Source organism: Panthera onca, chromosome C1, assembly GCF_046562875.1.
Source record: "Panthera onca isolate mPanOnc1 chromosome C1, mPanOnc1 haplotype 2, whole genome shotgun sequence".
Lineage (NCBI taxonomy): Eukaryota > Metazoa > Chordata > Mammalia > Carnivora > Felidae > Panthera > Panthera onca.
Genome location: NC_138346.1, coordinates 126875473 through 127016718, shown reverse-complemented (window position 1 = coordinate 127016718; position 141246 = coordinate 126875473). Strand labels below are relative to the sequence as shown.

The following is a 141246-nucleotide window of genomic DNA, read 5'->3' as shown; positions in this document are numbered from 1 at the left end:
AAATTGAGTCAAATAGCAAAAGGAGATTTCTGTTTCTGATAAGATAGCAGACAATACTACTACACCAAACTGCCACTATAAACAACTAAAGTGCTAGATAAAAGCTTTAAAACATTTTGTTAAAAGCACTATTTAGCTGGAATGAAAGTGAGGAATACTCAAGCCAGAGACGTTGTGATGACGAGAACCAGAGAGGTAAGAGGAATTTGAGGACATTTGCCAAACTAGGTGAACTTGGATTTCGGTTTTCATGCACACGGGGTATAGGAGGCAAATTTTAGGGTCTGTCTAAGGCGGAGAGTTTAAGCAGAGATCTTTCCTCTTATAAGTCAGAGGCACCTAAGTGCTATATACACCTTAGTAAACGAGTAAACTAAAAATACCACTCACTTTCACCAAAGATTATGTGAAAATTTGTCCTCAACTTTGCAATTTAGCAGAGGAAGGCAATATCCCTAAAAAGTTGAATCCATTATCTGACCATTTGGCTTAGTGCAAATTTATAGTGTTTGAGTCATCTGCAACTCTCAAACTAAAACTTTAGTTTAAAATAGTTCCAAACAAGAAGTTATCCCAAACTCTGGCAGAAGCAAAATACATACACTTTCTGAATGAGCCCACAATAATACTGATAATATTAATATTAATAAATATTAATAATATTAGTAATAACAATTAAGGTCTCCATGAATCTCAAAAAGCAAACTTTTTATGAAATTGAACTACTCACAAATAAAATTCACTAAAAAATATGAGAATACAAGGCACCGTGAACCTAGAGAATCAACAAACAATAGGAATGGACCTACAAAACTTCAGATATTGTATTTAATTGAAACAAAATATAAATTGCCATGTTTTTCTATATTTAAGAAAATAAAGAACATCTTTAAGATGTGTGCAGAGAATGAAAGAAAGAAAGAAAGAAAGAAGAAAGACAAAGCATTTTAATTTTTATTTTTGAGATGGGGAGGGAGGACAGAAGGAGAAAGAGACAATCTTAAGCAGGCTCTACGCTAGCATGGAGCCTGACGTGGGACTTGATCTCAGAACCATGAGATCATGACCTGAGTGGAAATCAAAAGTCAGATGCTTAACCAACTGAGCCACCCAGGGGCCCCTAAGCATTTTGAAGGATGAAAATATATAGTTGAATTTTTTTTTCATTTAAATGAATATGTTAAAAAATTTTTTTTTAATATTTATTTACTTTTGAGAGAGGGACAGAGAGACAGAGCGTGAGCAGGGGAGGGGCAGAGAGAGAGGGAGACAAAGAATCCGAAGCAGGCTCCAGGCTCCGAGCTGTCAGCACAGAGCCCGATGCGGGGCTCCAACCCACGAACCGTGATATCATGACCTGAGTCGAAGTCAGATGCTTAACCAACTGAGCCACACAGGCATCCCTTAAATGAATATGTTTAAACGGAGATTTGATACAACTAAAGTGAGACTAATAAACAGGACGATTTATATGAGGAAATTAACCAGAATGTAACTATAGTGCGTTGAACTTTGTCCCCCCAAAAAAAGTATATCCAAATTCTAATGCCTAGTACCAATAAATACGGCCTTATTTAGAACTAGGGTCCTTGCATATGAGATTAAATCAATGATCTTGAGATGAGATCATCCTATATTTAGGGTGAACCCTAAACCCAATGTCTCATGTCCTTATAAGAGAAAGGAGAGGGAGATTTTAAACTCATGTATGAAGACCCATCAGGCAAGGCCATGTGAAGACAGAGGCAGAGACTGAACAATGTATCTAAAGCCAGGGAACACCAAGGATTGCCAACAACTGCTAGAAGGTAAGAGGGTGACATAGAACAAATTCTTCCTCAGAAGGAAGAATTCTTGGGGTGCCTGGGTGGCTCAGTCAGTTAAAAATCCGACTTCGGGGGCGCCTGGGTGGCGCAGTCGATTAAGCGTCCGACTTCAGCCAGGTCACGATCTCGCGGTCCGTGAGTTCGAGCCCCGCGTCAGGCTCTGGGCTGATGGCTCGGAGCCTGGAGACTGTTTCCGATTCTGTGTCTCCCTCTCTCTCTGACCCTCCCCCGTTCATGCTGTGTCTCTCTCTGTCCCAAAAATAAATAAAAAACGTTGAAAAAAAAATTAAAAAAAAAAAAATCCGACTTCGGCTCAGGTCATGATCTCCTAGTTCCTGAGTTCAAGCCCTGCGTTGAGCTCTGTGCTGACAGCTCGGAACCTGGAGACTGCTTCACATTCTGTGTGTATCTCTCTCTCTCTGCCCTTCCCCTGCTCATGCTCTGTCTCTGCTCTGTCTCTCTCTCAAAACTGAATAAACATTAAACATTTTTTTTAAATAAAAAAAAAAAAAGAAGAAGAATTCTTCATCCAGAAGGAATCAACACAGAGAAACACTTTGATTTCGGACTTCTAGCCTTCAAAACTCTGAGGGAATAATTATATTTTGTTTGAAGCCACCAAATTGTGGTGATTTGTTCCAGCATCTCTGGGAGATTAATACAGTAGCATATAGAAAGTGTGAAAAATATGAAAGTGAGATTAAGAAATGATGAGGACAGAGTTACAGAGTCTAACATAAGTATAACTGGAGTTCCGGATAAAGGAGATACAATGCATAGTAGACACAATACTTGAAGTCATAATACTTGAGAACATTCCAGAATGGATGAAAGGTAGGTACAATCCACAAATAAAAAGCCAAATGAATTACCTTCATGAAAGAAAAAAAGAAAATCACATCTAGACACAGCATGGTGAACCTCAGTAAAAAACCAAAACAAACAAAAAAACAAAACAAAACAATTTAAGAACAGCAATAGAAGTTGTGGTTCCAGTAATAGGTAAACAGAATGGAATATTAGAGCACCCAGGTTACCTATGTTGAGAAGGTATGAACTACTACCACAAAGAAAGTAGGGAAGGAAAGGAGACACAGACAGGGAGGCAAAAGGGAAGGAAAAAGAAGACACAGACAGGGAGGCAAACCATAAGAGACTCTTAAATAGAGAACAAACTAAGGGTTGCTGGAGGGGTGGGGGGGATGGGTTAAATGAGTGATGGTCATTAAGAGGGAACTTTTGGGGATGAATAGTGGATGTCATAAGCAAGAGATGAATCACTGGGTTTTACTCCTGAAGACAAGACTACACTGTATGTTAACTAACTTGAATTTAAATTAAAAAATAGGAGACAGAGAGAGAGAGAGAGAGAGAGAATGAAAAAAAAAACAAATAAATAAACAAATAAACATTAAAAAAAAGCAAGGATGAAAATTAATGAGCTGACATCTCAAAAAGTTAGGAAAAGAATAGCAAATTAAAAACCTAAATATTTTTTAAAGCAGAAGGGAAAAAATTGAAAAATCAGAAGTTAGAACTTATGAAACAAGGGGTGCCTGGGTGGCTCAGTTGGTTAAGGGTCGGATTTCAGCCAGGTCATGATCTCACAGTCCGTGAGTTCCAGCCCCATGTTGAGCTCTATGCTGACAGCTCAGAGCCTGGAGCCTGCTTTGGATTCTGTGTCTCCCTCTCTCTCTGCCTCTTCCTCACACACACTCTGTCTCTCAAAAATGAATAAACATTAAAAAAAATTAGAAAACAAACACAAGCAAAGTCCCAAGTTTGTTCTTTCAAAAGAATAATAACATTGACAAATCTCTGGTGGTAAGACTGGGAGGTGGAAGGGAGGGCGGAAGGGAGAAAGGGAATTGAAAGGGGGACATCACTGTAGATGCTACAATGACATTAAACAGATAATAAGAGCATCATCTATCAGCATAAGCTAGGTAACGATGCAGTAAAAGAAAACAATGAAGATTTACTTCTTGCTTTTGTTATGTGTCTATTGTTGACAGAGGGCTTCTTCTCTAGAATATGCATCTAAGTTTAGGTTAGGGAAGAGGCTTTGGCTGTTTTGTTCACTGATGTATTACCAGTAAACATGAATAGAGAATGAATAGTTCTATGGAAGCTGCTTCACCTCCAATGAAGGAATGAATGAGAAATTCCAGTTTCAAGAGCAAGAAGAAAGAAGCAATAAAGAAGAGATATACGAAGAAAACAAAACTTTTCTTCCTGTGTTACTGGCGCACTGGCTAAACTGTTACGTGCCCACCTCTAATTGCAATGAAGCCTGGGAACATGACTGTTCAAACACAATTTACCTTCTGTTGGTAAAGGAGAGTGAATACTGGGTAGATGGCTGATAATGCCTGCCACCAGAACCATATCTACCACATTTTCACAAAAAGTTTAGGTTATAAGAACAATAAATAAATACTATAAACTATTCAGACAAAAAAAAAATATTGTTACCCAAAGTAGCCCAAACTTTCATAATTTCTACTTTTGTTTCAGAAATACTAAGGGGAAAAAACAACACAAATTTTACTTTGTCATTTTTCCAAAGAAGACACACAGATGGCCAATAGAAAGATGCTCATCGTACTCAACATCAGGGAAATACAAATCAAAACCACAATGAGAGATCACCTCATACCTGTCAGAATAGCTGGAATCAAAAAGACAAGAAATAGCAAGTGTTGGTAAGGACGTGGAGAAAAAGGAACCCTCATGCACTGTTGGTGGGAATGGAAGTTGGTGCAACCACTGTAGAAAACAGTATGGAGGTCCTCAAAAAATTAAAAATAGAAGTACCATATGATCCAATAATTTTATTACCTAGATATTTATACAAAGAAAACAAAAACACTAATTTGAAAAGATATATGTACCACTATATTTATCACAGCATTACTTATAGTAGCCAAGATATGGAAGCAACTCAAGTGTCCATCAATAGATGAATGGATAAAGAAGATGTGGTGTATATACACAATAGAATATTACTCGGCCATACAAAAGAATGAAGTCTTGCCATTTGCAATGACATGGATTGAGCTAGAGAGTATTACGTTAAACAAAATAAGTCAAAGAAGGACAATTACCTCATGATTTCCCTTCTATATGGAATTTAAGAAACAAAACAAATGAGCAAAGGGGAGAAAATGGAGAGAGAGAGGCAAATCAAGAAACAGACTCTTAACTATAGAGAACAAACTGGTGGTTATCAGAATGGTGGTGAGTGGGGGGATGGGGTAAATAGGTGATGGGGATCAAGGAGTACACTTGTGATGAGCACCAGGTATAGTATTAAGTGTTAAATCACTATATTGTACACCTGAATCTAATATTGCACTATGTTAACTAACTGGAGTCTAAATAAAACATAAAAAAATAGATGAATGAACAAAGAAATTGTAATATATGCATACACACACATACACATATAATGAAATATTACTCAGCCATAAAAAAGAATTAGATTTTCTCATTTGCGACAACATGGGTGGGCCTAGAGGGTATTACATTAAGTGAAATAAGTCAGAGAAAGACAAATGCCATATGATTTCACTTATATGTGTAATGTTAAAAAACAACAAAAGAAACCAAAAAAGCAGAAACAGTTACATGAATACAGAAAAAACTTAGTAGTTGCTGGGGGGACGGGGTTGGCCAAGATGGATGAAGGGAAGTGGGAAGTACAGGCTTCCAGTTTTGGAATAAATAAGTCATGAGGATACAAGGTACAGCATAAGGAATTTGGTCAATGGCATTGTAAAAGCATCATATGATGACAGATGGTAACTATATTTGTGGTGAGCATAGCATACAGACTTGTCCAACCACCTTTATTGAACACCTGTAACATTATGTGTCAATTATACTACAATTTTAAAAAAGACATTATAAGGTTAGGATAATGAAGGCAACACAATACTGGCCTAGGGATAAATAGACCAATGGAATAGAAGATGAAATACAGAAACACTCATGCATGTACGTAAATGTGATATGTAACAGATGTGGCACTAGAGAACACTAGAGAAAGAATGGATTTCTTACTATGTTGCTATGAGATTTGAGTATCAATATGAAAATAAGTAAATATACCCACACAAAGATCTCTTCATGATAAGGCAAAGTAAATTCTTAACTATGAAAAGAAAAACTATAAAGTTTTTAGAAGATAATGTAGAAAACTTTCTTTGTGATCTTGGAGGAGATAGGACTTTTCAAAAATGTGACTCAAGGGGCGCCTGGGTGGCTCAGTTGGTTAAGTGTCCGACTTTGGCTCAGGTCACGATCTCGTGGTCCGTGGGGTCGAGCCCCGGGTCGGGCTTTGTGCTGACAGTTCGGAGCCCAGAGCCTGTTTCAGATTCTATGTCTCCCTCTCTCTCTGACCCTTCCCCATTCAAGCTCTGTCTCTGTCTCAAAAATAAATAAACATTAAAAAATTAAAAAAAAAATTGACTCAATAAGCACAAAAGGAAAAGACTGATTAATTTGAATACATTCTACCAATCAAAAAAATGTCCCCAAATACTAAATACACAAACCACAAAGGAAGAAAAAATATTTGCATCACACATAATGAACAAAAATCTCGTATTCAAAATATATAAAGAACTCCTATAAATAGATAAGAAATACACAATGTATAGAAATTTATATAGAATTTACAGAAATATCTATTGAAAATAGGCAAAAGACTTGGCATATTGTCTTCACAAAAAAAACCTCAAATGAACAGTAAACATATGATAAGTTATTCAAACTCATTAGGAATCAAGGAAATAAGATACCACTATAGACATATCACTTTGGATAAACAAACGAGGAACTGACTAGTTCTTGTGTTACACAGAATGTGGAATGTTGGGAACTCTTATAAACCACTTTTGAGTATATAATACAATCCTTTTACCAACAGCGTGACATTTTCTTGATGTAATTCCACTCTTATATAAGCCCTCCCCAAATGCATACTTACATGCATAACGGCACAAATACAAAATTTGTTTTATAGAAGCATCATCTGTAACAGTCAAACACTGGGAAAAGGCCTATATCTATCAATAATAGAATGGATAAGTTGTGGTATATATATATATACAATGAAATACCACATGGCCCTAGAAATGAATGAACTAATGGATGAATCTTTAAAACATAATATTGAGTGAAAAAACAGCACACTGATAAATACATACAGTATGATTCCATTAAGCACTTTTAGAGTGCTATATTTCATACTAAGAGATATTGTTAATTACCATTTATCGAAGATATCAGCTATTTAGAAATAAACCTTCAAGAAGTTGTGCAACACCTCTTTAGAAAATATTTTAAAACTCAATTGAAAGGCATTACAGACCTAAATAAACAGAGGAATGTACCATGCTTAGAGATTCTATCAACATGTCAATTATCTTCAAATTTTTCTATTGAATCCCAATACCTGCCCAAAATATTGCATTATGGGATGCAACAAGATAATTCTAAAATGTATATAAAATTTAAAAGATCAAGAATTCAAAACTACTTTTGATAAAGAGGAGTAAGAGTACTTTCTAAGATTTACATTAAAGCTACTATAATCAAAACACAAGCATTTACTGATACATGGATATACCAATGGAGCCTAAGAGAAAGATAAGGAAAATAAGCCTCCACATATATGGACACTTGTTATATGATAAAGCTATTATTCCATGCCATTCAAAAAAAAGATGGACTTTCCAATTAAGAATGTGGGGTACAATTGGTTAAACATATGGAAAAAAATGAAATTGAGCTTCTTATTCACACTATACACAAAAATCAATATGAGGTAAAGAACAATCTTTCAACTTTTTTTTTTTTTTTAATTTTTTTTTTTATTTTTGGGACAGAGAGAGACAGAGCATGAACGGGGGAGGGTCAGAGAGAGAGGGAGACACAGAATCGGAAACAGGCTCCAGGCTCCGAGCCATCAGCCCAGAGCCTGACGCGGGGCTCGAACTCACGGACCGCGAGATCATGACCTGGCTGAAGTCGGACGCTTAACCGACTGCGCCACCCAGGCGCCCCAAAGAACAATCTTTGAAAGCAAAATTCTAAAACTCATAGAAGAAATTATTGGAGAATTTCTTTTTTTTTTTTTTTTAATTTTTTACACATTTTTATTTATTTTTGAGAGACCGAGAGAGACAGAGCGTGAGTTGGGGAGGGGCAGAGAGAGAGGGAGGCACAGAATCCGAAGCAGGCTCCAGGCTCTAAGCCATCAGCAGAGAACCAACACAGGGCTTGAACCCATGAACCATGAGATCATGACCTCAGCCAAAGTCAGATACTTAACAAACTGAGCCATCAGGTGCCCCAAGAATTTCTTTATAAATTCGAAAGTAGTGTAAAAAAAATTCAAGAGTAGTGTATCAGAGTGCAGTCAAATCTCAGAACTACTAGAATGTGTAGTGTGTGTGTGTGTGTGTGTGTGTGTGTGTGTGTACATATTTGTTCCAGTAGTCTGATCTTCTTGCCTCCTTGTGAGGAGATATTGTCTTCCCATTAATCCTGGAACTTGAAGCCACAGTGAAGAAAGCCAGGAAGAAAGATGCACGTAGTGTGAAGGAGCAAGAACAAATTAGAACACACAGGCACAAGCTGAAGGCCACCAGAACAAACTGAAATCTGTGTCAGTCCTTGTTGTCTTTGATCTTGATGGTACCCATGTCCTCCAGAAGCCAGGGTTCATTTTCACAGAGCTAAACACACTCACCTGGCTGGGAGTAAGAGAAGTTGAAGAAAAATCCAGGGGAAGATAAAGTAGTTTTGGACCTGGCTGTTTCCTCATGCCAAGATGAGCCAGTGGAACAGAGAGAATGTGTAGGAGCTACAAGATGACTACTGTTTCACTTTTGCCCTCCAATTCTCCCACAAGAATCTCTTTGTGACTCTAACTGGAAATATACACCAAAGGGAATTCTGGGAAACGTAGTCCAGCCTAGCCAAATTGACATAGTACAAAGTCAACAAAAGTAGGAATATTTTTCTTAAAGAAGACACAATGAGCAGTTGTAACAGTACATGTTTAAGTAATTTTATTCAAGAGGAAGAGATGAAAAGTATATTTTCTGGGCTCTAGAGTATTTGAGAATATATTTTTCTTGGTATCATGTATCATTCAAAATATACATATAAAATGTTCTTGATTTAGATTTTTATCCTCAGAAATCTGTAAATTTTGTGTTGTTTTTTTCTCTTAGTATTTCTGAAACAAAAGTAGAAATTATGAAAGTTTGGGCTACTTTAGTTAACAATAATTTTTTTGTCTGAATACTTTATAGTATTTGTTGTCCATATAATCTCAACTTTTTGTAAAAATGTGGTAGATCTGGTTCTGGTGGCAGGCATTATCAGCCATCTACCCAGTATTCACTCTCTCCTTTACCAACAGAAGGTAAATTGTGTTTGAACGGTCATGTTCCCAGGTTTCATTGCAATTGGAGGTGGCCATGTAACCATCTGGCCAGTGCTCCAGTAACACATGAAGGTTTTGTTTTCTTCATACATCTCTTCTTTATTTCTTCTTTCTTCCTGCTCTTGAAACTGGAATTTCTCATTCATTCCTTCATTGGAGATGAAGCAGCTTCCATAGAACTATTCATTCTCCATTCATGTCTACTGGTAATACATTAGTGAACAAAACAGCCAAAGCCTCTTCCCTAACTTAAACTTAGATGCATAATAAACTCTTTTGTATACCAACATATAATAATACAATTAAATAAGTAAAATATGCAGAATATTGATAACGATGATGGTTATGGGAAAAAATAATATTGGAATATGGAATTGCAGGAGGCTGGTGGGTGCAAAATTAAACAGGGTGGTAGGGAATGCTTAATTGATGAGGTGACGTTTGAGTAAAGACAAAACATGTGAGTGAGCAGGCCATGTAGTTAGCTATAGGAGGAACAACTAATGGTAGTCAAGAAAAACCCATGCAAGCGCTTGAGCCAGGGATGTGCCTGCTATATTTAAGGAACAGCAAGAGGCTGGTTTGGCTAAAGTCTAGTGGGGGTGGAGGCACTAGCAGGAGATGAGGTTAAAGAGAAAACAGGGAGACAACCAATGTAGGGTTATTAGGCCATCGTGTAGAATCTGGCATCTACTTTGAGTAAGATAGAAAGCCACTAGAGGTTTTTTGTTTTTTTTTTTTAAAGTTTATTTATTTTGAGAGAACGTGTGTGGGGAAGAGGCAGAGAGAAAAGGAGGGGGGAGAGAGAATATCAAGCAGGATCTATGCTGTCAGCTCAACGTGGGGCTTGATCTCATGAACCATGAGATCATGACCTGAGCCAAAACCAAGAGTCCACTGCTTAACTGACTGAGCCATCCAGGTACCCCACCACCAGAGGATTTTGAACAGGGGAGGAAATGTTCTGATTTACATTTTTATTATTATTACTATTATTTTCAGTTTTTATTTTAGAGAGGGAGAGTGTGCACACAAGCAAGGGAGAGGGGCAGAGAGAGAGAGAGAGGGAGAGAGAGAGAGAGAGAGAAAGAAAATCTTAAGCTGGCTCCATGCTGGGCATGAAGCCTGACATGGGGTTTGATCCCATGACCCTGGGATCATGACGAGCTGAAATCAAGAGTTGGGCACTCAACCGATTGAGCCACCTGGTTGCCCTCTGATTTGCATTTTTAAAAGATTTTATTTTGTTTGTTTTCAAAATTTTTGGTTTGATTTAATTTTAGACTTATAGAAAAAATGCAAAAATAGTACAAAAATTTCTTTATGTCATTTATCCCACTTCTAAATTTAACACCTTATAACAAGAACAGGGAATTGTCATTGGTGCAATATTATTAGCTAAACTATGGGCCTTATTCAAATTTTATATATATATTTTTCCACCTATGTCATCTTTCTGTTCCAGAATCCTATTCCAGGTCCCTAGGTCCTATATTGCATGCAGTTGTTTGGGTTTTTTTCCCCTCCTTAGTCTCTCCAGTCTGCAACGGTTTGTCAGTCTTTTCTTTGTCTTTTGATCTTGACACTTTTGAAGAATACTAATCAGTAATTTTATAGAATGCCCCACAAATTGAGTTTACCTGATATTTTCTTTTTTCTTTTATCTGATATGTTCTCATGCTTGGAAAGTATATTAGTCTGCTAAGGCTACCATAACAAAACACCACAGCCTAGGTGGCTTAAGCAACAAAAATCTCTTTTCTCACAGTTTTGGAGGCTAAAAGTCCAAGATCAAGTTTCCAGCCAATTCAGTTTCTCATGAAAGCCTTCTTCCTGCCTGCTTGCACATGGCAGGCAGCATTCCTGCTATGTCCTCACATATCCTTTCCTCAATTTGAGCATGCTGGCTTAGTGCATTTGTGCTGGGGTGGGGGTGTGGAGAGAGACAGGGTGCACTCTGATGTCTCATCTTATAAGGACAGTAATCCTATTGGATCTGGGCCCTATCCTTATTCTCATTTAACCTTAATTACCTCCTTAGAGCCCCCTTCTCCAAATACAGGCACACTGGGGGTTAGGGCTTCAATGTATGAATGCTAGGGGAGAAACAAACATACATTAACAGAAAGGTTTTTGTTTTGTTTTATTTTTGTTTTTGCTTCTTAAGAGAGAGAGAAAGCGGGAGAGGGCATAGGGAGAGGGATAATGTTAAGCAGACCCCCACACCCAGTGCAGAGCCCAAGGCAGAGCTCAATCTCACAACAATGAGATCACGACCTGAGCTGAAATCAAGAGTCAGATCCTTAACCAACTGAGCCACCCAGGCACCCCAACAAAAAGGTTTTATATTTTTAGAGAGACTACCACACACACAAAAGACTATGCATCATATAATGGATTTGTGATTATTGGTATGTATTATTACTGGTGATATTTACCTTGATCTGGTAGGTTTTCCACTAAAAAGTTACTATCTCTACATTTATAGTTAATATCTTTGGGAAGACTTTGAGACTGCAAATCCTGTTTCTTCTCAAACTTTTGCCCATTCGTTTTATTATCCATTGGTGAATCTTGTTTGCAATAGTTATTGGGGCATTTGCAATGATGATTCTGTATTTCCCATTTCTGTCTACAACTAGTAATTGGAATTCAACCATAAGGAAGAGCTGTTCCTTTTCCCTCATTTATGTATTTGCCTTTTATACATACAGTCTAGACTCCCTGGGTATATTTTGTCTAGGGTTTAAAATCAAATGTCATAATTTTTCATTATTGAAATTATTCCAGTTTTGGACATTAAGAGCTCCTTCAGATTGGCTCCTGTTTTTCATAGACCTCCATCTTGGGGGCAATATTTCCTTACATTCTGACATCACAAGATGTTCTAGGATCACCTTGTATTTTTCTTGCCTGTCCTGGAATCCACTTCTCCAAGGAGCTTGATTCCTTTTGTTGAAGAATGGTGTTTAGAAACCAAGATTTGGTGCTAGGTGTGCTCATTGTCCTGGAGTGTCACTGCTTCTAGGCCCTCTCAATGAAAGCTAGGAAATATGTGAATGTATAGATATATGTATAACCTACACATATACCCACATGTATATTAATCTGTCTGAAAGCATATTTAAATACCTGAGTTTAAACTAATGCCTCTTATTCTAATCTAATACTACAGGGTTTATCTTAGCCTTCCTCCTTAGGTCTTCCTCCAACAATAAAAAACCTGTCTCTCATTATCTATATGTACTTTTTCGTTCAATTCTGGTATACAAATGAAAGTGGTATGTATGCTAACTCATGCCCTTATGGGAAACATTTTTACCAAGTAGATTACAACACTTAGACCTTTGGCTTTTCAGTGTCTAGTGAATATACTGCTTTCTAAGTCACTTAGGTTAGCTTTCTTTCCTGTCCCTTTAAGTGTGCTCATGTTATTCTTTTGTAATATATGCTTTCATTAGTTAGTATTTGCATTCCATTTGGGGATCTCCTATTTCCTGGTTGGTTTTAATCGTTTATCTGGGGGCATGTAAATGGTATGCAAAACATTACGATTCCAAGAATCAGAGCTATACCAAAAGATACAATCAGAGAAATGTTATTGTACTTCATCCCTGCTAACCCATTCCCATTGTCTTCTTCTCTTTCCCTTAGACTCAATCTTAATAGTTTCTGGTTTATCCTTCCTAATTTCTTTGGTATAAATGAGTGGATGTCTATATATTTCCTTGCATTCTTTTTCTTATATGAGGGGTAGCAGGCTATATATATTGTTTTGAACTTTGCTTTTTTCATTTTATAGTATGTCTTGGAAATCACTCCGTATCAGTTCAGTTCATCTTTTCTTACAGCTACTTAGTATTCCACTGTGTGCTTGTATCATATATTTTTCAACCACTCTCCTATGAATGGGCATTTGGATTGCTTCTTATACTTTGCAATTTAAAAATGCTATAATTAATAAACTTTTGCATATGTTTTCATATTGTCGGAGGCATATCTTTTGGGTAGATTCTTAAAATTGTTGGCTGCATTGGTTGAAAGGTTTATACGAGATTTCACTAGACATTGCCAAATTTCTCTCTAGAATTGTAGCAACTTGTATTCCCATCAGTAATGTATAAACATGTCTATCAGCAATGTATGAACATGCCTATTTCCTCACAGCATGCCAACATGAGTTGCCATATTCTTAAATCTTTTCTCCAGTCTCACCAATGAGAAATTGAGTAGTCTTAATTTGCATTTGTCCAATTCTGAGTGTATATGAACATCATTTATATATTTGAGGTTATTTCCACTGGGGTTTTGGTCCCTTACCCTCCTTATACTTTTAGCAACATCACTCAGCTATTGTGCTAAGTACAAGTTATAGGAGGATAATGATGGAAACAGGGAGAAACTTGGTTATTTCAATAATCCAGATGAAATAAAGCAAGGTAGTCATAATAGTGGTGACAAGCAATGGTCAGACTGCAGGTATCATGTGAATGTAAACCAGAAAATTTTCCTAACAGACACATTGTAAGGTATGACCAAAAGAGGTCAAAGTGGACTCCCAAATGTTGTCACTTGAACAAGTGGAAACCTAGATTTGTCATGAACTTAGAGAAGATCTTGGCTGAGGCAAAATTTGTGTGTGGATGATAATCAGAGGCTGGGTTTGGCCTGTATTAACTTTGAGATGCCAATCAAACTTATAAGTGGCAATGTCAAGAAGGCAAATGGATATATAGTGCTGATAGTCAAAGAAGAGTTCCTGAATATAGTATGCATAAACACTGATGCATAAGAACTAGACAAGGTCAGGGGCACGCGGGTAGCTCAGTCAGTTAAGCGTTGGACTTTGGCTCAGGTCATGATCTCTCAGTCTGTGAGTTCAAGCCCCATGTCGGGCTCTGTGCTGACAGCTCAGAGCCTGGAGCCTACCTCGGATTCTGTGACTCCTCTCTCTGCCCCTCTGCCTCTCACTCAAAAATAAATAAACATTAAAAATAAAGAGAGATCAAGAAAAAAAAGAACTAGACAAGGTCAACATGAGTACAGATGTAAAAATAAAAGACCTACAAGCGCTGAGCTGTATAAGTAACTCCAATAATAAGAATCAACAATAAGAAATCATGGAGAAGGTGAGGAATCAGTCAATAAGATAGTAGGAAAACAAGAGATGGAACCTGAATAAAAAATACATTTCAATGACAGACTAATGAAAACCATCAAATGCTGACAGGCCAAGTAAGATAGAGACTAAGAATTGACATTAGATTTAGCAAATATGATGTTTGTTGGAGAACTTAAAAAGGTTTTAGAGGAGTGGTAAAGACAAAACCCTAATCTGAGTGAATTTCAGAATGAGAGAGCAAGAGTTTGAGACTATCAATATTGACAAACGGGATTTTGCTGTAAAGGATACAAGTCACATTTCAGCATGATGGTATATAATAGCAGAAGAAGTGTGGGTGCTTGACGATTGCATGATCAGCAGAACCTTAATATAAATAAGTAGAAAAATCAAAAGGAGAAGGTAGGCTAAAACAAACAGATAAGAAAATGAAATGAAATGGAAGATGAATGCAATATGTCAGGGTGATTGTAGTTGAATTTATTTTATTTAACAAACACTGTTTGTTTACTATGTGTCAGGACACTTCAAGGACTTATAAATACAATTCATTTAATATTCACCTCTTCCAATCCTCAAAATTTGATCGTCCTTTTTCCAACCTTTAAATTTACTCAGATATGAGCCTACCATTTTACCCTCTGTTTATAGCATCTCCCTAAGTGATGTTGTTCAGACCTATGACTTCAAATATCTATTTACTAATAGCCTTTAGTTATGGATCTCCAATGTTAAGAAGTTAGAAAAAGAACAACAAACAAAGCCTAAAGCCAGCAGAGAGAAGGAAACAATAAAAATGAGAGCAAAAATAAATGATATGGAAACAGATCAATGAACCCAGGAGCTGGTTCTTTGAAAAAAATATTAAAATTGACAAACCTCTAGCCAAACTTATCAAAAAGAGAAAGGACCCAAATAAATGAAATCACAAAAGACAGATGAGAAATAGCAACCAACAGCACAGAAATATAAACAATTATAAGAGAATATCATGATAAACTATATGCCAACAAACTGGACAACCTGGAAGAAACGGATAAATCCCTAGAAACATAAACTACCGAAACTGAAACAGGAAGAAATTGAAAACTTGAATAGACAGATAACCAGAAAAGAAATTGAATCAGTAATAAAAAATCTCACAACAAATGTCCAGGGCAAGATGGCTTCAAAGGTAAATTCTACCAAACATCTAAAGAAGAGCTAATAATATCTATTCTTTTCAAACTATTCCAAAAAATAGAAAAGGAAAACTTCTAAATTTATTCTATGAGCCACTACCCTGAAACCAAGACCAGAGAAAGACTCCACTAAATAAAAGAAGTACAGGCCAATACCCCCAATGAACATGGATACAAAAATTCTCAATAAAACACTAGCAAACCCAATCTAACAGTACATTAAAAAAATCCATCAACTGGGATTTATTCCTAGTTTGCAAGGGTGGTTCAATATTTGTAAATCAATCATGATATACCACTTTAATAAAAGAAAGGATAAGAACCATATGATCTTTTTAATAGATGTAGAAAAAGCATTTCACAAAAAGTACAATGTCCATTCACAATAAAAGCCCTCAACAAATTGGGTTTTGAAGGAACATAGTAAGGTCATATATGAATAACCCACAGCTAATACCATCCTCAATGGGAACAACCAACTGAGAGCTTTTTCCTCTATGGTCAGGCACAAGACAGGGATGTCCTCTCTCACCACTTATTTAACATAGTACTGGATGTCCTAGCCATAACAACCAGACAACAAAAAAATAAAAGGCATCCAAATTGGCAAGGAAGAAGTAAAATTTTCACTATTTGTAGATGTCAAGATACTCTATATAGAAAAGCCAAAGACTCCACCAAAAAACTGCTAGAGCTGACACATGAATTCAGTAAAGTCACAGGATACAAAATTAATGTAAAGAAATATGCATTTCTATGTGCCAATAATGAAGCAACAGGAAGAGGAATTAAGGAATTAATCCCATTTACAAATAAGATACCTAGGAATAAACTTAACAAAGAGGCCATCACATTATCTCCAAGCCCCAACATTAATATTTTAGCATGAGGAGAACATGAAATTTCAACTTTTAATATTTTAGCTTGCTGTATTTTTAAATTGTCTACAATGCACATGTACTGCTTCTTTAATAAAATGGTTTAAGAATTTTCAAAGTAGGTAATGATTCATGAGATTATATTCCCATGATAGATAAATTAAGACAACTGCTGACTGACCACTAGATCTCGCAACATAGAAGTCACTGGTGTCCTTGAAGAATCCACTTTGGTTGAGGAGGGTAAGAAAAACCCGACTGATATGGTTTGGCAGTTCCCAAAAATGTTAAACAGAGTTAGGATATGACCCAACAATTACACGCCTAAGTATACAATCAAGAGAACTGGAAATATACATTCACATAAAAACTTACACCCTAACATTCATAGCAACATAACATCTTAGTAGCCAAAAGTGTAACCAACCCAAATGTCCAGAAACAGATGAATGGAAAACAAAGTGTGGTATATTCATATAATAGATTATTATTCAGCAATTTAAACAAGAATTAAATACTAATACATGCTACAGCACAGATGAACCTTGAAAACTTTAAGTGAAAGAAACCAATCCCATAAGAAAACATATTGAATGACTCATACTATGCTTATGACTTTCCACAACAGGCAAATCCATAAAGTGTGTTAGTGGTTGTCTAGGATCGGAGGTAGGAGGATTTGGGGGGTAACCACTATTAGGTATGAGGTTTTTTGGAGGGAGTGATGAAAATGTCCTAAAATTAGGTCATGTTGATGGTTGCACAATTCTGTGAAAACAATAAAAACCACCGAACGGTACACTTTTAAAAGGTGAATTTATGGTAAATGAATTATCTCAATAAAACGGTTACAAAAAATCTAAAAGGCAGAATTTAGTTGATCAGTGTGCACTTGTTCTACTCCCTTCAGTATGTATAGGTTGTATGTGACATTACTTCCAGGGATTTATTCATCTTTTTTTGGTAAACTTTTCCTCCTTCCCATTAATCCCTATCCACAACACAAATCCCAACCTCTCCGAATCAAACAAAACCAGATGGAAAAATGTTTGCCTCCATTAAGAATAACTACATTTTACAATTTTAAAAAGTATTATATGTGGCCATTGTTCAGATTTACTTCTCAATCTGTTACATATGTACATATTAAAAAAAAAAAACAAAAAAAGGAAGAAAAAGCATTTGCCTAGGAATAATAATGTATCACTTTAAGCAAACATTATATAGCCTGAATTCTAAAACCCATTTTGGTTTATATAAAACTACTTTGTAAAAGCCACAAAACAAGTATCCCTCAAGTCTTGAGAAATGTTTGGATATTTAAATAATACTGCTATTATACAATTTCTTCCATGAAATAAAAAAAAAAATTACAACAATTACATCATTTTATGGATAGAGACTCAGTACATACATAATACCATTGGCAAAGCTAAATTTAGAGCCAATTTCCTCTCCTGGATTATATAATTTCAATAGTATATAATAATTGTCTGCTGTTGGAAAAACACCTGAGTGGTTCAACTAAAGATGCAAACATACAATAACAAAAACTCTGCACAAATATTCAAACTCGGGGATTTCTAATTAAAATAATAGAAAAATAGAAAATTTTTCCTTCCAAAAAAAGGTATCTAGACAAAGACTCAGATACCCCATGTAGATTATTCACAAGAATCATATGTGAATCAACCTTTTTTGTAGTCCTTAAATAAAATTTAACAATCAACTGATGAAAAAACAAGTTTCATATGCAAAGAACACCTTAATGCATCTATAATTAACTTAATGCAAAAGTATATGAAAAAAACACAGCTATTTCACTGCAGTCTTTAAGAATAGCAACATTTCATTATTTCTGGTTCATCTTCTTACGCATTTCTTCAAGAGCTGCTTCTTTCTCTCTCAGCACTTGCTTAAGTCTTCTTATTTTTTCATCTCGAATGGTTTCCTCTAACTCTGGTGGCGTCATGGGGAAAATGTCTTCAGTATAACTTTTATTAAAGGAATGACTTTGCTCAAAAGCTACATTCAAACTCAATGTGCCTTTTTCCTGGTTCTCAGGGGTACAGTGTTCAACCTCAGTTTTCTTTTCTTCTCTGGTTTTGTTGCGGCTTGTGAGAATGTTATGGTGTGATACATCTGAAGTTGGTAAAATACTGCTGACAAGTTGGGAATTGGTGACATTAGTTCCACCATTTAGAGCTGTGTTATAAGCACTCTCGGTTTTTCTCTTCTTTGTGTGATCCATCTTTTTAACGGTTTTTGCTTTTCTTTTCTTATCAAAACCCTGTTGTCATGTTGAGTAAGATTTCAAAAAAAAAAAAACAATTATTGCCACATAGTATGCTGTCAAATTTAACAGTCTGCAGGTGACAAATACTTATCAATTAAACTCAACTCAACAAAATATATTGAGAACTCTAGCAAAAAATTGTTTACCATTGTACAGTGCCAAAATGAATAGCAATGTCCTAATGATATTCACTGAGAATAAACTGCTTAATTCGCATTTTCCTGCTTAACTATCAGATGTATTGATCTATCGCCAAAATACAACAGCCATTTATAAAGAACCTGAGAAACAGAATTGACTTAATTTTGTTTCCTTGTGCACAGTAGGCACATATGTGGAAGCTTTTCATTGGGAAAGGTTGAGCAGTCTCTGATCTAAAGCACAGAATATTACACAGTGTAATAATGATATATTTCTAAGTAAAATAGGCAAAGTCATAGGGATTTTTTTTCATCATTGACCAAGTAGATTTCTTAAAATGTCTGTATTAAGGGTAATACTGCAACGACCATCTGCATGCTTGTATTTTCCCTACATTTGGATTATTTATTTTAAATAGGGTCTTCAACGTAGGATAGCTAGTTTAAAAAGTTATGGCCATTTTCTTATAGTTTTTTAATGAAAAAAATAAACAGGTGAATAAAAACACTTAAAACGTCTTCTACTCACTGGGGATACATTTTTACCTTTGTGTATTTGGTTCTCTTTAACACCAAATGTGTATAATATATACACATATGCAAATCTGAAAACTACCATTCATATTAATGCACAAGACTAAAAAAAGAAATCAAGAAAATACACTCATGAACGTTTGTAGTAACTACAAAGGACACAAAATATATTACCTGTTTTTTCTTTTCCTCCTTCTCTATAAACTCCGTCTCTTTATAAGTATTGGTCTTCACCAAACGGCTTAAGGAATCAAAACCTTCTCCAGAGCCCAAGTGATCAGGAATCCGAGTAAGGCACACTCTCAAATCTTTAGTGAGACCAAATATCTTTTTAAATTCAGCATCATTCTTCAGATGTGATACCTTATTGCTTCCTCCTTGGGAATGGTTCTTGTCATTCCTCTCTTGAGGAACTTTTTCTAATGTTGATGCCATCTCATTCTGGATCTGCAATTAAGAAAACAAAAACACACAAACAATACTGCCAATTACTTAAGCTATTTCATCAGACTGGCAACTAAGTGATCATCTCATCTTACTTAAAAAAACAAAACAAAAAACATCATGCTCTAAAGTCCTAAATGGTTGATTTGCATTACCCTTGCCTTACCACCCACACTCAAAAAAATGAATTTAACTGGGTACAAACTTAAACTGTTCCTCCACAATTTCTCATTTACTTTGCTTTCTTGCACTAGAAAGGTTAACAGATGAAATAATACAGACTAATGACAAGTCAAAAAATCATCTATATAACTTTAGTTGGAAGTTGTAGTCTTCTGGAAAAGTCTTATGCCTTCAATCAATCTTAAACTCCTTCAGAATTTACCTCTTTATATCTCTGGAAGGGGAGAAACACTGACATTATTAAGGCCTCTAGGCAAGGAAAGAGTGGGCCTAAGTATTTAGTGAGCACAGACACACATATCTTAAGTAGAACAGAAAGGTAACTATGTGGATATGTTGAATAATTAAAGAGTCAGAAAGAAGAGCTTAAAAAAGAAAGGAAACTCGTCTACTTAACAAAACAAAACAAAATCAAAGATGTTGATAAATCCTATTTCACAAATGACTGAAATGTACTGATTAGCACCATCCTACCCCTTCTACCATCTACCTTAAAAACTGCCAGATATTTCCCTACCATCACAAAATAAACAAACAAAAAACCCAGCTCTCCTATATGTGTAATATTGATCTTTTCATATACTAACAGTAATCTAATAAATACATGCATGGACACAGAATTTACCCAGTTTCGAATTCACATTATCTTTCACCAATAAACCTTCTTGCTCTATGAGTTTTTTGTTTGTTTGATTTTGTTTTAAAGCTTTGGCATGCCAAATGAATTAAGAGAGAGATACTGTTTGCACTCTCTCAATTATCCTCCTCAAACATTGCCTTCAGATGAAAGCTCTGACTTAATTAAGCATACATGTGTGTATGGTATGTGTGTGATGGAGTGGAGGATGGGAGAAGGGGGGGGGGGGAAGAGGTATCATAGGGAACTAACTTTGAGAATTAAGAAAGAAAAATTTTCTATATAGATAGAGAAAAAGAACACCCTGACATGGGAAAATTACCTTTGGTTCTTGGTCTCTGAAAACACACTGTTGTGAAGTGATAGTTGTTGCGTCAACAGAGGAACTTATTTTCTCTATGCTCTGGATGATATTTCCTTTTCTGGGGGCATTCTGTACTGTACTAAATCCATCTGGAAAGTCTGGCTTTGTGAATAAAATCTTACTCTGTTTTAAGTAGTTAATGGGTTGATTCATATTATGTGGGTTTGGGGTAGAAAGAGATGGTTTCTCCACTTTTTTATTCTTCTCTGCCCTTAGATTGATCATGGAAGCAGGCTGAGTATTTGAAAGTGATTTTGTTTCCATCTGGTAAGATTTACTTTTAGCCAAAACAATGTTTACAACCTCTCTGGATATTTCTGTGACTGGGCTTGAACTCACTATCTGTGATGTATCTTTTCTTGGTGGAATATCAGGAGAAACAGAATTCTGTTGGTCAATTTGTGATGGCAAAACATCTGTCCCCTTTTTAGCCAATAGATAGACTTTCCCATTAAACATAACCAAAGCATTATCTTTAATAGGCATACTTTTGGACTGTGTCCCACTAGGACTGACAGTGCTCAATGCTGGCATATTGATAGTATTATCTCCCAAACTTTTCCTATCTACAAAAGTTTTTAAAATCTTGGAAGCCACATTATTTGAAGACTTAACAGGAACAAGAGATGGACTGCAAGGCTGTAGATTTTCTTGAAAAATCCATTTCACAGGAGCAGCTTGAGAATGCTGACCACCTTTTAATTGTGTCTCTTTAGCAACATTCACTGGCATTTGTGTGGTATTTAGAATCACTGGCTTTGCTATTTCTGTAACAGGTTTTGGATAAATGTTTTGAAAGTTCTTGGTAACTACATTTTTCACTGTGTTTACAGGAGATACGTAAATAACGGTTGGTATTTGGGAGGCCTCAACTGTTCCTGAGGTACTTGTGGTTGCAGTTGCAAGTATCTTTTGCTGAACTGAAGGAGGCAATGAAGACGCTGGTACAGATTTCACTTCAGCATGGGCTGGAATCTGTAAATGATGCCCAGAAGGCAAAACTGGAGACTTCACAGTCATTGGAAGACTCTGAGTATTTACTAAAATATAAGGTGAATCGTTTTGTGTTGAGGAGGGAGAAACAGCAAATGTTTGCATGGTGAGTCCATCAATTTTCACACCATGACTCTGAACTTTAGAAACTGATGAGGTAAAATTTTCAGTTCCCACAGAAGTAACTCTAACTTTTTCTGCTGTATCTACTGTTCTTGTTAGAAAATAGTTTGAAGAACTGGCTGGCTGAAAAATGGGCAATTGAACTGATGCACTTGTGGAAGAGCTGGAAATCTGAGTCTGAAAAGTAACTTGAACTGGGCTTCCTGTATTCCCTTTCAAAGCATCAGACATGACTGAAGATTGAACTAGCGGTATAAGATTTCCAGAAGAATTAGGAATTGGAAGTAATTGCAGAAGATTTTTTCCATCCGAGCCAATCGTCTGAACTACTTGGTACATGCAGCCTGAAACACTTAAAAGAACATTGAGTAAATAAATACAACATACTAGACGGTATATACATTTTATTTAAAAACAAATATTTGCAAATATTATTTTAAAAAGATAAAAATTTATAAAATATGATAAAAGTATATCATTTGTCACTTTGAGTTTTCAAAGTGAACTATTGCAAAACAAAGATTTTAAATAGAAGTGATAATCAAAGATAATGATCAGCTTTGATTTAGAGTTTCTCATATGATTAAGCAATGGGTAGATTAAACTTTTCTAAGGTTTTACCCCGTATAAAATTATGCTTACTAGAATATGTTCCTCTTAAACTATGAGCATCCTCCCTTCTCTTTTTACTTGAATTCTTCCTTCTTGTCCTCCTCCTCCTTTACTCTGAGCGACCAGGATTCTCATTTCACCTCCATTTATGTACATTCTATTTCCCTCACTCTTTTCTACCCTCCATTCAACCTGTTCTGTCCTCTTTCTACTGACAGTGACTCACAAGTCATACGGTCAGCCATTCTTCTTTTGCTTAAAGTCATTTCTTGTGGTGATACCTTCGTGTGCCACATTTTTGAAGACTAAATGGAGTTACTCATGTAGGAACCATTTTCTTCTTTGACTTAGCACATTTGAAGTTTGGTGCTAAATAGCCCTTGGTATGGGAATCACTCACATTTGTTCCAACTATCTGTCAATCCATATACATAATAGCAACACCATTTCAGCTAAATAATTTTCAGTGATTGTGGAACACACTGGGTTTTTTTTTTAACCTAGCCAATTTTGATCCTGATACTTATGAGCCATAATTTAGTACAGACTGTCTGATTTTTTAAAAATCCAAAATATATCAATATCTGTTGTATAATTAATTTGTAGATTTCTTAAATGCAGAGATCCCAAGTTATTTATGCCGAAAACCACCTTTCAATTCCTGGAAAATACTAAGCTCTCATGGGACCCAGAGTCATCACACATGCTCTCTCTCTACCTAGGTACTCTTCTCCCACCCATATAACTCAAGTCTCAGCATAAATAATACTTCTCAAGAGAGATATTCTCTGACCACCTTAACTATTTTTGCTCTTCTTTCATTATTAGTTATAATATTACACCTGTTAATTTCCTTCATGGTATATCACAATTGGTAAATATATATTAATCCATTTCTTGGTTTGCCTATAGACTGTCTCTCATGCTAAATTCTAGCAATGTAAATGCAGGGTTCCTGTCCTACTGACAGTGTGGCCTTATATGACAGAGATCAAATGAAAACAAAAACTTAAGACAAATAATAATAAAATTAGAATTCTCAATGATATAAAGGTGTGTTTTACTGACTGTAGGCATTTTTAAAACCTTAGGTATTAATAAAAATCAAACCCAAAAACTCTGTGTATTCTAGGAAGCCCTGGAACAATGATTTTACCTTTCCATAACCCAAAATAATATATCTTTTTAAACATTTAAAACTGTTTTCTAGCCACTTGATAGTGCTTCAAAATGTTAAATTTACTTTTAGCAAATTAAAACTTAATCTCGAAAGAGAAGCATGAACATAAAGTATGAATTCTTGCTTTCAGGATTTAAAGAGGAAAGCCTACCTTCATCAACTCCCCACCCCCCAGAAACATATAAACTAGACTAGAATTTATTCAAATTTAATTTATTCAACAAAAATTTACTTGAGGGTATGTTATGGTACAGGCCACAGGCTCAGTTATGGGAAAAGGGTGAGTAAACTACAGCCCGGGCCAAATCTGTCTCCTCCCTGTTTTTGTGTAGCCCACAGGCTAAGAATATTTTTTTTTCTATTTTAAATGATTTTTAGAAGTCACAAGAACAGTATTTTGTGGTATGTGAAAACTACGAGATTCAAATATCAGTATCCATAAATAGTTTTATTGGTACACAGTCACACTCATCTTTATTGTACTGTAAATGGCTGTTCTCATGCTACAATAGCAGAGTTGAGTAGTTACACCAGAGATGATCACACGGCACCCAAAATCTGAAATATTTACTATTTGGAACTTTACAGAAAATGTTTGCTTGCCAAGCTAGTTCAACCCACAGTCCCGAAAAGAACTTAAACTGCTGGTTGTATGTGCATGTAAACAGGCAGTTATCATTAAGTAGGATAAGTGATACATTACATTTGAATGAGAACAAAAATGCTTCCTCCTTTTCTTAAAACACTCTCTTCCCAAGGTTTCCTAGATATGAAATTCTCTTACTGCTGTAATGATTCCTCAGTCCGCTTTGGCAACTCATACATACTACTTGAATCAACCTTCAAATACTAGAACGCACCAAAGCTGAGACTGAATTCTCTCCCTACTCTGTAGGCTTTTCCCAATTATTTCTTTTATGTGCATGACTTCAATTATATTACCATTTATACAGCAACAATTAAAATATTTCTATCTTAGCTCTTTTTGAGACTCAGGCTTATATATCCAACTTCCCTCATGACATTTCCATTCAGAATCTCAAATACACCTAAAGCTCAACATGGTTTTGTCCAGTTTTTTTCTATGATAAACGGCATACCATCTATTTTAGATGCCTAAATCAGAAAAAAGCAATTTCCTGTTTTCTAACCATCTATATTCAATCTATCACAAAATCTTATTGATGTTATCTCCTAAATTTCCCTTGATCTTTTCAATTCTTTCCAAATCATCTGTCTCCATTCTAATTCAAGCAAACATCATCATAACTGGTCTTTTTTTTTTTTTTTTTAAATGTTTATTGGGGAGGAGGAGCACACACTAAAGAGGGGCAGAGGAAGGGGGACAGGAGGATCAGAAGCAGGCTCTGTGCTGACAGCAGAGACATGAACTGTGAGATCATGACCTGGGCTGAAGTCGGAAGCTTAACTACCTGAGCTACCCAGGCATCCCATAACTGGTCTTCCTTTATTTCAGCCACATCCTCTCCCTTTCAAAGCTTTCAGCATACTAAAGCTGGCTCTTCCCTGCTTAAAATATTTCAGCAGTTTCCCATTTTCTTTGAGCAGTAGAAAGAAAACCAAGAGATTCTGATGCAATGGAAGCCAAAGAAGAGAGTTTCACAAAACTTGGGCAATTCTATTTACTTAAAAAAATTTTTTTAACATTTCATTTTTTGAGAAACAGAAAGAAACAGAGAGTGAGCAGGGGAGGGGCAGCGAGAGAGGAAGACACAGAATCCAAAGCAGACTCCAGGCTCTGAACTATCAGCACAGAGCCCAATGCGGGGCTCGAACCACAAATGTGAGATCATGACCTGAGCCGAAGGCAGACGCTCAACCGACTGAGCCACCCAGGTGCCCCTATTTATTTTAAGTTCATTTATTTATTTTTTCAGAGAGAGAGCACGCGTGTGCGCGCATGAGCAGGGTAAGGGCAGAGATAGAGAATCGCAAGCAGGTTCCACACTCAGCATGAAGCCTGATGCCAGGCTCAATCTCATGACCGCAAGACCATAACCTGAGCCAAAATCAAGAGTTGGATGCTTAACCAACAGCTACCCAGTCGCCCCTGAGAAATTCTATTTAAAAGTTTCTGAGAAGTCAAATAGGATGTAAATTAAAAATCTACTTGCATGAGTGGTATGAGGGTCACTGAGGGCTTTAAAGAGTAGTTTCGTGGGGGGGGGGGGAGGTTGCAGAGGATATTAAGATAGAAAATACAGACAGCTCTTATGAACTTTGACTGCAAAAGGGAAGATAAAGACTGGCAAGTAGATGGAGGCTAAATGGGGTCAAATAAGAGATCTTTTTTTCTTTTTAAGGTTAGATGAACGAGAGCATATATTAATGCTCATATGATTTACCAAGAGGAAGAGGACAAAAAGGGCTAAATGAATGTAAGGTTTGATTAGGAGATAGGAAATGGGAACCAGCAGTCAGGCAGAGGAATTGAACTTTAAAGAGGGGTGAAGAAATACCTTCTTCCATTGGCACTGAAAGAGAGGTTAGGCACAACTGCAGTTAGGCTTATAAAGCTTTGGTGTCAAGAGGCTGAAGTCATTCTGATATAATGACTTTTATTTTTCTGTGAAAAGGACATGACATCATATGCTAAGTATAGGAGCAAAAATAGAAATTTGAGGCAAATCAAAGATTTGAAACAGTCTTTGAGAGAGAACAAGATGACCTCAGGCAATATCAGTCATCAGGTAGTGCTGATGGCCCAAGGCTATAGGTAGTGATTATGAATTTATAGTGAGACCAATCTGTGCTCTTGTGAGATTTTCTTGTTCCACTGGGTATACGCAAAGAGAAAGCAAATCCAGGGCTGGGGTGGTTTCAGAAGAATGGGGAAAAAAAAATCAAAGAGGAACAAAAGAGTTTAGGATATTGGTAAAAATTTATTAAAATGATGGAATATAGAATCTAAACAGGATGAAAAAAAATAAAAAGACAAAGGTGAAAGTATAAAGAGAAAATAAAGGGATTGTTGGACTGGAGGGCCAGATAAAGTTAAAAAATGATCAGAATGGGAGTATTTAAATAAGTAAGCTAGAAATATAGCAACTGGTGTTCAAAAAGAGGATGCCTGAATCAAGAATTTCATAGATGCAACAATTTTATCTGACAACAAGAACTACAGAAGTGGATGGATGGCAGCAGAATGCAGAATAAGATCAATGGGAAAAAAAGAACTTTGTACTGAAAGACCAGATGACAAAGAGATTATCCATATAAATGTTAAAGTCATGTAAGATTAAAAAGATGATTGTGATCTATGTGCCAAATTTGATTACAGGAAGTTGGTAGATGATGTTAATGAACCACAATTAAGGCCATCTACCAACTTCCTATCACTGATATGCCAAAAAGATGTCTTGAAATTCACGCTCTTCTGCAGTCTATTTTCTTTCCCATTATTCTACTAAATTTCATTCTCAAAGATTACCAAATGTGTTCTCACAAACACATTTGTGTGTCTCTCTCAAAGTTAAATCTATCTTTATTCTATTCTCATTTTCTAGGTACTTCCTGCTGAAATTGACACTGCTAGCTAATTAATTATCCTTCGTGAACAGATCCCTAACATGATGTCCATTATGCACAATTTGCTTGTTTTTCTTAATGTTCCCTTTCTTATTCTGCACTTTAAGCACCCACTTAAGACTATTCCCCAAAGCACAATTCTTGATCCTGTTTCTCCTTCAAGACATTCTTCCTTAAAGATTGTACCAATTGCTTCAACTACTGTGTCGATTGCTTGAACTATTTCCTTCAACTATCTCCTTTGCAATAATGACCCTCACAGTTAGATCCATCATTCCTATCCCCTAATATTGACCTCGGTTCCATTTTTGTGATGTCCTACCAAAATCTTTCACTTTTCATACCATGATGTTTTTTGAAAACCATGACTTTAAAGTTAAAATTACTCTCTACTGAAAACTAGTACTCTATTCTACCATCTAGTCATATGTCAGCACTATTATTTCCCAAGTCACTTTGGTTTTAAATCCCCCACTCATCTCTGACACCTTTATTGCCCTTATTTACCTTTGATTCACCCAGAGCACCTTGTATAGATGCTTACAAAGTGTAAACACTCAATAAATGTATAGTGAATGAATCACTGCATCTGTAAAGTTTTGGGTTTTTTTTTCCTTTTTACAGCTCTTACTCATTCTTCTCCTTCTTCACCACTGCCACTACCATGACCTAGATCAGACGTGTATTACCTAGGACCTGTCTAGTCATTATCTCATTCCTGTATTTTGCTGTGACTTTTAAACTAGTTTTTGTGACTGCAGCCACTACTATTACGTATCTCTGGCAGATTAAATCATTGTTTTCATACTGTTACCTCCTTTCTCAAACTTCCAATAATACATCATTGCCAATTCAGCTTGACTTGAAAATTATCTAAAATCTAGACCCAACCAATCTCTACAACAGTACCATCTCTAACTTCTAAACACAAAATCTCTGATCTTCCCACAGAGGTCTCTTTGCTATTCTGGATTCTCCCATGCACGTTATTTATTCTAAGTATTCTTCAAGTTATTTTTTTTTTCCTTCTCCAGCAATTTAAAACATAGCTATAAATTGAGGATCAATTCCATCTTCTCCATGAAATATTTGCAAGTCACTCAAACTCACATTAATTTCTTCCAACTTGAAATCCATAAAGCACTCCCACTAGTGCCACGAATGCTACAAGTTATATAATGCCTTCTAAAAAATGAGTAAAATATTGTTTTCCTTACAGTCAGAGACTATACTGTTTACTTTGTAATTGTTCTCCCAATGCCAAGTACAGTAGGGCCTCAAAAAATTAAGTAAAAACTAATGTATCCCTTCCAAATCTCCATTTTAACTGAACTGTCTCAATACCTTTCCTTTAGTCTTATTTAGCTTATTTATGCACTTCATTTGTCGATAATATCTAGCCCTCAGATTAAAAGCTTCAAAGAGCAGAACCTATGCTTTTATAATTATCTGTGTATGGGCATGCACATTTTTAACTGGTATGGTTTGTAAACAAACGGCACATGCTTCTGATACTTCATTCACATATTTCATTATGTGGCCTCAATGTGCCTGCTTTACAGAAAACATACCACACAAACTATTTTCAAGTCTAATCATTGATTACACTCTTCTCTTCCATTTCCCCTTCAAAAAGGGAAGGAAAATAGTTTCTTCTATGTCATTATATCAACAGAGATTCACATAATCTACCAAAGACATAAATTCCTTAAGGGCAAGTTATGCACTTCACATGTAAATCCTCTACACCTAAGAGAGTAACTGGCACATTGTAAACAATAACGTTAGCTGAATTAACTCCTGCGTGTCATCATTAAAAACAAACACACACGACTTACTAGTAACAAATGGAATAAGTTCTAAATATTAAACTGAAATGAACAGGGTGAAATTCACCCTTCTCCAATCAATATCCATTTTTTCCCCCAGATCTAGAAGAGACCTGCCACGAGAGTAACTGTAACTAAAACCTTATAAAGATTCTGTCTTCTTAAAAATCATACTCTGCAAGCTAATGTTAGAACTAAAATTAGAACCAGATTCTACATCCCATGATCCAGTTTTTCACTTAAAGATTTAAAAAAAAAAATCATCAATGTGCTAATTCCTTTAAACCAGTTGGTATTTGAACCGAGAAACTACGCTGGAAAAACTAACAGTTAAAGACTTTAAAAGGCAAAAGAAGAATACACTAGAAAATTATCAGGCTTCTAATCTTGGCTCTTCCAATTATTAGTTAATTAATTTTAATAAATTTACTTAACCTCTTTGAATATGTTTCCTCATTAGCAAAATGGGAATGATAAGGCTTGCTATAAGAAGCAAATGAAATGACGGGCTGGAATTATGATAAGCTCCTAATAAATGCAAGTCATCATACTCCACTAAAATATACAATTGGTGTCCAAGAATAAGTAAATGAATCAGGTAATTTTTGACAATGTAAGAACTTTAATAAAAAGGTATGAGAACTTTAGTAAGTAAGTATATTAAACATATTTATACAACTTCTAACTTTTTTTATTCTAATATCAACATAACACATTCACAAGAAATGGAATGAAAAAAATTTCACAGGCTATTGAACATTTTGTAGATATTTTTGCAAAATGCATTTTTTTCAACAGCTAGAAAACCTTTTCTTCCATCGTACTATCTATGATTTAACATTATGTACATACCCCATATACATGTGATAATATATACAATACTATATACTACATAATATTATATACATAATAGATAATTATTATAAATAGCTAACACTAATCCTAATAAACAGCCCAGTAATGTGAGTATTACCATTACCATTTTATAGTTTGAGGTTTGGTAATATTAAATAACTTATTCAGAATTACATGCTCCCATGGGCAATCCCATCTATATACTTTCTTGTATTTACTTTAACATAAAGCAAACATAACAAGGTCCAAAAAATTCAACTGCATGAAGTGAGAGATTAATGAGAAACAGATTTCAGTTAGCCTGTAAGGCATACATGTCAATGTCCTTTTGTTACACACCCAAATAGTAAAGATAACACTTATGGGGTACAAAACTAAATGCACAATAAACTGACAATGAAACATTATGTTTCGAACTAAATCAAGCCTGCTGGTATGGACACTCATTTTAGCTCCCCATTTAAGAACAAAGGATTAAGAGCAGACAGAAGCCAATTGCCAATCACATCCTAACTCTTATTATTGTGAGATGTAGCATCACAGGCTTTTATTACAATACATCTAAGGTGCTGACTCAAATCTCTATTTTCAGCTCTGACTCTGCCTGAGTTTCAAATTCAAATACCTCTGCAATCGTTTTTTTGGTGTGTTCCTCATCTCAATTAATTCACCAATATCTGTCCAGAGAACTGGCATTATAATTGATCCCCCTTTCTTTGTGCCAATTCACTAACAAAATATGCCTATTTTCCCTTTCATATTTCTCTGAATCCAACCCTTACTCTACATCAGCTGGTTCAGGTCTTCAGAATCTCTGAAAGGACACTTAAGTAGAATCTTTATACACCTGATCCCTCATTCCCAAATCCACACTGCCATCAGTTATCTAAAATGTATGTGGGAAGTGACAACCTTTTCATAAAATCCTCTGAATGATCTCCAGTAGATGAAGTCTAATCTCTCTAGCAGAGCAAACCAAGCGCTTAAGAGCTACCTATTCATCTTGCTTACAGTAGAGAATCAAACAAAAATACCAATAGCTAATAATAAACCATTCTGGTGCTTTATTTACCAGTTCCCTCTGCTTGAGCACAGCCTGCATTTATCTTTAATTGGAAAGTTGGTATCTACATTCCCCAACTCAGGTGCTCCCGAACCCTTTCTACAATTTTCTTTCTCTATGCCCTGACAGCATCCTGTACGTAATGCTATTTAAAACTGTATTACATCATCTTCCTCTTAGCTATGAGGTTTTTCATGGGCACGGTTCATATCCTCTTCTTTAGTTAGTCTCTCCATTTAGCACAGTTTATCACTTAAGCAGGCACTCAGTGAATATTTTTCAACAAAATGTTTGAACTATACGGATAATAATGGGAAACTAGGACATGAACCTAGGTCGTTGTAACTCCAAAGTTTACATTCTTTATACTTATACCATTCTAACTCCTGTTTTGCTCTTTGTAAATAAAGCCCCAATCTAAATAAACAATGCGTACTATCGCATAGATCTTCCAGATTTTTCCTTTGTACTCTAAGAGTAAATTTGATCCTTACCCTTTATGCCCTGATGAATTAGAGATACATTAAGCAATAAACATTCTGTAACGCAGTGTTGAAAAACTCTACAAAAGCAGCAGTAACTCAAGAAAAATCCAACAATCAATAGAAAATAAGAAAATCATATACTCATTTTAAGTTTATGAAGATAATGATTCAATACCATCAAAAATATTACCAGAAAAATATGAAACCTAAGCTTTCAATAAATTCAAGAACTAACAGTAATCAAATGATTTATAAAATTATACTTGCACGTCATGCAGATTGTTACTTACAAAACAGAATAGAATATGCAAAGCAATAACCAAAATAAGAGTCAAATAGCTTCATAAAGGCATCTGATAAATGTCCCAAATATGTGATGTCAAACCCCAGTGATTGAAGAAACAAATGCATTTAAAGATGATGAAAACAATGCATAAACCAACGAGTTAAGAACTCCCAATGACTTACGAATATAATCAAAACATAATTCAATTGGTAATGTTTTAAAAAATGTCAAATATAGACAGCCAAAGGTTGAGAAACTGGATAAAAGAGTTAAAATACACAAGAAATATAAACGTTAAGTTCTTAGTCTACCCTATTTCTAATATTGAAAAACAATGCAATCCTAAAACAAACTATATTAAATTAGGGTAAGCCAGATGTAATCAAATATCCAGGTATCAAAACAAGGGAGAAGAAATGAACAATCATTAGAAAGTAATTCTACTTTTGAATCATCTATACAGAAATCTACCTCTGCCTCTCCTCTCCCCCCAGCTTCCACCAAAGTAAGCCAACAAACAACATACGTACACACAAGCTGGCTCTTTATTCGATTTGAAAAGCAGTGGTTCTTTCTTGGCAGTTCTTCAATATTGCTTTAGCTCAAGGCGATTAGTTATTTCTTCTTAGAATATTATGCATGTTTTTCAGTCGTTATTATAATTCTGTTTTGTATCTACTTGTGATGAAAAAAAACCTACTACCTACTTCCTGGGCTAAAATTTGTACAGAAACAAACTTGTATTCTTAAAATAACAACAGCTAACACATAAATAGTGGTTTTCTGTTTTCCTATACCCAGTATTTTACACACACTTCTTCTTTTAATTCTTAAAATATCTCTAAGCGCTCTTACTGGAAAGGCGACTGGAAAGAAGGCACTTAGTCATACAAACAGTATCTGTCAAAGCTACGATTAAATTTAGGCAGCCGGATGTTCTTCAAACATAATTCCTCTTCCGTGATTTTTACATCTCAATTTCCAGGCTTTCTTTACATTTTTCTTCTGCAGAGAGAGCCCCATAAGTTTTTTCCCACCACTTATTATACCTCTACTAACTATGGAGCCTACAACTTAAAATATTCGATCTTCGCTCACAGTTCTGTTCCCATTTTACTTCATCTTGACCAACATAACCTTTTCTTAAAAAAACTGAGTCAGTGAAAAACTATTTTGTAAATGTGCAACTACGTACGTACGTACGTCTTAAGAAATACTACATTCTCCCTACGTCAAACATAGCTCCTCTACAGAGACATCCAATTAGAGATGGCATTCTCATCTGTACTAAAGGATCGATTTTACACGAGAATTACTCTACTTTTCTTTCTCTTCGTATAAAACTATCATCTGATTTTTGAAAAATCCATTCCTTCACGCGAGATCTTTTCAGCGTCTAAATTCATATACTCAACTACACAAAAATTTTTCCTTTCCTTCTCGCTCTCTTAAATACTACCTATTTTCACTGATGGTCCAGCGCCACCTGGGCTGCACTTGCATGTCCGTGCTGGGCGCTGCGTGTTTTTTCTGCGAGTGCGCAAGAATCTTCCAGAAGGTTTGTCACACAAGATTGTCGGCCATGTTGGTTTTCCTCTCCCGTGGAGCTCTATCTACTATGTCGCCTACGTAACTTGAGACGATGGAGTCCTGCGGAGCCACGGCCGAGGCTTGCCTGCGTCAGGCTCTGAAGAGGCTTTACGTTTCCAAGAGGGGCGCGCTCCGAGGGTTCTGAGTGGCCCCGTGAGGAGCACTTGCCCCGCAGTCGCTCCCACTGCGGAATCAAGCTCATTTGACTTGCACAGAGTCCGCAAACGACGGCCGACTCGACACCCTGCTAAGAGACGGGCGAGGGGCGGGTGTGTCGAGCGAGATTCGAAACCGGTACTTACCACTTCGAGGCGTTGCCTGACTTTTCCTCTGCGGGTTTCAGGAAGACCCTCCGTAGGTTATTGGACATTTTTGAGGGGTCGGAGGGGCCAGCACATCCAGGAAAGTGGGCAATGGGGGTGGGGTGGGGGTGGGGGGCGAGGTCTCTCCAAGGGGCGAGAACCAGAGCGATAGAATGTTTCGCAGCAGGTGTCCCGGAGCTAGACGGGTTCGATGACGAAAGGGGAACGACGGCTGAGAGGGCGTATCCCCAGCCTTCGGAGGGAGGCGACGCCGCCACCAGAAACCGGAAGAACCAAAGCGGCTGACGACGCTGCTCGGGCCCTAGGCTTTGAGAGGAGCGGCCCGAGTCTCCGCCTCCGCGAGCCTACGACACCGCTCCAGAGCCACCCGGAGTCGGCGTAGGAGGCGTGGCCTTAATGGCGCCTCCCTCAGCACTGTCGGGTCTGTGGAGAAGTCTGCGCCGGATGGGCTCGGCCGACCCCGCCCACCGAAGCTGCCAGCCCAGCAAAGCTCAGTCAGCGGCTTCCGCGATCGTCACATCCGGTTGCCAAGGTGACTGGCTCGCTAAAGCGCCGCCCTGTGAGACAATCCAATCGCAAGTGACGTTTGCTGGCTCTTCTTCCGGATCAAGTAACGAATCACAGAAGAATATTCTCCAGATACCTACGCAAAATAAAATATTTCCGGGGTCAATCGTAAATTTTCTGCCTTTGTGTTCGTCGCTAGTGTAAGTTTTTCTTTCCCGCCAGTGCTTTAAAAGACGTCGGAGGGCTGTTTTGGAGTCGCCATGCACTCGTGGCGTGCGAACCTTGTAGACGCCTGCCTGTAGCCAGCGGCATATTTATTGATACTTCTTGGAGTTTCTATTCTTTTCCTCTTTCTTGAAGCTTTGCCTCCAGTCTTAACCTAAATTTTTCCTCCACCACACGCTCATGACTCGGTCAAAATTATTATTTATGGTCATACAGTTAATTAATTAATTCTTTAAAAATTTCATTCCCCATAAAGGTTTTTGTTTTGTTTTGTTTTGTTTTGTTTTGCACCTTCATTTGGATCTCCAGAGAGAAACTTTTCAGGAGTCTCTTGATTCCCGTTGTTAAATAACTTAACCAAGAAACAGGTTAAGTCTGGCTTAAAGAGTAGAGACTTCTAGTTCAGCTGGGGCTAGAAAGAAGTTGTCGGAGGAGTGGTTTAGAGGATCGTTTTATCAGGTATAGGCAATAAAAATGTAAACTGGTTCATACTGACCAAATTTAGAAGACAGGCATAAGATGGCTAATTCAAAGGTTTATGTTAGTCTTTTAAAAATGCTGGTTAGTTATTCCCCAAACTCCTTAATGAGCTAATACTGTTTAAAGAACTTGATGTCCTGATCCATTAACAGAAAGCAATAATTTCCAACTGCTGTAACATTTTGTTACAAGTTAGTTCCAGTGATACAAGACTCCAGTATGTCTAACTGGCATATTTATCTTTCAGTCAAATCTCTCTCTTACTGAAGAGGGGGCAGGGTGGTGAACCGTGTATATTGCCTTGATTTTGGTTATCCTCCTATCTATGAAAGCAAATTATTTGAATAGATTGCCTATTCTTGGCTTCTTCCATGTTTTTATCATTTACTTCTTACTTTTTGCATCTCAGTTCTCCCTTATCCATCACCACTTCCTATAAATGAAATTCATTGTCACCGATTGAGTTCCCTGGGAAGCAAAGTACTTTGGAATGCAGGAAGCTTATTAGAGATCAGTAAATGGGGAAGGGAGGGAAAGGAAGTAAAATTGGGAAGAGGGAGAGGTGCTTGGGTGGCTCAGTCCATTAAGCATCTAACTCTTGGTTTCAGTCAGGTCACCATCTCATGGTTTCATGAGTTCGAACCTGGCATCAGGCTGTGTGCTGGCAGTGCAGAGCCTGCTTGGGATTCTCTCTCTCTCTCTCTCTCTCTCTCTCTCTCTCTGTGCCCCTCCCCCTCTCACACTCTCTCAAAATAAATAAATAAACAAAAAATGGTGGGGGGGGGGGCACCTGGGTGGTACAGTCAGTTAAGGGTCCAACTCTTGAATTCAGCTCAGGTCACGATCTCACGGTTTGTGGGTTTGAGCCTGCATCAGTCTCTGTGCTGACTATGCGGAGCCTGCTTCATATTCTCTCTCTCTCCCTCTGTTTCTGCCCCTCTTGTGTGTGTGTGCCTCTCTCTCTCTCAAAGTAAATAAATAAATTTTTAAAAAATGGGAAGAGGGAGAAGTTAGGTTGTGATGCCCCATCTCAACAAAGGCCTTAGCCCATCCCACACAGACCTTTAAAATGCAATGCACTTTCAAAGTTCTCCCCAGTAGGAATGACAGCTTTGCCAAGGAAAAGTGTTATGACCTTAGGCAAAAAGGATCTATTTAGCCAAGGCAATTATTCAAGGAGGTTGATAGCTGAGACATGTCTGCTGGCAACACTCCCAGCAACTGATGGTATAAGATCTTTATTCCTCAAGGGAGTTCCCAGAGATACATCACAGCATCCACTGTACTCATTAAACCTCTCATTCAACTGTTGCAATTAATGCTGTTTTTCACACATTCATTCAGACCTGTACTCAGCAGCACTATTTTTCTTAATCTTCAACTTCTTTCATCAATGTTTTTATTAAAGTATACTTGGCACACATGTTACATTAATTTCGGGTGTACAACATAGTGGTTTGACAATTTTACACATTATCAGCAGTATTATTAATTATTCCTTCACTCCCGGTGCCACTGAGAATATACTTTCTTGGTTTTCCTCCTCCTTTTTTGTCTACTCAGTTTTTTTTTAGAGGTTCATGCCTCCCTTCTCAGCCATTAAATAAAAGAGTTTCTTAAATATTGATCATTGATCCTCTTATTTTCTCAAACTGTCATGCTTTCTCAAATGATTTCAGCCATGCCCATGGATTTAATTACCACTTCTACTCATTGTTATACTAACTACTTACATAACACTGTATGCCAACCAAACACTATTCAAGTGTTTTACAAATATTAACTCGTTTACTCTTAACAACTAGTAAAAAATTACTACAGATAAAGAAACTGATGCACAGAGAATAACAACAGCATAGATAAAGGGATGAAAGTGAGGCCAAAAAGAAATTAGAGCATATTAAAATACATATCTTTTTTTTTTAAGAGAGAGAATGTGAGCATAAGCGGGAGAGAGGGGTAGAGAGAGAGAGAGAATCTCAAGCAGGTTCCACACTCAGCATGGATTCCAATGTGGGGCTTGATCTCACAACTCTATGATCATGACCTGAACTGAAATCCAGAGTTGGATGCTCAACCAACTGAGCCACCCAGGTGACCCTGAAATATATATCTTGATAGCAAAAGATATTGACAAACTTAAGCAACAACTGACAGAAATGAGTAGATTCAAGTGTCAATAAATGAAGAGGATGATTTTACAACACACATCTCTGAGAAAGTAATAGTTAAAGCAGACAAGAAATAAGATATAAAATTTGTAAACAACACAATAAACCAGATCAAACCAGTAGATATGTAAATAACTCCACTCATTGAATAGTTCACCATCATATTTTTAATTAATTTACTTACTTAAGTAATCTCTACACCCAATGTGGGGCTCAAACTCATAATCCCGAGATCAAGAGTCACATTCTCTTCTGACTGAGCCAGTCAGGCACCCCCGTTCACCATTGTTTTTAAGCATACGTATAATGTGTATAAAAATAAGCCATGTATTAGGCGACAAGGGAAGCCCTAATAGTTTCAAAGTATCAGTACTCTACAGACTATGCTTTGCAACTGCAAATTTATTAAATTAAGTTTAGAAAATACATAATAGCTGTAAGACATTTAGAAACTAAATAAGTTATTACTAAATTACCCTCGAAGTAATTATGAAATTATGGAAATTAAATGACAAATACATTTGTCAGAAAATAAGAATATTAAAAACAAATGAGTTAAACATTCAATTTAAGAAGTATTGGAAAACAACAGAAAATCAAAAGAAACAAGAATAAGAGAAGTATATCAACAACAACAAAAAAATCATTAAATTCACAAGACCAGGACTTGTTCTTTAATCAGATCAATGATAGAGATAAACTGTTAGCAAGAGTGATCAAGCAAAATGAAAAGATACAAGTAAGCAAAGTGCAGAATAAAAAGGGAAAATAACTATAAATATGACAGAGATTTTTGTTTGCAAGTACTATGAAGGGAAATTATAATACAATACAACACTTACTGAATCCTTTTACAATGATGAACTACCATTAGCTGCTAGTTCCTTTATCTAAATTATAAAAGGCAAACATTTTAAGAACTAAGACAAATTTTGAAAACTGAGGGAGCTGAAAGCTGTTTTAAAACAATGATTGTGTGTGGCAAGGGAAGAAAGTAGTCACAGTCTGGGGTGGAGCACAGTTAGAGGACACAGTGAAAGAACAGGTTGGAGAAAGGAAGCTTTAAATTATTTCTATTGTCTCTCTCCCACATTGCCTTGGGACAATCTATGTCAGTCTACTCAGAAGAAACTTAAGGTAGTAACCCAGATCTCTGGGTAAGTCAGCAAAACAACACTGCTGAGGTGAGGCATTGAATAAAATTAATTTTACTCGGAGAGGCAGGTGCTCATTTCAATATATCTTTCTTCCTCGAAATCCTAAGACAGATCACAGACTAGGGACATAGCTCCTCCAAAATTACACCTTCTTTAAGTCCAATAATACCTTGACTGGAGGAGTTGGTTTGTAGGGAGGCAGCAAGTGGGACTAATTAAGTGGTTTGAGGATCCCTGGAGTTCTGTGTCCTAGAGCTCAACTCACCTACTCCTTCCTTAATTCTACTAGAAAATGACATAGATAAGGGTCAGGTCTTTGGCCCTTGCCCAAAACACATTACCAGGTAAAGCAGCCCAAACCAACAGGAGAACATGACATCACAAACCAAAGTAACTAAAAACTGAAGGAGTACAATTCTATCAGAAGAAAGCAGATGGAATTATTGAAACACAATACAATCTGAAGAACATTTACAAAAACAAACCAAACGTTTATTTTATTTTTTAAAGGATTTTAAAAAATGTTTACTTATTATTTACTTTGAGAGAGAAACAGTAAAAATGGGGGAGGGGCAAAGAAAGAAGGAGAGAATCCTAAGCAGGCTCTACACTGACAGTGCAGAGACCAATGCAGGTCTTGATCTAATGAACTATGAGATCCTGACCTGAGACAAAATCAAGAGTTGGACTCTTAACCAACTGGGCCACCAGGTGTCCCCAGACCAAAAATTTAAATATGCACTGTCAATCAAATTAAGATTATAAGGAAAATTAAAGTAATAGGAAACTGCACTCTCTCTTTCAAAAATAAACATTAAAAAATTTAAAAAAGAAATGAGTAAGGGAGATTTAAAAATGTATAATAATAGTGATATTAAGATTAACACTATCAAAAAGAGAATGTCCTAAATGCTTCCAAAAGGAAGAATACATTAGTTATATAATGCTATGTAACAAATTACCACAAATTTAGCAGCTAAAAATTTCCCACACGTTTATTATCTCCCAATTTTTGTGGGTCAGGAGTCCAGGCACAGCTTAGCTGAGTTTCCTGTTTTAAGGCCTCTCACAGGGCTGCAATCCAGGTGTTTTCCAGGGCTGGGGTCTCGTGTTCACATGAGTCAACTAGTCAAAAATCCATATTTAAGCTCATGTGGTTGGTGGAATTCAGTTCTTGTGGCTGTTGAACTAATGGCCTCACTTTCTTGCTGGTTGTTTTGCCACAGGTTTTTCTCAGTTCCTTGCTACGTGGGCTATCAAAACAGATTTTATTTAGTAACTATTAACAGTAGAGGAAAGCTCTAAACCCCATTCCAACTTGTGCAGAAGTGACTGGTTGTTTTAAAGAAGAGTTGGGGAGGGGTGAGGGAGGGCTCAAGTAGAGTCAATGAAGTGAAAAATTACAAAAGGTTGGTCAGTGTAAATGTAATTAGGCCAGCTGTGTCTGCTAGCTGGCAATGATAAAAGTTAGAATTCTATGCTCCCACAGAGATTGGGAGACAGGGGACCTATACTTCCTGACAATTATATTTCAAAGCAATTACTTTCAGGTCCTTGAAAAAGACACATCTGAGTTGTAGGAGATACATATATGTCTCAAAGAGACAGAGGAAGGACTCATAATTGTAAGCCTGTTTTATTTTTTTAATTTTTTTTTAATGTTTATTTACTTTTGAGAGAGAGGCAGAGTGTGAGTGGGGAAGGGTCAGAGAGAGAGAGAGGGAGACACAGAATCCAAGGCAGGCTCCAGGCTCTGAGCTGTCAGCCCAGAGCCTGATGTGGGGCTCAAACTCACAAGCTGTGAGATCATGACCTGAGCCTAAGTCAGGCACCCCACTGACTGAGCCACCCAGGCACCCCTGTAAGCCTGTTTTAGAAAATGCTGTAAGAGAGAGGGCAGGGACCTATCATTAGGGGTTGGTTAGAAAAGACAGTAAATTCTCCTGGCAATATTGAGCTTTATCAGGAAGGCATTTATTTTAAGGGGTAGTTAGGGTCATCCTAGAGACACAGTTGTATGTTGCTAAAAGTCATACTGGAGTTTGGTTGTGTCTTACTGCAGAGATTTGGATGCATGCTTAACCAACTGAGCCACCCAGGCACCCCAACAAACTAGAATTTAAATAAAAATTCGGAAAAAAACCCCACAAACTTATATCACTAAAGAGTTGAAAAATTGACCAAAGGTAATGGAAAGTGAAAACCCTGTAGAATCTAATAATCCCCAAATGTCTTCCAGAGAATGTCCAGCATTTCACTGAAAGAACACAAGTCTTCTTATTTTTTAAAATTCAAATCCGTTATTTAACACATAGTATAATAATGTTTCAGAAGTAGAATTTCTTTAAAAAAATTTTTTTTTAAACGTTTATTTATTTTTGAGACAGAGAGAGACAGAGCATGAACAGGGGAGGGGCAGAGAGAGAGGGAGACACAGAATCTGAAACAGGCTCCAGGCTCTGAATTGTCAGCACAGAGCCCGACGCGGGGCTCAAACTCACGGACTGCAAGATCATGACCTGAGCTGAAGTTGGATGCGTAACGGACCGGGCCACCCAGGCGCCCCAGAATTTCTTTTTTTAATGTTTATTTATTTATTTGAGAGAGAGAGAGAGAGAGAGAGAGAATCTGAAGGAAGATCCAGGTTCTGAGCTGTCAGCACAGAGCCAAATGTGGGGCTCAAATTCGTGAACTGCGAGATCTTTGCCTGAGCTGAAGTCGGATGCTTAACCGACTGAGCCACCCAGGTACACTGGATGGAGTCTTTATGTGCTGAAAACTCATGGGACCTCAAGGCCTCCCAAATTTGTCAGCTTGCTTTATCAAAGCCAACCAGGAAGAGTCTCATAGCAAGATGAAGTTCATAATCTTACTTAGCATAAACAGAGAAGTGATATCTCATCACCTTTAATGAATTCTTTTGGTTAGAAGAAAGACACCAGGCCACCCTACACTCAAAAGGAGATGATTACACAAGAGTGTAAATACTAGGAGGTGAGATCATTGGAGGCCATCTTGGAGTTGGCCCACCACATGAGCAAGCATTAAAAATTATATTGCCAGCTAGTATTCTTATAAGAGTCATTTTAAATTCTAGTTCAGACTTCTTACTTATATCTGTGTTGATTACATCCCTGGACACCATTTCTTCCTATTCTTTCTTTTGGAGTGAATTCTTCCATCTTGTCATTTTGGAGGAAGAAAAAATAAATAAGATAAAAAGTAAAAATTAAAAAATTAAAAGCAAAACAAAAAATCAAATAAAGGAAGCTAGATCCTAGGGGTGTTTCCATCTGCTTGTTGAGAGAAGGTTGATAGAATAGAGAAAAAAGAGAAGGGAAAAAAGTTTTAAAATTTTTAAGTAAAAATTTAATAAAATAGAATAAAAATTAAAAATAGAAATATTTGCTCTTTCTGTATCCAAGAAAAAGAAGTAAAATAAAACAGAAAATAACCTACACAGAACCAGAAGCAAAGAAAACAAATAAGTAAATCTGCAAACAGAATGAAACCTGAATGAAGTTACAGCCAGTTTCCTCTAGCACAGAAACTTTGCAGCACACACTTTATAGTCTGTAGACTAATAAGCAGGTGGAGGGGATTTGTGCTGGTCTTCTGGGGAATGTGCCTGGAGAGCACAGGTGGGTGAGGTTTGGTGTAATGGCTATGTTCTTCATTTGGTGGCGCTGCTTAGCTCACTGGGGCTGATCTGTGTGCATGCACACATGCATGTGAGCACTAGAAGTGAAAATGGTTTCACACAGATCCCTAGTCTCTGGTGCAGGAACCCCATGCCCTCACCAACCTGCGATCAAGCACCCCTCCTTTGTCTCAGGCCTCTGTCTGCTCCCTGCCTCTACCCTGTCCATGTCCAAGCTGTCCACCTGCCAGGTGGCATATCCCTCTAGAGTTTTATCTCAGATGGGACTGTGTTTCATAACCCCACACCTCAGAGAGCCCTGCAGCTTGGACCTGCACCAAATCTCTGGGGGAGTGTCTCGTTGGACAATGGCCGGGTGCCGGCTTGTCCTGGAAAACATTAGCACAATAACACTGTGGCAGAGGTCCAGAGTTTACGGCAAATCACAACATACAGCTGGCGCCAGATTTTGTTGTACTCCAGTGTCTTTGTTCCAATATCAGTAAACATGGCTGCTCTCCAGGGTCCTCCAGGACTTTTGCCCACTGGGAAGCCATAGGGCCTGTACCAAATGCACTTCAATCAGGAGAACTGATTCTCCTTGTGGCACACGGACCCCATCAGGCCATGGTGCCTGCTTCTGGGATTCACCTTACTTTCTCACTAGAGCACCGTCAGGCACTGAGCTCTGAACTTTTAGACTCTGTTCTCCATAGTTTATAGAATCCTGGTGGTATCGAAATCCTCTTCTTTCTCTCTATCCAGTCCCTTGCGAGTGTTTTCACTTTCTCCCTCTTTCTCTCCAGCTACTTTCGGGGAGGGGGGTGCTTTTCTTGCACAATTCTGATGTGCTGAACTCTCCCCCTTTCTCTTTCTCTTTCTGTCCTCTCTCCAGGAAAATGGCTCTCTACCCTCTGGGGCTCTTCAGCTTTTCTCTCCCCCAAGTCATCTTTCCACACTGCATACCTGCCATTTTCTCTGGCTCCACGTATGCAGATTGTTGCATTAGTCCTCAGATTAGTTTCCTAGGTGTTCAAAATGGTTTGATGCTGATGTAGCTGCATTTCAGGGAGGAGACAAGCTCAGGGTCTCATCTCTGTCATCTTAACTCTTCCCTCCTCAAGCATATTAGTCTTGATCTCAGCTCAGGTCTTGATCTAAGGTTCTTGAGTTCAAGCCCTGCATTTGGCTCCATGCTGGGCATGAAGCCATTATTCTTCTCTAGTATTCAGGTCACAAAAGATCAGGAAAGATGTAGGACCTTACCCACACAAGAGAAGAGAAAGCAGCCATGACAAGCATGTAATGTGAGATCCCTGACTGGATCTAGATCATGGGTGGATTGTAATAGGATATAATTCAGGACCAGCCAGATGAGGAGATTCAGAGGGCCACATGTGGGGAAGGGTGCTTCTATGGCCTCTGCAGGTACACCTCTCTCCCCAAACCTCCATGTGTCCACCAACCCGGAAATTCTGTTCTCTGTATTGAAGTCTCTTATGGTTTGCCTCCCTCTCTGTTTTTAATCTTTTTTTTTTTCACTTTAACATTTTTGGAAAATTTTCTGAAATAACCAAGAAATTTATATACAGTAAAAATGTCATTTAATATGACATACAAAGCTTCATAAGAATTTTTGCACTACTAGATGTTTACCCAAAGGATACAAAAACTCTGATTCAAAGGGGCACCTGCACCCTGATGCTTACAGCTGCATTATCAATGATAGCTAAATATAGAAATAAGATGTGGTGCTTATATATATATATATATATATATATATATATATATATATATATATATTATGTATTATATACATGTATCATAAATATAATATGTATATAATATGTATTATATACATAATTGAATATTACTCAGCCATCAAAAAGAATGAAATCTTGCCATTTGCAACAACATGGATGGAGTTAGAGTGTATTATGCTAAGCAAAATAAGTCAGTCAGAGAAAGACAAATAGCATATGATTTCACTCATATGTAGGATTTAAGAAACAAAACAGATTAACATAGGGGAAAGTAGAAAAAAGAGAGGGAGACAAACCATAAGAAACTCTTAATTATAGAGAATAAACTGAGGTTTGTTGGAAGGGAAATGCACAGGGTGATGGGTTAAATGGGTGACGGGTATTAAGGAGAGCACTTGGGATGAGCACTGGGTGTTGTATGTAAGTGATAAATCACTAAATTCTACTCCTGAAACGAATATTACACTATATGTTAACCAACTAGAAATTAAATAAAAACTGGAAGTACACACACAAAAAAAGAATTTTTTACTCTAAGACATAAACTTAAAATATTTTTAATTAAATACTAAAATAATAAGAAAAACAATTCCATAAAATATTGAAAAAATAAGAAAAGTACAGTTATTTTTCTATAATGTTTATTCTGAACACATGACTTATTCCTATACAATTCACACACTATGGAAGAATTTGAGCATGATATGTATTTTGTATTTCCTTAAACACAGTTTCATACCTAAGAAACACTAGGTGAGTATAAGACTGTACCCAGCTGAACTAAGAGGTGTAAGACATAAAACACATGTTCTCACATACCTCAAGAGAAATGATTCATGCACATCCACATCTGCTATTACAACTGTCCATCTTACATCAGATAACCCTCTTTCCAGACTTCACAATACTTCACAAATTGCAGATTTTCAGATGTCTATTTTGACTGCTCAACCCCCACACATTCTCTTTTTAGTTTTCTCCTCTTTCCTGTCAGCCAATTTGTACTTTTTTCTCTATATTCCCCATTACTCCATTATTTCTCTCTCTTTATCTCCAATTTCTTTCTTTTATAAAAATCTCTCCTGGAAAAAAAAAATCTCTTTTGTTCTCTTCCTCACCTATGCAGCACGTTGGGGGCAGGAGATGGTCAGGCTTGCAGGAGAATGAACATGCACTCCCACAATCAATCTCAGGTCTTTTACAAAACAAAGTGCCATGTGTATTACAGTATTTATATATTTATTAACCATTTAACATGTTAAAAACTGTACTTCCATTTTTATTTGGTTCCCTATCTTTTTGTTTAATATCTCAGAAGTTTTTGGTGTTGTGGTCCTAACCTCATTTTCCCATGAGCATAATGGATTTTTATTGCATAATATTGCATAGTGTGGTGATTTTTAGGAATATATGTGTCATGTTATGCCAAACCTGCAAAAATAATCGAAAACCTTTGGAAAGCCACTTCTGGACAAGACAGAGTAACAAGGACTGGATTTTTCCTGCAATTTCAAGTAACAATAATAACAATCAGACAAGAACACATGAAACAACACTTTTCAAGACACTGGAGTCAGGCAATGAAGAACAATACTTTAGTCAGCACAGGCTGTTTATAACAAAATACCATAAAATCGGTGGCTTATAAACAACAAAAATATATTATTCATAGTTCTGGAGGCTGGAAGTCCAATATCAGGATTCCAGCAGGTCAGATTCTAGTAAGCACCATCTTCTGAGTTACAGACTATTGACTTCTCATTGTATCTTCATATTGAAGAGATTAGAGAAAAGAAGCAAGCTCAGTCTTAACTCTTTTAAGGACACAAATCACATTCATGAGGACTTACCTACATGCCTTCTTCCAATAATAGTTAACTCCCAAAGTCCCCATCACATTGGAGAGGGTTGTTGGTAGGGTTTCAATATATGAGTTTTGGGGAAAACAAATATTTCATCCACAACAGACTGTGATCCTTGAAAGATGAGTAGCAAATGAGGTAATTCTTAGGATACTGCTTTGAGAGAGTTTACAGACCACAGCTCAGAAAACTGATACTGAGGCAGAAAATGGCAAACTAGCAGAGTTGAGAAAATGAAGCTGAGACTCCAGGAAAAAAGGCAGCTTGAATTGATAGGATAGACTATCAGAGAGAGGAAAGAACTGCATATGAGAACCACAGAGATCTGCTGACAGTCTCTCTTGAATATTCAGTAGAATACTGCTAAGCACATACCTGTAAGGAAACAATACAAAGCTGGATAAAGAACCATCCAAAACGGGGTACCTGAGGGTTCAGTTGGTTAAGCATCTGACTCTTGGTTTTGGCTCAGGTCATGATCTTGGGGCTTTGTGAGTTCGAGCCCTGCACTGGGCTCTCACAGTGTGGAGCCTGCTTGGGATTCTCTGTCTCCCTCTCTCTCTGCCCCTCCTCCACTCACGCTGTCTCTGTCTCTCTCAAAGTAAATAAATAAACTTAAAAAAATTTTAGTAAAAAATAATAAAAATTTAAAAAAAAAACATCCAAAAGGAATAGAGGAAAGGTCACCTGACACCCACACAGGGCTGGAAATAGTGCCCGTTCCCACATCTAGACTGGAAAAACTCATATTTTTATAGGGTACTTCTACACTCCAGATCCACCTAATTAATTATAAAAAGAAGACCTCAAGTCAAACTGTTTCCAAGTAAAATGACTGTATCCCAGAGCAAAGTTCAAGTAAATGTGTAGCAATACAAAAATGTCCAGCACCCACAAGGCAATAGCCCCAATGTTAGAATCCAATCCAAAACTAGTAGGCATACAAAGAGACCATAAAATACAATCTGTAATGAGAATAATCAACCAAGCAAAACTGACCTGGATGTTAGAATTAACAAAGAAAGATATTAATATAAATATTATAAACGTATACCATTTGCTCAAAAAGTTAAGTAAAGACATAGAAGATATTTTAAAAATCCAAATAAAAATTTCCAGAGAAGAGTTACAATGCTGAAACAGAAAAAATACACTGGGTTAGATTAATGGAGAATTAGAGATTTCAGAAGAAATGGTAGGTGAACTTGAAAGCTTAGACCCTAGGTGTGCTTTTCTTGGATTTATCTTATTTAGGATGTATAGGGATTCTTGAACCTGTATTTTAATAACTGTAATTAATTTTGGAAATTTCTCCACCAATATTTTTTGAAATATTGCTTGTCTTTCCCCCTCTCTCTCCTTCTGTCTCTTTTCCTTTCTTTATCTTCCCTTCCTTCTGTCTCTGCCATGCCCCCTACACACATTTCTATATTTCAATTACACTTATGGTAGAACTTTTACCAATGTCCCATATGTCTCCTATGATCTATTCAATATTTATCATTTTTTATTTTCTGCATGCTTGATTCGAAATATTTTCTTCTCTCTTATTTTCCAGTTTACCAATCCTCTGTACAATGATGTCTAATAAACTATGCTACCAGTCTATCAAACTATTACTTTCAATTTAGTAGTTTCAGTTGTAGAACTTCCATTTTAATTGTTTTTTACATTTCATATCTCTAATAAAGTTTTCTGTTTTAAAAATTATATTCATGTGTTTATTAATTATACTTTAAAATACCATTTGTTAGGGGTTCCTGGGTGGCTTATCTGGTTAAGCGTTTGACCCTTGGTTTGGGCTCAGGTCATGATCTCACAGTTTCATGAATTCAAGCTCCACATTGGGCTGTCTGCTGGCAGTGCAGAGTCTGCTTGGGATTCTCAATCTCCCTCTCTCTCTGCCCCTCCCCCACTTGTGCTGTCTTTGTCTCCCTCAAAATAAATAAATAAGCCTTAAAATAAAATAAAATAATAAAATAAAATACAATAAAGTAAAATAATAAAATAAAATAAAATAAATAAAATAAAATAAAATAAAATAAAATAAAATAAAATAAAACAAAATAAAATAAAGTAAAATAAAATAAAATACTGTTTGTTAATTCCCAATCTAACTCATTTCAGAGTTTGTTTTACTGTCTATTTCGTTCTTGTTTTTGTCAATTTCTGCTGTTTTATAAGATGTCTTATGATTTTTTTTGTTGAATGCTGGACATTTACGTTAAACATGTTTAAGGATAAAGCTTTTTTCTGGACAGCAGTAAGAGTACCAATAGACCATATTAATCCTTTAGAGGGTTTGTTTGAGACTATGTTAGGACTAGTATATTTCAGTTTTTATTATTATTCCTATGGCATGGTCCATATTTCTAGGGTGTGTCCATTGTGGAATCTTAACTGAAAGCTCTAATGCTTATCAAAACCCTTTCACATAGCAAGCTTTGAACTCCAACGTCTGTCTCATCAGTAAAACATGGCTGCTGAAACTTGTGCTCAGTTTGTTAATCCCCCAACTGCTGTTTTCTGATTAATTCATTGTATTTCTGCCCTTTGGATGCATAGCTAAGGATGTGGCCAATGATTTCATGTGAATTTGTAGCTGGAATTCTTTCTCTATGGTTTATTCCCTGTAGAAATTTTCTTAAATCCCAGACACATGGCATCTCTGAACTTTGATCTCTGCTGTTCATTCTAAAATGACTGTGTTTTATACTTTCGACTGCAGTCCCTATGTTGGAAAAAGCCATCAGGAAACTGGTCAGAATACATATGAATCTCTCCTTACATGCTTTTTTTTCCCTAACAAGAAGCATAGTTCTTTAATTCCTGACTCCATTGTTTGTTCTCCAATGCCTTTAAATTTTTGTTTTATATAAGCTGTTTACTGTGTACACACACACACACACACACACACACACACACACACACACGTATATGTATGTTTACATGAAACAGATTTAGTAAAATATAATCTACTCTATCCTGGTCAGAACTAGAAGTTTTCTCAAGACAACCCAGTGGTTCTTTAATTTCAATATTTATTTTTCTTTCCTAGGATATCCAGCTCCTTTTCAATTGTTTGTCTATGGCTTTTTAATACATGTTTATGTTTTCTAACTTTAACTTTACTCTATAAACAGAGTGAACATATTCCTTTCATACCTTGATTCAGATTACATCAGCATCTAAAATCTTTGAGGGACTTATTCTGCTATCCATTTTTCTGAGTAAGATTTCTGAATGTGAGATCATGTTTCTTGGAAATTTATTTCTTTACTGTTGAGTCCTTTAAGTTGCATTTCTTTTTAGATAATTTGATTTTTAAAACAAAGAATGTTTTCATAAGAGTAAGAAATTTTCAAAGTACTACTAATATACAATAAACTATATAAATTTTAAGTGTGTGGAATAGGAAGGGGCTAAGATGGTGACATAGTAGGAAGACCTTAGGCTTGTCTAGACCTGTGAACACAACTAGTGACTATCAAATCATTCTAAATACCCCAGAAATCAATCTAAAGACTGACGGAACAATCTCCACAACTGAAAGGAGAGAAAATGACACATCAAGGAAGGTAGGAAGAGGGAGACATGATTAGGAACAGAAATGGACTGCAGGTGCTGCAGAGAGGAAGGAGCCATGGTTGCAGAGAAAGGCAATAAAGAGAGGAGCACACAGGGGAATACACAAGGAGAACACTTCCCCAAATTCATTGGCTGGGAAAATGAGAGTGGTTTATTTGGGTGAGTACTTGTGACCAGTGGGGCTTAGAGACTGGAGTTACTTACCATAATATTTTCTGATTGCCTTCTTTTACTTACCATATTTTCCCAATGCATCCAGTTGTAGCATGTAACAGTACATTCCTTTTTGTGGCCAAATGATATTCCACTGGATACACGGTTTATCCATTGATATATTCGATTTATCCATTCATCAGTTGACACACATTTGGGTTGGTTTTACATCTTGGAATAATTAAGAATAATGCCATTAGGGATAACGCTGCTTTATTCATGTGCAAATTTCTGTGTGGACATATGTTTTCATTTCCCATAGATATCTGCCTAGGAGTGAAACTGCTGGGTCATATGCTAAGTCTATGTTTAATCATTTGAGTAAATGCCAGTTTTCCAAAATGACTGAACTATTTTGCAGTCCCACAAGCCGTGTATAAGGGTTTTGATTTTTTGTACTGTTACCAACATTTTTTATTATGTGACTTATTGGTTTTAGCCATCCTAGAGAGTATGAAGTTGCATCTTACTGTGGTTTTGATTTGTATTTCCTGGGTGACAAATGATGTCAAACATCTTTTCATATACTTATTGGTCATATGCATACCTTCCTTGGATAAATGTGTATTGAGACCCTTTGTCCATTTCTTTTTTTTATTTAAAAATATTTAATGTTTATTTTTTATTAAAAATTTTTTAATGTTCATTTATTTTTGAGAGAGAGTGTGAGTGGCGGAGGGGCAGAGAGAGAAGGAGACACAGAATCCAAAGCAGGTCCCAGGTTCTGAGCTGTTAGCATAGAGCCCGATGGGGGGCTTGAACCCACGAACCATGAGATCATGACCTGAGCCAAAATCAGACATTTAACTGACTAAGCCACCAAGGCACCCTTCTTTGTCCATTTCTAAATTGGATCATTTGTCTTTTTATTATTGAGTTAGAAGAATTCTTTATACATTCTAGATGCAAGGTGTTTATCAGATACAAGATTTGGAAATATTTTCTCCCATTCTGTGGATAGTTTTGTTCACTTTCTTGATAGTGTACTTTAATGCATGTAATGAGCTGAACTGTGTCCCTCAAAATGCATATGATGAAATCCCAAACTCCAGTACCCACAAATATAATCAAAATAAGGTATTTAAAGAGGTAATTAAGTTAAAAGAAGCTATTAGAGAATGGGGCCATAATCAACATGACATGTGTCCCTACGAGAAGGAAACACCATGATCATGTGCTCACAGTGGCAGCAGGAGGGTGGCCATGTACAAGCCAAGAGAGGCCTCAGAGAAAACTAACCCTGCAGGTGCCTTGATCTTGAACTTCTAGCCTCCAGAGAAAATAAATTTCTATTGTTTAAACCACCCAGTCTGTGGTATTTGTTATAGTAATCCTAGAACCCTAATGCAATGCCCAAAGTTTTAATTTTGATGACATCCAATTTATCTATTTTCTGTTCTTGCTTTTGGTGTCATATTTAAGAATCTTTTGTCACATTAAAAAAAGTGGGGGTCGCCTGGGTGGTTCAGTCAGTTAAGTGTCCAACTTCAGCTCAGGTCATGATCTCATGGTTTGTGAGTTCAAGCCTCTGTGTCGGGCTCTGTGCTGACAGTTCAGAGCCTGGAGCCTGCTTCAGATTCTGTGTCTCCCTCTCTCTCTGCCCCTCCCCGGCTTGTGCATGTGCGTTCTCTCTCTCTCTCTCAAAAATAAATAAACATTAAAAAAAGAGAATCTTTCGCCAAATCTAAGATCATGAAGGTTTAATCCTATATAGCTTTCTAAGAGTTTTAGTTTAGTTATATTTAGTTACATTTAGGTCTTTGGTTCATTTTCAGCTGATTTTGTACGGGGAGTAAGGAAAGTATTCAACTTCATTCTTTCCCATGTGATTGGTCAGTTGTCATTACCACTTATCAAAAATATTCTTTCCCTAGAGATAGACTTGTATCCTTGTCAAAGATCTGTTGACTATAGATGTATGGTTTTATTTCCATCATTTGTTTCATTGATATATTTGTATATCTTCTTCCATCACTTCATTGTTTTGTAGGAAGTTTTGAAATCAGCAGGTATGACTCTTCCTACTTGATTCTTCTTATTCAGGATTATTTTGGCTGTTCTAAGTCTCTTTAAAATTCATTATGAATTTTACAATTGGCTTTTCAATTTGTACAAGGAAGTCAGCTAGGATTTCTCTATGGACTACAATGAAACTGCAGATTTATTTGAGAAGTATTTACTTCTTACAATCTTTGCTTTCAATCTAGGAATATGGTAATGTGTTTACATTTATTCAGATCATTTTGAATTGATTTCAACACTGTTCTGTAATTTTAAGAGTCTAAGTTTGTACTTCTTTTGTTAAATTTATTCCTGAGAATTTTGTTAATTTTGGTGCTATAGTGAATGAAAATGTTTTCTTGTTTCAAATTTGGATTTGTTTAAGATTAACTGACCAAATACTTGTGGGTTCATTTCCGGGTTTTCTATTATGTGCCATTGATATATGTGTTTGTTTTTGTGCCAGTAGCATACTGTCTCGATTACTACAGCTTTGTAATATAACTTAAAGTAGAGAATGCTGATGCTTCCAGCTTTGCTTTTCTTTTTCAAAATTGCTTTGACTCTTTGGGGTCTTTTGTGGTTCCATACAAATTTTAGGATTGTTTGTTCTAGCTCTGTAAAATATGCTGGTGGTATTTTGATAGGGATAGCAAGAAATGTGTGCTTTGGGTGATGTAGACATTTAAAAAATATTTGCTCTTCTGATCCATGAGAAAGAATGTTTTTCCATTTCTTTGTGTCATCTTTAATTTCTTTTATCAATGTTTTATAGTTTTCAGAGTATAGGCCTTTCACCTCTTTGGTTAAGTTTATTCTTAGGTATCTTATTGGTTTTGTTGCAGTTGTAAATGGGATCGGTTCCTTGATTTCTCTTTTGCTGCTTCATTATTGATGTATAGAAATGAGACAGATTTCTGTGTGTTGATTTTGTATCCTGTAATTCCACCGAATTCATGTATCAGTTCTAGCTCTTTTTGATGAAGTCTTTTGGGCTTTCTATATAGAATATCATGTCATCTGCAAATAGTTAAATTTAATTTCTTCCTTGCTTATTTGGATGCCTTTTATTTATTTATTTATTTATTTATTTTTTTGGTGTCTGATTGCTGTGTCTAGGACTTCTAGTCTTATATTGAATAAGTGGACATCTCTATTGTTCCCTACCATAGAAGAAAAGTTCTCAGTTTTTCCCTACTGAGGATATTAGCTGTGGATTTTTCATATATGGCCTTCATTTTTTGAGGTATCTTCCCTGTAACCTCATTTTGTTGAGGACTTTTTTTTTTTTTACCATGAATGATGTTGTACTTTGCCAAATGCTTTTTGTGTATCTGTTGAAATAATCATATGGTTCTTATCTTTTATTATTATTACTAGTGGGGTGTATCACATTGATTTGTGAATATTGAACCATACTTGCAGTCCAGGAATAAATTCCACTCTAGGGTAAATGATTCTTTTAATGTATTGTTGGACTTGGTTTGTACATATTTTATTGAGAATTATTGCATCCATGTTCATCAAAGATATTGACTGTAGTTCTTTTTTTTAGTGGAATCTTTCTCTGGGTTTGGGATCATGGTAATGCTGGCCTCATAGAATGAATTTAGAATTTCTCCCTCAATTTCTACTTTCAAGAATAATTTGGAAAGAATAGATATTATATTTTCTTTAAATGATTAGTAGAATTTACCTATGAAGCCACCTGGTCTTGGACTCTTGTTTGTTGGGAGATTTTTGTTTACCGATTCCATTTCCCTACTGGATATCAGTCTGCTTACATTTTCTATTTCTTGGTGTTTCAGTTTTGGCAGTTTATGTGCTTCTAGGAATTGATCCATTTCTTCTGGGTTGTCCAATTTGATGACATACTGTTTCTCATAAAATTCTCTTGTAATTTTTTGTATTTCCATGTTGTTGGTTGTTATTTCTCCTCTCTCATTTGTGATTTTATTTAATTGGGTCCTTTCTCTTTTCTTTTTCATAACTTTGGCTAGGAGTTTATCAATTTTATTATTTTTTCAAAGAACCAGCTACTGGTTTCTTTGAGCTGTTCTTCTGTTTTTATAGCTTCTATATCATTTATTTTTTTATTATTTCCCTTCTGCTGGCTTTAGACTTGTTTGTTGTTCTTTTTCTCTTTTAAGTATAAGGTTAGGTTGTTTATTTGAGATATTTCTTGCTTCTTGAGATAAGTCTTTATTGCTATATTCTTCCCTCTTATGACTGTTTTTGCTACATCCCAAAGGTTTTGGACTGCCATGTTTTCCTTTTTATTTGTTTCCTTGTTTTTTAAAAATTTCCTCTTTGATTTCCTGGTTGACACATTGATTGTTTAGTTGCATGTTATTTAACTTCCATGTATTTGTGGCCCTTCTAAATTTTTTCTTGTGGTTGACTTCAAGTTTCATATCGTTGTGGTCAGAAAGTATACATGGTATGATCTATCTCAATCTTTTTGTATTTGTTGAAGCCTGATTTGTGACCTAAATATGTGATATATTCTGGAGAATGATCCATTAGCACTTGAAAAGAATGTATATTCTGCTGTTTTAGGATGGAACATATCTGGTAACTCCATCTGGCCCAGTGAGTCATTCAAAGCCATTGATTCCTTGTTGATTTTCTGTTTAGATGACCTGTTTGTTGATGTAAATGGGGTGTTAAAGTCCCCTACTATTATTGTATTTTTATCAAGGAGTACCTTTATGCTTGATATTAATTATTTTATATATTTTCATGCTTCAAAGTTGGGGGATAAGTATTTACAATTGTTGGATATTCCTGTTGGATAGTACCCTTTATTATGATATAGTGCCATTCTCCATGTCTTGTTACAGTCTTTGGCTTAAAATCTATGTTGCCTGATATAAGTATTGCTACTCTGGCTTTCTTTTGATATTTCTTTGAATGATAAATATTTCTCCATGCCCTCCCTTTCAATCTGCAGGACACTTTAGGTCTAAACTGAATCTTTTGGAGGAAGCATATAGACGTGTCTTGTTGTTTTTATCCATTCTGACACCCTATGTTTTTTGATTGGAGAATTAGTCCATTTATATTCAGAGTAATTATTGATACATATGTATTTAGTGTCAGTTTATTACCCGTTTTGACATTGTTTCTAAAGATTTTCTCTGTTCCTTTCTAGTCTTTGTCACTTTTGGTCTTTCTGTCCCATTCAAAGAGTCCCCTTGAATATTTCTTGCGGGGCTGGTTTAGTGGTCACAAACTCATTTAGCTTTTGTTTTTCTGGGAAACTCTTTATCTTGCTTTCTATTCTGAATCATAGCCTTTCTAGAGAGAGTATTCTTGGCTGCAGATCTTTCCCATTCAGCACATTGAACATATCATGTCACTCTTTTCTAGCTTGCCAAGTTTCTGTTGAGAAATCTCCAGTTAGCCTTATGGGTTTCTCTTGTAAATCAAGGGCTTCTTTAATCTTGCTGCTTTTAAGGTTTTTTCTTTATCACTATATTTTGAAAAATTAATTACAATATGTCTTGGCATTGGCCTGCTTTTGTTGATTTTCTTTTAGGTAGACTCCACACCCAATGTGATGTCTGAACTCATGACCTTGTATGATGCTCTACCTAATAAGTCATGGAGGCACCCTTGCTTTCATTGATTTTGATTGGAGTTCTCTGTGATTCCTGGATTTGGATGTTTGTTTCTCTTGCCAGATTATGGAAGTTTTTCAGCTATTATTTCCTCAAATAAGTTTTCTGCCCCTTTCACTCTCTTCTTCTTGAGACTCCTATTATATGAATGTTATGTTTGACAGAGTCATTGAGTTCCCAACATGTATCCTCATGTTCCATAATTCTTCTTTCTTTATTTCAGCTTCTATATTTTCTATTATTTGTCTTCTATATCACCTATTCATTTCTCTGCTTCTTCTAGCTGACTATTAAGTGTATCAAGCCTATTTCCAATCTCTGTTATTGTATTTTTTATTTCTGACTGATACTTTTTAAAAAACTCTTTATCTCTGTGGTGAGGGTCTTCCTGATGTCTTCATTCTTTTCTCAAGCCTAGCAAGTATCCGTATGATTGTTGCTTTAAACTCTCCATCAGGCGTGTTACTTACTTTACTTAGATCTCTGGTAGTGACCTTATCTTATTCTTTCATTTGGAATTAATTCCTCCATCTAGGCATTCTTTGTAAGTCTCTGCCTTTTTCTCTGTGTTAGAAAAGCCTCTATGTTTCCTGCCTCTGGGAGTAATGGCTTTATGAAGAAGAGGTCATATAGTGTTCAGGGCCTGGCTCTTCAGCAGTTGTCTCTGTTGGTGCTGTGTGTACTCTGCTGTTGTGTTTTGGCTGCTCTATCCTCAGGCCAGTCTTCTGCAGAGGTTCTCCTTACCTGTAGTGGGCAGTGTTTGGTCTTTGACTAGCGCGTGGAGAGTTTTAATTATGTGTGCTCTGGTCTGCTTGTTAAGTGAGACCTGATACCACTTCCACTAGAACTGAAGCCTGCAGAACTCTATGGTCAGGAGACACAGTGTGAGCAAGGGTTTGTGCTGATCTTTTGGGGAAGGGGCCCATTGACCTGGAACTGAGGCATGCTTGACTGTGATGGGCAGTCCGCCAGAGTGCAGGGGTGTGAGACATGGTGTGAACAAGTTAGGCAGCCTGTGTCAGCCCTGAACTGTTTCCCACAGGTATTTCTGGATTGATCATTGCAAGTGAATAGAAATGGAATTGATTTTGTATATTGATCTTGTATATTCATCCACCTTGCTGAATTCATTCATTAGCTCTAATAGTTTTTAGTGAATTATTTACAATTCTCTATGTATAAATGATGTTTTCTATGAATAGAGATAGTTGTATTTCATCCTTTCCCATCTGGAAGACTCTTATTTCTTTTTCTTGTCCAATTTCTTGGATAGTAACTCCAGAACAATGTTGATTAGAAGGGGCAAGAACAAACATCCTTGTCTTCAACCTGATCGTAGGGAGATGTCATCCAATTTCACCATTGGCTATGATGTTAGCTTTGTTTGTTTGTTTGGTTTGGTTTCTTGGTATATGCCCTTTATCAGGTTATGGGAGTTCCCTTCTATCTCTAGTTTGTTGACTATTTTTTATCATGAAGAGGTGTGTATTTTTTCCAATGCTTTTTTGCATCCATTCAGATAATCATATTATCTTTTTTTATCCTATTGGTTGAGGTCTTACATTAATTTATTTTCAAATATTAAACAAACTTACATAGTGGGATAAATCCCATATGGTATTTTGTGTAATTCATTTTATATGCTATTGGATTTGGTTTGCTTTTTTTTGGCTGTGGATTTTTGCTTTTATATATTTAAGAGATACTTGTCTGTAGTTTTTTTGTGTGTGTGATGTCTGTGTCTGATTTTGATATTATGGTAGTTAATACTGGACTTATTATATAAATTTAAACTATTTGTCCTTCTTCTGTATTTTGGAAGTTTGTGAGGAATTCTAGAAATTATTTAAATGTTTCAAAGAATTCAGTGGTGAAGCCATCTGGGCCTGTGTTTTCTTTGCTAGTATTTATTGTTTGTAGTAGTAATTATTATTAATTTAATCTCTCATTTGTTATAGGTTTATTCAATGGTCTATTTCTCCTTGTCCTGGTTTTTGTAGCTATGTTATTTTAAATGTGTCCATTTTATGTAAGTTACCTAATGTGTTAATGTTTTCTTGATATTATTCCTTTACAATTCTATTTGTTTTGTAATGTTGGTAGGTAATGTCCCTCTTTCATTTCCAAGTCTAATAATTTTGGTTTCTCTCATTTTATCTTGGTCAATCTAAGTAGAGACTTGTTAATTTTGTTAATCTCTAAAAAAATCTTGATTCATTACTTTACTAATTTTCCCTAAACTTATTTTCTTCTTTGTGCTGTATTTATGTTTAGTTTGTTCCTCTTTATCAAGTGACTTAAGGTGGAAAATTAGGTTATTGACTTGAGATATTTCTTCTTTTTTAAATAGACGTTTACAGCCATATATTTGCATTTAAGCACCACTTTGCATGCAACTCAAGTTTTGATAACATGTATCTTCATTTTCATTCATCTCAAAGTATGTTCTCATGTCTCTTTTCATTCTTCTTTGACCCTTTCATTATATACAAGTATGTTGTTTAATTTCCACAAATGAGTCAGTTTCCCAATTTTTTTCTCATTACTGATTTCAACTTATACTCCATTGTGTTGAAGTGTATACTTGCATTATTTTTATTCTTTCAAATTTATTGGTGTTTGTTTTATGGTTTAGTACATGGTCTATCTGGAGAATGTTCCATGTGGACTTGAAAATAATTGGGTGAGTGTTCCATAGATTTCTGTTAAGTCTACTTGATTTATAGTGTTTTTCAAGTCTTCTATTTCCTTGCCAATCTTCCATCTAGTTGTTTTATTTATTATTGAAAATGGGGTATTGAAGTTACAATGGCCACTCAGTCTGAGGTATTTTGTTATAGAAGCTCTAGCAGACTAGTACACCAGTAAACAAAAACACGATTGATTTTTTTAAAATATTAACTTCATATCCCAAAACCCTTCTCAGGTCACATATTGTTTCTAGTAGCATTTTTATATTTTCCTTAGAATGGTCTATGTAAATAATCACATTGTTTTTGAATAAAGATGGTTTTGCATCTTCCTTTCCAATCTGTTATCCACTTTCTTTTTATTTACTTGCCATATTAAATTGGCTAGAACTGCTAGTAAAATGTTAAACTGATAAGAGCAGATATGTCTGTCTTATTCTCCATTTCAGGTAAAAATGTATAATATTTCACCATGAAGTATGGTGGGTTTTTTTTTTATTCAAGTTAGTTAACGTAATATAATGTACTATTGGTTTCAGGAGTAAAATTTAGTGATTCATTACTTGCATAAAACACCCAGTGCTCATCCAAAAAAGTGCCCTCCTCAATGCCCATTTACCTCATACCCCCACCCAACTCCTCTCCAGCAATTCTCAGTTTGTTCTCTGTATTTAAATGTCTCTTATGGTTTACCTCCCTCTCTATTTTTATTTTATTTTTCCTTCTCTTCCCCTATGTTCATTTGTTGTGTTTTTCAAATTCCACATATGAATGAAATCATGTTATCTTTCTGTGACTGACTTATTTCACTTAGAATAATACACTGTAGTTCCATCCACATTGTTCTAAATGGCAAGGGTTTGTTTATTTTTTTGATCACTGAGTAATATTCCATTGTATATATATACCACATCTTCTTTATCCATTCATCAATTGGTGGACATTTGGGCTCTTTCCATAACTTGGCTATTGTTGATAGCACTGCTTTAAACATTGGAGTTCATGTCCTCCTTTGAATCAACATTTTTGTATCCTGTAGATAAATACCTAGTAGTGCACTTACTGGGTCATAGGGTAGTTCTATTTTTCATTTTTTGAGGAACTTCCATATTGTTTTCCAGACTGGCTGCACCAATTTACATTCAAACCAACAGTGCAAAAGTGTTCCCCTTTCTCCACATCTTCGCTGAAATCTGTTGTTTTCTGAATTGTTAATCTTAGCTATTCTGACAAATGTGAGGTGGTATCTCATTGTGGTTTTGATTTGTACTTCTCTGATGATGAGTGATGTTGAACATCTTTTCATGTGTCTGTTAGCCATCTGATGTCTTCTTTGGAAAAGTGTCTATTCCTGTCTTCTGCCCATTTCTTAACTGGATTGTTTGTTTTTTGGGTGTTGAGTTTGATAAGTTCTTTACAGATTTTGAATACTGACTCTTTATCTAATATGTCATTTGCAAAATTTCTTCTCTCATTCTGTCAGTTGCCTTTTAGTTTTGTTGATTGTTGCTTTGCTTTTTATCTTGTGCAGAAGCTTCCTGTGCAGAAGCTTTTTATCTTGATGAGGTCCCAATAGTTCATCTTTGCTTTTGTTTCCCTTGCCTCTGGAGACATGTCTACTAAGAAGTTGCTGTGGCCAAGTTCAAAGAGATTGCTGCCTGTGTTCTCCTCCAGGTTTCCTGTCTTACATTTAGGTCTTTCATCCATTTTGAATTATTTTTGTATATGATGTAAGAAAGTGGTCCAGTTTCATTCTTTTCCATGTTTCTGTCCAGTTTCCCCAACATAATTTGTGGAACAGACTTTCTCTGTTGGATATTCTTTCCTGCTTTGTTGAAGATTAATTAATGTTAATTTTAGGTTTTTAGTAGACATCTTTTATCATATTGAAGAAATTCCATTTATTTATAGTGTGTTAGATTTTTTTTTAAGTAATAAATGTATGTTGAAATTTTGCTCAATACTTTCACTTAATCTGGGTAAAAACTTATATAATTTTATTATTATATAATTTTTGAATGTTGAACCAACCTTGAATTCCTGGGATAAACCACCATTGATTGTCAAGGATTACTCTTATTTGTATATTGCTGAAATAGATGAACTAATATTAAACAAATTTCTATGCTCATGATTGGCAGCCTATATATGTTTCTTATAATTTCTTTGTCAGATTTGTTATCAGGATTATTTTAATCTCATAAACCAAATTTAAATGGATACTTTTGCTATTTTTTGAAATTTTGTATAATATCATTATAGTTTATCCCTTAAAATTTGTTAAAATTCACCAGGGAAACCCTCTGAACTTGGAGATTTATTTCTGGGAAAGTTTTAACTTATAAATTCAAATTTTAATAGAATAAGTGTATTTGGGGGCGCTTGGGTAGCTCAGTCAGTTAAGCATCCAACTGTTGGTTTCAGCTCATGTCATGATATCACAGTTTGTGAGTTCAAGCCCTGCACTGGGCACTGTGCTTAAAGTGCAGGGCCTGCCTGGGACTCTCTCTCTCTGCCCCTCCCCCACTTGCATGTGCTCTCTCTCAGAATAAATAAATAAACTTAAAAAAAGGATGTGTATTTACATTTTCTATTTCTTGTGTTAGTTTTGGTAAGCTGAGTTTTCAAAGTAATTAGCCATTTCTAGTTAGCTTTAAAATATATTGGCATAAATTTCTCCTTTAATATCTGTAAGACATGTAGTGACATTCATGCTACTGTAATATTTTTAAATTAGCCTGGTTAGGGTTTTTACTAATTTATTAATTTTTTCAAGGAAACAGCTTTGGGTTTGTTCATTGTTACTGTTTGTTTTTCACTTCATTGTTGCTCACTCCTATCTTTATAGTTTCCTTGTAATTCTTTGGATTTAATATGTTCTTCCTTTTCTAGTTTATTTCACTGGAGGTTTAGATCATTGCTTTTGAATTTTTCTTCCTTCTAATACAGGATGTAAGGTTATATGTTTTCCTCTTAGGAATACATTAGTTGTATGCTACAAATTTTAATGTGTTACATTTTCATTATTGTTTAGTTATAAATATTTTCTAATTTCCCTTATTGTTTCTAGTTTGACTCTAGAATTAAGTGGCTTCATTCCCAATACTAAAGAATCTTCTGAATATAATATTGTTATTCATTTCTATTTTAATTCTGTTGTGGTTAGAGAGCCTTCTCTTCATTATTTAGTTTTTTTTTTTTTAAGTTTTTACATAATTTCCAGTTAGTTAACATACAGTGTAATATTAGTTTCAGGTCTAGAATTTAATGATTTATTACTTACATACAACACCTACTGCTCATCATAAAAGTGCCCTCCTTAATACTCATCACCCATTTAATCCACCCCCACCCACCTTCCCTCCAGTAACCTTTAGTTTGTTCTCTATAGTTAGAAGTCTGTTTTCTGGTTTGCCTCTCTTTCCCCCCCCTCCATGTTCACATGTTTTGTTTCTTAAATTATACATATGAATGATATCATGTGGTATTTGTCTTTCTCTGACTAACTTATTTCACTTAGCATAATGATTTCTAACTCCATCCATGTCATTGCAAATGGCAAGATTTCATTCTGTGTTATGACTGAGTAATATGCTTCTGTGTGTGTGTGTGTGTGTGTGTGTTCGTGTTTGTATACCACATCTTCTTTATCTATTCATCAGTCAATGTACATTTGGGCCCTTTTCATAATTTAGCTATTGTTGATAATGCTGCTATAAACATTGAGGTGCATGTATCTCTTCAAATCAGTATTTTTGTATCCTTTCGATAAATACCTAGCAGTGTAATTGCTGGGTCATAGAGTAATTCTATTTTTAACTTTTGGGGAACCTCCATATTATTTCCAGAGTGGCTACACCAGTTGTCATTCCCACCAACAGTGTAAGAGTGCCCCCCTTTCTCTGCATCCTCACCAACACCTGTTGTTTCTTGTTGTCATAGACTCTAACTCTAAAGTTCTCTTTTGGCCAGCAAAAGAATGGACAGAGGATTAAAGCGAGAGATGGCTAATGTCTGGGAAAAAGACAAGAGCCCCGAATAAGGGTCCTTGCGCCGTTTTTATTCAGATCACAAGGCTTACAAACATGATGGGCGTGTACAAAGAGACAAAGAAGCTGTGAACATTAACTTGTGGATGTGAGGGAAAAGGGGAGTTTTGAAGATATACAGTGTTTGGGGTTTGGGTCAATATAAAACAAAATCTGGGCACTGGGCAAATGGGTAAATGGTTGGTAACAGCAGACAGGAGGTGCTGTGCCTGTTTATCTTTGCTAGCCTAGGGGATGAGACAGATAGGGGAAAAAACCTCAGGGTTAACAAGATACCTTTTCTTTTGTTAACCATCTCTGCTCTGGGCTGCTTAGCCTGCAGCACAGCGGTCCATAGTCCAATTCACCAATTTACCCAACCTGGCCTATTTTCCTATGAAAGCAGCTTTCTGCTATAGTACTAAATTTGGGGTGCTTTCACCCTGAATATCTAATCTTGCTATTCCCATGTATTGGGCACCTTTGCGTTGTTTCTATTTCAGGCCTTTGCCTCTCTCTATTTTGGGGGCTCTGTACCCCTCCCTATTTTGGGGTGCCTTCGCACCTCCCTATTTCTGGCATCTTTGTGCCTCCCTATTCTTGGGGTTTCTTTGCACCCCGCTATCCTTGGAGTGCCAATCTGGTTTACCCAAACTTGGGTGTGAGCATTTTATGAATTTGTATTTCTTTATGCCTTGGTTAACCCATTGGTGTAAGCCCAGGAGATTCCTAAACTTATCCCCCACATCTTGTGTTGTTAATTTTAGCCATTCTGACAGGTGTAAGATGATATCTCATTGTAGTTTGGATTTGTATTTCCCTAATGATAAGTGATATTGAGTATGTTTCCATGTGTCTGTTGCCCATCTGGATGTCATCTTTGGAAAAGTGTCTATTCATGTCTTCTGCCCATTTTTAAATGGATTATTTGTTTTTTGGAGTGTTGAGTTTGAAAAGTTCTTTATAGATTTTGGATACTAACCCTTTATCAGATATGTAATATGCAAAAATCTTCTCCCATTGCAAAATGATACTCTATACAGAAAGGCCAAAAGACTCCAGCAAAAACTTGCTAGAACTGATACACAAATTCAGTAAAGTTGCAGGATACAAAATCAATGTGTAGAAACCTGTTGCATTTTTATACACCAATAATGAAGTAACAGAAGGAGAAGTTGAGGAATTGACCCCATTTACAATTGCACCAAAACAATAAGATATCTAGGAATAAACCTAGGCAAAGAGGTAAAAGATCTGCAGTCTGAAAACTGTAAAGTAGTTATGAAAAAAATTGAAGTGGACACAAAGAAATGGAAAAATATTCCATGCTCATGGATTGGAAGAACAAATACTGTTAAAATGTCTATACTACCCAAAGCAATCTACAAATTTAATGCAATCCCTATAAAAATACCATCATCATTTTTCACAGAGCTAGAACAAACAATGTTAAAATTTGTATGAAATCACAAAAGATGCTAAATAGCCAAAGTAATCTTGAAAAAGAAAAGCAAAGCTGGAGGCATCACAATTCTGGACCTCGAGTTATATTGCAAAGCTGTAGTTATCAAGACTGTTTGGTACTGGCACAAAAACAAACACATAAATCAATGGAACAGAATAGAAACCTCAGAAATGAACCCACAACTATATGGTCAACTAATCCTTTACAAAGCAGGGAAGAATATGTAATGGGAAAAAAGACAGTCTGTTCAACAAATGGTGTTGGGAACACTAGACAGCAACATGCAAAAGAATGAAATTAGACCACTTTCTAACACCATACACAAAAATAAATTCAACATGGATGAAAGACCTAAATGTGAGACAGGAAACCATCAAAATCCTAGAGGAGAGCACAGGCAGTAATCTCTTTGACATCAACTGTAGCCACTTCTTACTAGATATGTCTCCTGAGGCAAGGGAAACAAAAGCAAAAATAAACTATTGAGACTTCATCAAGATAAAAAGCTTCAGCACAGTGAAGGAAAAAATCAACAAAACCAAAAAGCAACCTTTGGAATGGAAGAAGATCTTTATGTGATTCATGGTAATGCTTTGAGACTTGTCTTATGACCCAGATATGATCCAACCCAGTCATTTTTCCTTGAACTAATTTTTCTGCCTCATTCTCTTCTCTCCTTCTAAGATGCAAAAGAAAGATAGGAAAGAACAATAAGCTTGTTTTCCAAATTTTTAAAAAATAGTACGATGGAAGATACAAACTAGGATATATAAAATTAATTCATTAAATGTAAGTGGACTCAATTTTCTTATTAAAAGATAAAAAGTTTATGAATAGGAGAAAACTCAAATAGCTCCTGCTTCAAAGATATTCACTTCAAATACAGGGATATAGAAAGAAAAAAGAATTGTATGTTTCCCTAACGATGGCCCCTTTCTTGTTATGGTTTTTTTTTTGGGGGGGTGTATGCCTAATGTTCATAAAAAATAATGTTATATGTGTTAACATGCAATAGGTTTATTATTTTTAATAAATTAATGAATAAATTTTTTTAATTAAAAAATGGGAAAACATAGGTCACAAAAAATTAAGGAAATGCAAGATGTTATAGCTATATTAATATAAAAGATAGGTTTTTAAGGCAGAATAGAATACCTAGAGATGAGTCATATTTATTTATTCATAAATAAAGGTTAATCTTCTATAATTCTACCTTTATATCATAAATCTATTTTTTTTTTGCATCCTTCAGCTAACATCTTCTCTCATTAAGATATAAATGTTTCTAAACATATGTGTAGAAGCATAGGGGAATGTCATATCTTACCACAACATGTCTTACTGAAACAACATGTCACTTGAAGGACAGTTTATGTGGGGTGTAGATTCAATGAGTTCTGCATACAGCTATCCCCATATAATTCCACACATACAAATAAAATCTATAAGTTTGAATTGTATAAAGCACAGACTGACAACTATAAAGAAAATACCCCAAAAATCGACAATCATAGTGGTAATATTAGCCCAACTCTCTTAGTAACTGTATCTATTTCCTGTGGCTGCTATAAGAAATTGCTATAAGAAATGGGGCACTTGGGTGGCTCAGCTGGTTACATTCAACTTTTGATTTTGGCTCAGGTCATAATCTCAAGGTTCATGAATTCAAGCCTGGCAGTGGGCTCTGTGCTGATAGCACACAGTGAACTTGGGATTCTCTCTCCCACTCTCTGCCCGTCCCTGCCTGGATCTCTCTCTTTCTCTTTCAAAAATAAATAAATATTATATATATCTAAATATCTAAATATCTATATATCTATATCTATATCTATATATCTATATCTATCTATACACACACACATATATATATATAGATATATATATGTAAATTGTCATAAACTTGGTCTCTTAAAACAAGAAAAATTATTCCCTCACAGTTCTGGGGGCTAAAAGTCCTAAATTAAGCTCTTTCCTGATTTTCAGACCCATTCCTTCCAAAGACTGTAGGGGAGAATATTTCTTTGCCTCTTCTAGCTTTTAGGGGCTTCAGAAACTCCTTAGCTTGGGGGGCCTGGATGTCTCAGTTGGTTAAGTATCCGACTCTTGATTTTGGCTCAGGTCACAATTTCATGGTTCACAAGACTAAGCCGTGTCAGACTCTGTGCTGACAGCATGGAGCCTGCTTGGGATTCTCTCTCTCCCTCTCTCTCTGCCCCTCCCCAACTTGTGCACACATGCTCTCTCTCTCTGTCAAAATAAATAAACATTGGAAAAAAAAAAAGAAATTTCTTGGCTTGTGTTAGCACAACTTCAATCTTTGCTTCTGTCTTTACCTGACCTTCTCCTCTGTGCCTCCTGGGCAAGAGGCTCGCAGCCTGTTTGTTGGGATGTTGTGGCAGTAGGAAAATATAAAGGTTAAAATTTGCAATCCAATTGACTCTGTGCCACCTCAATATCATTAGCAACACTAATTGGGATGGCTAATGCTTGCCGTCTGGGCTTTGGTGATGTTAAAAGTGAACGGAACACTTGACTTAGACTCTGAAGGCAGATTTTGATAAAGGTGACAACTAGAAAGACCCTTACTAGGCATATTATGAAGGTTTTATACTCCCTTCACCATGGGGCACCCAATTTTGCAGGAAAAGCCAGGCACCTCTGGATTAAGGAAATCTGTATTACATATCTGTATTATATTATGTATCTGTATTATATATATGTGTGTGTATACACACACACATATATAATATTATATAATTATATATTGTAATTATAATTATATAATAATATAGTTATATTATATTATATTATATTATATTATATTATATTATATTATATTATATTATATTTTATAATATAAAAGCCTTTACATTATAAAAGACTTTTACCTCTTGGCCATTCCTCATAGCTTGGCCTATACTTGTCCAGAGTTATTCATGTGCATGCAGAAGGAGGTATCCTGGATGGCACAAACTCCTCCTTCCCTGGCTAGTAAATAGACAATAGCCAGTCTGTCATCCATTACCATTTGGTCTAGAGACTCACGGACGAGTTGTATAAAGGACAATGTTTTGGTCAGCCTTTGCATATGACCTGGAAGGTCCACTGAAAGTTTCTGTTTGACAGTTATGATTTGATTGCATTTGACAATCTCCAACTCTCGCAATTCCTGTAGCTATGGTAAGTCCTATTAAGACAGAATAAATATTGTGCATTTTGCCTGGTGTCCTTGGGTTGACAGAATAGGGAGATAGTGGATAAAGAACGATGGGAATCCCCCATGTAACCACTTCACTCTGGGATATGGTTTCATTAGGAAAAACAAGGAGTTGGCAAAGAAAAAAATACATAAGTTGCTGTGCCTGTGAGTTTGAGCTACAGTAGAACTTGAATGTACCGTTATTTAGACTGTCATATACCATGAGGATAAGAGAGTAAAATCCTCAGCACGGGGAATTGGCCAAGTGCAGTTGATTCCTGCGTGTAAGCTCTAAGCCTGTGAGAATGACTTGAGTATAATCTGTAGCTGTCCCATGTGAGTACAGTTAAGAATGAAGGTAAGTGGTATATTTAAGCAAATGGGGCTTTCCTCTGAAGCCACAATGAACTTGGTCTAGCATGGAGTTGTCAGGGAGGATTTTGAGGTGGGGCCCCATATCTAGTGGGATTTGTTGGGAGGCCCAACAGTTTCAAAGAGCTAGAGTCATAGCTGAAACTTCGGTGGCCCATTCGTATGAGTCAGAGGTCCTGGTCTGTCACCAGGGAAGTTTGATGGTTGTTGTGATATAAGAGAGAGGACACAGGAAGTGCAGGTGTTCATGGGAGTGGTATGTGTGAATGTATGCTCTTGTGTGCCAGCCCTATGAGTGCTGGGCTGTGTGATATTCCTGCCATGGTCAGTGTTGGAAGGACAGAAATCATGCGAAATATTTAGAAGGACACATAGGAGTGGCAAATCTGGGGGATGAGTGGTTAGGCACAGCAGAGAAGTGTACTAGGAAATATTCCCTACAGGGTGGTATTTAATTTACAATACTTTGTAATCTAGAGCCTTAATGCATTCTCGAGCTGCTCTACAATCATGGGATTTGGACTCAGTTTCACAGGCAGGTTTCAGCAAAGCAGGATCCAGGGTTAAACAATTAGCAATCTCGGAAAATAGGGACTTGAAGAGTTCATATTCATAGGGAGCAATACAACGTTGCAGTTCACTGGGACTAGCTGTGTGTAGCAGAAGCATGGGTACTGAGTGTGGGAGCTGTTTAAAGGGGAAGTGTCCAAAACAGAATCCAAATACAGAGCAGAGGCAGTTGTCTGAGGTGAAGCTAACTCCATGGATCAACTCTTGGTCTATAATTTCCACTTTTTATGAAGAGTCAGTGGAATGGGAGTTAAGGAGCCATCCTTTATATCCTAAGTACCAGCAGCAAGGTCTCAGTCTTTGGCATTATCTGGTTAGGTACTCCTGTGTCTGAATTAAATATCTAGGGCATCCTAATGGGCTTTCAGTGGTTAAAGGATCATATTTAAAAATCTATCCCTGATTGGGCTTTGAAGCCAAAGGGGTTAGAAGAAAACTAAAATTCCTTACATTTAAATGAGGAAACTTTGACAGGAGTTATTAGGACATAAGTGTCTCAGACAATGAAATAAGCCAGATTGGCTTTGACAACAAGCAGGCGCAACTTGTATAAAATTAGTGTGAGGGTTATGGATCCCCCTGAGTGCAGAGTTGGGGACAATGGGGGCTTGGAGGAGTAAAGCCTGCAAGAGGTTCATTTCCCAGATGGCAATTTTAGTAACAAATAAAAGTCCAATAAGATGTTTTAATACCCTGTTCTAATGCCCAGGTCTGGAGATCATGGAAAGTAAAAGGAATCCCTTGGTCAGAATCAAGGATATCTGGAACACTAAAGGGGATTAATATGGTCTTCAATTTCTTTCAACAATGTTCTGCAGTTTTCAGTGTAGAGATCTTTCACCTCCTTGACTGAATTTATTCTTAAGTATTTTGTTGTTTTTGATGCTACTGTAATGGCATTGCTTTCTTAATTTGCCTTTCAGTTAGTTCATTGTTAGTGTATAGAAATATAACTGATTTTATATGTTGACTTTGTATCCTGTAACCTTACTAAATTTGTTGATTAGTTCTAATAGTCTTTTGGGTGGGGTCTTTAGGATTTCCATATATAAGGTCATGTCATTTGCAAATAGAAACAGGTTTGCTTCTTGTTGTCTGACTTGGATGGCTTTTATTTCCTTTTCTTGACTAATTATTCTGGCTAGAACTTCCAGTACTATGTTGAAAATAAGTGGTGAGAATGGGAATCCTTGCCTTGTTCCTAATCTTAGAGGAGAAGTTATTAGCTTTACAGTTGAGATTTATATTCACTGTGGGTTTTTCTTATATGGCCTTTATCATGCTGAGGTACATTCCTTCTATCCATAATCCATTGAAAACATTTATCATGAAAGTATATGTTAAATTTCATAAAATGATTTTTCTGTATCTACTGAAATGATCATATATTTTTATACTTCATTCTGTTAGTGTAGTATATCACTTTTATTGATTTGCTTCTATTGAATCATCCTTGCATTCCAGGGAGAAATCCCACTTTATTATAACGTAGGATCCCTTTCATGTACATTTGACTTTGGTTTGCTAGTATTGTGTTAAGGATATTTTTCAAAATTTTATTTAAATTCTAGCTAGTTAACATATATTATAATATTGTTTTCAGAATTTAGTGATTCATCACTTACATATAATACTCAGTATGCAACTGAACAAGTGCCCTCCTTAATACCCATCACGCATTTAACCCATCTTCCACCCACCTCCTTTCATCAACCCTGAGTTTGTTCTCTATCATAGAGTCTCCTGTAGTTTGTTTCCATCTGTCCTTTTACCCCCTCTCCCCCTTTCCTATATGTTCATCTGTTTTGTTTCTTAAATTCCATGTATGAGTGAAACTATATGGTATTTGTCTTTCTCTGCCTGACTTATTTTGCTTAGAATAATACACTCTGGCTGCATCCACATGGTGTGGAATTCCCTTAAATAGTTAAAAATAAACTACCCTATGATCCAGAAATTGTACTACTAGGTATTTACCTGAAGGACACAAAAATCTGACAGATTGAAAGGGGTACATGTACCCTGATGTTTATAGTAGCATTACTAACAATAACGAAACTATGGAAAGAACCCAAATATGTTAAGGATTTTTATATCAAAGTTCACCAAAAATATTGGCCTGTAAATTTATTTTCTTCTGTCATTATCTAGCTTTGGTATCAGGTAATGTTTGCCTCATAAAATGAATTTAGAAGTGTTCCATCCTCTTCAAAGTTTTGGAAAAGTTTGAGAAGTGTTGGCATTAATTCTTTCTTAAATATTTTATAGAATTCACCACTGAGGGCATCTGGTCCTGTATTTTTTCCTTATTGGGAGATTTTTGATTACTGATTTAAAATACTTAACTTCTTATTGGTCTGTTCAGATTTTCTATATTTTCATTATTCAACCTTGGTAAGTTGTATATTTTTAGGAATTTATTTCTTCTAGGTTATCTAATTTGTTGGCATATACTTGTTCACAGTATCCCTTAAGATCCTTTGGATTGCTATCATATCAGTTGTGTCTTTTTTTTTTTTATAATTTTATTTGAGTCATTTCTCTTTTTCTGTTAGCATAGCTAAAGGATTGTCAGTTTTGTTATCTTTTCAAAAAACCAACTGGATTTTGTTGATCTCTTCTATTTTCTTTGTATTCTATTTTCTTTATTTCTATTCTAACCTTTATCTCTTTCCTTCTACTAATTTTGGGCAAGTTTTCTTGGTGGTAATAAACTTCCTTAGCTTTCATTTTGCTAAGAAACTCTATCTCTTTTTTATTTCTGAGGGACAACTTTGTTAGCTGAAGTATTCTTGGATGGCTTTTTCCCCCAACACTTTGAATATATCATCCCAATGTTTCCTGGCCTGCAAGATTTCTGCTGCAAAATCTGTTGATAGCCTTATGGGGGTTCTCTTGTAAGTGATGACTTTTTTCTCTTGTTCCTTTCCAAATTCTCACTTTATCATTGATTATGATGTATCTTGAGTATGTCTGAGGATCTTTGAAATTCATGTACTTGAATGTCAATATATCTTCCCAGATTTGGGAAGTTTTAAGCCATTATTTTTTTTTAACTTTTAGTTAGTTAATACACAGTGCAGCACTGATTTCAGAAATAGAATTCAGTGATTCATCACTTACACACAACACCCAGTGCTCACCACAAGTGCCCTCATTAATACCCATAACGAATCTAGTCCATCCTACTCACCTCCCTCCATCAACTTTCAGTTTTTCTCTATCATTGAGTCTCTTGTGTCTTGTGTCTTGTGTCCCTTTCTTCTCTTTCCCCCCCACTCCCATATGTTTGTTTGTTTCTTAAATTCCACATATGAGTGAAATCATATGATATTTGTCTTTATGACTGACTTGTTTCACTTAGCATGATATATTCTAGCTCCATCCATATCATTGAAAATGGCAAGATTTCATTCTTTTTGATGACTGAGTAATACTCCATCACACACACACACACACACACACACACACACACACACACACACCCCACACCACATCTTCTTTATTCATTCATCAGTTGATGGACATTCAGGCTCTCTCCAGAGTTTGGTTATTGTTGATAATGCTGCTATAAACATTGGGATGCATGTGTCCCTTCAAATACGTATTTTTGTATCCTTTGGTTGAATATCTAATACTGCAATTGCTGGATTGTAGAGTAGTTCTATTTTTAGTTTTTTGAGAACCCTCCATATTGTTTTCCAGAGTGGCTGCACTAGTTTGCACTGGCAGCAGCAGTGCAAGAGGACTCCCCTTTCTCCCCCGTTTCTTGTGTTGTTAATTTTAACCATTCTGATAGGTGTGAGGTGGTATCTCATCGTGGTTTTGATTTGTATTTCCCTAATGACGAATGATGTCAAGCATCTTTCCATACATCTGTTAACCATCTTCTTTGGAAAAGTGTCTATTCATGTCTTTTTATATATATAAAGTTTTTTGCTTATTTATTTGAGAGAAAGAGAGAGAGAAAACACAAGCGGGCAAGGGGCAGAGAGAAGGAGAGACAGAATCCCAGTCAGGCTCTGTACCATTAGCACAGAGCCCAATGCAGGGCTTGAACTCACAAACCATGAGATCATGACCTGAGCAGAGATCAAGAGTCAGACACTTAACCAACTGCACCACCCAGGCACCCCTCTCTTCATGTCTTCTGCCATTTCTTAATAGGTTGTTTGTTTTTTATATGTTAAGCTTGATAAGTTCTTTACATATTGTGGATACTAACCCGTTATCTGATATGTCATTTGCAAATATCTTCTCCCATTTTTAAGGTTATGTTTTAGTTTTGTTGATTGTTTCCTTTGCTGTGCAGAAGATCTTATCTTGATCAAGTCCCAAAGTTCATGTTTGCTTTTGTTTCCCTTGCCTCCAGAGAAATGTCTAGTAAGAAGTTGCCCTGAATGAGGTCAAAGAGGTTGCTGCTAGCGATCTCCTCCAGGATTTTGTTGGTTTCCTATCTCACCTTTAGGTCTTTCATTGATTTTGAATTAATTTTGTGTATGGTATAAGAAAGTGGTCCAGTTTCATTCTTCTCCATATTGCAGTCCAGTTTTCACAACATTTGTTGAACAGACTGTCTTTTTTCCATTACATATTCTTTCCTGTTTCATCGAAGATGAGTTGACCACATAGTTGTGGGTCCATTTCTGGGTTTTCTATTCTGTTCCATTGATCTATGTATCTGTTTTTGTGTCAGTACCAAATTATTTTGATGACTACAGCTTTGTAATATAGCTTGAAATTTGGAATTGTGATGCCTCCAGTTTTGTTTTTTTTTTCAGGATTGCTTTGCCTACTTGGGGTCTTTTGTGGTTCCATACAAATTTTAGGATTCTTTGATCTAACTCTGTGAAGAATTCTGGTGTTATTTTAATTGCCATTGCATGAAATGTGTAGATTTCTTTGGGTACTATAGATATTTGAACAATGTTTGTTCTTCCAATCTATGAGCATAGAATGCTTTTCCATTTCTTTGTGTCCTCTTCATTATCTTTCATAAGTGTTCTATAGTTTTCAGAGTACAGATCTTTTTATCTCTTTAGTTAGGTTTATCCCTAGGTTTCTCACTGGTTTTGGTGCAATTGTAAATGGGATTGATTCCTTTATATTTTTTTCTGCTGCTTTGTTATTGGTGTATAGAAATGCAAGAGTTCTACACATTGATTTTATATCCTGTGACTGCTTAATTCATGTATTACTTCTAGCAATTTTTTCATGTAGTCTTTCGGGTTTTCTACATACAGTATCATGTCATCTGCAAACAGTAGAAGTTTGACTTCTTTCTTGCTGATTTGTATGCCCATTATTTCTTTTTGTTGTCTGATTCCTGAGTCTAAAATTTCCAGTATTATGTTAAATAGTAATGCTGAGAGAGGGCACCCTTGTCTTCTTCTTGACTGCAGGGGAAAGTTTCCTAGTTTTTCCCCATTGAGGCTTATATTAGCTGTTTCTCATATATGACCTATATTATGTTGAGGTGTGTTCCCTCCAAACCTAGTTTGTTGAGGGCTTTTATCAAGAATGGATGTTGTACTATATCAAGTGCTTTTTCTGTGTCTATTGAAACAATCATATGGTTTTTACCCTTTCTCTTATTGATGTGATGTATCACACTGATTAATTTGAGAATATTTTACCATGCTTGCAACCCAAGAATAAATCCCACTTGAAAATGGTGAATGGCTTTTTACATGTATTGCTGGATTCTGTTTGGTAGTATTTTGTTGATGATTTTTGCACTTACATTCATCAGAGATATTGTAGTTCTTGGTTTTTTTTGTAGTGTCTATCTGGTTTTTGTATCAGGGTGATACATAGGCCTCATAGAATGAATTTGAAAGTTTTCCTTCTATTGTAAAGGTTTGAGAAGAATAGATATTAACTCTTCTTTAAATGTCTGGTAGAATTCCCTTGAGAAGCCATCTAACCCACGACTCTAGTTTGCTGGGAGAGTTTTGATTACTGATTCAATTTCTTTGCTGGTTATGGGTCTGTTCAAATTTTTTATTTCTTCCTGTTTCAGTTTTGGTAGTTTGTGAGTTAACTCTTCTGCCCCCTTTTCTCTCTGTTTCCTAGGATCCCCATAATGAGTATATTTGTTCTTATGATGGTGTCTCACAATCCCATATGCTTTCTTCTTTCTTTTTATTCTTTTTTCTTTGACTAGATACTAAAGAGGTCCATCTTCAAGTTCACAGATTCTTCTGTTTGAATCAAGTATATTACAAAGGCTCTCTATTACATTTTTCATTGCATTCATTGTATTCTTTAGCTCCAGTATATTTCTTTTGTTCTTTGAAAAATTATTTCTATCTCTTTGCTAAACTTCTCATTTTGTCCATATATTGATTTCATAAGTTTTTTGAGCTGTTTGTGTTCACTTGAAAATCCCTGACCTTTATGAAAATAATTATTTTGAATTCCTTGTCAGGTAACTTGTAGACCTCCATTTCTTTTGGGTCAGTTACTGGTAATTATTTTGTTGCTTTGGTGGTATCATATTTCTTTACTTTTTCAAGTTTCTAGTGGCCTTGTGTTGATGTCTGTACATTTGTGGGAGAAATCACCTCTTCAGTGGGGAAATACTTTCACTGGCAGGCGGTTGTAAGGCAGTTGTTGGTGAGTGCAGTATACCTGATTCTGGGAAAAGTACAGTGGTATAGTATTTATGCAGCTCCATTACCTTTAGTCATGTCAGTGAAGACTGAAGGTTTTCAGTGACCAAAGCTGTGGGTGTCTACAGTGGCGGTGGCAACTAGGGATGCTGTGATACTTGGTGGCAAGGGTGCTGGCGTTCTCTTCTTTTTGTCCATAGGAGGAGATTCTAGCCCAGAATATCCTCCTGGAATTGGGTCTAGAACAATGGCACCCAGAGCAGCAGTCAAACTGGGGTCTTGTGCTCAGGAACGTGCATACTACTATGTTACCTAAGGCCTGGGATACAGTTACACTTGCTGTTGTGATGGCATGGGTGTTTGAGGCAGAGGCATGTGCAGATTATTCATGGAAATGATCTCTGAGTAGCTGGGGCTCCTTCCTAGGGGAAGGGAGGCAGAATGCAGCAGAGCATGGGCCCAGGGATGAAAGGTGCAGTCATGGCCTGGGCTTAGGGGGCAGGATGCAGAGGCAGTGCAGCCCTCATAGTGGAAGGTCATAATCATCACTCAGGCCTTAGGGAGCAGAGTGTAGAGTAGCAATAGTGTAGCAACGTCCACAACTTAGACCCTAGCGGGTGGGGCACAGAGCAGTGACAGTGCAGCACTGGTAATGGTGGGCCAAAGCCCTGACTCAGAACACAAGGGATGGGGCACAGCACGGCAGCAGCTCTAGCCCTAGGGAGGAGATGCAGCAACAGGAACCCTGGGCAGCTACATCAACTGTGTTCAGTGTTGGTAAAGTCTGTGGGGTTCTTGGTAGCAAGACTGGAGATGTTCCAAGCAATGATGGAGATTTCTGGACTCCCTCTATTTCCCTTTTCCCCATGAAGTGAATTCTTCTAAGGGGATCCTGCTTGGTGCTGAGCTGCTTTGGACTTGTGAATAGGATGACGCAAGTACAATCTTTCCTATTCTTTTCTATCAGCCATCCTCAGTTTTTGTGCTCCACAGGGTTTCCTGCTACTACTGCATTGTAGTCCAGAGCTTTCAGAACTATTTTTTTAGTGGTCATCTCTCCTTTTTCTGAAAGACACAATTATTGGAATCTCCGAGTCTATCATCATACTAATTTCACCTCCCAACTTTTTTTTTTTAGGTTCAACTAAGCATTTGGTCTTACAAAACTATCATAGGCTACATTTAGGTATATTCAGAGGCTCTGAGACAGGCACCAGAGCTTGCCATGTGTTGCTTTTTTGTGGAAGTAAGTTTTGTAGGAGTCCCTACGGTAGTTTAAACAGTCACTTTGGTGCTATTTTCTCTGATTCTCCAAGTAAAAGCTCAGTTTCAAGGAAATGGAAATTAACATTAATGGGTGAAATGTAGAAGCTTCTCTGGTTTAAAAGACTCATGATCCTTGGAAGTTTGATACAAATCCATATCTTCCAGGATTCTCACAAGGAAGTTGTCCAGTTATGAGTCCCACACTAAGGAAATCCAGAGCATATGGCTTCTCATGAGGTATTTATAGTTCTCCAAGTCCAGATTCAATTTACCAATCAACGTTCATTTTAACCTTGGTAAATGTTGCTTAATAACATAGTTGATACATACCTCTTTTATTTATTTTCAGAGCTAGACAACTAACTGAAGGTAAAATTCTCATGCAGGGAGAATTTGACTCTTTACTGATTTTCTACCTTCCATGACCTTTCCTTAACACTTTTAAAATAGGAAAAGATAAACTATTATATTGTATAATCAATATAACTTATCATTCAATGAGACTTCTTAATGTTCCTTATATCCCTGAACCAGATGGACTTTTATTTAAAAAAAAATTTTTTTTAATGTTTATTCTTGAGAGAGAGACAGAGTGTGAATGGGGGAGGGCCAGGGAGGGAGGGGGACGCAGAATCTGAAGCAGGCTCCAGGCTCTAAGCTGTCAGCACAGAGACTGACACGGGGCTCGAACTCACAAACTGTGAGATCATGACCTGAGCTGAAGTCTGATGCTTAACCGACTGAGCCACCCAGGTGTCCCAACCAGTTGGACTTTTCTTTAGCCAATTAGTTTTTTTGGGGGGGTGGGGGGTGATAAACAACAGAAATTTATTTCTCATAGTCTGGAGTCTGAGAAGTCCAAGATCAAGGCACTAGCAGATTTGATGTGTGGTGAGAGCTGCTTCCTGTTTCATAGATGGCTGTCTTCACGCTGCATTCTCACATGGTGGAAGGAATAAGAGAGCTCTCTACAGCCTATTTTATAAGGGCATTGTCTAGTTTGTTCATGTTGCCACTACAAAATACCATGGACTGTGTGGCATATAAACCTAGAAACTGACTTCTCACAGTTCTGGAGGCTGGGAAATCCAAGATCAAGGCACCAGCAGATTTGATGTCTGGTATGAGCCATTTCCTGGTTCATAGATGGCTGTCTTCATGCTGTGTCATGGCAGAAGGGGTGAGGGAGCACTTTGCAGTCTCCTTTATAAGGACACTGATTCCACTCACAAGGCCTCCACTCTCAAAACATAATCACCACCCAAAGGTCTCACTTCTTAGTACCATCATATTAGTGGCTAGGATTTCAACATACGAATTGTTGGGGAGACACAAACATCCAGTCTATAATAGTCAATCTCTAAGTCAGACCCAGGGGAAGAGTAGGATGTAGATCTGGAGGAAAAATACCAGAAACTCTATAATATGGTCCATCCATTGTGATCCTCAGCATGCACTCTTGTTCTTAATTCAAATGAAAACTTTGTGTCACAAACACATATCAACCATTTTATTCTGATTGAAATCCATTCATTCACGTTCTCACCTGAAAATTGGCCATGTCCTGAGTGTTCTTCTGATATACTATCACCAAAGCAGAACTTTCCAGGCATATCTTCCATTGTTGCACACTCTTTGTACTTCCCTTTTTAAAAAATGTTTTTACATGAATGAATAAAAGATTAGATAATTTTTAATCTTCTCTAATTCATATTTTTAAAAAGTTGATTGTGTGCAATTTACTGTCATTTGTAACACTATGTGTAGTATAGTTCATAAATAATTTTGTTTCACTTCTCAAGGCAGAGCTGTTGAGAGTCACTGTCCTAAAAAGTACACAGGTTAGAGGGCATCGATTATAACACTGGATGTCAACAGTTTTCTTGTTAATAAATAGACAAAAGTTGAAAAACATGTTGTGCTCTGGATCTGGGATTGTTTGAAGCCCCCATTATCCCAATTAGTTTTTTTAAAGGTTTATTTCTTTTTTTGAGAGAGAGAGAGCATGAGCTGGGGAGGGGCAGAGAAAGAGGGAGATAGAGAATCTGAAGCAGGATCCACACTTGACAGCAGCAAATCCAATGAGGGGTTCCAACTCATGAACCTTGAGATCCTGATGTGAACTGAAGTTGATGCTCAAGCAGCCACCCAGGTGCCCCAGCCAATTATTTTTTATTTTTATTTTTTATTTCATTTTTTTAATGTTTGTTGATTTATTTATTTTTATTTATTTTTTATTTATATTTTTATTTATTTATTTATATTTATTTTTATATATTTCTTTCTTGTTTTCTTATTTTTTATTTCTTTATTTATTTTTAATATGCTTTATTGGCTAACATACAGTGTGTACAGTGTGCTCTAGGTTTTGTGGGTAGATTCCCATGATACATTGCTTGCATACAACACCCAGAGCTCATCCCAACAATACCCCTCCTCAATGCCCACAACCCATTTTCCCCTCTCCCCTACCCCTCCCATCAACCTTCAGTTTGTTCTTTGTATTTAAGAGAATCATATGGTTTGCCTCACTCCCTGTTTGCAACTATTTTTTCCCCTTCCTTCCCCCATGGTCTTCTGTTAAGTTTCACAAGTTCCACATATGAGTGAAAACATGATATTTGTCTCTCTGACTGACTTACTTCACTTAGCATAATACCCTCCAGTTCCATCCACGTTGCTGCAAATGGCAGGATTTCATTCTTTCTCATTGCCAAGTAGTATTCCATTGTATATATAAACCACATCTTCTTTATCTATTCATCAGTTGATGGACATTTAGGCTCTTTCCATAATTTGGCTATTGCTGAAAGTGCTGCCATAAACATTGGAGTTAATGTGCCCCTATGAATCAGCACTTCTCTATCCTTTGGATAAATTCCTAGTAGTGCTATTGCTAGATCGTAGCATAGTCCTATTTTTAATTTTTTGAGGAACCCCCACACTTCTCCAGAGTGGCTGCACCAGTTTGCATTCCCACCAGCAGTGCAAGAGGGTTCCCGTTTTTCCACATCCTCGCCAGCATCTGTTGTTTCCTGATTGGTTCATTTTGGCCACTCTGACTGGTATCTCAGTGTGGTTTTGATTTGTATTTCCCTGATAAGGAGCGACGCTGAGCATCTTTTCATGTGTCTATTGGCCATCTGGATGTCTTCTTTTGGAAAAGTGTCTATTCATGTCTTCTGCCCACTTCTTCACTAGATTATTTGTTTTTCAGGTGTTGAAAATTTTGCATTCTAACCCTTTATCTGATATGTCACCTACAAATATCTTTTCCCATTCTGTTGGTTGCTTTTTAGTATTATTGATTGTTTACTTTGCAATGCAGAAGCTTTTTATTTTGATGAGGTCTCAATAGTTCATTTTTGCTTTTAATTCCCTTGCCTTTGGAGATGTGTCGAGCAAGAAATTGCTGTGGTTGAGGTCAAAGAGGTTGTTGCCTGTTTTCTCCCCTAGGGTTTTTATGGTTTCCTGTCTCACCTTTAGGTCTTTCATCCATTTTATTTTTGTGTATGGTGTAAGAAAGTGGTCTAGTTTCATTCTTCCGCATGTTGCTGTCCAGTTCTCCCAGCACCATTTGTTAAAGAGGCTGTGTTTTTTCCACTGGATATTCTTTCCTGCTTTGTTAAAGATTAGTTGGCTATACATTTGTGGGTCCAATTCTGGATTCTCTGGTCTTTGTGTCTGCTTTTGTGCCAATACCACACTGTCCTGATGACTACAGCTTTGTAGTAGAGGCTAAAGTCTGGGATCATGATACCTGCCACTTTGGTTTTCTTTTTCAACATCACTTTGGCTATTCAGGGTCTTTTGTGGTTCCATACAAATTTTGTAATTGTTTTTTCAGCCTTAAGAAGAATGCTAGTGCAATTGTGATTTGGATTGCATTGAATGTGTAGACTGCTTTGGGTGGTATTGACATTTTAACAATATTTATTCTTCCAATCCATGAGCATGGAATGTTTTTTCATTTCTTTGTGTCTTCTTCAATTTCCTTCATAAGTTCTCTATAGTTTTCAGCATGCAGATCTTTTACATCTTTGGTTAGCTTTATTCGTAGGTATTTTATGGTTCTTGGTGCAATTGTGAATGGGATCAGTTTCTTTATTTCTCTTTCTGTTGCTTCATTATTGGTGTATAGAAAGGCAACCAATTTCTGTACATTGATTTTGTATCCTGCAACTTTGCTGAATTCATGTATCGGTTCTACCAGATTTTTGGTGGAGTCTTTGGGTTTTCCATACAGAGTATCATGTCGTCTGCAAAAAGTGAAAGTTTGACTTATTCTTTGCCAATTTGGATGCCTTTTATTTCATTTTGTTGTCGGATTGCTGATGCTAGGACTTCCAACACTATGTTAAACAATAGTGGTGAAAGTGGACATCCCTGAAGTATTCCTGATCTCAGGGGAAAGCTCTCAGTTTTTCCCCATGAAGGATGATATTAGCTGTGGGCTTTTCATAAATGGCTTTTATGATGTTTAGGTATGTTCCTCTATCCTGACTTTCTTGAGGGTTTTTATCAAGGAAGCTGTATTTTATCAAATGCTTTTTTTTTTTTTTTGCATCTATTGACAGGATATGGTTCTTATCCTTTCTTTCATTAATGTGATGTATTACATTGATTGATTTGCAAATATTGAACCAGCCCTGCAGCCCAGGAATGAATCCCACTTGATCATGGTGAATAATTCTTTTTAGATGCTGTTGAATTCGATTTGCTAGTATCTTGTTGAAAAGTTTTGCATCCATGTTCATCGGGGATATTGGCCTGTAATTCTCTTTTTTTTGTGGGGTCTCTGTCTGGTTTGGGAATCAAGGCAATGCTGGATTCATAGAATAAGTCCGGTAGCTTTCCTTCTGTTTCTATTTTTTGGAAGAGAAGCTTGAGAAGGGTAGGTATTAACTCTGTTATAAATGTCAGGTAGAACTTCCCTGGGAAGCCATCTGGCCCAGGACTCTTATTTGTTGGGAGATTTTTGATAACTGATTCAATTTCTTCACTAGTTATGGGTTTGTTCAAATTTTCTACTTCTTCCTGTTTGAGTTTTGGTAGTGTGTGGGTGTCTAGGAATTTGTCCATTTCTTCCAGGTTGTCCAGTTTGTTTGCATATAATTTTTCACAGCATTCCCTGATAATTGCTTGTATTTCTGAGGGATTGGTTGTAATAAATCCATTTTCATTTGTGATTTTATCTATTTGGGTCCTCTTTCTTTTCTTTTTGAGAAGTCTGGCTAGGTGTTTATCAATTTTGTTGATTTTTTTTTAAAAAAACAGCTCTTAGTTTCAATGATCTGTACTACTGTTTGTTTTTTTGTTTTGTTGTTTTTTGGGGTTTTTTGGTGGGGAGGATTCTATATTGTTTATTTCTGCTCTAATCCTTATTATTTCTCTTCTTCTGCTGTTCTTGGGGCTCCTTTGCTGCTCCGCTTCTAGTTCCTTTAGGTGTGCTATTAGAGTTTATATTTGGGATTTTTCTTGTTTTTAAGATAGGCCTGGATTGCAATGTATTTTCCTCTTAGAACTGCCTTTGCTGCATTCCAAAGGGTTTGGACTGTCATGCTTTCATTTTCATATTTTTCCATATACTTTTTAATTTCTTATTTAATTGCCTGGTTGACCCATTCATTCTTTAGTAGGATTTTCTTTAACCTCCATGCATTTGGAGGTTTTCCAAGTATTTTCCTGTGGTTGATTTCAAGTTTCATAAGATTGTGATCTGAAAATGTGCGTGGTATGATCTCAGTTCTTTTATATTTATTGAGGGCTGTTTTGTGACCCAGTATGTGATCTATGTTGGAGAATGTTCCATGTGCACTCTAGAAGAATGTGTATTTTGCTGCTCTTGAATGAAAAGTTCTGCATATATCTGTCAACTACATCTGGTCCATTCAGGGCCATTGTTTATTAATATTTCTGCCTAGATGATCTGTCCATTGTTGTAAGTGAAGTATTAAAGTCACCTGAAATTACTGTGTTCTTATCAATAAGATTGCTTATGTTTATAATTGTTTTATATATTTGGGTGCTTTCAAATTGGATGCATAATCATTTATCGTTTTTAGTTCTTGATGGATAGACCCCATAATTATGATATAATGTCCTTCTTCATCTCGTTACAGTCTTTACTTTAAAATCTAGTTTGTCTGATATAAGTATGGCTACTCCAGCTTTCTTTTGACTTCCAGTAGCATTATAGATGATTCTCCATCCCCTAACTTACAGTGTAAAGGTGTCCTCAGGTCTAAAATGGGTCTCTTCACATCACACAATCACCTTGCTGCTGATTACATGGCCTGGGGTCTCTGCCTTCTCCCCTTCTCCTCCCCCTGCCTCCCTGCCTGCCTCCCTCCCTCCCTCCCTGCAACAGCCCTCCAACTTGGGGTGGCTTGCTAGAGTAGGTGTGAAGGTTTCAGGTCACAGCCTGTGGGACTACTGTTGGGTGTGTGTGGGTGCTCCAGCTGCACCCCTGCTTTTTTTAAGTCTTAAATGATGCCCCCCCACCACACCCCCCCCCCCAAGCCATTGTCCCTTCTTCACTTTCCACCACCACCCTTGGCCAAAGCATAGATTGTAACCCCCTCTGCTCCCCTCTGAAATTGGCCTTTGGTGAGGAATTCAGGGCTCTCCCCATATCTTCTCCCCCACCTTAATCGAGGGGTGCTGCTTTTTCCTTCCTCCTCCTCAACTCTCTTTTTGTACCATCACCACCCAACACTTTCCACAATACTTCCTTGCTTTGGCCAGAAGCCATCAGGTAAGTTTGGAAAGAGTCTCTGACTTCCCTCATTTAGTTTTGGAACCACATTTACTCACTCTCCACCAGCCTGGGAATGAATATTGGGTCCTCAGCCCTGCCACCCTCTGCTGTCACCATCAGCTGATGCGTTTTTTTAGCTCAGGTTTTGATAAAGTGAAAAGAACAGTCACAAGGGGTACTCACACCTGCCAGCTCTCAAAGTTCTTGGTGGTTAAACTTGGAGAAAGGCCACAGAAGATACTTGTAAGCACACATGATCCCTCTGAATGAATTTTCTTTTCCTGTAATTGCTTTTGCTTTTAAAAATTGAAGAAGTTTTACACAGGGTTCTCATGTGGTCATCTTGCAATCCATTTGGGTCTAGTTTGGAATGTGGCAACTGGAACAAAAAGAACCTTGAATTCGGTGCATACTTTGGTTTTGGTGCTGCTGTTTCTCACGGTCCTCAGCAGGGATTGAAAAAGAACTCAGTGTGCACAGCAGATCCCCGAAATTGGCGGGCTTGACTTCCTGGCAAATTGCTGCGTTTTTCCACTTTTCTGTTCAGGACCACTAAATGCTGAGATGTGGATGCATACCGAAATAAAAGCGATTCATTGTGTTATAAATAAATAAATAAATAAATAATAAAATAAAATAAAATAAAATAAAATAAAATAAAATAAAATGGGTCTCTTGTAGACAGCAAATAGATGGGTCTTGTTTTTTAATCCATTCTGATACCCTAAGTCTTTTGATTGGAACATTTAGTCCATTTACATTCAGCGTTATTATTGAAAGATATGGATTTAGTTTCATTGTGTTATCTGTAGGTTTTGTGCTGTAGGTTCAATGCTCAGAGACATTATAGTGATGTCTCTGTCCCTTTGTGGTCTTTGCAACATTCCACTCACAGAGTCCCCCTTAGGATCTCTTATAGGGCTGGTTTAGTGGTGATGAACTCCTTCAGTTTTTGTTTGTCTGGAAAAACCTTTATCTCTCCTTCTATTCTGAATGACAGGCTTGATGGATAAAGGATTCTTGGCTGCATATTTTCCTATTCAGTGTATTGAATATTTCCTGCCACTCCCTTCTGGCCTGCCAAGTTTCAGAAGATAGGTCTGCTACTACCCTTATGTGTCTACCCATGTAGGTTAAGGCCCATTTGTCCCTAGCTGCTTTCAGAATTCTCTCTTTACCTTTGTATTTTGTCAGTTTCACTATGACATGCCATGCAGAAAATCGATTCTTGTTATGTCTGAAGGGAGTTCTCTCTGCCTCCTGGATTTCAATGTCTGTTTCTTTCCCCAGATTGGGGAAGTTCTCAGCTATGATTTGTTCAAGTACACCTTCCACCCTTTTCTCTTCTTCTTCTTCTGGGACTCCTATGATACAGATATTATTATGTTTCATTGAATTACTTAGTTCTCTAAGTCTCCCCTCATGCTCTAGAATTTTTTGTCTCTTTTCCCAGCTTCATCTTTTTCCATAATTTTATCTTCTATTTCACTTATTATCCCCCTCTGCCTCTTCAATCCTCGCTGCCACCACATCTAGTTTATTTTGCACCTCATTTACAACATTTTTTAATTCATGGTTTCTTGATCTCTGCAGGAATAGATTCTCTGCTGTCTTCTATGCTTTTTTCAAGCCCAGTGATTAATCTTATGACTATTATTCTAAATTCTTGAACAGCTATATTGTTTATATCTGTTTTGATCAATTCTTTAGCTGTCATTTCTTCTTGGAATTTCTTTTGAGGAGAATTCTTCTGTTTCATCATTTTGGTTTTCTGTCCCTTATGTGTTTTAAAAGGTTGTTATGGGCAAGCACTACTATATTAAAGAGGGGTCATACACTGTCCAGGACCTGGCCATTCAGGAGATGTTTTTGGAATGTGTTATGTGCTCTCTCTTGTTTGAACTCTGGTTGTTTTATCTCCCTATTCGTAGTGATGTTTTGGGCCCTCCACCAGGTGTGCTTTGATTTGTTCATTGAAGTAGCCCTGGAAAAAAAGTTAAAAACAAAAAAACCCTGTAAACAAACCAAAAAAAATGGGGGAGGGAGTGAAGTGTTGGTCAAGAGGCCTCATCCCATACAAAGAGAGAAATAACAAGGGTAGGGAAAAAGAAAGGAAAAGAAAATTGACTAGGCAGAGAAACCATATGGCTTAATCCAGAGAGAGAGGGGGGAAAGTAAAGAAGGAGATATAGAATAGGTATAAAGAGAATAGATTAAATATGTCTGCTTAAACAAACCAACAACCAGAATAACCAGACTGGAGGAGGAAAGAAATACAAAGGATAAAAGGAAGAAAAAAAAAAAAAAATTATATATATATATATATATATATATATATATATATATATATATACACATACATACATACACAAATTAAATTAGAAAATGCAAAACCACTTGGTGCCTTGGAACCAGTGGCAGTGCTGGTCTGGAGGAGGGGCTGTCTGGTTGGTCAGCGTCAGGTAGATATCCACTTAACAGGTGCTGAAGGGAGTGGTTTGGTGTAGGCAGGTCCTGCCTCCACCGTGGGTCTGCTGTCCATTCCCTGAAGCACCACTCTGTTGATGGGGAGAAAAATGGTGACACCCAGTCTCTCCTCCCCAGATTGGGTGTCCCAAACCCAATCCTGAACTCTGTCCTGAACTCTGTTCAGGCAGCCCTCCAGTGCTGTGCAAGCACAAATAGGCCCGTTTTTTGTTTGTTTGTTTGGTTGGTTTTGTTTTGTTCTTTGGCTCCACAGTCTCCTGCACCTCCCTGAAGCTCACCTGGGATTCAAACCCAGATGTTCTAAAGGATCCTGCTCCACGCACCCTGATTCCAGGGAAGTGCCACTCCACCCTACCAATAAATGGCCCCTTACTGGTGGGCACAGGCATGGTCCTTTGTCCTTTGAATGGTTATATACCTTCTTCCCACAGCACTCAAGGGAGGGGGTTGCTTTCTCCCACTGCAAACTGCACTTCCGAACCAGTTACTGAGCCCGGAGCAGGCTCCCCTCCTCCCCAGGTGTGCAAACTGGACACCCAGCCCCAGTCCAGAGAAAGCCCCACAGTTAGAGATTGGATCTTTCTCCGTTTTTTTTTTCTGACCCCCTGCCCATGGTTTTTCTCTTGTATAAACACAGTCCTGCACTTCCACAGCCTCTCTTTCTCTTCCCTTTGCCTCTCTGCAGAAGGGGGATCCCTCCCCTCTGTGCTTACACCACCCATTTTATCTTTCCGAGTTCACAATCATGCACATATAGCCTACCAGGTTGTCCCCATCGGCCCCTGGAGACATCTCTGTCACTCTGCAGCCCAGACTCTTGAAATTCAAAGTCCTCTGGCCTCTAGACTGCTGTGTTTGAGGGACGAGGGAACTTCAAGTCCCCCTACTTCTCCACCATGTTGGATTTCACACACCAGCTCCCACCACGACTCTTCTTGGGCAGCAGACAGCCTCGTTGGGAGCCATGCTCTCAAGTCTCCAGCTCAACCACTCCACCTACATCAGAACAGGAACCCCCTACTTACATAAATCTCAAGTAAATCTTACCTGCGGCAGTGAGGAGCCTCACAGGCCTGCAGCCTGGCTGCAGGGCAGAACCAGCCAATTAGTTTTTAAAGTGCCCATAGATCTTTGTATCCTAGGGATCAAGTGTAAGTTTACATCAGATAACAAAAATAACAGTTTTCACTCTTTTCAGTAAAAGAATTTTTTTCATATATCATCAGCATATTAGGGGTTTTATTCAGTCTGAAAGCAGTCTTAGTCACTCAAAAAAGTTTTGTTCATAGTCTCTTGGCTTAAGTTTTTTAAAAAGTTGATTACTTGAAATCATTTAAGAAATGTTTGCACTCCAGGGAGAGGGGTTCAGAATGGCAGCATAAGAAGTTCATTCTGTATAAACGGATGGGCCTTGGGTATTAAACTAAGTGTAATAAGTCAGATGGAGGACAAATACCACATGATTTCATTAATGTATGGAATCTAAAAAAACCCAAATAAAAGACAAATAATATAAAAACAAACTCAGATACAGAGAACTGCTTGATGATTACCAGAGGGGAACTGTGTTGAGGGTGGGCAAAATGGGTAAAGGGGGTATATTTATGGTAATAGATGGTAACTAGACTTTTTGTGGTGATCACTTTGTAGTGTATACAGGTATTGAATTTTAATGCTGTACATCTGAAACTTATGTTATTTACAAATTTTACTCCAACAATAAAAAAATATGCTTGCATTCCCATCAGTTGTCAGTAGATGACAGCATAGGACATTAGTCACACTCCAGTAGAGAGAGAGTCATTATATATGAACATACACCGGCTGATTTTGTTGATATGTTTCCAGCCTGTCTGTGTGTGAAATTAAGCTACAAATCAATGACAATGAGACACCTTTTTAATTCTACTCCTGCAACTAATATAACACTCTATGTTAACTAACTAGAATTTAAATAAAAACTTGAAAAAAATATAGTGGACTGCTTAAGGAAATGTAAAAGCACACAAAAATACTAATTCAAAGGGATACATGAACTTCAATGCTTACAGCAACATTATTTCCAAGAGTCAAATTATGGAAACAGCCCGAGTGTTCAGGAACTGATGAATGGATAAAGAAGTTGTTGTATATATACACAGTGGAATATTACTCAACTGTAAAAAAGAATGACATTTTCCCATTTGCAGTGACATGGATGGAGCGAGAGACTATTATACTAAGTGAAATAAGTCAGAGAAAGACAAATACCATGTGATGTCACTCATATATGAAATTTAAGAGACAAAAAAAAGAGTAAAGGTGGGGAGAGAGAGGAAAAAAAACCCCAAGAAACAGACTCTTAACTATAGACAACAAAATGATGGTTACCAGTGGGGAGGTGGTGTAGGGATGGGTGAAATAGGTGATAGGGATTAAGGTGCACACTTATGTTGAGCACTGGGTGTTGTATGGAAGTGCAGCATCACCATATTGTACACCTGAAACTAATATTACACTGTACGTTAGTCAACTGGAATTTAAACTTAAAAAAAATAAAAAGTATAAACATTTAAAAATTAAGCAACATATTGCAAATGACCACTAGTTCAAAGAAGAACTCACAGTGAAAAGTAGAAACTATTTTAAGTTTAATAATAAAAACAATTTCAAAATTTGTGGGACACATCTAAAGCATGGTTTAGGAGGAAAATGTAAAGCTTTAAACATACCTGTTTTAAGAGAAGAAAGTGAAGTCTACAATTCCACATCCAGAAAAGGAGAAAGAAAGCCAATTAAATCTAAAGAAAAATAGAAGAAAGGCAATGATAAAGAGCAACAATCAGTGAACAGAAAACAGACACATAATAGAGAAAATAAAGCCAGAAGTTTAGTAAAACAATGACTCTTCTAGCAAGACTTATTAAGGGAAAAAAAAGAGAAAAACAACTTTTCAATACCTGGAGCAAAAAAGTGACATCTCTAACAGGAGGTATATGCCTTGGAGGGGCATGAGTTTTGAAAACCAGGATGATTCTTAACTCAATGTGAGTCTTATTTTTTTACACATGAGCTGATACCTGGGGAGACAGAGAAACTAGCTCCTGTATGGTTGTGTGGACTGCTGCAAGAACTACGGCTAATTTTACTCCTGCAGAAGAAGTGTATTGACAGCTGTTTCACTATTCCTATATCATTGTGGGTTTTTGTTTGTTTTTTAATATAATTTATTGTCAAATTAGCTAACATACAGTGTATACAGTGTGCTCTTGGCTTTGGGGGTAGATTCCTGTGATTCATCACTCACATACAACACCCAGTGCTCCTCCTAACAAGTGCTCTCCTCAATACCCATCACCCATTCCTCCCCCTCCCGTGTCCCCCCATCAACCCTCAGTTTGTTCTGTGCATTTAGAATTCCTCATGGTTTGCCTCCCTCTCTGTTTGTAACTATTTTTCCCCTTCCCTTCCCCCATGGTCTTCTGTTAAATTTCTCAAGTTCCACATATGAGTGAAAACATATATTTGTCTTTCTTTGACTTATTTCACTTAGCATAATACATTCTAGTTCCATCCATATTATTGCAAATGGCAAGATTTCATTCTTTTTGATCACCGAATAGTATTCCCTTGTATACATATACCACATCTTCTTTATCCATTCATTAGTTGATGGACATTTGGGCTCTTTTCACAATTTAGTTATTGTTGAAAGCACTGCTATAAACATTGGGGTTAATGTGCCCATATGAATCAGTACTCCTGTATCCTTTGGATAAATTCCTAGTAGTGTTATTGCTGAGTTCTAGGGTAGTTCTATTTTTAATTTTTTGAGGAACCTCCACACTGTTTTCCAGAGCGGCCACACCAGTTTGCATTCCCACCAACTGTGCAAGAGGGTTACTGTTTCTCCACTTCTATATCATTTTGAATAGATCCCTGCTAAGGAAATGTAGCCTCTGTTGTGTGTTGGCAAGACATGAAACTTATAAGACTGAGGCTCATAGGGAAAAAATGGTTTACCAAAATTCCCAATATGTATGGGAATGGGCAGAGGCTACTAGTATGAGCCACAAAGTGTTCCCAGTGGCCTGCTCAGCAAAGGACCTCAGCAGGTTGTGTTGCTGAAGAAACCAATGTCTAGCACAGCTACCTCAAACACCCCCACCATTTTTGACTCAGAGTTTTCACCCCATAGATTTTCGCATTTGCAAATTCTAGCTGCCCAAATCCCTCTTGGATCCCTTCCCCCATTCCCACTAGATCCCATGGACCACACTTGTAGCCCATAGTCTCTGTGATGGCAAGATGTCAGCCTAGAACATGACAGCTGACCCTACCACCATAGGCACATTTGAGACTAGCCTTTCCAGTTGTACAACTATATAGCTATACATGTCACTGGCCTGGCTGCTATCACCAGACTATATTGCCATGTGCATACCCATGGCAAGACCCTGGATCCACAGGAGCAAATGCCAACAGCCACGGCCTACATAGCTGTTTGTGGACCCAGACTGGTCCCATCTCCTGTCACTGGCCTGTATTGCTGTGCTCAAATACAGCTAACCCATGCAGCTGTGCACCTGCACTAATCCAACTTGACTCCAATTACCAACTTCCACTGCCATATGCACACCTGTGGCAAGACCCAGTAGCCACAGAAGTGCACACCCACAGCCAGAGCCCCCATAGCTGCAAGTGTGACTGAAGTTGACCTCAGCCCTTGCTCCTTGCCCAACACCTTGCCAATTCATGTATGTCTGCAACTACTCCTGCCACTACACAGCTGAGTGTGTGCATAAGACAACTCCAACTATAACCCCCACCTGGCCTATAGCAGCTAGACCAGGAGGCAACACTAAGGATACAAGCAACACTTGTAGCTACTGCAGACCCCCCCACAGAACTTATGAAGAACCACGTATTTGCTGATGTTGTGGATTCCAGCAGTCTGAGTCAATGAGACATCACATCTACCCCAGTCTAGGAGCCAGCACACACTTCTGCATGTGGCACTCTGTATCACTACCTGGGGTCACTACCTACAGCACTCTCTATTGTGCCCCAACCCACACGTGAAGGTCTTTCTTTACTGATGTCAGTCCCTGAAGTATGGTAGAGGTGAATGCTTCTTCAAATATGTGGAGGTATGTAAAGATATGTAAAGATAAAGGCATTACAAAAGTCAGAGAAACACACCATCCCTAAAAGAACACAGTCAACTTCTAGTAACTGACCCCAAAGAAATAGAAATAATAAATTGCCTGACAAACAATTCAAAATAATTATTTTAATTTTTTTTTATCTTTGAAGGAGAGAGGGACAGAGCATGAGTGGGGGAGGAGCAGAAAAAGAGGGAGACACAGAATTCGAAGCCGGCTCCAGGTTCTAAGCTGTCAGCACAGAGCCTGATGTGGGGCTCGAACCCACGAACCATGAGATCATGACCTGAGCCAAAGTCAGATGCTCAACCGACTGAGCCACCCAGGCGCCCCTCAAAATAATTATTTTAAAGATGATCAGAGGGCTACAAAAGAACATAGATATACAACTTAACTGTATCAGGAAAACAATAAAAGAGCAAAATGAGATAGAAAACAAACAATAAAAAGCAAAAAGAGAACATAAAAAAAGAACCAAACAGAATTCTAGAAGTGAAGAATACAAAGACTGAACTAAAGAGTTTAATAGAGAGCTTCAACAGCCAACTGGACCAAACAGAAGAATGAGTGAACTAGAAAACATTTGAAACTATCCAGTCAGAAGCGAAAAAAGTTTAAAAAGTGAAGAAAGCCTATGGGACTTATGGATGTTGTTAAGGGAAACTGCATTATTGGAGTCTCAGAAGGGCAAGAGTGGAAGAAATGAGCAAAAAACTTATTTAAATAAGAGCTGAGAATTTCCCAAAAGTGGTGAGAAATTTGGCTATCCAAATTCATGAAGCTTATAGGTTCCCAAATTCAATCAAAGAGATCTTCTCCAACACACATTATAATACAACTGTCAAAAATCAAAGAGGGGCACCTGTGTGGTTCATTTGGTTAAGCGTCTGATTCTTGATTTGAGCTCAGATCATGATCTCACAGTTTCATGAGTTTGAGCCCTACATCAGGCTCTGTGCTGGCAGTGAGGAGCCTAGTTGGGATTCTTTCTCTCCATTTTTCTCTGTCTCTCCCTCAATCATGCTGTCTCTGTCTCTCTCAAAACAAAAACAAAAAACAAATAAACTTTAAAAAATCAAAGACAAAGAGAATATTGAAGGTAGCAAGAGAAAAGAAGATTGTCACTTACAAGAGAACTCCCATAAAGCTACTAGTGGAATTCTCAGCAGAAATCATACAAGCCAGAAGAGAATGGGAGGATATATTCAAACTGCTAATTAATTAATTAATTAAAAAAAACTGCCAACCAAGAATACTTTATTTAGCAAAGATATCAGAAATAAAAGAAAATAAAGACTATCCAGAAAACAAAAGTTAAAGGAGTTATCACCACCAGATCCGCATTTCAGGAAATGCTGAAAGAAGTCCTTAAACCTGAAATGATCGGAAGCTATCAGTAACATAAAAACATGAAACTCTAAAACACACTGATGAGGGTAAGTATATAGTTAAAATGGGAATACTCCAATGCTATAATATGATGATATGTTAATCACTTAACTCTAGTACACTTAACTAACTAAAGTACAAAAGTACTCAAATAGCTATAGCTACAATTTTTAATGGATACACAATATAAGAAGATGCAAACTGTGATATCAAAAACAAAAACACTGGGAGAAGGAGAGAAGGGTAGAGTTTTTGTATGTGATTGAAGTTAACTTGCTATCAACTTAAACTGTTATAACTATAAATGTTTATGTAAGACTCAGGTAACCACAAAGGAAAAAAATCTATTATAGATACAAGATAAAGAGAAGGGAATCAAAGCATACCACTATGGGGGTGCTCGGTGGCTCAGCGGGGTAAGCACCTAACTCCTGATTTTGGCTCAGGTCATGATTTCATAGTTTGTGGGATCAAGCTCCATGTTGGGCTCTGTGCTGACAGTGCAGATTGTCTCCCTCTCTGCCCCTTCCCTGTGCACACACTCTCTCTCTCAAGATAAATAAATAAACTTTAAAAAAAGGATACCACTATGAAAAATCATCAGTGCAAACAGAAAGAAAATGAGACAGGATGATAGGAACAAAAGAACTACAGACAGCCAGAAAACAGTAAGTTGATATTAGAAAGAGCTTCACTATCAAAAATTACTGTAAGTGTAAATGGGTTAACTTCTCCAATCAAAGTTAAAGAGTAGCTCAGTGGATTTAAAAAACAATACCCAACAGTATCCTGAAAACAAGAGACTCACTTAATTTTAAGGACACAATAGGCTCATAATGAAGGATTGGAAAAAAGTATTCTATACAAATGCAAACCAAAACAGAGCAGCCATAGTTATACTTCTATCAGACAAAATAGATTTTAAATGAGAATCTGTAATAGGTGACAAGGTATCTCATTATATAATGATAAAGATGTCAATTCACCAAGAGATTATATTGATTGTACATATACATGCACCCAACATCAGAGAATCTAAATATATTAAGTAACAACTTACATCAGAAGAGAAATAATAACATGAGAATAGTAGAGGACTTCAATACTTCACTTTCAACAATGGATAGGTCATCCACACAGAAAACCAATAAGGAAGTGTTAGATTTGACCTATACTTTAGATGAACTGGACTTAACAGATTTATACAGAGCATTAAGTGCACAAAGAATATTCTCAAGAGTAGATCATGTGTTAGGTCAAAACACAAGTTTCAGAAAATTTAAAAAGATTGTCTCTTCTGACCACAACCTAAAAAAATCACAAATATGTAGAAATTAAACAATATGCTCCTGAACAACAGATCAAAGTAATCAAAAGTAAAACCAAACAATATCTTGAGGCAAAGGAAAAAGAAAATAAAACATAACAAAACTTAAGGCATGCAGCAAAAGCAGTTGTAAGAGGGAAAATTATAACAATAAATGCCTACATTTAAAAAAAGATCTCAAACAATCTAACTTTATACTGCAAGGAACTAGAAAAAGAACAAAGTAAGCCCAAAATTAGAAGAAGGAAGAAAATAACAAAGCTCAGAGCAGAAATAAATGAAATAGAGAAAAGAAAATATAAAACAAAGGGTTGTTTCTTTTAAAAGATAAACAAAACTAAAAAACCTTTAACTAGACTTGGCAAGAAAAAAAGAGGACTCAAATAAACAAAATTACAAATGAAAGAGTTGTTATAATAAATACCACAGAAATACAAAGGTTGATAATAGACTATTATGAACAATTATATATTAACAAATTGGACAACCTACAAGAAATGAATGAATTTCTAGAAACATAAACCTACCAGAATCATGAGGAAATAGGAAATATAAACTGACCAATAATGAGTTAGAAGATTGAATCAGTAATAAAAAACAACCCAACAAAGTAAAACCCAAGACCAGATGGCTTCCCTTGTGAAGTTTACCAACTATTCAAAGAATTAACACTGACCCTTCTCAAACTTTTCCAAAACTTGAAAAAGAGAAGACACTCCCAAATTTATTTTACAAGGCTAATACTACTCTGAAACCAAAGGCAGATAAAGACACTACAATAATATAAAAATCCCTTACAGATCAATATCCCTGATGAACATCAATGCGAAAATTATCAACAAAATATTATCACATTGATTTCAACAGCACATCAAAATATTCCCACACCATGATCAGGTGGGATTTATTACTGGGTTTCAAGGGCGGCTCAACAAATGTAAATCAATTAATGTAATATACAATATAAATGGAAGATAAAAATCATATGATTACCCTAGTAGATGCAGAAAAAGTATTTGACAAAATACAACATCAGTTGATGATAAAAATACTAAGCAAATTAGGTACAGAAGGAAAATACCTTATAAGGACAACTATATATGACAAACCCACAGCTAACATTATACTCAACAGTGTAAGGTTGAAAGCTTTTCTTCTAAGATCAGGAACAAAACAAGGACACCTACTCTCATCACCCCTATTTAACATAGCACTTGAAGTTCTAGCCACAGCAGTAATCAGGAAGAAGAGGAGAAGGAAGAGGGGGAGCAGAGGGAAGAGGAGGGAAAGGAGGGGAAGAGGAGGGAAAGGAGGAGGAGGGGGAAGAGGAGGGGGAAGGAGGAGGAGGAGAAATAAAAGGCATACAAATCATAAAGAAGTGTACCTGTCTTTGTTTGCAGATGATATGATCTTATATGTGGAAAATCCTAAAGACTACCAAAACACTTTTTTTTTTTTGAAATTTATTGTCAAATTGGTTTCCATACAACACCCAGTGCTCATCCCAAAAGGTGCCCTCTTCAATACCCATCACCCACCCACCCCCTCCCTCCCACCCCCCATCAACCCTCAGTTTGTTCTCAGTTTTTAAGAGTCTCTTATGCATTGGCTCTCTCCCACTCTAACCTCTTTTTTTTTTTTTCCTTCCCCTCCCCCATGGGTTTCTGTTAACTTTCTCAGGATCCACATAAGAGTGAAAACATATGGTATCTGTCTTTCTCTGTATGGCTTATTTCACTTAGCATCACACTCTCCAGTTCCATCCACGTTGCTACAAAGGGCCATATTTCATTCTTTCTCATTGCCATATAGTACTCCATTGTGTATATAAACCACAATTTCTTTATCCATTCATCAGTTGATGGACATTTAGGCTCTTTCCATAATTTGGCTATTGTTGAGAGTGCTGCTATAAACATTGGGGTACAAGTGCCCCTATGCATCAGTACTCCTGTATTCCTTGGGTAAATTCCTAGCAGTGCTACGGCTGGGTCATAGGGTAGGTCTATTTTTAATTTTTTGAGGAACCTCCACACTGTTTTCCAGAGTGGCTGCACCAGTTTGCATTGCCACCAACAGTGCAAGAGGGTTCCCGTTTCTCCACATCCTCTCCAGCATCTATAGTCTCCTGATTTGTTCATTTTGGCCACTCTGACTGGCGTGAGGTGATATCTGAGTGTGGTTTTGATTTGTATTTCCCTGATGAGGAGCGACGTTGAGCATCTTTTCATGTGCCTGTTGGCCATCTGGATGTCTTCTTTAGAGAAGTGTCTATTCACGTCTTCTGCCCATTTCTTCACTGGGTTATTTGTTTTTCGGGTGTGGAGTTTGGTGATCTCTTTATAGATTTTGGATACTAGCCCTTTGTCCGATATGTCATTTGCAAATATCTTTTCCCATTCCGTTGGTTGCCTTTTAGTTTTGTTGGTTGTTTCCTTTGCTGTGCAGAAGTTTTTATCTTCATGAGGTCCCAGTAGTTCATTTTTGCTTTTAATTCCCTTGCCTTTGGGGATGTGTCAAGTAAGAAATTGCGACGACTGAAGTCAGAGAGGTCCTTTCCTGCTTTCTTCTCTAGGGTTTTGATGGTTTCCTGTCTCACATTTCGGGTCCTTTATCCATTTTGAGTTTATTTTTGTGAATGGTGTGAGAAAGTGGTCTAGTTTCAACCTTCTGCACGTTGCTGTCCAGTTCTCCCAGCACCATTTGTTAAAGAGACTTTTTTCCATTGGATGTTTTTTCCTGCTTTGTCAAAGATTAGTTGGCCATACGTTTGTGGGTCTAGTTCTGGGGTTTCTAGTCTATTCCATTGGTCTATGTGTCTGTTTTTGTGCCAATACCATCCCGTCTTGATGATTATAGCTTTGTAGTAGAGGCTAAAGTCTGGGATTGTGATGCCTCCTGCTTTCCACCAAAACACTTTTAGAACAAATAAATTCAATAATGTAGCAGGGTACAAAATTAACCTAGAGAAATAACTTGAGTTTCTATACACTAACAACAAAATGTCTGAAAAATAAATTAAGAAAGCAATATCATTTACCACAGCATCAACAACAATAAATTATTTAGGAATAAATTTAAACAAGGAGGTAAAACATCTATATGCAGAAAACTATAAGACATTGATAAAAGAAATTGAAGACAACACAAATAAATGGAAAGATAGTCTATGTTCATGGACAAAAAGAGTCAATATTGTTTAAATGTCCATATTACCTACAGCTATCTAAATTCAATGCAATTCCTACCAAAAGTCTAATGGCATTTTTTACAAAAATAGAAAAAACAATTCTAAAATTTGTAAGGGAATCACAGAAGACCCTGAAGAGTCAAAACAATCCCAAGAAAGAAAAGAAAAGCTAGTCAGTACACTTCATCATTTGAAACTATGGTAAAAGCTATAGTAATCAAAACAGTATAGTACTGGCAAAAAATAGCACATAGACAAATGAAACAAAATAGCACAGAAATAAACCCTCTTATATATGTACATATACAATCAACTAGTATTTGATAAGGAAGCTTAGAATATGCAACTGGGAAAGGATAGTCTATTCAAGAAATGGTTTTGGAAAACTGGAAAACCACATGTGGAAGAATAAAATTAGATCAATATTTTAAAGCACTTACAAAAATTAACTCAAAGTAGATTATAAACTTAAACATAAGACTTGAAACCACAAAATATAATATTTCTCCTAGAATATAGGAGAAAACTCCTTGAAAATAGTCTTGGCAATGAGTTTTTGAACATGACATCAAAAGTAAAGCAATAAAAGCAAAAATTAACAACTGGGATTATATCAAGCTAAAATGCTTTTGCACAACAAAGGAAACAATCACAAAAATGAAAAGGCAATCCATGCAATGAGAGAAAATAACTGCAAATTATATATCTGTTAAAGGGCTAATATCCATAATAGGCAAAGAAGTCATACAACTCAATAGCTGAAACCAACACTCAAATGGTCAAATGACCTGAAAAGACATTTTTGAGAAGAAGACATAGAAATGGCTAACAGGATATTGGCCTGTAATTCTGCTTTTAAGTGGGGTCTTTGTCTGGTTTTGGAATCAAGGTAATGCTGGCTTCATAGATGAGCTTAGCAGTTTTTCCTACATTTCTATTTTTTCAAACAGGTTCAAGGGGAATAGGTATTAACTCTTCTTTAAGTGTCTGGTAAAATTCCCCTGGGAAGTCATCTGGCCCTGAACTTTTGTTCATTCAGAGATTTTTTATTACTGATTCAATTTCTTTGCTGGTTATGAGTCTGTTCAAATTTTCTATTTCTTTCTGTTTCAGTTTTGGTATTTTGTGAGTTTCTAGGAATTTGTCCAATTCTTCCAGATTGCCCAGTTTGTTGGCATTTAATTTTTCATAATATTCTCATTGTTTGTATTTCTGTGAGTTTGTTATTTCTCCTCTCATTTGTGATTTTATTTGGGTACTTTCTGTTAAATCTGGTTAGGGGGTTATCAATTTTATTATTTTTTTTCAAAGAACCAGCTCCTGGATTCCTAGATCTGTTCTACTGTATTTTCACTTATATATCATTTTTCTCTAATCTTTATTATTTCCCTTCCTCTGCTGCTTTAGGTTTCATTTGTTCTTTTTCCAGCTCCTTTAGGTATAAGTTTACATGCTTATTTGAGACATTCTTGCTTCTTGAGATAGGCTTGTATTGCTATATACTTCTCCCTTAAGACCACTTTTGCTGCATTCCCAATGTTTTGGGCTGTTGTGTTTTCCTTTCATTTGTTTCTATGTATTTTTTAAAATTTCTTCTCTGATTTCTTGGTTGACCCATTCATTCTTTAGTTGGATGTTCTTTAACCTCCGTGTATTTGTGGTCTTTCCAATTTTTTTTCTTGTGGTTGACTTAATTTCACAGTGTTGTAGTCAGAAAATATGCATGGTATGATATCAATCTTTTTGTATTTGTGGAGGCCTTATTTGTTTCCTTAGTATGTGATCTATTCTGAAGAAAGTTCCATGTGCTTTGAAAAGAATGTGTATTCTGCTGCTTTAGGATGAAATGTTCTGAATATATCTGTTAAGTCTATTCGGTACAGTGTGTCATTCAAAGCCATTGTTTCCCTGTTGTTTTTCTGCTTAATCTATCCATTGCACTAAGTGTGGTGTTGAAGTCCCCTACTATTATTGTAATATTATCAATGAGTTACTTTGTTTGTTGTTAATTGTTTCATACATTTGGTTGTTCCAAGTTGGCATAAATGTTTATGATTATTAGATCTTGTTGGATAGTCCCCTTTATTATGATATAGTGCCATTCTTCATCTCTGTTACAGTCTTTGGTTTAAAATCTATGCTGTCTGATATAAGTATTGCTACTCTGGCTTTCTTTTGATGTCCATTTCCATGATAAATGTTTCTCTACCCCATCACTTTCAATCTTCAGGTCTCTTTAGGTCTGAAATAAATATCTTAGAGGCAGTGCATAGATGAATCTGGGTTTTTTTTTTTTTATCATTTTGACACTCTATGCCTTTTTATTGTTTAGTCCATTTATATTCAGAGTATTTATTGATACATATTCAGTATCATTTTATTACTTGCTTTGCCATAGTTTCTAGAGGTTTTCTCTGTTCCTTTCTCATCTTTGTCGATTTTGGTCTTTCTGTCCCACTCAGAGAGTCCCTTTAACATTTCTTGCCAGACTGGTTTACTAGTCATGAACTCCTTTAGTTTTTACTTGTCTGGGAAACTCTGTCTCGCCTTCTATTCTGAATGATAGTCTTGCTGGATAGAGTATTCTTGGCTGCAGATTTTTTCCCATTTGGCATGTTGAACATACTATGCCACTACCCTCTGGCTTGCCAAGTTTCTGTGGAGACATCTGCTGCTAACCTTATTGGTGTTCCCTTGTAATTTAGGGACTTCTTCAGTTTTTCCGATTTTAGGATTTTTTCTTCATCTATTTTGCAAATTTTACTACAATATGTCTTGGTGTTTGCCTGTTTTTGTTTATTTTAATGGGAGTTATCTGTTTCCTGGATTTGGATATCCATTTCCTTCCCCAGATTAGGGAAGTTTTCAGCTAAATTTCCCCAAATAAACCTTTTGCCCCTCTTTCCTTTCTTCTTCTGGGACTCCTATAATATGAATGTTAGTATGTTTGATGGAGTCACCAAGTTGTCTCTCTTCTTTCATGACCCAAGATTTTTCTTTGCTCTTTTGTTCATCTTCATTTGTGTCCATAATTCTATGTTCTATATCACTTACTCGTTCCTCTGCTTTTCCTTCCTTGTGGCCATTAATCTGCTTCATTTCAAATCTTGGTTACTACATTTTTCATTTTGGCCTGATTGGTTTTTAGCTCTTTTATCCCTGTGGTAAGGGTCTCCCTCATGTCTCCTATGCTTTTCTCAAGCTCATCTAGTATCCTTATAATTATTGCTTTAAATTCTGGATCAGGCATATTAATTATATCTTTTTTGATCCAATCCCTGGCTGTGACCTTTTCTTGTTCTTTCTTTTGGGATGAATTCCTCCATCTAGGCATTTTGTCTAGGCATCTGTCTTCTATATGTTAGAAAAGCCTGTTATGTTTCCTGCTCTTGAGAGTAATGGTCTTATGAGAAGAGGTCATATAATGTCCAGTGCCTGGCACTTTGGGGAGTGTCTCTGGTGTGTGCTGCAAGTACTCTGCTGCTGGTTTCAGCTGCTCTATCCACCAGGTCAGTCTTCTGCAGAGTTTCTCCTTGCCAGCAGTGTGGAGTGTTTGTACTTTGGCCAGTTCATGCCGAGTTTTAACTATACGTGCTCTAGTCTGCTTGCTAAAAGAGACCCAATGGTATTTACACTAGAACTGAAGCTTTGCAGAACCCAATGGTAGTAGATGTGGTGCATGCAGGGGTTTGTGCTGGTCTTATGGGGGAGAGGCCTTCTATGCTGGTCCTAAGGCACACTTGGCTGAGCAATGCAGTACCAGCAGAGCACAGGGAGGGCAAGACTTGGTATAAGCAGGTGAGGCGGCCAGTGTTGGCTTTGTGCTGTTGACTGAAGTTGGTTTATGCTGAGGGGTGGGGGAGATAAATGGTGCCAGCCTGCCCCTTTGTCCCTGGAGATGGTAGTCCATCCTTGCTGAATTCAGGAGAATTCAAAAGTTCCAGCCAAAAGTTCCTTACCCAGCAAGGCTGCCATCCAGAATAGGAGAGATAAGAAGATACTCTATGTAGAAAACCCAAAAGACTCCACCAAAAAATTTCTAGAACTGATACAGGTATTCAGCAAAGTCACAGGATATAAAATCAATGTACAGAAACCAGCTGCATTTCTATACACCAATAATGAAGAAGCAGAAAGATAAATGAAAGAATCAATCCCATTTACAATTGTACCCAAACACATAAGATACTTAGGAATAAACCTAACCAAAAGATCTGTATGTGGAAAAATATAGAATGCTTATAAAAGAAATTGAAGAAGACACAAAGAAATGAAAAAACGCCACATGTTCATGGGTTGGAAGAACAAATATTGTTAAAATATCTATACTAGCCACAGCAATCTACACATTCAATGCAACCCCAATCAAAATAACACCAGCATTCTTCACAGAGCTAGAACAAACAATTCTAATATTTGTATGGAACCAAAGAAGACACTGAATGGCCAAAGAAACCTTGAAAAAGAAAAACTGGAGGCATCACAATTCTGGACTTCAAGTTGTATTACAGAGCTGGAATCATCAAAACACTATGGAACTGGCACAAAAACAGACACACAGATCAATGGAACAGAATAGGGATCCCAGAAATGGACCCACAAACCTATAGCCAATTAATCTCCAACAAAGCAGAAAAGAATATCCGATGGAAAAATGACAGTCTCTTCAGCAAATGGTGCAGGGAAAATTGGACAGCGACATGTAGAAGAATGAACCTGGACCACTTTCTTACACCATACAAAAAACAAACTCACAATGGATGAAAGATTGAAATGTGAGACAGGAAACCATCAAAATCATAGAGGAGAAAACAGGCAACCACCTCTTTGACCTTGGCTATAGTGACTTCTTACCAGGCATGTTTCTGGAGGCAAGGGAAACAAAAGCAAAAAGGAACTATTGGGACCTCATCAAAATAAAAAGCTTCTGCACAGCAATGGAAACAATCAACAAAACTAAAAGTCAACCATCAGAATGGGAGAAGATATTTATAAAAGCCATATATGATAAAGGGTTAGTATCCAAAATATATAAAGAAATTATAAAACTCAACACCCCAAAAAATAAATATTCCAGTAAAGAAATGGGCAGAGACATGTATAGACACTTTTCCAAAGAAGTCATCCAGGTGGCTAACAGATACATAAAAAGATGTTCAATATCACTCATCGTCAGGTAAATACAAATCAAAACCACAATGAGGTACCACTTCACACCTGTCAGAATGGCTAAAATTAACAACTCAGGAAACAGATGTTCATGAGGACGTGGAGAAAAGGGAACACTTTTGCACTGGTGGTGGGAATGCAAACTGGTGCAGCCACCTTTGGAAACAATATGGAAGTTCCTCCAAAAAGTCAGAACTACCCTACAACCAAGCAATTGCACTGCTAGGTATTTATCCAAGGATACAAAAATGCTGATTCAAAGGGGCACAGGCACACCAATGTTTATGGCAGTGCTATAAACAATAACCAAATTACAGAAAGGGCCCAAATGTCCATCAACTGATGAATATATAAAGATGTGGTATGTGTGTGTGTGTACACATACACACACACACACACACACACACACACACACACACACACAATGAAATATTACTCAGCAATCAAAAAGAATTATATCTTGTCATATGCAACAATGTTGTTGGAACTAGAGTGAATTATGCTAAGCGAAATAAGTCAATCAAAGAAAGACAAATATCATATGGTTTCACTCATATGTGGATTAAGAAACAAAACAGATGAACTTAGGGGATGGGAAGGAAAAATAAAATAAGATAAAAACAGAGAGGGAGGCAAACAAGAGAGTCTTGAATATAGAGGACAAATTGAGGGTTGCTGGTGGGGAGGTGGGTGGGTGGATTGGCTAAATGGGCAATGGGCATTAAGTAGGGCATTTGTTGTGATGAGCACTGGGCGTTAGATATAAGTTACAAACTAGACTATGTTACATTTTATTTACTGTTAAATAGGGAACCGGGAGATCATGACCTGAGCCGAAGTCAGACACCTAACCAACTGAGCCACCCAGGTGCCCCTGCAGGGTTTTTTTTAATGTTTTTTTATTTATTTTTGAGACAGAGAGAGACAGAGCATAAGCAGGGGAGGGGCAGAGAGGGAGGGAGACACAGAATCTAAAGCAGGCTCCAGGATCTCAGCTGTCAGCAGAGAGTCAGATGCGGGGCTCAAACTCACAGACTGTAAGATCATGACCTGAGCTGAAGTCGGACACCTAACCAACTGAGCCACCCAGGAGCCCCAGTTCTCTTTTTCAATAAAGTCTCCACGTGGTTTTGGAATCAAGACAATGTTGGCCTCATAGAATGAGTTTGGAAAATTTCCTTCCATTTCTATTTTTTTGGAACAGTTTGAGAGAAATAGGTATTAACTCTTCTTTAAACATTTGGTAGAATTCCCCTACAAAACCATCTGGTCATGAACTTTTGTTTGTTGGTGGATTTTTTGTTACTGATTCAATTTCTTTGCTGGTTATGGGTCTGTTCAAATTTTCTATTTCCTTCTGTTTCAGTTTTGGTAATTTGCATATTTCTAGGAATTTGTCCATTTTTTCTAGATTTTCCAGCTTGTTGGCATATAATTTTTCATAATATTCTCTTATAATTGTTTGTATTTTTGTGACATTATTTCTTCTCTCTCATTTGTGATTTTATTTATTTGGGTCTTTTTTCTTTTTGATAAGTCTGGGTAGGAATTTTCAATTTTATTCTTTTAAACAACAAGCTCTTAGTTTCATTGATCTGTTCTACTAGGTTATTTTTGTTTGTTTCTATATTGTTTATTGCTGGTCTAATCTTTATTATTTCCCTTCTTCTACTGGCTTTAGGCTTTATTTGCTGTTACTTTTCTTGTTCCTTTAGTTGTAAAGATAGGTTGTGTATTTAAGACTTTTCTTGCTTCTTGAGCTAAACTTGTATTGCAATATACTTCCTTCTTAGGACTGCCTTTGCTGCATTCAAAAAATATTGGACTGTCATATTTCATTTTCATTCCCTTTCATGTACTTACCAATTTCTTCTTTAATTTCTTGGATAACCCGTTCATTATTTAGTAGGAATTTCTTTAACCTCCATGTATTTCTGATCTTCCCTCATTTTTTCTTGTGGTTGACTCCAAGTTTCATAGTGTTCTGGTCTGAAAATATGCATGGTATGATCTCAATCGTTTGTAGTTATTGAAAGCTGATTTGTGACCCATTATGTGATCTGGAAAATGTTCCATGTGCACTCAAAAAAATGTGTATTCTGCTGCTTTAGGATGAAATGTTCTGAATATATCCATCCCATGGTTAAGTCCATCCAACCCAGTATATTATTCAAAGCCATTGTTTCCTTGTTGATTTTCTGCTTAGATGATCTGTCCATTGCTGTACATGAGGTGTCAAAGTCCCCTACTATTATTGAATTATTTTCAATGAGTTTATTTATGTTTGTGATATATATATATATATATATATATATATATATATATATATATATATATATATATATTCGGGTGTTCCAATTTTGGGATATACACATACATATATATATTCGGGTGTTCCAATTTTGTGGTATAAATATGTACAATTGTTAGATCTTGATGGGTAGGCCCCTTAATTATGATATAATGCCCTCCTTCATCTCTTGCTAGTCTTTTTTTTTAAGTTTATTTATTTATTTTGAGAGATACAGAGAAAGCATGAGTGGGGGAAGGGCAGAGAGAGAAAGAATCTTAAGCAGGCTCTGCACTGTCAGCATGGAGCCCAATGCAGGGATCAAACTCACGAAACTGTGAGATCATGACCTGAGCCTAAACCAAGAGTCAGACACTTAATTGACTGAGCCAACCAGGTGCCACTTTTGTTACAGTTTTGTTTTAAAGTACAGTTTTTCTGATGTACGTATGGGTACTCCAGCTTTCTTTTGACATCTGTCAGCATGACAGATGATTATCCACTCCCTCAGATTCCATCTGCAGGTGTCTTTAGGTCTAAAATGAGACTCTTGAAGGCAGCATATAGATGGATCTTGTTTTTTTAATCTATTCTCATACCTTCTATCTTTTGATTGGAGCATTTAGTCCCTTAACATCCAGAGTGATTATTGAAAGATATGAGTTTAGTGCCATTGTGTTACCTATAAAGTAGGTGTTTCTGGTGATGCTCTCTGTTCCCCTCTAGTCTTTGTTGCTTTTGGTATTTTTCCCCCCACTCCAAGAGTCCCCCTTAAAATTTCTTGCAGGGCAAGTTTCATGGTCATGAACTCCTTTAATTTTTGTTTGCCTTGGAAACTCTTTTTTTTTATTGTTTATTCATGTTTTTGAGAGAGAGAGAGAGAGATGCACACACAGAATCTGAAGCAGTCTCCAGGCTCTGAGCTGTCAGCACAGAGCCTAATGCACAGCTTGAACTCACAAGGAGCCATGAGATCATGACCTGAGCTGAAGTTGGATGCTCAACTGACAGCCTCCAAGGTGCCCTGGGAAACTCTTTCTCTCTTTTTCTATTCTGAATGACAGCCTTACTAAAGAAATCTTGACTTGATCCTTTTCTCATTCATCACGTTGAATATTTCCTGCCACTCCTTTCTGGGCTGCCATGCTTCTGTGGACAGATCTTCTGTGACCTGATCTGTCTTCCTTTGTAGGATGAGAACTTTTTTCCCCCTTGCTCTTTTCATGATTCTTTCCTTGTCAGTTTATTGTGTGAATTTGACTATGATATGCCTTGATGGTGTTCAACTTTTGTTGTATTAAATGGGAGTTCTCTGTGCTTCTTGGATTTTGATGTCTGTGTCCTTTCCCAGGTTAGGGACATTTTCAGCTATAATTTTCTCACAGAAACCTTCTTCCTGTTTTTCTCCCTTAATCTTCTGGGACTCCTATGATATGAATGTTCTTCCTCTTAATAAGTCACTGAATTCTCTAAGTCTTGTATTATGATCTTTTTGCCTTTGTTTCTGTCTTCTTTTCAGCTTCATTATTTTCCATAATTTTATCTTCTGTATCACTGTTCACTGCTCTGCATTGTCCATCCTCACTGTAATGGCATCCATTCAAGATTGTATCTCAGTTATAGCATTTTTTTTGTGTGTGTGACTAGGTTTTCTTTTATCTCAGGGATGAAAGAATGGGATTCTCTAGTGTCCTCTATTCTTTTTTCAACCCCAGGTACTATTCTTATAAGCATGGTTTTAAGTTCTAGTTTAGACATCTTACTCATACCTGTGCTGATTAAATTCCTGGACATCATTTCTTCCTGTTCTTTCTTTTGCTTTTTGGGAACACAGCTCAAGATCATAAATCAAGATCATCAGGGAAATACAAATCAAAACCATGATGAGATACCACCTCACACCTGTCAGAATGGGTAAAATTAACAATACAAGAAACAACAAGTGTTGGCAAGGAAGCAGAGAAAGAGGAACCCTCTTGTAATGCTGGTGGCAATGCAAACTGGTGCAGCCACTCTGAAAAACAGTATGGAGGTTTCTCAAAAAGTTAAAAATAGAACTAGCCTACAATCCAGCGATTGATTAGGTATTTAACCAAAGGATACAAAAATACAGATTCAAAAGGGTAAATGCACACCGATGTTTATAGCAACAATATCAACAATAGCCTAACTAAACAGAGAGCAAATGCCCTTAGGCTAATGAATGAATATGAGATATATGTATGTATATATGTCTTACTATATATATATATACATATACATATATATGTATATATATCATACACACACACACATACACAGAGAATGGAATATTACTCAGTCATCAAAAAGAATGAAATCTTGCCATCTGCAATGATGTGGATGGAGTTACAGTGTATTATGCTAAGCAAAATAAGTCAGTCAGAGAAAGACAAATACCATATGATGTCTCTCATATGTGGAATTTAAGAAAAAAGCAGATAAACATAAGGCAAGGTTGGGAAGAAAGGAAAAAGAAAAGAGAGACAGGGAAAAAAACCATAAGAGACTCTTAATGATAGAGAACAAACTGAGGGTAGATGGAGGGAGGAGGGTGTGGGATAGGCTAGATGACAGGTGACAGGTATAAGGAAGGCAACTGTTGTGATGAGCACTGGGTACTGTATGTAAGAGACCAATCACTGAATTCTACTCCTGAAACCAATATTGCACTCTATGTTAACTATCTAGAATTTAAATAAAAATTTAAAAACTAAATAAAATAAAATAAAATAGGATAAATAAACATGAGCCAACTATATGTTGTCGAAGGAAAAACATTTTAGATACAAAGACACAAATAGAGTAAAAGTAGAAAGGATGAAAAAGACATATTAGGCAACCACAGGAAATCTGGAATACAAATGTAAATATAAGATAAAATAGACCTTAAAACAAAACAAAATAAAACAAAAATTATTAAGAAGAAAATATTATAATTATAATTGGGTCAATTTGTCAGGAAGATAATTTTAAAATATAAACATACATATACCCAATAACAGAATATGAAAATATATAAAGAAAAAAAGAAAGAAAGGGAGAATACGTGCAAACAATAATAGTTGGAGACTTCAGTGACACACTTTCAACAATGAACAGGACTAGTTCAACTGGAAAGATGGTGAAATAGAAAGACCCTAAGATACAACCCTCATCCCACAGATACAACTAGATAACATAGGTGTAAATAACCCAGAAAACCACCTGAAGACTGGCAGAACAAACTCCACAAGTAAATGTAAAGAAGAGGCAACATTGAGTGTAGGAAGGGCAGAGACCCAGGGGGGAGTTAAACAGACCAGTGGGACTATCTGCAGGAAAGAGGCACACACAGGTGCAGTCAGGGAAGGGAAACAGACTGTCACACCAGGAAACCCACACGGGGAAGATGAATCTCCATAAAATTTGGCTTTGAAAACAAGAATGGCCAAATTTCATGACTTTTAACAACCAGTGGGACTTAAAACCGTAATTTAAAAAATCAGTGGTCTCAGCTCTAGGAGAGCTGAGAGAACAAGAGGAAATTGAATCCCTGCCCCTAAGGAGACAGCACAAGAAGCACCCCCCAGAGTACAGCAAAGAAGCAGAAGTTTGAAAAATGCCTGGGACATATGGAAGGGAGAGTAGCTTACTAAACGCAGAGCATATCCTAGGGGGACAAAGATCATTGGGACACTCCTCCAGGAACAAAGGAGCTGGCAGGTGCCATTTCTCACCCCCACACCCCAACATAAACACGCAACTACCTGTAGAAACCAGTGTGGTGCTGACACTTGTTACCAAAATTGATAACACCAAGTGTCCTGCTAGATACACCTCCTCACGCTTTGGCAGATCTTTCCACTAAACCCAGGCCTGCCGCAGTCCCTGCACTGAGCTCCCCTCACAGAGGACTGGATCACAAACCCTGCTAACACGGCATGCCACACCCCTCCACATGTTACTATCTACCTCCTCCAATACACTCTTGCCGGAGACATTCCAAAGTCATACTATACCTGGCAGTGTATAAACAGCCCCAACAGAGGCTGGCACCACTCCAAAGTGATTCCTGCCCTGGGGAGAGAGAAAGATAACCACACACACTAGTTAGACTTTGATCATAGCAAAGGACACAGGGTAGACAGTTGGTCTGACTTCATTCTGTGCCCTCCAATGAAAACTTCTCAGGTTACAACACAAGGAAAGCACGTGGCAATTTGGTGCTACTGCATTATCTGACAAATGCCTGTCTGACTCAACTCAAGTCCAAGGCAGCCCCAAATTGGCCCACTAACACTACAGGGACCAGACACTGCCCAGAACAAGCAAAGAGAACTGCTGACGACTGTACTGAAAGAAAAAGCAGCTAAGCCACAATAGTACGGGGGCACACAACACACATAGGAGACACCCACAAAGTGCCAGACTCCACTGAACAAAGGACACTTCAATGCAGAGCACTACAGAATCTCTTCTTCATAAGGGCACTGCTTTCAAGAGCAGGAGACATAACTGGATTTCCTACCATACAGGAACAGACACAGCGTTAAAGAAAATGAGGACACAGAGGAATATGTCCCCAGTGAAAGAATGGGACAAAATTACAGCAAGACACTAAGGGAAATGGAGATAAATAGTATGCCTGACAGAGACTTTAAAGTAATGATCATAAATACTCACCTGACTTGAGAAAATAGTGGAGGACATCAGTAAGAATCTTAAAAAGGAGATGAAAAAGAACCAATCAGAAAAGAACACAATAAATGAAACTAAAAATATATTTGATGGAGTAAATAGAAGACTAAAGAAAGCAGAACATATCAATGACCTGGATGGCAGAGTAATAGAAAGTAATTAAACAGAGCAAGTGAGAGAAAAAAACATGCAAAATGAGAATGGACTTAGGGAACACAGTGACACAATCAAGTGTAATAACATTCACATCATAGGGGTACCAGAAGGAGAGAGAAATGCGGGAAGAAAATTAATTTGAGTAATAATAAGTTCCCAAATCTGGGAAAAGAAACAGAAATGCAGGTCCAGGAGGCACAGAGATACACCCCACGAAATCAACTCGAGGAGGTTTACACAAAGACACATAATAATTAAAGCAGCAAAAGGTACCAATAAAGAGAATTTTAAAAGCAGCAAGAGAGAGAAAAAAAAAAGTTACATTCAAGGGAAACTCCACCAGGAGATCAGCTGATTTTTCAGCAGATACTCTGCAGGCCAGAAGTCTGTGGCATGATATATTTTAAGTGCTAAAAGGAAAAAGTTTGCAGCCACGAATACTCTATCCAGCAAGGTGATAATTCAGAATAGAAGGAGAGATAGAGTGTGTCATACAAACAAAAGTTAAAGGAATTCATGATGATTAAATTAATCCTACAAGAAATGTTAAAGGGGACTCTGAGTGGAAAAGAAATTCCATGAGCAAGAGTATGAAAAAGTGGGAAGCAAAAAAAAAAAACAGTAAAAATAATGTATCTGTAAAAATCAGTAAAGGGACTCACAAAATAACAGGTTGTAGAAGCTGACACCTATACCCAAAATGAGGGAGAGAGGGAGGAGTAAAGAATAGGCACAAAGTTAAGCAACCACCAACTTAATATAGACTTCTATATATGTATACATATTAGATTATATACAAACCTAATGGTAACCACAAATAAAAAGCATTAATAAATATTAAAAAAAGAGAAATCCAAGTATATCACTAAAAAAAAAAAAAGACAACTTATAGTAAGAGAAGACAGCAAGGGAAGAAAGGAACAGAGAAGAACTATAAAAACAACCATAAACCAAGTAACAAAATGATAATAAATACATACCTGTCAATAATTACTTTGAATGTAAACGGACTAAATTCTCAAATTAAAGGCATATGGTGATGGAATGGATAAAAAAATAAGACCCATCTATATGCTGCCTATAAGAGATTAATTTCACATTAAATTAATGTGATTGAAAGTGAGAGGCTATAAGGCACCTGGGTGGCTCAGTTGGTTAAGTATCTGACTTCAGCTCAGGTTCATCTCGCAGTTTGTGAGTTTGAGCCCCATGTCAGGCTCTGTGCTGAAAGCTCAGAGCCTGGAGCCTATTTCAGATTCTGTGTCTCCCTCTCTCTCTGCGCCTCCACTGCTCACATTCTGACTCTCTCTTTCTCTCAAAAAGAAATAAACATAAAATAATGTTTTAAAATAAAGTGAGAGGATAGAGCAAGGAAACAATGGCTTTGAATGACATGCAGGGCCAGATAGACTTAACAGATATATATAGAACATTTCATCCTAATGCAGCAGAATACACATTCTACTCAAGTGCACATGGAACATTCTCCAGAATAAATCACAAACCAGCCTTCAATAAGTACAAAAATATCTATATCATACCATGCATATTTTCAGACCACAACATTATGAAACTCAAAAACAACCACAAGAAAAAATTTGGAAAGTCCTTGAAATCTATGAAATTGAAGAACATCTGACTAAAGAATTAATGGGCTAACCAGGAAGTTAAAGAGGAAATTAAAAAGTACATGAAGCCAATGAAAATGAAAACACGAAACTCCAAAACGTCTGGGATGGAGCAAAGGCAATCATAAGAGGGAAGTATATAGCAATCCAGGCCTTGCTGAAGAAGGAAGAAATGTCTCAAGTACACAACTTAACATGGAACCTAAAGAAGCTGGAAAAATAACAACAAATAAAGCTCAAAACCAGCAGAAGAAGGGAAATAATAAAGGTTAGAGCAGAAATCAATAATATCAAAATAAAAAAAAATAGAACAGATCAATGAAATCAGGAGCTGGTTCTTTGAAAGAATTAACAAAAATGATAAACCCATAGCAAGAATTATCAAAAAGAAAAAGGAAAGGACCCAAATAAATAAACTCACAAATGAAAGAGTAGAGATCACAATCAACACTGTAGAAATAAAAACAATAATAAGAGAATATTATGAGCAATTAGGTGACTATATTGGGCAACCTGGAGAAATGGACAAATTCCTAGAAACATATAAACTACCAACATTGAAACAGGAAAAAAATATAAAATTTGGACAGACCCATAACCAATAAAGAAATTGAATCAGTAATAAAAAATCTCCCAACATATAAGAGTCCCAGGACCAGATGGCTTGCCAGAGGAATCTACCAAACATTTAAAGAAAAGTTAATACCTATTCCTTTGAAGCTGTTCCAAAAAATACAAATGGAAGGAAAACTTGCAAACTCACTCTATGAGGCCAGAATTACCTTGATTTCAAAACCAAAGACAATTACAGTAAAATTACAGTAAAACAGTAATTACCAGTAAAAACAATTACAGACCAACTTCCTGATGAACATGGATTCAAAAATTCTCGACAAGATACTAGAAAACTCAGTCAAACAATACAGTAAAGAATTATTCACCATGATGAAGTGGGATTTATTTCTGGGTTGCTGTGGTGGTTGAATATCTGTAAATCAATCAACATGATACATCACATTAATAAAAGAAAGGTTAAGAATGACATGATACTCTCAAAAGAAAAGAAAAAGCATTTGACAAATGTATCCTTTCTTGATAAAAAGCCCTTAAGAAAGTAGGGATAGAAGGATAATACCTCAAGATCATAAAAGCCATATATGAAAGACCCAACACTAAAATCATGCTCAATGGGGAAAAACTGAGAGCTTTCCCCCTAAGGTCAGGAACAAGACAGAGATGTCCATTCTCACCATTGTTGTTCAACATAGTGTTGGAAGTCCTAGCTGCAGCAATCAGACAACATAAATAAAGGGCATACAAATTGGCAAGGAAGAAATCAAACTTTTACTTTTCACAGATGACATGATACTCTACATGGAAAACCCAAAAGACTCCACCCAAAAGCTGCTAGAACTGACACACGAATTCAGCAAGGTGGCAGAATATAAAATCAGTGTACAGAAATCGATTGCATTTCTATACGCTAATAATGAAGCAGCAGAAAGAGAAATAAAGGAATTGATCACATTTACAACTGCACCAAAACCCATAAAATACCTAGGAATAAACCTAACCAAAGAGGTAAAAGATCTGTATGCTTAAAACTATAGAAATTTATGAAAGAAATTGAAGAAGACACAAAGAAATGGAAAAACATTCCATGCTCATGGATTAGAAGAACAAATATTGTGAAAATGTTGCTACTACCCAAAGCAATCTACACATTCAATGCAATCCCTATCAAAATAACATCAGCATTCTTCACAGAGCTAGAACAAACAATTCTAATATTGTATGGAACCAGAAAAGGCCTTGAATAACCAAAGTAATGTTGAAAAAGAAAGCCAAACCTGGAAGCATCACAATTCCAGACTTTAAGCTGTATTACAAAGCTGGAATAATCAAAACACTATGCAACTGGCACAAAAACAGACACACAGATCAATGGAACAGAATAGAGAACTCATAAATGGACTCACAAATGTATGGCCAATTAATCTTCAACAAAGCAGAAAAGAATATCCAACGGAAAAATGACAGTCTCTTCAGCAAATGGTGCAGGGAAAATTGGACAGTGACACGCAGAAGAATGAACCTGGACCACTTTCTTACATCATACACAAAAGCAAACTGAAAATGGATGAAAGATCTAAATGTGAGACAGGAAACCACCAAAACTGTAGAGGAGAAAACAGTCAACAAACTCTTTGACCTTGGTCACAGCAACTTCTTATTAGACATGTCTCAGGAGGCAAGGTAAACAAAAGCAAAAATGAACTATTAGGACCTCTTCAAGATAAAACTTCTGCACAGAAAAGGAAACAATCAACAAAACTAAAAGGCAACCAACAGAATGGGAGAAGATATTTGCAAATGACAAGTATTCCAGTGAAGAAATGGGCAAAAGACAAGAACACTTTTCCAAAGAAACATCCATATGTTTCATGGCTAACAGATACACGAAAAGATGTTCAACATCACTCATCATCAGGGAAATACAAATCAAAACCACAATGAGATACCACCTCCCACCTGTGAGAATGACTAAAATTAACACTCAGGAAACAGATACAAAGGGGAACCTTTTTGCACTGCTGGTGGGAATGCAAACTGGTGCTGCCATTCTGGAAAACAGTATGGCGGGTCCTCAAAATAATTAAAAATAGAGCTACTCTCTGACCCAGCAATTGCTCTACTAGGTATTTATCCAAAGGATACAAAAATGCTGATTTGAAGGGGCACATGCACTGCAATGTTTATAGCCGTGCTATCAACAATACCCAAATTTCACATCCCAAATACCCATCCACTGACTAGTGGGTAAAGAAAATATAGCATATATATACAATGGATTATTCCTTGGTGATCCAAAAGAATGCTATCTTGCCATTTGCAGCAAGATGGATGGAACCAGAATGTATTATGCTAAGCAAAATAAGTTAGTCAGAGAAAGATAAATACCATATGATTTCACTGACATGTGGAATTTAAGAAAACAGATGAACATAGCAAAGGGAAGGAAAAATAAAGTAAGATAAAAACAGATAAAGAGGCAAACTATAGAGACTCTTAAATACAGAGAACAAACTGAGGGTTGCTGGAGGAGTACCAGGTAGGGGGATGGGTTAAATGAGGGATTGGCATTAAGGAAGGCACTTCTGGGATGAGCATCGGGTGTTATATGTAAGTGATGAATCACTAAATTTTACTCCTGAAACCTTTACTACACTATATGTTAACTAGCTTGGATTTAAATAAAAATAAATAAGAATTTAAATTTAAATTAAAAAAAAGAAAGTGAGAGGGTAGAGAAATATTTCTCATTCAAATGTTTATGATAAGAGACCTAGGGTAGCAATATTTATATCAGATATAAGAGACTTTAAAACAAAGACTATAACAAGACAAATGAGGACACTATGTAATCATAAAGTAGACAGTCCAAGAAAGAAGATATTACAATTGTAACTACTTATTCACACAACATGGGAAAACCCAAATACATAAAATAGTTAATAACAAGCATAAAGAAACTAGTTGATAGTAACACAATAATAGTAGTGGAGGTTAACACTCCACTTACATCAATAGATCATCCAAACAGAAAATCAACAAGAATGACTTTGAATAACATACTGAACCAGTGGACTTAACAGATATATTCAGAACATTCCATCCTAAAATGGCAGAATACACATTCTTTTCAACTGTACATGGAACATTCTCCAGAATAGGTCACATATTAGTCTAGAAAATAAGACTCAAAAAATTCAACAACAGTGAAGTCATACCATGAATCTTTTCTGACTACAGTACTATGATACTAGAAATCAACCACAAGAAAAAATTTGGAAAGACCACAAATACATAGAGATTAAATAATATGCTTCAAAACAATAAATGGGTTAACCAAGAAATCAAAGAAGAAACCAAAAGGTGTATGGAAACAAATGAAAATGAAAACACAATGCCCAAAACATTTCAGATGCAAAAAAAAAAAAGTGTTTCTAAGAGGGAAGTTTATACCAATAAAAGCCTACCTCAAAAAAACGTGGAAAGTGATTCCTGGAATAGAGATGGCCGCGCTTGCTCAGCTGCCCCCACTCCCCCCCCAGTTTAAGAGCATACAGCATCATCTGAGGACGGCTCAGGAGCATGACAAGCGGGACCCTGTGGTCGCTTATTACTGTCGTTTATATGCAATGCAAACTGGAATGAAGATTGATAGTAAAACTCCAGAATGTCGTAAATTTTTATCAAAGCTAATGGATCAGTTAGAAGCTCTTAAGAAACAGTTGGGTGATAATGAAGCTATTACTCAAGAAATAGTTGGTTCTGCCCACTTGGAGAATTATGCTTTGAAAATGTTTTTGTATGCAGATAATGAAGATCGTGCTGGACGATTTCACAAAAACATGATCAAGTCTTTCTATACTGCAAGTCTTTTAATAGATGTCATAACAGTGTTTGGAGAACTCACTGATGAAAATGTGAAACACAGAAAGTATGCAAGGTGGAAGGCAACATATATCCATAACTGTTTAAAGAATGGAGAGACTCCTCAAGCAGGGCCTGTTGGAATTGAAGAAGATAATGATGTTGAAGAAAATGAAGATGCCGGGGCCGCACCCCTGCCTACCCAGCCACCCCGGCCTTCATCTTCAGCTTACGACCCAGGCAGCGTGCCGTCCAGCAGCTTCACGGGAATCCAGATCCCCCCCGGTGCACACGCTCCAGCCAACACGCCAGCGGAAGTGCCTTCCAGCGCAGGTGTAACAAGTAATACTATCCAGCCTACTCCCCAGACTGTTCCGGCTATTGATCCTGCACTTTTCAGTACAGTGTCCCAGGATGTCCGTCTAACACCAGAGGACTTTGCCAGAGCTCAGAAATACTGCAAGTATGCTGGCAGTGCTCTGCAGTATGAGGATGTCAGCACAGCGGTGCAGAATCTACAGAAGGCCCTCAAGTTGCTAACTACGGGCAGAGAATGAAGCCTTTGTACCACACGTCCGTACATTTTTGGCTTAAAGAACTAACAGTCCATTACTCTCTCTTCAGCCTATCAGGAGCACAGTTTTAAGGAAGACTTCAGTCGCATTGACTATAACAATGAAATCTGTGTCTGTGTATCAGATTCCTGTTGAAGCATTCAGCAGCAGCCTCAACCAGTTTTCATTGTCCATTTAGTGGATCCAGTAATCTCCGGGTATATCGGGCTGATGTTAGCAAGATCCAGAAATGCCCATTGAACCCTGCTTCAGAGAATGAAATCACACTTCTATAAAATGTATTGGGATTCACATTGTATCTTAATATACATAAATTAAAGACTTTTAAAAATCTTATAATTTGGACGCACAGGCTATATTACTTTGCTATAAAATTCTAAATTTAACTTTTAATAGAAATTGCCAGAATATTCTAGATTAGAGATCATGTTTCCACCCTCCCCCCCCCCCCGGATTTATAAAACAAATATGAACATCCTAAACTGTTAGATGAATTTGAAAGGGATTATGTTAAAATTAAAATATGTTCATGTTTAATAGAACTACATTAAAAGTGAAAATTGTTACAGAAGAAACCAAGGTAAAGAGGTAGAATCACTTTCAGACTTAAGAATAATGTTGGTTTCCCAACAGCTTTCCCTTCTCCACTGAAGCTTAAAGTGAATTGGTATTTATTCATAGGCAATTTGACTGCATGTATTAGGGAATGAAAAGAAGACATTTGTAGTAATGCCTGGAAACTTGGTGCTTTAAGTTAAGGTTCTCCTCTGCTGCTATGGAATGGATTCCATAAAGTGGATAGCTCTGAGCGCTGCAGAAGACTATGAGAATTTAGACTCTCAGTTGTTCAGTTTATAAGTTTTGTGGGAAGTGATGGACTTACTGTGTGTCACCTACATTTGTGCTGTGTAAAAAATAAATACAAGGATTCTTTTAACTCGTTCCGTTTATTACAAAGCCAAATGTCTGTTTTAATTTGCATGCTAGAGTTATCTTTTTTTTTTTTAAGTCATTATGTTTGGTTACAGGAATATGGATGTTTCTAAAGTAAAAGGCGAACAATTTTTAAAAAGAGGGAGATAAATTTGCTAAATTTACCTGAAATTTATCTGGTCTATTTCATTCATCCCACTGAGATTGGAGTCATTTAACGTAGGGGTCCACAAACTATGTATGGTCAATGGGCAGACCACCAGTTATGTAAATAAAGTTTTATTGAACTAAAAAAAAAAAAAAAAAAACGTGGAAAATCTCAAATAAACAACCAACCCTTACACCTAACAGAGCTAGAAAAAGATGAAAAAACAAAACCTAAAACCAGCAGAAGGGAGGAAATAATAAAGATTAGAGCAGAAATAATTGTTATATAAACGAAAACAACAACAACAACAACAACAACAACAACAACAACAACAACACAGTACAACAGATAAATGAAACCAGAAGTTGCAGAAGCTGGTTCTTTGAAAAGATAAACAATATTCATAAATTTCTAGCCAGACTCATAAAAAAGAAAATAGAAAGGACTCAAATAAATAAATTACAAATGAAAGAGGAGAAATAACAACAAACACCAGAGAAATACAAATAATTGTAAGAGAATATTATGAAAAACTATATGCCAACAGATTGGACAAGTTAGAAGAAACTTATCATAGGGATAAATTCCTAGGAACGTATACTTACCATAACTGAAGCAGGAAGAAACAGAAAATGTGAATAGACTACCAGCAAGGAGATTGAATCAGTAAAAAAAAAAAAAAAAGAAAAGAAAAGAAAAAGAAAAAAGAAAAAACTAAGAAAGAACAAAAGTCCAGGACCAGATGGCTTCACAGGTGAATTCTACCAAACATTTAAAGGAGAGTTAATACCTATTTTTCTCAAAATATTACAAAAATAGAAAAGGAAGGAAAACTTAAAAATTCATTTTATGAAGCCAGCATTACCCTAATACAAAAATCAGATAAAGACTCCACTAAAAAAGAGAACTATAGGCCAATATCTTTGATGAACACAGATATAAAATTCCTCATAAAATACTACCAAACAGAATCCAAAACTGCATTTAAAAAATCATTTACCACAATCAAGTGGAATTTATTCCCAGTATGCAAGGGTAGTTCAATATTCACAAATCAGTCAAAATGCTATATCACATCAATAAAAGAAAGGATAAAAACCATATGATCATTTCAATAGATACAGAAAAAGTATTTGATGAAGTACAACATCCATTCATGATAATAACCTTCAATGAAGTAGGTTTAGAGAAAAGATACCTCAACATAGTAAAAGTCATATATGAAAAAAACACAACCATCATACTCAGTGAGGAAAAACCTAGAGCTTTATCCCTAAGGTCAGGAAGAAGACAAGGATGTCCACTCTCACCACTTTTATTCAACATAGTATTTAAAGTCCTAGCCATAGCAACTAGACAACAAAAAGAAATAAAGGTATCCAAATAGGTAAAGAAGTAACACTTCCATTATTTGCAGATAATATATAACATATAACATAAAACCAATATTTGCAGATAACTCTATATAGAAAACCCTAGAGACTCCAACAAAAACTTACTAGAACAGATAAATATATTCAGTAAAATCACAGGATACAAAATCAATGTGCAGAAATCCGTCGCATTTATAGACACTAATAATGAAGCAGCAGAAAGAGAAAATAATAAAAACAATCCCATTTACAATTGCACCAAAAGTAATAAGATACTGAGGAATAAGTCTAACCAAAGAGGTGAAAGAACTGTACTCGTTAACACTATGAAACAATGATAAAAGAAATTGAAGATGACATAAAGAAATGGAAAAACATTCCATATCATGGATTGAAGAAAAAAAAATGTGAAAATGTCCACACCACCCAAAATAATCTACACAGCTAATGCGACCCCTATCAAAATACCAACAGCATATTTCACAGAAGTAGAATTAAAAAACTGTAAATTTGTTTGGAGCCACAAAAGACCCTGAAGAGTCAAAGAAATTTTGAAAAAGAAAAGAAAAGCTAGAGGTACCAAAATTCCAGACTTCAATTTATACTACAAAGCTGTGGTGATCAAAACAGTATAGTACTGGCACAAAAATAGACACATAGATCAAAAGAACAGAATAGAAAGCCCAGAAATAAAGCCATGATTATTTGGTCAATTAATCTTTGGCAAAACAGGAAAGAATATCAAATGGGAAAAAGCTTCCTCAACAAATGGTTTTGGGAAAACTAGTGAGCTACATGCAAAGGAATGACACTGGATCACTTTCTTATATCATGCACAAAAATAAACCCCAAGTGGAATAAAGACCTAAAAGTGAGGCTTAAAATCATAAAAAATCCTAGAAGAGAGCACAGGCAGTAATTTCTGACATGAGCTGTAGCAAAATGTTTCTATAAATGTCTCCTGAGGCAAGGGAAATAAAAGAAAAATCTAAAGCAAAACAAAATAATAATAATAATAATAATAATAATAATAATAATAATTTTTTAAAAACTCTACTGGGACTACATCAAAATAAAAGGCCTCTGCACAATGAAGAAAACAATCAACAGAACTAAAAGGTAACGTACAGAATGGGAGAAAATATTTACAAATGAAATAGCCAATAAAGGGCTAGTATCCAAAATATATAAAAAACATAATGTTGGAGAGGAAGATGGTGGGGGCAGGGAGGAGAACCCTAGGCTCACCTCATCCCATAAACACAACTAGATAACTATCAAATCATCCTATGCACCCCAGAAATTGACATGAAGACTGACAGAACTGCACAACTAAGGGGAATGAAGTACCTCAAGGAACGTAGGAAGGTTGGAGACATGGTTTAGGGTAGAAATGGATCACAGGTGCTATGGAGGGGAGGGAGTGTGGTAGTTGAGAAAAGTGAGAAAGCGAGAGAGGAGTACACAGGGGAACACACAAGGAGAATGTTTCCCAAAAGCTATTGCTTGGAAAGTGAGAGAGGCTGAATTTTGAGAGTTTTTGCAACAAGCAGGGTTTAAAGCCTGCAGTTTTAAAGGACAGTGGGCTTGGTTGGGATAGAGCTAGAAGGCACTGTACTGCTCCTGGAGAGAAGGCAGGCAAACAACCTGGGGACAGACTGGAGACTGCTAGCTGAAGAATGCCTGGGGCACACAGGCATGAGACTATTCACTCTTCTCAAAATGTGTTCCTGAGATACCTCTCCAGGAACAAAGGAGCTGTCTGGCACCATCCTCCACCCTCCACCCCTCAGCATAGACACAGAGCCACTTGCAGGAAGCAGCATGACACCAACACTGGGTGCCCAACTTGCATATACCAGGCCCCACCTCACTGTACTCTGGTGGGACTGCCCTTCTCAGTTAAGCTTGCCTCAGTCTCAGTGCTGTGGGCACTTCCCCCAGAGTACCAGCACAAACCCCTCCCCATACCATGTCACCTGACCAGAGAGTTCTACAGGGCTCAGTTTTGGTAAAGATGGTGTTAAGTCTCATTTCACAAGCAGACTAGGGCACATCTACTTGAGACTCACCACATTCAGGACAGGGTCCAAACACTGCCCACAGCAGATAATAACACAATACCAGAGTGCGTGCAACACACTCTGGAGACACTCCCTGGAGCACCAGGCCCTATGTGCTGCATGACCACTTTATAAGGCTATTACTCTCAGGAGCAGAAGACATAAATTGGATTTTCTTTTTTTCCTTTTTTAAAAATTTAAGTCCAAGTTACTTAGCATACAGTGTAATAATGATTTCAGGAATAGAATTTAGTGATTCATCACTTATGTATAACACCCAGTGTTCATCCCAACAAGTGTCCTCTTTAATGCCCCTTGTCCACTTAGCTAGACCATCCCCCCACCCAACACCCCTCCAGGAACCCTCAGTTTGTTCTCTGTATTTAAGAGTCTTTTATGGTTTATCTCTCTCCCTGTTTTTATATTAATTTTGCTTCCATTCCCTTATGTTCACTTGTTTTGTATCTTAAATTCCACATATGAATGAAGTCATATGATATTTGTCTTTCTCTAACTTATTTTGCTTAGTGTAATACACTGTGGTTCCATCCACGTGTTTGCAAATGGCAAGATTTCATTCTTTTGGATCACTGAGTAATATTTCATTATATATACACACACACACACACACACACACACACACACACACACACACCTGTATATATACATGCATGCCATACACATGCATGTACACATACATATATGTATACATATATTTCTATGTATACATATATGTATGTGTACATGTGTGTATATACATATATGTATGTGTGTACATTGTGTGTATATATGTATACATGTGCATTGTGTGTATATATATATGTATACGTATATACATATACACACACACACACACACACACACACATCACATCTTTATCCATTCATCAGTTTATGGACATTTGGGCTCTTTCCATACTTTGGCTATTGTCAATAGTGCTGTTTAAACAATGGGGTGCATGTGACCCTTCAAAACAGTATTCCTGTACCCTTTAGATAAATACCTGGCAGTGCAATTGCTGGATCGTAGGGTAGTTCTATCTTTAAATTTTTGAGGAACCTCCATACTGTTTTCCAGAGTGACTACACCAATTTGCATTCCCACCAGCAGTGCAAAAGTGTTCCTCTTTCTCTGCACCCTCACCAACATCTGTTATTGCCTGAGTTGTTACCTTTAGCCATTCTGACAGGTGGGAGGTGGTATCTCATTGTGATTTTGATTTGAATTTCCCTGATGACGAGTGTATGTTAACCATCTAGATGTCTTCTTTGGAAAAGTGTCTGTTCATGTCCTTTGCCCATTTCTTCATTGGATTATTTGTTTTTTGGTGTTGAGTTTGATAAATTCTTTACAGATTTTGGATTCTAAACTTTTATCTGATATGTTATTTGCAAATTTTTCTCCCATTCTCTTGGTTGCCTTTTAGTTTTTCTGATTGTTTCCTTTTCTGTGCAGTAGACTTTTATCTTGATGAGGTCCCAATAGTTCATTTTTGCTTTGGTTTCTCTTGCCTCTGGAGACATGTTAAGTAAAAAGTTGTTGTGGCAAAGTCAAAGAGGTTGTTACCTATATTCTCCTCTAGGATTTTGATGGCTTCCTGTCTTATGTTTAGGTCGTTCATCCATTTTGAGTTTATTTTTGTGTGTGGTGTAAGAAAGTGGTCCAGGTTCATTCTTTTCCATGTCGCCGTCCAGTTTTCCCAACACCATATGCTGAAAACACTGTCTTTTTTCCATTGTATATTCTTTCCTGCTTTGTCAAATATTAGTTGTCCATACATTTGAGGGCCCATTTCTGGGTTCTCTATTCTGTTCTATTGATCTATGTGTCTGTTTTTGTGCCAGTTCCATACTGTTTTGATTATTTCAGCTTTGTAAGACAGCTCGAAGTCCAGAACTGTGATGCCTCCAGTTTTGGTTTTCTTTTTCAAGATTGCTTTGGCTATTCAGGGTCTTTTCTGGTTCCATACGAATTTTAGGATTGTTTGTTTTACCTCTGTGAAGAATTCTGGTTTTATTTTGATAGGGATTGCATTAAAGATGTAGATTGCTTTGGGTAGTATCAACATTTTAACAATGTTTGTTCTTTCAATCCATGAGCATGGATTGTTTTTCCAGTTTTGTGTGTGTGTGTGTGTGTGTGTGTGTGTGTGTGTCTTCAATTTCTTTCACAAACTTTCTATAGTTTTCAGTGTATAGACTTTTCACCTCTTTGGTTAGATTTATTCCTAGGTATTTTATTGTTTTTGGTGAAATTGTAAATGGAACCAAGTCCTTGATTTCTCTTTCTGCTGCTTCATTATTAGTGTATAGAAATGCAGCCAATTTCTGTCCATTGATTTTATATCCTGCGACTTTGTTGAATTCATGGATCAGTTCTAGCATTTGTGTGTGTGTGTGTGGAGTCTTTTAGGTTTTCCACATACAGTATCATGTCATCTGCAAAGAGTGTTTGTTATTTGCAAATTTTTCTCCCATTCTCTTGGTTGCCTTTTAGTTTTTCTGATTGTTTCCTCCTTGCTGATTTGGATGCCTTTTATTTCTTTGTGTTGTCTAATTGCTGAGGCCAGGACTTCCAATACTATGTTGAACAACCGTGGTGAGAGTGGACATCCTTGTTGTGTTCCTGATCTTAGGGGGAAAGCTCTCGGTTTTCCCCCATTAAGGATGATAGTAGCAGTGGGTCTTTCATATATGGATTTTATGATATGGAGGTCTAATCCTTCTATCTCTACTTTCTTGAGGGTCTTTATCAATTTAGCATTTGTAAAATGCTTTCTCTGAATCTATTGAGAAGATCATGTAGTTCTAATCATTTCTTTTATTAATGTGATATATCACATTGATTGATTTATGGATATTGAACCAGCCCTGCATCCCAAAAATAAATCCCACTTGATTTTGGTGAAAATTCTTTTAATGTATTTTTTGATTTGGTAGGCTAGTATCTTGTTGAGAATTTTTGCATCCATGTTCATCAGGGAAATTGGTCTGTAGCTCTCCTTTTTAGTGGGGTCTTTGTCTCGTTTTGGAATCAAGGTAATGCTAGCCTCATAGAAAGTTTGGAAGTTTTCCTTCCATTTCTATTTTTTTGGAACAGCTTCAAAAGAATAGGTATTAACTCTTCTTTAAATGTTTGGTAGAATTCCTCTGGAATGCCATCCAGCCCTGGACTCGTTTGTTGGGAGATTTTTTTTTTTTATTATTGATTCAATTTCTTTACTGGTTGTGGGTTTGTTCAAATTTTCTATTTTTTCCTGTTTCAGTTTTGGTAGTTTATATGTTTCTAGGAATTTGTCTATTTCTTCCAGATTGCCCAATTTGTTGGCACATAATTTCTCATAATATTCTCTTAGTATTGTCTGTATTTCTGTGGCATTGGTTGTGATCTTTCCTCTTTCACTTGTGATTTTATTTATTTGGGTACTTTCCTTTTTCTTTTCTATCAGTCTGGCTAGGGGTTTATCAATTCTGTTTATTCCTTCAAAGAACCAGATTCTGGTTTCATTGATCTGTTCTACTGTTTTTGTTTTTGTTTTTTTAAATTTCAATATCACTGATTTCTGCTCTAATCTTTGTTATTTCCCTTCTTCTGCTGGTTTGGGGCTTTATTTGCTGTTCTTTTTCCAGCTCTTTTAGGTATAAGGTTAGGTTGTATATTTGAATAACTAGATTTTCTAACACAGAGAAGAAGTCAGAGAGTTGGACAAAATGCAAAGATGGAGAAATATATCCCAAATGAAAGAACAAGTTATGGCCATGGCCAGAGATATAACCTAAACAGATATAAGAAACATGCCTGATGGAGAATTTAAAGCAATAATCATAAGGATATTTGCTGGGTTTGATACAAGAAGACAATAGTGAGACCCTTACCACAGAGATGAAAGAGGAAAAAGAACCAATCAGAAATGAAGAGTTCAATAAATGAGATGGAGACAGGCTTAATGCAATGAATAGCAGGCTAGAAGAAGCAAAGGAATGGATTAGTGACCCAGAAGACAAAATAATGGAAAGAAATGAAGCTTAACAAAAGAGAGATAGGGGCACCTGGATGGCTCAGTCAGTTAAGCATCCAACTTCAGCTCAGGTCATGATCTTGTGGTCTGTGAGTTTGAGCCCCATATCGGGCTCTGTGCTGACAGCTTAGAGCCTAGAGCCTGCTTGGGTTCTGTGCCTCTCTCTCTCTGCCCCTCTCCCACTCACACTGTCTCTCTCTCTCTCTCTCTTTCTCTATCTCTCAAAAATCAGCATTACAAAAATGAGAGAGAAGAATTTTGCAACACGAGAATAGACTTAGAGATTTCAGTGACCCTACTGTATGTAATAATGTTCATTTTATAGGAGTCCTAGAAGAAGAAAGAGAAAATGGGGCAGGTTTATTTGAGGAAATTATAGGTGAAAATTTCTCTAATCTGGGGAAGGAAACAGACATCCAGATCCAGGAAACACAGAGAATTACCATCAAAGTCAACAAAAGCAGTCCCATACCAAGACATATTGTAAAATAAATTTGCAAAATATGGTGAAAAAGAAAGGACCTTAAAAGAAACAAGACAAAAGAAGTCCTTAACTTACAAGGGAAAACCCATAAGACTAGCTGGAGATTTCTCAACAAAAACATGGCAAGCCATAAGGGAGGAGTATAATATATTCAAAGTGCTGAATGGGAAAAATCTGCAGCCAATAATACTGTATCCAGCAAAGCTGTCGTTTAGAATAGGAGAGATAAAAGAGTTTCACAAACAAAAACTAAAGATGTTCATGACAACTAACCAGTGTTGCCAGATATAGATATATATACATTTTATTTTTATATACTTTATTGTCAAGTTAGCTAACATACAGTGTATACCGTGTGCTCTTGGCTTCAGGAGTAGATTCCGGTGATTCAACACTTACACACAACACCCAGTGATCATCCCAACAAGTACCCTCCTCAATGCCCATCATCCATTTTCCCCGTCCCCCCAATCAACCCTCAGTTCGTTCTCTGTATTTAGGAGTCTCTTATGGTTTGCCTCCCTCTCTGTTTGTAACTTTTTTGGTCTCTTTTTTCTTTGGAAAGAAAAGAACAAAAGTGACAACCACAAGAAAGGAACAGAGATAATTTCCAGAAACAATGACAAAACAAATAATAAAACGGCAATAAATACTATCCATCAATAATTACTTTCAATGTAAATGGACTAAATGTTCCAATCAAAAGATACAGGGTGTCCGAATGATTAAAAAAAAAAAAAATCCGTCTATAGGCTGCTTCCAAGACACTAATTTTAGACCTAAAGTTATCTGCAGACTAAAGTGAGGGGAGGGATAAACATTTAAAATGCAAACTGATGTCAAAAGACATCTGGAGTAGCAATACTTGTATCAGATAAACTAGACTTTAAAACAAATACTGTAAAAAGAGAAAAGGGCACAATATAATCATAAAGGATACAATCCAACCAGAAGATCTAACAATTGTAAAAATTTATGCATCCAACATGAAAGCACCAAATATATAAAAAAAATTAATAGCAAATATAAAGTAACTTATTGATAATAATGCAATACTACTAGAAGCTTTAACACCCCACTTACATCAATGGACAGATCTAAGCAGAAAATCAAGGAAACAATGGCTTTGAATGACACACTGGACCAGATGGAATTAATAGATATATTCAGAACATTCCATCTTAAAACAGCAGAATACACATCCTTTTTTTTTTTTTTATTTTTTTTTAACATTTATTTATTTTTGAGACAGAGAGAGACAGAGCATGAACAGGGGAGGGGCAGAGAGAGAGAGGGAGACACAGAATCAGAAGCAGGCTCCAGGCTCTGAGCCATCAGCCCAGAGCCCTACGCAGGGCTCGAACTCACGGACTGTGAGATCGTGACCCGAGTGGAAGTCAGACGCTTAACCGACTGAGCCACCCAGGCGCCCCTACACATCCTTTTCAAGTACACATTGGAGAGTCTCCAGAACACATCACATACTCAGAAATCAGGCCTCAGCAAACACAAATGAATAAGATCATAACATGCATATGGTTAGTATTCAAAATATATAAAGAACTTATCAAATTCAACACCAAAAAATTAAATGACCCAGTTAAAAAAATGGGCAGAAGACATGAATAGGAAATTTCCCAAAGAAGATGTACAGATGGCCAATAGACACATAAAAAGATGGTCAACATCATTCACCATCAGGGAAATGCAAATTAAAACTACAATGAGATACCACCCCATATTTGTCAAAATGGCTAAAATTAATAACACAGGAAACAACAGTTGTTGACAAGGATGTAGAGAAAGGAGAACTGTCTTGCACTATTGCCAGGGACGCAAACTGGTGCAGTCTGGAAAATGGTGTAGAGGTTTCTCAAATGTTAAAAATGGAAGTATTTACCCAAAGGATACAAAAATACTAATTCAAAGGGATACATGCACCTTGATATTTATAGCAGCATTATCCACAATAGCCAAATCGTGGAAACAGCCCAAATGCCCATCAACTGATGAATGCATAAAGAAGAGGTGGCATGTGTGTGTGTATGTGTGTGTGTATGGAATATTATTCAGCAATTAAAAGAATGAAATCCTGCCAATTACAATGACATGAATGAGAGATTATAATGCTAAGGGAAATAAGTCAGTCAGAAAAAGACAAATACCATATGATTTCATTCATATGTGGAAGTTAAGAAACAAAACAAGCAAGCAAGGGAGAAGAGAGAGAGAGAGAGAGAGAGAGAGAGAGAGAGAACCCAAGAAACAGACTCTTAACTAAAGAGAACTGATGGTTACCAAAGGGAAGGTGAATATGTGAATGGATGAAAAAGGTGATGAGAATTAAGGAGTGCACTTGGGTTATGAGCACTGGGTGATGTATGGAATTACTGAATCACTATACTGCATACCTGAAACTAATATGACAATGTATGTTAACTCTATTGGAATTAAAATAAAATTTTAAAAAGGAAAAAAAGAAATGTAAAAGAACTTTCTCAGAGTGAAGAAAAATAATACAGGTCAGAAACTGAGATCTACATAAATAAAGAGCATTAGAGAAGGAATAAGTGAAAGTAAAATAAAAACTCTAATTCAAAAAAATTTTTCAATGTTTATTTTTGAGAGAAATGGAGAGTGTAAGCAGGAGATTGCCCCGATCTCTCTGTCCAAGGTGGGGGGCGGGGAGAGAAAGAGAAAGAGAGAGAGAGAATCCAAAGAAGGCTTCACACTACCAGCTGAGACCCCAATGTGGGACTTGAACTCAAAAACCATAAGATCATGACCTGAGCCAGTCAGACACTTAACCAACTGAGCCATGCAGGCGCCCCTAATTTTTTTCTTCTTAATTGAAATAACAGATAATGGTTTACTCAAAATACTATCAACAATGTATTTGATGATTATAGCTTATATATAAGTAAAATGAGTGGCAATAATGATTAAAAAAATGGAAAAGAATTAGGGATATTTTGTTGTTATAAGCTACCTGCATCATCTGTGTTGTGATATAGATTTATTCAAAAATGGACTTGCATTAGCTGTAAATGTACACTTAAACTCTAGGATAATAACTCAAAAACGTTAAAAAAAACAACCTATTATTGATATAGTAAGAGAGGACATAAAGTGGGATGATATCAAATGTTCAATTAAAAATGCAATGGTCAGCAAAAGAGCAGAACACAAAAAGTTGAACAAACATTCATGGCAAGGAATAGATAACAGTAACAAATATGATAGATATTAACTGAACTATATAACAATAACTTTAAACATCAATGTCCTATATACATCAATTAGAAGATAGAGATTGATGATGTTAAAATCAAATATAGAATGGAAACGAGATGAAAATTTCCTGAGCAGAAAAACCCACATAAGGAAAACTTAATACAGCCAATTCTGCAACGCAAGTCAAACTTGAGCCATTCTTATGCCTCTTAAAATCATAAATGAAACAAGCTATTCCCCCATACTGGCAGTCCCTTATTAGTAGGAAAACTCTAATACTGTAATCAACTTATTGTAAAGATGCAACCTCTAGGGGCGCCTGGGTGGCGCAGTCGGTTAAGCGTCCGACTTCAGCCAGGTCATGATCTCGCGGTCCGTGAGTTCGAGCCCCGTGTCAGGCTCTGGGCTGATGGCTCGGAGCCTGGAGCCTGTTTCCGATTCTGTGTCTCCCTCTCTCTCTGCCCCTCCCCCGTTCATGCTCTGTCTGTCTCTGTCCCAAAAATAAATAAAAAACGTTGAAAAAAAAATTAAAAAAAAAAAGATGCAACCTCTGCATTCTTACAATATAAGCTATCTTATAATATTCCTCTGAGCCTCTTTCTACTGTTGGTTTCAGAGCTCCCAGTTTGTGAACTGTTTCTGTGTTTATAATAAACTCTTACTAATTACTATGATCCAGTTGTTTTACTTTTGCTATTTCTGGAATTTTTACATCAGAGTATGTAAAAAATAAAACCTACCTATGTTACCCATGTGTAACCTACTTTAAATGCAAGGATACATGTAGGTTAAAAGTAAGAGAACAAATAAGATAACCATGATAACACTAATCAAAAGAAAGTTAGGGGGTGCCTGGGCGGCTCAGTTGGTTAAGCGTCCAATTCTTGATTTCAGCTCAGGTCAAGATCTCACGATTCGTGGGTTGGGGAACCGCATCGGGCTCCATGTTGTTAGTTTGGAGCCTGCTTAGGATTTGCTCTCTCTCCCTCTCTCTGGTCCTCCCCTGCTTGTACACTCTCTCTCAAAAAAAACAAAAAATAAATAAACTTAAAAAAAAAAGAAAGCTGGAGTAGCTATATTAATTTCAGACAGAACAGAATTCAGAGCAAGAATAATTATCAGGTATGAAGAGCAGTGTTACATAATGAGACATGGGTCAATTGTCCAAGAAAACATAACAATACAAAACATGCATGTGCCTATCAACAGAGCATCAAAATATAGGAAATCAAAATTGCAAGGATAAATAAACGAATTCACTAATATAGTTGGAAACCTCAACACTGAGTATCAGAAATGGACAGATCTAGCAGGAAGAAAATTGGTATGGACATATTAAAATCAACAGCACCATGAAGCAACTCGATATAATTGACATCAATAGACTACTAATCAAAAAGAGGTAGAATACACAGACTTTTCGAGTTCATATTCAATATTTACTAAGATAGACCACATTCTTTGACACAAAATACACCTTAGGAAATTAAAAAGAATGAAAATATACAATGTATGCTCTCAGACCGCAACATAATTAAACTATGTATCAACAACAGGAAAATAGCCAGAAAATCCCAATATACGTAAAGATTAAAATAACACATGGGTCAATGAAGAAAGCTCAAAAATTTTTTAAATGTTTTGAACTGAATGAAAATGCAACTTATCAGAATTTGTGGAACTCAGCAAAGGCCGTTGTTTTAGTCTGTTTGGGCTGCTATCACAAAATACCACAGATTGGGTGGTTTATAAATAAGAAACATTTATTTCTCACAGTTCTGGGGGCTGAGAAATCCAAGATAAAGCCGCTGGCAGATTTAGTGTCTTATGAGAGTCTAATTCTTGGTTCATAGATTTTTTGCTATGTTCTCACATATCAAAAGAGGGAAGGAAAATCTCTACAGTCTCTTTTTTTTTAATTTTTTTTAATGTTTTATTTATTTTTGAGACAGAGAGAGACAGAGCATGAATGGGGGAGGGTCAGAGAGAGGGAGACACAGAATCTGAAACGGGCTCCAGGCTCTGAACTGTCAGCACAGAGCCTGACGCGGGGCTTGAACTCACAGACCGTGAGATCATGACCTGAGCTGAAGTCGGACGCTCAACCGACTGAGCCACCCAGGTGCCCCTCTACAGTCTCTTTTATAAAGATTCTAATCACATTTATGAGGGCTCTTCCCTAATAACCTCACTTCCCAAGTGCCCCACCTCAAATACTCACGTCAGGATTAGGTTTCAATTTATGAATTTGGGGTGGGGGAGCAAGACTCAAACATTCAGTGTATAGCAGCAGTGTTTAGAAAGAAATTATAGCATGGAGTGCATATTTTAAGATCTAAAAAACAATAACTTAAGCTTCCTCTACAGGAAATTAGAAAAAGAATAGTAAATTTGCTTGATTTTTTTTTCTTTCAGATATATTCTCAGAAATGGGATTGGTGGATTATATGGTAGTTTTAATTTTTTAATGAACCTCCATTTCATACTGTTATCCATAATGGCTATACCAACTTATATTTCCATCAGCAGTATACAAGGCTCTCTTTTCTCCACATCCTTACTAACTCTTTTGTTGCTGTTGTTGTTAATAGCTATTCTAACAGATGTGAGATGTATTTCATTGTGGTTTCAACCAAGATTTCCCTGGTCATATTGAGCATCTTTTTGTGTACTTGTGGTTATCTGTATACCTTCATTGGAAAAATTTCTATTTAGGTCCTTTGCCCAATTTTTAATGAGATTTTTTTCTTTTGCTATTGAATTTTATGAGTTCTTTTTATATTTTTAATATTAACTCCTTATCAGTTAGGATAAGTAGACTGTTGATAACTCTTTTGTATGTGGATAACCAGTTCTTCTAACTCTATTTATTAAAGAGTCTATCTTTTCTCCATTGCATATTCTTGACAATCTTGCCAAAGATTAGTAGACTATATATGTAGGTTCAATTCTGGATTACTTTTTTGTTCTGTTGGTTTGTGTGTCTGTTTTCATGCCAGAACCATACTGTTATGATCCTATAACTTTGTAGTATAGCTTGAAATCAAGAAGTGTTATGCCGTTCTTTTTTCTCAAGATTCCTTTAGTTATTTGGGGTATTTTGTGGCTCCATGTGAACTCTGGAATTGTTTTGTCTACTTCTGTGAAAAATGCCATTGTAATTTTTATAGAGACTGAATTGATTCTGTACATCATTTTGGATAGAGAGAATATTTTAACAATATTAATTCTTTCAATCACGATCATGGGCTATCTTTCCATTTATTTGTGTCTTTAATTTCTTAGAGTTTTAATGTTCAAGATTTTCTCTGTTAAATTTATTCTTAAACATTTTATTGTTTTGGGTGCTACTGTAAATGAAATTATTTCCTTTTTTTCTTTTTCAAGTAGGCTCCATGCCTGGCATGGAACCCAGTGTGGGGCTTGAGCTCACGACATCAAGATTAAGACCTGAGCTGAGATCAAGAGTCAGACACTTAACAAACTGAGCTACTCGGGCACCCCTGGAATTGTTTTCTTAATTTCTCTTTCAGATAGTTCATTGTTAGTATACAGAATCACATAATTTTTGCATGTTGATTTTGTATTGTGTAACATTACTGAGTCTGGTTGTAGTTCTAAAAATTTTTTGGTGGAGTCTCTAGGGTATTCCACATATAAGATCACATCATCCGCAAACAAAGACAATTTTGCTTCCTCTTTTCAAATTTTGATTCATTTTGTTTTCTAGCTTAATTGTTCTGGCTAGTACTTCCAATACTATGCTGAGTAGAAGCAGCAAGATAAGGCATTCTTACCTGGTTCCTTATTTTGATGAAAGTTTTCAACTTTCCACTGTTGAGTATAATGAACATGAATAATGTCAGCTAGACACAGAATAGGATATATCAATCTTCATCCCCCCACAAAGCATAACATTTAAATAGTTATCCATAAATGAAAATAGGCCTTAGAGAGCTCAAAAGTATCATTAAGATTCTATAGCAACACAGTGGAGCAAAAAATTAAGATAAACCACACAGAAAGGGTCACTGGGAAGATTGTGCTAGTTAAGATATCTGGAGATGATTAGGAACAAAGTAAAAGGGTGGGGTTATCAGTATTAGCTACGTGGTGGGTGCCATCACATTTTCCATTGGCTTGCTCTGCAGAGGACTCTTCCAGGCTTTACTGCCTAGGAATTCAGTAGCCCTCAAAACAAACCCAGGCTCCTATACTGTTCAAAGTTGAGGACTCTAAAATGTTTGTTAGTGTGGATCCTGACAGTCTACTCCTCAGAAGACACCAGCAGCTATTTTCCATTGAGGTAACCAGCAGCCATCACTATGGTGGACTTCCCAGAGAGGATGTAGAAAAATCAGGACCAAGAAGGAAATTCATAGTGATTAATGAATACATTAAAAAAAACCTCAAATTAACAACCTAACTTTACAATTCAAGGAACTAGAAAAATAGTAATAAACCAAATCCAAAGTTAGCAGAAGGAAGAAAATAACAAAGGTTAGAGAAAAAGTCAAAGAAATAGAAAATAGCAAAATGATTTTTAAAAAACTAAGAGTTGGCTTTTTGAAAAGATAAAACTGACAAACCCTTCACTAGTCTAAGAAAACAGAGGGGAAACTCACTCAAATAAATAAAATTGGAAATGAAAGAAACATGAGAACTAATGACACAAATAAAAAGATCACTTTTCAGAATGGCTAAAATTAACAACTCATGGAAAAACAGATGTCGGTGATGATGCAGAGAAAGAGGAACCCTCTTACACTGTTTGTGGGAATGCAAACTGGTGAAGCCACTCTGGAAAACAGTAGGGAGTTTCCTCAAAAACTTAAAAATAGAACTACCCTACCATCCAGCAATTGCACTACGAGGTATTTACCCCAAGGACACAAAAATACTGATTTGAAGGGATACACACACTCCAAAGTTTATAGCAGCATTATTAACAATAGCCAAAGTATGGAAAGAGCCCTAATGTCTACTGAATGGTGAATAAAGAACTTGTGGCATGAATATATATATATATATATATATATATATATATATATGAATATGAATATGAATATTACTCAGCCATCAAAAAGAATCAAATCTTGCCATTTGCAATGGCATGGATGGAGCTGGAAACTATTATGCTAGGTGAAATAAGTCAGTCAGAGAAATACAAATACCATATGATTCTACTTATATGTGGAATTTAAGAAATGAAACAAATTAACATTGGTGGGGTGGAAGAGAGAGGCAAGCCATAAGACAGACTCTTAATTATAGAGAATAAGCTGAGGGTTGCTGGAGGGGAGGTGGGTGGGGGGATGGGTTAAATGGGTGATGGGTATTAAGGAGGGCACTGGTTGTGATGGCACTGGGTATTGTATGTAAGCGATGAATCACTAAATTCTATACCTGAAACTAAAAAAAAGAAAGAAAGAAAGAAAGAAAGAAAGAAAGAAAGAAAGAAAGAAAGAAAAAGCTATTTATCTCAAAGCACTGGATAATCTAAAAGAAATGGATAAATTCCTAGAAACATAACCGACCACAGGTAGATCATGAAGAAATAGAATTTCTAAACAGACCCAAACTAGAATAGTGATTGAATCATTAGTCAAAAACCTCTCCACAAGGAAAAGATCAGTATGAAATGGTTTCACTAGTGAATTCTACCAAATATTTAAAGAATTAATGCCAATTTTGCTCAAATTCTTCCAAGAAATTGAAAATGAAGTTATATTTCCAAACTCATTTTACAAGGTTAGCATTACCCACATACAAATGCCAGTAGAAGAAAACTAAAGGCCAACATCCCTGATGAATATAGGTATAAAAATTATAAACAAAATATCAGGAAACTGAATTCAAAAACACATTAAAAATATCATACAACATTACCAAGCAGGATTATCCCTGGGATGCAGCAAACACAATCAATAAATGTGATATATCATATTAGTAATATGAAAAATAAAATCTATGATCATATGAATAGAGGCAAAAAAAAGCACTTGACAAAATACATCATTTCATGCTAAAAACCCCTCAGTCAACTGAGTATAAAAGAAACATACATGAACAAAACAAGGATTATATATGACAGTGTTGCAGCTAACATCAAACTCAATGGTGAAAGAATGAGAGGTTTTCCTCTAAGATCACCCTCACCACTCTTATTCTACATAGTACTGGAAGCCACAGATAGAGAAATTAGGAAGATAAAGAAACAAAAAGTGGCTTTCTGAGAGGGGCCAAGTTGGCAGAACAGCATGGAATATTTTTTTTTGCGTCTCTCATCCCTGAAATACAGCCAGATCAACACTAAACCATCTTGCACACCTAGAAAACGGATTTGAGGATTAACACAACAATCTACACAACCTGAATCACAGAACTCAGCAGGTACGTGGGGCAGAAAGGTGAACCAGGGGAGAGAAGCCACAGAGGGCAAGGAGCTGTTTTTGCTTGTGGAGAGAGGATGGAGATGGGGGGTGGGTAGGGAAAGTACAGGAAAGCATCCCACCCCCAACCGCCTGAAAGCAGCTGGAGAGAAAAGAAAGAGCACACAAGGAAGTGAAGGAAAAACAGAGAGAAAGGAGAAAGAAGAGTGTTTAAATTCCATTAAGACTCTAAACAGGGGGACCTCAGAGTCTGAAACTCTGTAGCTTGATACGTGATGGTGTTCTGGTAGGAAGGGCGAATCCCCAGGAGCAGAGTGAGGTCGGGAGGTCCTTGGGCCACAGAGGAGAGGCAGTTCCCCTGCTGGGAGGACATCTGGTAGAGGCTATGCAGACACCCCACAGGCAAAGGCTCCAGCAGACCCCGGAGAACAACCACATTCACTGGTGCTGGAACAAGGTCATTAAGGGTAAAGCCTGGTGCCAGATATGTGTTGTGATTTTTCATAATCCCTGAAATGCTGCTGCTACATGATCATGTGAACTTTTTCTGGGGTGGGCTGGCACCCAGCCGTGGTCTCTGGGCATCAGCAGCGACGCGGTCTCCCAAACGTCCCTGGGGGTGGGCCAGCACCCAGCCATTTCTCGGTGAGACCCTCCCCAAGAAGGTCTGAGTGGGCCAAAGACACAGTCCCTCAGAAGTGAGGGGTCGGGAAACACAGCCGCATTTGAGATAAAACTCAGGAGGGGAGGGAGGTGCCGCTTAGTAACCTGGCGGCTTGGTCACAGACAGTCTAAAAGTGGAGTGTGGATGGAAGCTGGAGAAAAAGGATGTGTGCGGGATTGCTGATCAGGGAGAACAGATTTCTGATACTAGAGACTGGGTGGGAGAACAGATTTCTGATACTAGAGACTGGGTAGCTGGGTGACACCATTCTCACCCCTCCCACACATGCACAAACATACTTACATGCGACACAACAATCCACCGCAGTAGACTAGAAGTGCCATCTAGTGGAGAACGGAGCTGTTACACTAAGCCCCGCCCAACTGGGCCAACCTCACTCTTCAGGAACACAAGTTTCTCCACCACACAAGTTTCTCCGCCTGCTTAGTTTATGGACTATAAAGTGCTTCATAGTGTGCTTCTAGGGGAAACTGATGTAATTTCAATTGTATTTCAGTCTTTGCTGGTCCATCTATTCAATTTGTTTTCTTTTTCTTTTTTTTTTGCTTGAATACAGAAAGAGAAAAAAATTTATTTTTATTTTCAATTTTTATAAAAAAATTTGTCTTTAATTTTTTTCTACTATATTTTTTACTTTTTTGTAAACTTTTCAAATTCTATTTTACTTCCATCATGTCATTTAATTCTATTTCATTGTATTCATTTTTTTCAAATTTTCAAACATTTTCCTTTTTCCTTTTTTCTTTTTTCTTTTGTTTATCTTTCCCTTTTTTCACTAATCTATCAAGCCCTTTTCAACAACTAGACCAAAACACAACTAGGATCTAGCATCATTTATTTGATTTTTGTGTGTGTTGTTTTTATTTTATAATTTTAATTTTTTTATCTCACGAATTCCTTTTCCTTCAAAATGATGAAATGAAGGAACTCACCCCAAAAGAAAGAGCAGAAAGATATGACAGCCAGGGACTTAATCAACAGACACAAGCAAGACGTCTGATCTAGAATTTAGAATCACAATAATAAGAATACTAGCTGGGGTTGAAAACAGATTAGAATCCCTATCTGAGGATATAAAAGAAGAAAAAGCTAGTCAGAAAGAAATGTAAAAAATGGATAACTGAGCTGCAATCTCGAATAGATGCCACGGAGGCAAAGATGGATGCGGCAGAGCAGTAAATCAGCAATATAAAGGACAAACTTGTCCTCTAGGAGAATAATGAAGCAGAAAAAAAGAGGGAGACTAAGGCAAAAGAGCATGACTTAAGAATTAGAAAAATCAGTGACTCATCAAAAAGTAACATCAAAATCATATGGGTCCCAAAAAGATGAAGAGAGAGAAAAAGGGGTAGAAGGGTTATGTGAGTACATCATAGCAGAAAACTTTCCTAACCTGGGGAAAGACACAGACCTCAAAATCCAGAAAACACAGAGGACTCCCATTAGATTCAACAAAACTGACCATCAACAAGGCATATCATAACTCAAATTCACAAAATAGTCAGGCAAGGAGAGAATCATGAAAGTAGCAAGGGAAAAAAAGTCCTTAACCTACAAGGGAACACAGATCAGGTTTGCAGAAACCTATCCACAGAAACTTGGCAGGCCAGAAAGAGTGGCAGGATATATTCAGTGTGCTGAATCAGAAAAAAATATGCAGTGAAGAATTCTTTCTCCAGCAAGGCTGTCATTCAAAATAGAAGGAGAGAGAAAAAGTTTCCCAGACAGACAAAACTTAAAGGAGTTTGTGACCACTAAACCAGCCCTGCAAGAAATTTTAAGGGGGACTCTCTGAAGGGAGAAAAGACAAAACAAAACAAAAAAGACCAAAAGCACAAAGACTAGAAAGGACTAGGGAACACTACCAGACACTCCAACTCTACAGGCAACACAATGGAAAAAAGTTCATATCTTTCAGTATTCACTCTAAATGTCAATGGACTAAAAGCTCCAATAAATACACATAAGGTAACAGAATGGATAAGAAACAAGATCCATCTATATGCTGTTTACAAGAGACCCACTTTAGACCTAAAGACACCTTCAGATTGAAAGTAAGGGGATGGAGAACCATCTATCATGCTAATGGTCAACAAAAGAAAGCTGGAGTAGCCATACTTATATCAGACAATCTAGACTTTAAAATAAGGACTGTAACAAGAAATGAAGAAGGGCATTATATCATACTTAAGGGGTCTATCCACCAAGGAGATCTAACAATTGTAAACACTTACGCTCCAAATGTGGCAGCACCCAAATATATAAATCAATTAATCACAAACATAAAGAAACTCATTGATAATAATACCACAATTGTAGGGACTTCAACACCCCACTTAGAGCAATGGACAGGCCACCTAAACAGATAATCAACAAGGAAACAATAGCTTTGAATGACACACTGGACCAGATGGACTTAACAGATATATTCAGAAAATTGCATCCTAAAGCAGTTGCATCCTAAAGCAGAAGGAATACACCTTCTTCTCCAGTGCACATGGAACATTCTCCAGAAAAGATCACATACTGGGACACAAATCAGCCCTAAACAAGTACAAAAAGACTGAGATCATACCGTGCATATTTTCAGATGACAACGCTATGAAACTCGAAATCAACCACAAGAAAAAATGTGGAAAGATAACAAATACTTGGAGACTAAAGACCATCCTACTAAAGAATTAATGGGAGGGGCGCCTGGGTGGCGCAGTCGGTTAAGCGTCCGACTTCAGCCAGGTCACGATCTCACGGTCCGTGAGTTCGAGCCCCGCGTCAGGCTCTGGGCTGATGGCTCAGAGCCTGGAGCCTGTTTCCGATTCTGTGTCTCCCTCTCTCTCTGTCCCTCCCCCGTTCATGCTCTCTCTCTGTCCCAAAAATAAACAAACGTTGAAAAAAAAAAAAAAAGAATTAATGGGATAACCAAGAAGTTAAAGAGGAAATTTGAAAGCACCTGGAAGCCAATTAAAATGATAACACCACAGCCCCAAACCTCTGGGACTCAGCAAAGACGGTCATAAGAGGAAAGTATATAGCAATCCAAGTCTTCCTAAAGAAGGAAGAAAGGTCTCAGATACACAACCTAACCTTACACCTTAAGAAGCTGGAAAAGAACAGCAAATAAACCAAAAACCAGCAAAAGATAGGAAATAATAAAGATTAAGGCAGAAATCAATGCTATTGAAACAAACAAAAAAACCACACACACAAAAACAAAAAACAAACAAACAAAAAAAAACCAACAACAGAACAGATCAATGAAACCAGAAGCTGCTTCTTTCAAAGAATTAACAAAATTGATAAACCCTTGCCAGTTTGATCAAAAAGATAAAGGACCGAAATAAATAAAATCAAGAATGAAGAGGAGAGATCACAACCAACACAGCAGAAATACAAATTATAATAAGAGAATATTATGAGCATTACACACCGATAAAATGGGAAATCTGGAAGAAATGGACAAATTCCTAGAAACATAGAAATGACCAAACCTGAAACAGGAAGAAATAGAAATATTTAACAGACCCATAACAAGTAAAGAAACTGAATTAGTAATCAAAAATCTCCCAAAAAACAAGAGTCCAAGGCCAGATGGCTTTCCAGGGGAATTCTATCAAACATTTAAGGAAGAATTAACATCTTTCTCTTGAAGTTGTTCCAAAAAATAGAAATGGAAGGAAAACTTCCAAACTCTTTCTATGAAGCCAACATTACCTTGATTCCAAAACCAAAGACCCCATGAAAAAGGAGAACTATAGACCAATTTCCCTGATGAACATGGATGCAAGAATCCTCAACAATATATTAGCCAACCGGATCCAGTAAGACATTAAAAAAATTATTCACCATGACCAAGTGGGATTTATACTTGGGATGCAGGCCTGGCTCAATATCCACAGAACAATCAATGTGATACATCACATCAATAAAAGAAAGGACAAGAAACACATGATCCTCCCAATAGATGCAAAGAAAGCATTTGACAAAATACAGCATCCTCTCTTGACAAAAACCCTCAAGAAAGTAGGGATAGAAAGATCATACCTGAGATCACAAAAGCCATACATGAAAGACCCAATGCTAATATCATCCTCAATGGGGAAAAAGTGAGAGCTTTCTCCATAAGGTCAGGAACAAGACAGGGATGCCCAGTCTTGCCACTGTTATTCAACATAGTACTGGAAGTCTTAGCCTCTGCAATCAGACAACACAAAGAAATAAAAGCCATCCAAATTGGCCAGTAGGAGGTCAAACTTTCACTCTTTGCAGATGACATGATAATCTACATGGAAAACCCAAAAGATTCCACCAAAAATTGCTAGAACTAATCCATGAATTCAGTAAAGTTGCAGGATATAAAATCAATGCACAGAAATCAGTTGCATTCTTATACATCCAACAATGAAGACCAGAAAGAGAAATCAAGGAATCAATCCCACTTACAATTGCACCAAAAACAATAAAATACCTAGGAATAAATCTAACTGAAGGGGTGAAAAATCTATAAACTGAAAACTATAGAAGGTTTATGAAAGAAATTGAAGAAGACAGACAAACAAAATGGAAAAATATTCCATGCTCCTGGATAGGAAGAACAAATATTGCTAAAATGTCAATACTACCAAAAGCAATCTACATATTCAATGAAATACCTATCAAAATAACACCATCATTCTTCACAGAACCACAACAAACAATTCTAAAATTTGTATGAAACCAGAAAAGACACCAAATAGCCAAAGCAATTTTGAAAAAGAAAAACAAAGCTGGAAGCATCACAATCCTGGACTTCAAGCTGTATTACAAAGCTCTCATCTATCAAGATAGTATAGTACTAGCACAAAAACAGACACTCAGATCAATGGAACAGAATAGAGAACCCAGAAATCGACCCACAAATGTATGGCCAACTAATCTTTGACAAAGCAGGAAAGACTATCCAATGGAATAAAGACAGTGTCTTCAGCAAGTGGTGCTGGGAAAACTGGACAGCAACATGCAGAAAAATGAACCTGAACCACTTTCTTACACCATACACAAAAATAAACTCAAAATGGATGAAAGACATAAACGTAAGACAGGAAGCCATCAAAATCCTCGAGGAGAAAGCAGGCAAAAATCTCTTTGACCTTGGCCACAGCAACTTCTTACTCAACATGTGTCTGGAGGCAAGGGAAACAAAACTAAAAATGAACTAGTGGGACCTCATCAAAATAAAAAGCTTCTGCACAGTGAAGGAAACAATCAGCAAAACTGTAAGGCAACTGATGGAATGGGAGAAGATATTTGCAAATGACATATCAGATAAAGGCTTAGTATCCAAAATCTATAAAGAATTTATCAAACTCAACACCCAAAAACAAATAATCCAGTGAGGAAATGGCCAAAAGACATGAATAGACACTTCTCCAAAGAAGACATCCAGATGGCCAACTGACACATGAAAAAATGCTCAACATCACTCATCAGGGAAATACAAATCAAAACCACAATGAGATACCACCTCACATCTGTCAGAATGGCTAAAGTTAACAACTTAGGCAACAACAGATGTTGGCGAGGATGTGGAGAAAGAGGATCTCTTTTGCACTGCTGGTGGGAATGAAAACTAATGCAGCCACTCTGGAAAACTGTATGGAGGTTTCTCAGAAACTTAAAAAGAGAACTACCCTACAACCCAGCAATTGCACTACTAGGTATTTATCCAAGGGATATAGGTATGCTGTTTCAAAGGGGCACATGCACTCCAATGTTTATAGCAGCACTATTGACAATAGCCAAAGTATGGAAGGAGTCCAAATGTACATCTATGGATGAATGGATTAAGAAGATGTGGTGTATACACACACACACACACACACACACACACACACACACACACACACACAATGGAGTATTACTCGGGGGTTGTGGGAGGGGGAGATGGACTAAATGCGTCAGGGGAATTAAGAAATCTACTCCTGAGGGGTGCCTGGGTGGCTCAGTCGGTTGAACGTCCAACTTCGGCCCAGGTCATGATCTCACAGTTCATCAGTTCGAGCCCCGCGTCAGGCTCTGTACTGACAGCTTGGAGCCTGAAGCCTGCTTCGGATTCTGTGTCTCCCTCTCTCTCTGCCCCCTCCCCAGCTCATGCTCACACTATGTCTCTGTCAAAAATAAATAAACTTAAAAAAAAAAAAAAAGAAATCTACTCCTGAAATCATTGTTGCACTATATGCTAACGTGGATGTAAATTAAAAAATAAATTATTTTTTAAAAAAGAAATAAAAAGCATCCAAATTAGAAAAGAAGTAAAATTGTCATTATTTGTAGGTGATATGGTCTTATATGTAGAAAATAGTAAAGACTCAACCCAAAACCTGTAGAACCAATCAAGCTCAGGAAAGTTGCAGGATATAAAATCAACATAGAGAAATCAGTTGTGTTTGTATACTCTAACAATGAAATATATGAAAAAAGGAATAAAACTATCCTATTCACAATAGCATGAAAAACAGTAAAATACTTAATAATTTAACCAAGGAAGTAGACATTCAGCACAATGAAAACTACAAGACTTTGATGAAATAAGTTGAAGAAGACACAATAAATGGAAAGATATCCCATGTTCATGGTCAGGAGAATTAATATTGTTAAAATATCATGCCACTAAGTATATTTATAAATTCAATATAATCCCTATCAAAATCATAAAGGCAATTTTCACAGAAAGAGAAAAAAATAATTCTAAAATCTGTGTGAAACCAGAGAAGACCCCAAATATTCAAAGCAATTCCGGGGGGGAAAAAAACAAAGCTGGAGACATCACACTTCATGATTTCACACTATAATAAAGCTCTAGTAATTAAAATAGTATGGTACTGACATAAGAATAGACACTTAGACCAATGGAAGAGAGCCCAGAAATAAACCCCTGCAGATATGGTCAACTAATATTTGACAATGGTCCAAGAACACTCAATGGGGAAATGAAAGCCTCTTCAACAAATGGTGATGCAAAAAGTGGATCATCACATGCAAAAAAATGAAATCAGACCGCGATCTTACAGCACTCATTAAAAATAACTCAACATAAATTAAAACATAAACATAAGACCTGACGTTGCAAATCTCCTACAAGAAAACACAGAGAAGAATTCACTTGGCATTGGTCTTAGCAATGACTTTTTTTTTTTTGTATATGACATCAGAAACATAATCAAGAAAAGCAAAAATAAACAAGTGAAGCTACATGAAACAAAAAAACTTCTGCACAGGAAAAGAAAAAATCAGCAAAATGA

The 141246-nt window shown here is 36.8% G+C and overlaps 2 protein-coding genes, 1 non-coding gene and 1 pseudogene across 16 annotated transcripts; 1 reads left to right on the top strand and 3 right to left on the bottom strand.

The window, feature by feature from the left end:
• Positions 1–12186: 12186 nt before the first annotated feature.
• LRIF1 (ligand dependent nuclear receptor interacting factor 1) lies at positions 12187–34125 on the bottom strand. 3 transcript variants are annotated; one of them, XM_060622269.3, is made up of 4 exons: positions 33935–34125; positions 21026–22535; positions 19614–19886; positions 12187–18759 (listed from the first exon to the last, which is right to left on the bottom strand). In XM_060622269.3, exons 1-4 carry the CDS (start codon positions 34000–34002, stop codon positions 18322–18324), a joined length of 2289 nt encoding a protein of 762 aa, XP_060478252.1. In that variant the 5' UTR covers positions 34003–34125; the 3' UTR covers positions 12187–18321. The 3 variants fall into 3 exon arrangements, with proteins under 3 accessions (XP_060478252.1, XP_060478253.1, XP_060478255.1); XM_060622270.3 differs by having other exon boundaries at positions 21026–22527; XM_060622272.3 differs by lacking the exon at positions 21026–22535 and having other exon boundaries at positions 14870–18759.
• Positions 34126–84524: 50399 nt separating this feature from the next.
• On the bottom strand, positions 84525–137198 carry LOC144617214 (uncharacterized). Of its 12 annotated transcripts, none has more exons than XR_013557440.2 (7): positions 133557–137193; positions 107829–107865; positions 107165–107222; positions 87348–87416; positions 87007–87122; positions 85684–85774; positions 84525–84694 (listed from the first exon to the last, which is right to left on the bottom strand). XR_013557440.2 is itself a non-coding variant. In XM_078451576.2 (6 exons), the coding sequence occupies exons 2-5, from the start codon at positions 133655–133657 to the stop codon at positions 87373–87375; spliced, it is 240 nt and encodes a 79-aa protein (XP_078307702.1). In that variant the 5' UTR covers positions 133658–133731; positions 134252–137189; the 3' UTR covers positions 84525–87122; positions 87348–87372. The 12 variants fall into 12 exon arrangements, 4 of the variants coding, with proteins under 4 accessions (XP_078307702.1, XP_078307699.1, XP_078307700.1 ...); XR_013557442.2 differs by having other exon boundaries at positions 84525–85774; positions 133557–133731; positions 134252–137193; XR_013557439.2 differs by having other exon boundaries at positions 85684–87122.
• Positions 90024–90108, bottom strand: TRNAQ-UUG (transfer RNA glutamine (anticodon UUG)). Its single transcript has one exon. It is a non-coding gene; the product is annotated as a tRNA-Gln (tRNA).
• On the top strand, positions 113692–115572 carry LOC144617213 (vacuolar protein sorting-associated protein VTA1 homolog pseudogene; annotated as a pseudogene).
• Positions 137199–141246: the final 4048 nt, after the last annotated feature.

What these genes read in the sequence shown, in the direction of transcription:
- LRIF1 (XM_060622269.3), bottom strand. Translation starts at nt 34,002, where the DNA reads ATGTCCAATAACCTACGGAGGGTCTTCCTGAAACCCGCAGAGGAAAAG. An exon ending in TCAGGCAACGCCTCGAAGTG is followed by an intron (nt 22,536 to 33,934) that starts GTAAGTACCGGT and finishes TGTTCTTTTAAG; the next exon opens with TGTTTCAGGCTGCATGTACC. An exon ending in AGGAGGAAAAGAAAAAACAG is followed by an intron (nt 18,760 to 19,613) that starts GTAATATATTTT and finishes ACATGACAACAG; the next exon opens with GGTTTTGATAAGAAAAGAAA.
- LOC144617214 (XM_078451573.2), bottom strand. Translation starts at nt 133,789, where the DNA reads ATGAAAAATCACAACACATATCTGGCACCAGGCTTTACCCTTAATGAC. An exon ending in TCCTACCAGAACACCATCAC is followed by an intron (nt 107,866 to 133,556) that starts GTATCAAGCTAC and finishes CTCCTTTTTAAG; the next exon opens with ATTCTTACTGATGTCCTCCA. An exon ending in GGCTGTTTATACACTGCCAG is followed by an intron (nt 87,417 to 107,164) that starts GTATAGTATGAC and finishes ATTTTTCTTTAG; the next exon opens with ATTTAATTGGCTTTCTTTCT.